At 37.1% G+C, this 144,179-nt stretch overlaps 6 protein-coding genes and 3 long non-coding RNA genes across 9 annotated transcripts in view; 5 read left to right on the top strand and 4 right to left on the bottom strand.

Moving 5' to 3' along the window:
* The first annotated feature begins 4,624 nt into the window (after positions 1-4,624).
* LOC119084747 (glutamate receptor ionotropic, kainate 1-like) lies at positions 4,625-8,486 on the top strand. The gene is made up of 6 exons (XM_037194817.1): positions 4,625-4,844; positions 4,917-5,416; positions 7,559-7,869; positions 7,942-8,061; positions 8,124-8,239; positions 8,305-8,486. Exons 1-6 carry the CDS (start codon positions 4,743-4,745, stop codon positions 8,452-8,454), a joined length of 1,299 nt encoding a protein of 432 aa, XP_037050712.1. The 5' UTR covers positions 4,625-4,742; the 3' UTR covers positions 8,455-8,486.
* A 23,654-nt stretch (positions 8,487-32,140) lies between these two features.
* On the top strand, positions 32,141-54,543 carry LOC119084772. Its single transcript, XR_005089141.1, has 4 exons — positions 32,141-32,314; positions 34,998-35,002; positions 46,119-46,129; positions 54,531-54,543. It is a non-coding gene; the product is annotated as an uncharacterized LOC119084772 (long non-coding RNA).
* On the top strand, positions 51,137-53,149 carry LOC119084771. Its single transcript, XM_037194836.1, has 2 exons — positions 51,137-52,158; positions 52,222-53,149. The coding sequence occupies exons 1-2, from the start codon at positions 51,603-51,605 to the stop codon at positions 53,100-53,102; spliced, it is 1,437 nt and encodes a 478-aa protein (XP_037050731.1). The 5' UTR covers positions 51,137-51,602; the 3' UTR covers positions 53,103-53,149.
* Positions 54,544-54,583: 40 nt separating the features above from the next.
* Positions 54,584-55,702, bottom strand: LOC119084768. The gene is made up of 4 exons (XM_037194834.1): positions 55,270-55,702; positions 55,022-55,207; positions 54,622-54,944; positions 54,584-54,589 (listed from the first exon to the last, which is right to left on the bottom strand). Exons 1-4 carry the CDS (start codon positions 55,568-55,570, stop codon positions 54,584-54,586), a joined length of 816 nt encoding a protein of 271 aa, XP_037050729.1. The 5' UTR covers positions 55,571-55,702.
* Positions 55,703-56,446: 744 nt separating this feature from the next.
* LOC119084773 lies at positions 56,447-76,672 on the bottom strand. The gene is made up of 3 exons (XR_005089142.1): positions 76,525-76,672; positions 73,469-73,474; positions 56,447-56,482 (listed from the first exon to the last, which is right to left on the bottom strand). It is a non-coding gene; the product is annotated as an uncharacterized LOC119084773 (long non-coding RNA).
* On the bottom strand, positions 68,687-70,888 carry LOC119084770. Its single transcript, XM_037194835.1, has 5 exons — positions 70,293-70,888; positions 70,051-70,194; positions 69,844-69,989; positions 69,454-69,775; positions 68,687-69,389 (listed from the first exon to the last, which is right to left on the bottom strand). The coding sequence occupies exons 1-5, from the start codon at positions 70,853-70,855 to the stop codon at positions 68,720-68,722; spliced, it is 1,845 nt and encodes a 614-aa protein (XP_037050730.1). The 5' UTR covers positions 70,856-70,888; the 3' UTR covers positions 68,687-68,719.
* A 5,125-nt stretch (positions 76,673-81,797) lies between the features above and the next one.
* On the top strand, positions 81,798-119,365 carry LOC119084767. The gene is made up of 5 exons (XM_037194833.1): positions 81,798-89,167; positions 89,255-89,504; positions 114,531-114,844; positions 115,673-115,792; positions 119,349-119,365. Exons 1-5 carry the CDS (start codon positions 83,083-83,085, stop codon positions 119,363-119,365), a joined length of 6,786 nt encoding a protein of 2,261 aa, XP_037050728.1. The 5' UTR covers positions 81,798-83,082.
* Positions 119,366-132,180: 12,815 nt separating this feature from the next.
* The window catches only part of LOC119084752, a 17,199-nt gene continuing 5,200 nt past the window's right edge, over positions 132,181-144,179 (bottom strand). Inside the window, exons 2-3 of the long non-coding RNA XR_005089133.1 lie at positions 139,436-139,442; positions 132,181-132,193 (exon numbers count right to left, since the gene is read on the bottom strand). This is a non-coding gene — a long non-coding RNA (uncharacterized LOC119084752). The remainder of the gene's footprint in view (positions 132,194-139,435; positions 139,443-144,179) is intronic.
* On the top strand, positions 136,728-140,877 carry LOC119084751. The gene is made up of 4 exons (XM_037194821.1): positions 136,728-136,881; positions 139,938-140,007; positions 140,078-140,427; positions 140,592-140,877. The coding sequence occupies exons 1-4, from the start codon at positions 136,807-136,809 to the stop codon at positions 140,751-140,753; spliced, it is 657 nt and encodes a 218-aa protein (XP_037050716.1). The 5' UTR covers positions 136,728-136,806; the 3' UTR covers positions 140,754-140,877.

Raw genomic sequence — 144,179 nt, 5'->3', positions numbered from 1 at the left:
CTACCGAGGAAGTGACAGTCAGATGCTGATGCACGGTGTCGGATTGTTCATAAACAAGCGGTGGTCGGATCGCATAATTCACACGAAAAGCATATCCGATCGAGTGATATACGTAAGCCTGAAGATAAATAACAGATACAGTGTCAAATTAATTCAGGTTTGCGCACCCACGTCCACTCATGATGACGAAGAAGTAGAGAGATTCTATGAAGATGTCGAGAAAGCTCTGGACGAAAACTCTTCACATTACCAATATCTAATCGGTGATTTCAATGCGAAGCTGGGAAAACGAGAAGAAGACTCCGAAGTTTCTGTTGGTAGTTTTAGCAACGACCAAAGAAATGAGCGTGGAAATACTTTACTCAACTTCTTACAGCAACACAATTTGTACGCAATGAATTCATTTTTTGCAGGAAAGCCTCAACGGAAATGGACTTGGGCTAGTGCAGATGGTGTAACGAAAAATGAGATCGATTACATCATAACTGGATTAAGTCAACCGTTAAGAACGTTACGGTCCTAAACAATTTTTCAACCGGTAGTGATCACCGAATGGTTCGTGCAAGAGTCACGTTAAATACCAGATTTCAAAGATCACAACTAGTTCAGAAAAGTGAAAGGATTGACGTACAACGGCTTTACACACAAAATGAAGAATTTGCTACGAAAATGACTGCCGAATTAGATAACGGCAACAATCAATGTGAAACATTGGACGAATTGAATACCAAAATCGTCGATACAATAATGGGTTTCATGAAATCCAAATGCAAATCCGTCCAAGGGAAAGAATCAAAACTCAGCAGAGAAACACTAGACCTGATCGTAAGCAGAGCAGAGTTGGTAAAAAACGGAGGGCGAGATTCGGTGGAATACCGGAACTTGTCTAAAAGTATCAACAAAGCAAGGAGATCAGATGAAAGAAAATATAATGTCCAATTGGCTCAAAACATAATTGAAGCTAACTGCAATATGAAAGTCCTACGGAGAAAAATGACAAACGCCAAAAAAGAAATCTTCAAATTACGAGACAAAACAGGAACGATCCAAACGGATCGAAATGCGATATTAAACATTGCAACAGAATTTTATGAGAATTTGTTTTCTTCAGCAAGACAGAGTCCAACGGAAGAAACCGAAGATAGACCAATAATAAGAAACGTGGGATCGGAGGATATGCCCGACATAACTGTTGATGAAGTCAAGGCCGCAGTAGCCGAGATGAAAAACAAAAAGTCTCCCGGAGAAGATGGTGTTCCAGTGGAAGCCATTAAACTGGGTGGAGACTCCTTATTAAAGGCAATCACGGCTTTGTTTAATCAATGTCTCCAATGGGAAGAAGTACCAGAAGCCTGGGAAAATGCGGTAATTACATTGCTGCATAAAAAAGGAGACATAACAAAGCTGGAAAATTACCGACCCATAAGCCTATTGTCAACACTCTACAACTTGTTTATGAAAATCATTACGAAGAGGAACACTAACAAGTTCGACTTCTACCAACCTGTTGAACAAGCTGCTTTCAGATATGGTTTCAGCACAAACGACCATTTGCAGGTGATGAGAACGCTTATTGAGAAGTGTCGTGAATACAACATCGACATTCATAGACTTCGAAAAAGCTTTCGATTCAGTGGAAACATGGTCGATATTGGACGCATTAGACGAATGTAGAGTAGACTCAAGGTACTCCAACACAATTCGATATGTGTACAAAAGTGCTACTTCATGTATAAAACTTCATAAGAGCACGGAGAAATTCAGAATTGGCCGAGGTGTAAGGCAGGGTGACACCATTTCACCGAAATTATTCACGGCGATTCTGCAGAGTATTTTTAGGAAGTTAAACTGGAGTAAAATGGGAATAAAGATAAATGGAGAGGAGAGTACCTGAGCAATCTCCGCTTCGCTGATGACATTGTACCGATAGCAGCGAATCTAGGTCAGGCTCAGCTTATGCTACAACAGTTAAGTGAAGAGGCGAGCAAAGTTGGCCTCAAGATGAACTTATCGAAAACAAAAGTCATGACCAACATCGGGGACGATAGAGAAATCAAAATTGGTGACACTGTCATTGAACGAGTCGACAGCTATGTATATCTAGGACATAAACTGAAGTTAGGTCTGGACAACCAAACTGCAGAAATAAGACGTAGGATTGGTCTTGCATGGGCAGCGTTCGGAAAACTCAGACTAATTTTCAAAAGCAAAATGAATAATAGTCTGAAACGCAAAGTTTTCGACACTTGTGTCCTTCCAGTGCTCACTTATGGAGCGGAAACGTTAACTTTAACAAAAGCATCCGAAGATAAATTGAGAGTGACACAAAGAGCCATGGAACGGAGTATGCTCGGAATAACACTCAGAGACAGAATGACGAATCAATGGATTCGACAACAAACCAGGGTCGTTGATGTCATGGAAAGAATAGCATCTCTGAAATGGAGCTGGGCGGGACATATTGCAAGAAGGACAGACGAACGTTGGACCAAAAAGATCATGAACTGGCGACCATATAAAAGACGAGCTATAGGTAGACCACCAGAGAGATGGACAAACGGAATTAAGAATATTGCAGGTACAAACTGGCAGCAAATGGCAATGGATCGTACGAAATGGAAAGAAGTTGGAGAGGCCTACATCCAGCAGTGGATAGAAACAGGCTGAAAAAGAAGAAGAAGAAGAAGAAGAACACTTATTATGTATCCGCTGATGATTATTGACTGTTCGCTTAGCTTCATTGCCTTACTACAACGTGTTCAGACCAATGAGATAATAGTAAGATAGAGAGGAATTACGTAGACGAAATCGTGAAGCAAAAGTAAACTCTGTGTAATATACACTTGAGACACACACACTTACACATTCCAATTATTTTTGACAAGTCGGTGAAACTGTTGCAGACTTTTCGAAATCAACTTTGACCACTTGAAACGATAGCTGCTACTACCAATTACACATAAACAATTCACTACCTAATTACACACATTTTCTGACAAATTTTATAATTTTTAAAAAGAAATGTCCCGAAATTTTAATATTGACGATGCTAACATTTTTATTATGCGTGACTACTGACCGTGAAAGTTTATAAATTCAGCCAACTGATTGAATTCTCCGATCGTCAAGATTTCTTATAAAAACAAACATTCGATCGAAAAGGAGAAAAAATCACAAAACTAGTTCAATTTTGGGGACAATGAGAGATTGTTTACATGAAATAAAAATTTCAGTTCGATTAATATTTAATTTTCAAAGAAAGAAATGCTTTAAACCAATTTCGAAGAAAGAGTGAAAATACAAATTTCATATATTTCCTATATTTCAAAATAAGTACGAAAATACGTAAGAACCATAAATTTAAGGTACTCACACACACACTTGAATATTTCGTATTTGCTTTTGCTTCACCGCTTGAACAAAAGATTTACATAGAAGGCCTGTCTATCCCACTATTATGTCATTGGTTCAGACCTGACGGACTCTCACTGAAGCCTAGCGGAGAATTATTAGAGCTCAGCGGAGGTTTGTTAAAGCTCAGCGTAGAATTATTCGAGCTCAGCCGATATTTTTATTCAAAGAGGTGTGGCATAATTAGACTCAGCGAAGTCTTGTTAGCTTACTAAAGAAGTGTTCAAGCCCAGCTGTGGACATTATGAGCAAAAATGCTTTCACTTCAGATTTTGATGTCTAGTATGTTTCACTAAATGAAAATTAAAGTTTGTTTGTTTTACCAGAGTTCACAGGAACTCATAATTCTCGAATTGTTGTTTACAATTTGATTTTGTATCAACATCAACTATGTACTATTTTCAGAATGCTGATCTAATAAAACTCAAATCAAATATAATGTCTCCAATTCACCAAATCAAGGGAAAATCTAACTGTGAGTGAAAAACAGTGTTTTTGGTATCATTTACGTTCCGAGCGCAAGGTCATCAGTTTTCGCTGGCTATTTTTAAATACGATGTGTCGCTTTTTCCTCTCTTTTGAACACGCGTTGTATTTATTTTTAATTCACTCTCTCATTCGAACATCTCCAAACTGTAGATGGTATTTGTACCCGGTTGCAAATAATAACAGGAAATATTTTCGTGGTAGATTCCGTTGTTATGTATAATGTTGAAGAAACAAAAATAGAATCATTTTCACCATTCGCAGTTCAACTTTGTGATCGAACGAAAGCTTCGTTACGAAACGTCTTCACGTTAAATTTTGTAAGACGATGAATTAGTAAGGATAGCGACCCAAGAAACTTTTTCCGGATTAATGTAAAAGCAAATGTTATTATAATGAATCGATTATTTCGAGTGCAAATAGCATCGTCAATCGTTAGAGCGAAATAAATAAATAAAGAGCGATGAACTCATGCCCTATGGGTTCCGGTTAGACTACCGAAGTGAACATGCTCTATGATTTCTTACAATAATTTCGAATTGATAGATACTCAAAAAAAATACGTCGCCACGAACAACAGGCCCATCGGCGGCAAAGGTGCAGGAGTCCATGAATATAATATACATTCAAGCCACTTAATCTATCTATCTATTCGACACTGTTTGCACCCGGGTGCAAAGAGGCACTCCAGTCCATACTTATCTGCATGACAATTTTATCGCACACAGGTGGTAGTAGTTCATAAACGATCAGTTGAAAAAGATCATTTTTTGCATGATAGTCTAATATTATTTACGGAATTGATGTGATTATTTTGCGTAGAAAATTCTAAGCTAAGGCAGAAAATGGTGAAATTATTGTCAGTTTTTCATTTGTTTTTTATTGCGATTTTTCTGTGCAATGAGAATTCAGCACAAGGACAGACGTTGAAAATAACGTCAGTGATAGTAAGTCGGAAAAATTTAGTAAAACTTGTAACAGTTTTGGTTTCTATTTTTTTTTTTCAATATCATTTCTAGAATGAGCCGTACGTGATGCTAAAACAGTCGGCCAAACCTCTTACCGGAAATGATCAATTTGAAGGCTACTCAATTGATTTGATAGATGAAATATCCCAAATACTAGACCTCAACTATACAATTCAACTGGCTCCCTACAATAGCGATAAAAGAACAGGCGCATGGGACCGTATCGTTACGGAGTTAATTCAACATCACGCTGATATCGCAATCGGCGATCTAACAATCACATCTGAACGCGAAGAAGTGGTTGAATTTTCAACACCATTTATGAATACAGGCATCTCAATACTGTATAGAAAACCAAGTAGAAAGCCACCGGCTTTGTTTTCATTTATGGGACCATTCTCACCGAGCGTTTGGATTAGCTTAGCTATTGCATATATGGTCGTTTCTGGTTTGATGTATATTCTTGGTCGTTTCACACCATCTTATTTAAGTCAACAAGAAGCCAAAGATGACGGTCAATTTAGTATGATGAACTGCATGTTTTTGCCGAGGTACAATGCAACATAAAGATTGTCACGCTACCACTACTTTTGCTTGTTTGCTATCAAAGTTGAAATTAGCGAAATGGTTCCTTCTTCTTCTTCTTCTTCTTTTTCAGCCTGTTTCTATCCACTGCTGGATGTAGGCCTCTCCAACTTCTTTCCATTTCGTACGATCCATTGCCATTTGCTGCCAGTTTGTACCTGCAATATTCTTAATTCCGTTTGTCCATCTCTCTGGTGGTCTACCTATAGCTCGTCTTTTATATGGTCGCCAGTTCATGATCTTTTTGGTCCAACGTTCGTCTGTCCTTCTTGCAATATGTCCCGCCCAGCTCCATTTCAGAGATGCTATTCTTTCCATGACATCAACGACCCTGGTTTGTTGTCGAATCCATTGATTCGTCATTCTGTCTCTGAGTGTTATTCCGAGCATACTCCGTTCCATGGCTCTTTGTGTCACTCTCAATTTATCTTCGGATGCTTTTGTTAAAGTTAACGTTTCCGCTCCATAAGTGAGCACTGGAAGGACACAAGTGTCGAAAACTTTGCGTTTCAGACTATTATTCATTTTGCTTTTGAAAATTAGTCTGAGTTTTCCGAACGCTGCCCATGCAAGACCAATCCTACGTCTTATTTCTGCAGTTTGGTTGTCCAGACCTAACTTCAGTTTATGTCCTAGATATACATAGCTGTCGACTCGTTCAATGACAGTGTCACCAATTTTGATTTCTCTATCGTCCCCGATGTTGGTCATGACTTTTGTTTTCGATAAGTTCATCTTGAGGCCAACTTTGCTCGCCTCTTCACTTAACTGTTGTAGCATAAGCTGAGCCTGACCTAGATTCGCTGCTAGCGGTACAATGTCATCAGCGAAGCGGAGATTGCTCAGGTACTCTCCATTTATCTTTATTCCCATTTTACTCCAGTTTAACTTCTTAAAAATACTCTTCAGAATCGCCGTGAATAATTTCGGTGAAATAGTGTCACCCTGCCTTACACCTCGGTCGATTCTGAATTTCTCCGTGCTCTTATGAAGTTTTATACATGAAGTAGCATTTTTGTACACATATCGAATTGTGTTGGAGTACCTTGAGTCTACTCTACATTCGTCTAATGCGTCCAATATCGACCATGTTTCCACTGAATCGAAAGCTTTTTCGAAGTCTATGAATAGCAATACTATGTCGATGTTGTATTCACGACACTTCTCAATAAGCGTTCTCATCACCTGCAAATGGTCGTTTGTGCTGAAACCAGATCTGAAAGCAGCTTGTTCAACAGGTTGGTAGAAGTCGAACTTGTTAGTGTTCCTCTTCGTAATGATTTTCATAAACAACTTGTAGAGTGTTGACAATAGGCTTATGGGTCGGTAATTTTCCAGCTTTGTTATGTCTCCTTTTTTATGCAGCAATGTAATTACCGCATTTTCCCAGGCTTCTGGTACTTCTTCCCATTGGAGAAATGGTTCCTGCCACTGTTTAAATCCGTGCAATGCATTTCATAATTCCTCAAAAGTTTTAAAGAATTGTTTCGCCAACATCTTATCAGGCCATGGCGACAGTGGCAAGGAAACAACTAACCACAAGTGGCTGGTCTTACCCTGTTGCATGTAGAAGTCTAGCGAATCATAAGCAAAGTGAAAGTCAACTTTTATTCTGTTTCATCACTAGCCATGCAGTCACATGCGAGACATGTGGAATAGCTTTACCAAAGCTGGTAAATACCAACAAAAACACGTATACGAGTGTTGTGCAACAATGTAGAAATATTTCGGTGTTTCTACATTAGAACCAAACACTCACATGTACTTGTGTGAACGTTCGAAGTTTCGTTCTTGCAAAACACTCGTACGTCGTACGTGTTTTTGTTGGTATGAAAGTTGCTGAAACGTTCCTTCTATTTGTCCGGCGGACGCATTATACTTAGTGATAATGAATGTCGCTGTGATGATCTAGTGAATCTTGGATGTGCGTAGCCTCCCTAACAGTACCCAGTTTTGTAGGTAATAATATTTAACGGCATATCATAGGCGAAAAGATAAGACACCAAAAGATTTCTAGTTGGCCTGTGGGAGTTCGTTCAGTGTACCGAACGTTTTACAGCTTAAAATAACAAATATTTCAGTTATTATGATCCAAACTTTATCCATAGATCCCTGTCAACACAACTTGCTGCTGGAGTCTGGTGGTTTTTCGTCTTGGTCATGGTTTCAATGTACTCTGCCAATTGCGCCGCTTTTGCCACTAATGATATCGTCGAGTATACAATAGCAAGTGTTGAAGATTTGGTCAGACAATTTCGCATCAAGTATGGGGTAGTCAAAGGCGGTTCAACCGCATCATTTTTCCGCAATTCAAATAATCCAACATATGAAACGATGTGGTCGGCCATGGAATCGTCAGAATTAACGGCATTCGTATCAAACTCTGCCGAGGGTGTCAGTCGTGTGGTGAAGGGGGATGGTACGTATAATTCGTTCCATGAAAGGTGTGCGGCAGGCAAATGTTTCTTACATCCAGTGGTACATTTTTCAGGAAAATATGCATTCTTAATGGAATCAGTTGCGATCGAATATGTTACAGAACGAAGATGCGACTTGACTCAGGTTGGGCCAGTGTTGGACAGCAAGAGTTATGGAATTGCAATGACCAAAAGTGAGAATTTCAAATGCATGTTGCAAGTAGTCACCAAAAAGTTACTTTTCCTTGTTCCACAGATTCTACCTATCGATCTCAAGTAAATGTCGCCATCTTGAAACTACAAGAAAATGGAAAATTGCAGACTTTACAGAAGCGTTGGTGGAAGGAAAAACGCGGCGGTGGTTCGTGCGATGTAAGACTTTATGAACAAGTAGACTTGTGCGACAGAATTAATTGATTTTCGGATTTGTTTTCAAGTTTTTTAGTTCGAATGATAATTTTGTATATGAACTCGGCCTCGACAATCTTATTGGAGTGTTTATTGTCCTAATAATTGGCTTGGGCATCGCGTGTATCATCGGCGCTTGTGAATGTCTGTTCAAATCACGAATGGAGCGATATATCTAAATGCTAATAAATTGTTTCCAAAATATTTAATATTTGCGTCGTTCATTCCGAAGTCGAAGCTCAAAAGCAACGAAATTTTCTTTAACAACTTCAATGTTGTTACTAAATAATTTACAGGTCATCGGCAAAACCTATCAATTGGCTGGCAGTTGCGCCATCTTCATTGCTTCTAATCTGATCTCATTGCCGCATGGACCAACTTTTCCTGACAATTTTCCAAGATTTGCCTGGTTATGGACATCTGCTTTTGTACACAGAATGCGTTTTAATTGTTATCAAATTTTTATATATATTCAGGTATATATTTCCAATCGATACGAATGATGTGCGAAAATGAGATTTGAAAAAAATCTGTCTTTAGATTTTGGACACATTTATAGCCTTGATTTTCATTTAATCCGTTTACGGAGGCAAAACGGCGTGAGTGGAAATTAAGCATTATTGTGAGAGAATATAAAAATTTGATACCAATTAAAATTCATTCTTTGAACAAAAGCAAGAGCTTGTAATAACAAATGCAAAATACGTTTTGAAAAGTCTCGGATTAAACTTGAAAAATCCAGGTCATCCGCACCACCACTAACTAACTAACCGGTTAGAATTACCAATTAAACAAACTACTCATCACGTTCAGCACGCTCATTCATGAGGAAAAGGATTGACTTCAATGCAGCAGTGAAAGAATCTGGAAGAACACTTGATCCTGCTGCCAGCTTGACTTGGTCGTGACTTGATCAACGACTGGTTCCGTTCTGTAAGCAGAATTACCGCTGACTTGAACCTGATCGCGTTATCGCCATGTTTTGAACTGCCAAATGTCGAACGTTTCACTTTGAACGAACAGGTAAATGTAACTTCGAAAACATTCGGAGCTTCAGGTAAATTCGCAGAATTTTCCTTCACAACATTACCGTCCGATCGCGAACGGGCAGTCGGAAGCGGTGCACGCGTGACCTATTGGTGGGAATTACTCGAACTCCTGGGATGGATTTCCAAGACGACCCGAGGACATTCACGTGAAGGGCTTGATGTACTCTCAACATTTGACGCTGTCGCTTCGGGACTACACCAACAGGAGATGACAGATTGACGGAATAAACAGAGTCACAGTCATTTACGATAGCAAACTGACGGAGAAACAGAACTCGCGTAAATGTGCTGCCAAAACCCCAAAACGGAGGTGGACGTAAGCCGGCAAGAAAAATCACACTCATTACACCAGGCTTGAAAAAGCGTATTCTTCTTTGAACTATGATGATGGTGCAGATCCTTAACATTCGACAGCAACAATCGCTCATTACTCGAAAACGGGCTCGGACTTATTAATAAATTAACAGCAATTTCGTTTTATTTTCCCAAAGAATTCGGAAAGGAGTTTGCTTTTCGGCGGTTTAAAATAAAATAAAACAGTTTTTGAAAGGATCACTTCTTTTGGTTTTCTTTGTGTTAGTCTAATAGCCTGTGGGTGCTGTGAGTGAGATCTGGTGTTACTTTTATTCCGTTGCAAAATGCAACGTTAAAACGACCTCTGAAGATTTTGCTCTTGTTATAACAAAAGAAAAGATGTTTGTTGATAGTCATGAATATCATGATTGGTATCGTTGTAAAGCTCAGACTAAACAGCAACTATACTTTTGCGATCAAACAAGTGCCCCATTAGATTCCAAACAGTATTCGAAGCTTTCCGCAGTTCCATAAAGAAACGAAAAATCGACCAATTGTTTCAATGAGGACAGATTTTTTCAGGAATAACTTAAAAAAAACCTGAACCGCTGTTGAAATTTTCAAAGACACATTATTTCATGAGCAATATGAAAATATGAAAATATGAAACACCGCCAAAGACTGTCCCAAGCCAGTTTGAAAAAGAGTGGAGGGAATGAAGTTTAACGAGGACGTAGCAGTAGATAAGATAGGATTAGATAGATCAATCTTAAGGCTGAATGAATCGTGAGTTGGAAGCCGAAAGAATTGGGGTTAAGGGACCAACGTTGAGGCGAAACAACACGATCAGGAAGCCCAAGGATAGAACGATCCCAGAATTCTTATTAGCTACTAGGTTAAGCTTTTCAACGACGTCCTTTAAAAGACGTCAATAACCTTTTGCTCAGATAGGTTCAAAAGAATGGGCAAAGCTTTATGGAAAAGAATGTTCAAAAAGAGTAACACTACCCCGTCGGGCACTGTGCACTTTGATAGGCACTGTGGTCCCGGTACGTGCAGAAATGCGCGGGTCAGAGCTCGGGGATTACCGGGGGCGAGCAAAGTAAAGCTTTCATACTCACCAACCCGCAGTAGCAAGCGTGGTGTTTTAATGCTAAAAACCTTCAAACGAAGCCACAACGAATTATACATTGCCACATATAATGCCAGAACATTGTCGTCAAGACAAAAAATGCAAGAAATGGAAGAAGAGCTAGAAAAGATAAAATGGGATGTTGTGGGAGTGAGCGAAGTGAGAAAACCTGGAGAGGAATGCCTGAAATTACAATCAGGGCATACATTCTTCTACCGAGGAAGTGACAGTCAGATGCTGATGCACGGTGTCGGATTGTTCATAAACAAGCGGTGGTCGGATCGCATAACTCACACGAAAAGCATATCCGATCGAGTGATATACGTAAGCCTGAAGATAAATAACAGATACAGTGTCAAATTAATTCAGGTTTACGCACCCACGTCCACCCATGATGACGAAGAAGTAGAAAGATTCTATGAAGATGTCGAGAAAGCTCTGGACGAAAACCCATCACATTACCAATATCTCATCGGTGATTTCAATGCGAAGCTGGGAAAACGAGAAGAAGACTCCGAAGTTTCTATTGGCAGTTTTAGCAACGACCAAAGAAATGAGCGTGGAAATGTTTTACTCAACTTCCTACAGCAACACAATTTGTACGCAATGAATTCATTTTTTGCAGGAAAGCCTCAACGTAAATGGACTTGGGCTAGTGCAGATGGTGTAACGAAAAATGAGATCGATTACATCATAACTGGCTGTAAGTCAACCGTTAAGAACGTTACGGTCCTAAACAATTTTTCAACAGGTAGTGATCACCGAATGGTTCGTGCAAGAGTCACGTTAAATACCAGATTTCAAAGATCACAACTAGTTCAGAAAAGTGAAAGGATTGACGTACAACGGCTTTACACACAAAATGAAGAATTTGCTACGAAAATGACTGCCGAATTAGATAACGTCAACAATCAATGTGAAACATTGGACGAATTGAATACCAAAATCGTCGATACAATAATGGGTTTCATGAAATCCAAATGCAAATCCGTCCAAGGGAAAGAATCAAAACTCAGCAGAGAAACATTAGACCTGATCGCAAGCAGAGCAGAGTTGGTAAAAAACGGAGGACGAGATTCGGTGGAATACCGGAACTTGTCTAAAAGTATCAACAAAGCAAGGAGATCAGATGAAAGAAAATATAATGTCCAATTGGCTCAAAACATAATTGAAGCTAACTGCAATATGAAAGTCCTACGGAGAAAAATGACAAACGCCAAAAAAGAAATCTTCAAATTACGAGACAAAACAGGAACGATCCAAACGGATCGAAATGCGATATTAAATATTGCAACAGAATTTTATGAGAATTTGTTTTCTTCAGCAAGACAGAGTCCAACGGAAGAAACCGAAGATAGACCAATAATAAGAAACGTGGGATCGGATGATATGCCCGACATAACTGTTGATGAAGTCAAGGCCGCAGTAGCCGAGATGAAAAACAAAAAGTCTCCAGGAGAAGATGGTGTTCCAGTGGAAGCCATTAAACTAGATGGAGACTCCTTATTAAAGGCAATCACGGCTTTGTTTAATCAATGTCTCCAATGGGAAGAAGTACCAGAAGCTTGGGAAAATGCGGTAATTACATTGCTGCATAAAAAAGGAGACATAACAAAGCTGGAAAATTACCGACCCATAAGCCTATTGTCAACACTCTACAAGTTGTTTATGAAAATCATTACGAAGAGGAACACTAACAAGTTCGACTTCTACCAACCTGTTGAACAAGCTGCTTTCAGATCTGGTTTCAGCACAAACGACCATTTGCAAGTGATGAGAACGCTTATTGAGAAGTGTCGTGAATACAACATCGACATAGTCTTGCTATTCATAGACTTCGAAAAAGCTTTCGATTCAGTGGAAACATGGTCGATATTGGACGCATTAGACGAATGTAGAGTAGACTCAAGGTACTCCAACACAATTCGATATGTGTACAAAAATGCTACTTCATGTATAAAACTTCATAAGAGCACGGAGAAATTCAGAATTGGCCGAGGTGTAAGGCAGGGTGACACCATTTCACCGAAATTATTCACGGCGATTCTGCAGAGTGTTTTTAGGAAGTTAAACTGGAGTAAAATGGGAATAAAGATAAATGGAGAGTACCTGAGCAATCTCCGCTTCGCTGATGACATTGTACCGATAGCAGCGAATCTAGGTCAGGCTCAGCTTATGCTACAACAGTTAAGTGAAGAGGCAAACAAAGTTGGCCTCAAGATGAACTTATCGAAAACAAAAGTCATGACCAACATCGGGGACGATAGAGAAATCAAAATTGGTGACACTGTCATTGAACGAGTCGACAGCTACGTATATCTAGGACATAAGCTGAAGTTAGGTCTGGACAACCAAACTGCAGAAATAAGACGTAGGATTGGTCTTGCATGGGCAGCGTTCGGAAAACTCAGACTAATTTTCAAAAGCAAAATGAATAATAGTCTGAAACGCAAAGTTTTCGACACTTGTGTCCTTCCAGTGCTCACTTATGGAGCGGAAACGTTAACTTTAACGAAAGCATCCGAAGAAAAATTGAGAGTGACACAAAGAGCCATGGAACGGAGTATGCTTGGAATAACACTCAGAGACAGAATGACGAATCAATGGATTCGACAACAAACCAGGGTCGTTGATGTCATGGAAAGAATAGCATCTCTGAAATGGAGCTGGGCGGGACATATTGCAAGAAGGACAGACGAACGTTGGACCAAAAAGATCATGAACTGGCGACCATATAAAAGACGAGCTATAGGTAGACCACCAGAGAGATGGACAAACGGAATTAAGAATATTGCAGGTACAAACTGGCAGCAAATGGCAATGGATCGTACGAAATGGAAAGAAGTTGGAGAGGCCTACATCCAGCAGTGGATAGAAACAGGCTGAAAAAGAAGAAGAAGAAGAAGAATATGAAAATTAGCTGCCAAAAATTTGCACCCAAAAAAAAGTTCTACGTTTTCATCGCCCAAAAACGCGATAAGACCAATCATCCGTACACCATGTACATTTAAAACGTACAGTAAGTGTCAAACAGATTTTGACGTTTATTTGTCAATTTTAAAATAGATCAAAGCTAATTAATGATTCGTAATGATACAATCATATCATATCATCTGTTTTTTAGTTTTGTAAAAAGATCACAAGCAAAAAAAAAACAAGTTTTCAATGGATTTGAACCGGGTACCTCTCACACTCCAGGCAAAGACTTTCCTGCTGAGCTAACAGGCCGTTGTGAGTATCGAAGTGTATTTCGACCAGCTTCTAATTAACGCCGTATGTGCAGTCGAAATTCAAAATGGAAAGTGCGCCGGAGGTCTTTCTAACGTAGCGTCATTTTCATACAAGGAAGCGTTGAAATGTACTTTTCGGTTCACTTTTTCATCGAATCGTTCACTTAAAATTCAAATTTTAGGCACACTTACGGCGTGAATTAACGGTTGAAAAGTAAAGTAAATAATTGATTGGCACAGTGGTGCTTTTTTAGTTTCAGATACGACGTATCAAAATGTAAGTTGAACTTCTAGATTTTGTAAAAAATTTATTTCATATTCAAATCTATGACAAAATCTTTTAAAAATTGACGTTCACGTTAAAAACCGACACGACAAACAATTCATAGCATCGTGCCAGTTACTAACTTTCACTGTTACACATATGACATGACGTCACACTCAGAATTTTTGAACCCCCAGAATGACCAAAATTTGACCTCCCCTTAGATTGTGACGTCATATGTGAACAGCCCCTAACATCAACTGTCAAATGACAGTCTTCCGCCAGCAAATAGTTTTTCTACTTCCTTCGTCTGTTGTGCTTCAAGTCTGTAGTCACATTTTAACCTAACGGGGAATGGTAGACAAAGCTGCAAATTTTACGAGCAACCTTTCATTTATCAATCACCTTGATCGGCCTCATCAGATCAAAGTTAAGAATTCTTGATGTGGTTGCCCACGGTGGGGCGGAAACAAATTTAAATAAAAAGGTCGGATAACCTCAACTTTTTTTTCATGAAATGTTAGCATGGATTGATAGTAAGGACAGTAGGGACAGTAGCTGCAAATTTTTCCAAACTTATATAGCAAGTATGCTATCAATCGAAAGCTGAGAGCACTGGCTATACTTACGTTAGCTTAGCAAATAAAAAAAAACGTTCTAAAAATGCATGAGACAGTCTACAAACAGTTGAAAAGTACTTTCTGAAAAACGGCTCGGTGAATTTTTTTATTTTTTATGTATATTATCTACAATCAATCCATGCTAACATTTCATGAAAAAAAAGTTGAGGTTATCCGACCTTTTTATTTAAATTTGTTTCCGCCCACCGTGTGCCCCTTCGAATCAAACCCGCGTCAGATTATTTTTTTAATATTTTCATTTAATTTTTTTAAATTCAACCAATAAAAATTAGGAGGAGCGGAATGAGGTTAAATTGGTTGAAATATAGAAATCACAATTGCAACTGTTACAGTTGAACTGTCACATGATAAGTACGGATTAAATGCACAACAATGTACGAATAAAGTGTACTCATCCGTAAATTGTGCATACAAAACGTACTTTCTACGGGTTACTCGTAGAAATTGGGCGATTTTAATGTACATCCAAAATTTCCACACATTACCTAAAATTTTCACGGTCAAAATCACGTTTCTGTGGAAATGAGGGAAATTTCAGATCGGTGTTCGAATGTCAACGAATTTAGTACACAGGTCCGCCAAACGAAACTAATCAGGAAGATAAAGTCAGTCTTATCAAACTTTAATTTTGAGATTTTGTATTTAATTTCACCAACCTTTATAAAACATTCAATGGAGGCGATGTTCTGTTTGATATTTTAACAAAGTTAAATCCAGCCAAGACGTACAATTCGAAACATCCATACTTTTGTGATCAGTGCCTGTTACAGACGGCTGTCATCTGTCGTCAGCAACGACAGCAAGAATAAACGACATGCTCTGACTAGGGGTCTCATATAGCAAAACCGGTGAGCTTAAAATTTTTTTTATTCGACCTCTCGTGAACATGGGATATTTTTATGGGAATGTGCTCAGGGGCCTCCCAGGATGACGAAATGACTTCCCAAAATATATCGATGGGAATTTTTTTTTATTAGATCGATTTTTCGTTTTTTTGGGACCTGCGGGATGCTTCGAAGACTGTTTGGACCCTACTGGTGACTCGCTTGAACACAAAAACAGCTTTACAGCGATACCAATCATGATATTTGTAGTGGTCGAATGTAGTGGTCGTGAACTGAGTCACTACCCCTACGTAACAAGTGTCGAAATGTCAAATAACATCGCATTCTCTTAGTACGAACTCTCTCGTTATATTCGGTTAACCGACCGTAATATAACTAGAGCGTATGAGTTACGACGAAGATCTTTATTCACTCGACCACCATAGCGTCAGCATCATTTAAACGAGCTCAATAAATTGTAATTAGTAAGTCGAACAGTGGCCTTTCATTTTACGTATTAGATAGGAGTCCGAGACTTCTACATTGGTGACCCCGACGAACACAGAAAGTTAAATTAAATTCATTGAGTGAAATTGATATTGAAAAAGTGAAACAAAAGTAATTTTTTGCTGACGCCGACCGGAGACATTTTCATTTGCAATTTGGCCGTTAACTTCAATAAAACGTGAACTTTGGCTGATCGAACGCTGCGTTCATCATTTGGCCGTTAGTTTTGGCAGAAAGGATTATCCATTCTGATTTAAAGCTAACGTGAGCTAAATCCTGGTTGATCGCGAAATAAAATCATCGTTTGGAGCTATCACGAGAGAAAACAACGTGGTCGAGGTCATTCAGAGCAAAGTGGATGTGACAAGACATAGTATTTGGCTGGCCGTCGATTTTAAGCATTGTGGCGTGTGCTAGCGGAACATTATCACGTCCGTAAAACTGGTCTGCAAGAAGGACGAAATTCATTGGTACAAAAAACTTCTACGGTCAAGGTCGTTGGTAGCAGACCATTGGAAATACCAGGCTTTGTTGGTTGGAAATCTCCACAGGTACAAATCCTGTGGGGATAAAAGGTACGTGACTTAGTCATAAATTCATTGCCACACCGAAATTATATCGTTTGCGTTGAATTGTCGATCGAAAAATCTGGATCTTGGCGCGTAATCTACATTGTTCGAGAAAATACATAATTCCCGTTGGTTTTGGCGCGTCGATTCCTTTGTTCGGTATCCACACTGGTATTCAACAATCAACAGTTACTCAACGTACCCAAGACAATCAACTGATAAAATCATTTCATCAGATTGTTCTCATTTCATTTGCATTATATAACGAAACCCATCAATTTCTAAACTAGCTCAAGGTTAGGCAGCGTTTCGGAATTTAGCTTTTGTTTGATCATCATTTAACGTAGAACATTTTGCTTTCATTTTCGAGATCATTTAATTGATTTTTCTTGGAATTTTAATTTGAGAATATTCCGAAACGACTGAAAGTTTCCAGTCGAGTTTTTCATGTTTGAGTTGATCATTAGTCTTGTTGAACGGACTGGGTGAGTGCGATTTATTTTTTCGATTAATTTTTCGACACTTCGCGGTGTAATTATTAAATATGGTTGACGAAAAGGAGTTACAAGGTGAAAATGGTCCAGAACCACAGCCTGATCAAGGGTTAAAAACTCCAACCGACATTAACGCTCTTATAGTGAAATTGCCAACGTTTTGGGCAAGTAATCCGCGTACTTGGTTTATACAGGCAGAAGCACAATTCTCGTTAGGTAAAATCACATCTGATGTTAGTAAGTACAATTACGTCGTAGCTACGTTGCCTCAAGACATAGCCGAATCGGTATCGGATATTTTAGAGAATCCCCCAGCGAGCGATTTGTATAAGAATTTGAAAGACGAGCTTATTGGTCGTCATTCATTGAGTTTGGAAAGCCGGATAAGGAAGTTAACATCCGATGAAGAGATCGGCGATAAAAAGCCGTCTGAGTTTTTTAGGACCCTTAAGCGTTTAGCAGGCAACTGCGGTACGGTTGGTGATGAGTTGTTGAAAAAGCTGTGGATGGGTAGACTTCCTCAGGCGATCAGTGTAGCTCTTATTCCTCAAAAGGACGATGAGATTGGTAACTTGATGAAATTGGCTGACCAAGTGTGGGAAGCAATAAAAACAGCTAACATCTCTGCTGTGAGTAATCATCCGGCCGGTCCATCTTCAATCTATGATGAGCTAAAAAGCGAAATTAATTCTCTAAAAATGATGATCGAAAAGATTTCGTTTGATAGGTCTCGCAATAGGAACAGAAGTCGTTCTCGAAATTGCTCTAATGAAAGCTCGAACAATCACACTCGTTCAAACAGCAATTATCGCAGAAATCGTTCACGAAGTTCACGGTTCAACCCAAATGGTAGATTCTGCTTTGATCATTTTAAGTTCGGAAAGAGAGCAACGAAGTGTACTAAGCCTTGCGCATTCGTGGATAAATCCCAAGACACGAGTGTTTCAAGAGACCGAGCGAGTAACCCAAACTAAAGAGTCCTGCTGTAGACGCGGCTACCAGTGGGATGTTGTTTAAATCTTGCCGCCTTTTTGTTAGGGATAATAAGAATAAATTGCTGTTTTTAATTGATACCGGAGCTGACGTAAGTGTCATTCCGAAAAGTTTTGTTAAGTTTTTCAAATTAAACAAAGATTTTCAGCTAACGGCTGCGAACGGTTCGGTGATTAATACGTACGGAAGCAAAGTAGTTGAAGTTGAGTTAGGTTTAAGGAGGAATTATCCTCACGAGTTTATCCTAGCTGATGTGAACAAACCGATAATAGGAGCAGATTTTCTAGCTAAGCACGGTCTTCTACCGGACTTGAGGAACAAGAAATTGGTCGATCCAGCAACCTCTTTGGTAATAAACGCGATGAGGGCTGATAATTGCTATGAGCCAACTCCTAGGTTGTATTCAATTGCCACAGAATTCGGCGAAATTCTCAAGAAGTATCCGTCATTAGTTGCTCCGCCTAATTTCAATCTGCCAGTCAAGCACAATGTTGTCCACCATATACACACGAAAGGTCCGTTGCCGTATTCCAAGGCACGCAGGCTAAGCCCCGATAAGTTTAAAGTGGCTCAAGTCGAATTCAACTATATGAATGAAGTTGGAATTTGTCGACCTTCGTCGTCACAAGCAGCTTCGGCATTAACTATGCCGCCTAAACCTCGAAGTCCGGACTTCCGTCCATGTGGTGACTATCGAAGGTTAAATGCTATAACGATTCCGGACAGGTATCCTCTGCCACACATTCAAGATTTCAATGCTAAAGTGGCAGGGAGTAAGATTTTTTCCAAAATTGATTTAGTGAGATCTTTTCACAATATTCCAGTGGCACCAGAGGATGTGCATAAGACTGCCATAATCACTCCTTTCGGATTGTTTGAATTCCCTAGGATGCCATTTGGACTGCGTAACGCAGCCCAGACTTTCCAGAGATTTATGAATGAAGTTTGCAAAGGACTAGACTTTGTGTTCGTTTATATTGACGACATTTTGATTTTCAGTAAATCGCCCGAAGAGCATAAAGCTCATTTGGACACACTTTTCGAACGTTTGGCCGAATACGGCTTGTGTATTAAGCCTTCCAAATGTGTACTTGGTGTGAAAGCACTCGAATTTCTTGGTCATTATGTTGACGAAAATGGCATTTTGCCTTCGGCAGAAAGAGTGGAAGCGATTACTAGTTTCCCGGCGCCCGATTCTCTTAAGAAAGCCCAACGTTTCGTTGGAATGATTAATTATTACTTCAGATTTGTGCCAAAATTGGCTGAAATTTTGATTCCACTGCATTCTCATATAGCAGAAATGGAAGGAATGAAGAAAAAGAATCGGAATCGGAAATTAGAGTTCCATTGGCCTGATAGTTGTAATGACGCGTTTAATCAAGCCAAAGAAGCTTTAGCCAATGCGACGATGCTAGTGCACCCGAAGAAGAAAGGGTTAATTATCAGTTTGTTCACAGACGCTTCGGGTAAAGCTGTAGGGTCAGTCTTGCAGCAGTATCACAAAGGTATCTGGCAACCGTTAGGTTTTTTCTCAAAAAAGCTTAGTTCGGCGGAAGTGAAATATAGTACTCTAGACCGTGAGCTTTTGGCGATATATTTATCGGTTAAGCACTTCCGCTATTTTTTAGAAGGGAGAGAGTTTATCGTTTACACCGATCATAAGCCACTGACCACGGCTATGACATCGACGGCTGAACGCAGTCCGCGACAGTGTCGCCATTTAGAATTCATTTCTCAGTTCACAACGAATATTCAACACGTCAAAGGAAAGAACAATGTTGTCGCTGATTTTTTGTCACGGATCGATGAACCGGAAGTAGCTTCGTTGAAAACCAGTTTAGAATTGAAAGCACTAATCGAGCTTCAGAAAGGCGACGACGAGATCCAAGAGTTATTAGAAAAGCAAGACGATAAGTCTAAATATTGCTTAAAAGAAGTTGATTTGCCACTTTCCCTAGGCAAGTTATGGTGCGACGTTAGCACGGGCCAAAATCGTCCGTTTGTACCAGAACCGCTTAGGAGAGCTATCTTTGATCAGTTTCATTCACTATCGCACCCTGGAATTCGGGGAACGCGAAAATTAGTTACATCACGGTATTTTTGGCCATGTGTCAACAAGGACGTAAACCACTGGACCAGGTCGTGTATTCCTTGCCAGCGGGCTAAAGTCGTGAGACATGTGAAATCGCCGCTAGGAAAATTCAAGGCTCCTTCTAGTAGGTTTGAGCACATTCATATTGACCTTGTTGGTCCGCTACCCTGTTCTAACGGTTTCACGAGCGTTCTGACTGTCGTAGACAGGTTTACTCGCTGGCCAGAAGCTTATCCTATACATGATCAGACTGCCGAAACGACAGCTAGGTGCCTAGTTAGCCAGTATATTTCGCGGTTTGGCGTGCCATTAGAAATCACGACTGACAGAGGAAAGCAGTTCGAGTCGCAGTTGTTTGCCGAATTGTGTAAGTTGTTAGGCTCAGACAGGATCCGTACAACATCGTATCATCCGCAAGCCAATGGCATGGTAGAGCGTTTTCATAGAAATTTTAAAGATTCGATAATCGCTAGATGTAATACTGTTCATTGGACCGACGAGTTGCCTCTAGTCTTGCTGGGAATAAGAGCTACAGTGAAAGAAGGCTTAGGATGCTCACCAGCTGAGTTAGTATATGGGCAAACTTTGAAGATTCCGGGAGAATTTTTCGTCGATACACCGCTGACCGATCCGCTCGATCATTCTAATTTTGTTGATAGGTTGCGAAAACATATGCGTGCTGTAAAGCCAGTTGAGCCTGCGGTTTCCCGACAAGCTCAAGAGAGCGTTCCCAAGGCGTTAAGTACGTGCAGTCACGTTTTCGTTAGAATTGACAGGGTAAAGCCTAGTCTGCATCCCCGTTACGACGGACCATTTAAAGTTATTAAACGTTTGAGGAAGGGTTACGTTTTGCACGTTAACGGGAAGAACGATACGGTGTCGATAGATCGTTTAAAGCCAGCGTTTGGGATTCTGTCGGTGGCATCGGATAATAATGTAGTGGTCGTGAACTGAGTCACTACCCCTACGTAACAAGTGTCGAAATGTCAAATAACATCGCATTCTCTTAGTACGAACTCTCTCGTTATATTCGGTTAACCGACCGTAATATAACTAGAGAGTTCGTACTAAGAGAATGCGATGTTATTTGACATTTCGACACTTGTTACGTAGGGGTAGTGACTCAGTTCACGACCACTACATATTCATGACTACCAACAAACATCTTGTATGAGGCATAGTCATTCAACTATGTCGATGCGAATTTGATCATCACACGTTGATGATTTCTATTTTGTCTCAAAAATTATGTTTTGTTAATTTACATAATTTAAGAGGCGAATAAAGGTGAAAGGGAGCATTTATAGCATTGTAAGCAATGTTAGAATTTCAAGAAACCATTGTAGCTGGTCAAACGATCACCATGCGGCATTCGATACGGAGTCCGTGAACCAATTGAAACATTTTCAATCGAATTTTGAGTAATTCCTAACGGATACGAGATCATTCATTTTCTATTCATAAGAATGTATAATGCAAGTGGGTAACTATCGTAAAATGATCGCTGCGTTTGCTAAAGGATCTGAAATTGTAATTTTTCTTGTTGCTTCGCAATACCGCCAAATTAGATTGACGAAAAGATACATTAACCATTGCAGTATTTGGTGTGCAAGGATATAATGCCAGAACATTGTCGTCAAGACAAAAAATGCAAGAAATGGAAGAAGAGCTAGAAAAGATAAAATGGGATGTTGTGGGAGTGAGCGAAGTGAGAAAACCTGGAGAGGAATGCCTGAAATTACAATCAGGGCATACATTCTTCTACCGAGGAAGTGACAGTCAGATGCTGATGCACGGTGTCGGATTGTTCATAAACAAGCGGTGGTCGGATCGCATAATTCACACGAAAAGCATATCCGATCGAGTGATATACGTAAGCCTGAAGATAAATAACAGATACAGTGTCAAATTAATTCAGGTTTACGCACCCACGTCCACTCATGATGACGAAGAAGTAGAAAGATTCTATGAAGATGTCGAGAAAGCTCTGGACGAAAACCCTTCACATTACCAATATCTAAGGGGCCATTCATAAAGCACATACGCGGTAGGGGGGTAGGGGGGGGGGGTTGTAAAAAACGTACGGAAACGTCCAGGGGGGAGGGGGGGTGTCTGTTAAAAAAGTGCGCACAATTTCAAATCAAAATATTTATTTTAGAATCAAAATTATTGTTTGTCCTCCTTCCAAACTGGAGTCAAAACTTTTTCAATCGAAAAATGTTCGTTTTCAGGCTGTACTTTCTCTACAAACTCTTCTTCGCTTTCAAGATCTAGATCATACACCCACTCGATATCTTCCTCGGTGTCATATTGAACAAGAACTAGCTTCTCGTCTTTCCGTTGCCCTAACAACTTTACAGGTTTTACCGGCGGTACTGATTTTTTACATGAAAAGTTTGCTTTTAAATGGCTTTTCATTGACGATACTGAACTAAAGTAGCGGCCGCAAACACAGACCCTACCAATTATTTTGTCTTGCACAGACGGACAGAACGAATCGTAAACAACTTTTTTCGTTGAGATTTCAGGCAACATTTTAAGCTTTTCGGCTTCACTGATCGATAAGGTCACGAATAAATCTGCATATTTGTCAATGTCCTTCAGTTCTGCTATTTTAAGCCCGTCTTTGGTTTGTTGAATCGGTATCGGTGGTGGCAGGCCGGTGGGATGTAAAAATTTAAAAATTGAACTGCGTCTCGGTTTACAACAATTCTCGTTCGCACACTTCAGTACTTGAAGCAAATATTGTGACTGGAAGACGTGACTGTCATTCCAAGTTGTGTCTTTCGAAATAACTGCAATATCGTCAATCGACGAATCTTCCGGCTCGATATACCTAGAAGTTATATCAAAATAGAACTCTTGACCTTGACTCTATCTAACACCTCTTTTTGACTTACTCTGCTACTGTTACTGTTACTGTTACTGTTGGTTTTGTGCTGCAGGCGACGCTTTCGATGGCGAAGCATTTCCTTTTCTCGCTTTTTTAGGGCGTCATCTTTAATTCAGACACGGTTTCTTCTGTTATTAAACCACAATCAACGCGATTTGTTAAAGCGGTCACGTCAGAATCAAGAATTAATAATTCTGTTTTCAATTTGTCTTGGGCGGGTGTTAAATGTTTTTTTTAAGTTTCGTCATGTACACGCACTTCATCAACAGGCGATCCGATTATTATGTTAGGCGAATTTATTTTATTTTCTTTGTCAACCGAGGGTAATGATTTATTTGAACGATCATTTTGATTTTCATTGACATCTAGCCAAAATTTTTGGAAAAAAACCTGTTTTTTCGCCTTGATTTTATTTAGACTCGCTATTTCATTGTCTACCAAATTTTTCACATCTTTATCTCGCTTTACATTGTTCCAGAATCTATTCACATCTTCCTGAATAGTTTTTTTTTGACTTATTGTCTGAATACGCTTTTGTGTACGCGCTTAATAAATCAGAGCAAAGTTTTCCTTTATCAACAAAACTCATTATCACAAAAAACGTTAAGGAAAATATTTTACTATTAAACAATCGGACGCTTCACATCTAATTTTACACCGAGAAAATGTTCTAATTTCTCCTTTAAGTAAACCGTTATATCATTCAATATTTTCGATAAGTTCTCACACGCGTTTACAAATTGAAAGTCTTCACATTTCGAAATTATAAATCGAATTTGGCTTAGATCATTCTCTACTTCACGTATAGTGTCCGGTATATTTTCATATGGAATGAGATCACAATGCAGCACAAATTTATATTTTCGCTTGAGTTCACCGATTCGTTTAGAATTTTTCGATTCAGAACCCATTTCGAGTTATCCCAATACTAACTATTCGATTGAAATTAAAATCTGCGCATCTATGCGTTTGCACTTGACACAATGCAATTGTTTTATTTCATGTGTATACCCACCAGACATTCATCAAACAAACGGCATGGCATCAAAACATTTTTGCAACATTTGTTCTAGCAAAATCGATCGATACCGATTTTTCAACCAAAATAATGAATTTTGTCTAATTTGTGCGTACTTAAGGGGTAGGGTGGTGGGGGTCTTCAAAAGCGTGCAATGGGGGGAGGGGGTCAAAAATCGTCAATTTCGGGAGTACGTACTTTATGAATGGCCCCTAATCGGTGATTTCAATGCGAAGCTGGGAAAACGAGAAGAAGACTCCGAAGTTTCTGTTGGTAGTTTTAGCAACGACCAAAGAAATGAGCGTGGAAATACTTTACTCAACTTCTTACAGCAACACAATTTGTACGCAATGAATTCATCTTTTGCAGGAAAGCCTCAACGGAAATGGACTTGGGCTAGTGCAGATGGTGTAACGAAAAATGAGATCGATTACATCATAACTGGCTGTAAGTCAACCGTTAAGAACGTTACGGTCCTAAACAATTTTTCAACCGGTAGTGATCACCGAATGGTTCGTGCAAGAGTCACGTTAAATACCAGATTTCAAAGATCACAACTAGTTCAGAAAAGTGAAAGGATTGACGTACAACGGCTTTACACACAAAATGAAGAATTTGCTACGAAAATGACTGCCGAATTAGATAACGTCAACAATCAATGTGAAACATTGGACGAATTGAATACCAAAATCGTCGATACAATAATGGGTTTCATGAAATCCAAATGCAAATCCGTCCAAGGGAAAGAATCAAAACTCAGCGGAGAAACATTAGACCTGATCGCAAGCAGAGCAGAGTTGGTAAAAAACGGAGGACGAGATTCGGTGGAATACCGGAACCTGTCTAAAAGTATCAACAAAGCAAGGAGATCAGATGAAAGAAAATATAATGTCCAATTGGCTCAAAACATAATTGAAGCTAACTGCAATATGAAAGTCCTAAGGAGAAAAATGACAAACGCCAAAAAAGAAATCTTCAAACTACGAGACAAAACAGGAACGATCCAAACGGATCGAAATGCGATATTAAACATTGCAACAGAATTTTATGAGAATTTGTTTTCTTCAGCAAGACAGAGTCCAACGGAAGAAACCGAAGATAGACCAATAATAAGAAACGTGGGATCGGAGGATATACCCGACATAACTGTTGATGAAGTCAAGGCCGCAGTAGCCGAGATGAAAAACAAAAAGTCTCCCGGAGAAGATGGTGTTCCAGTGGAAGCCATTAAACTAGGTGGAGACTCATTATTAAAGGCAATCACGGCTTTGTTTAATCAATGTCTCCAATGGGAAGAAGTACCAGAAGCCTGGGAAAATGCGGTAATTACATTGCTGCATAAAAAAGGAGACATAACAAAGCTGGAAAATTACCGACCCATAAGCCTATTGTCAACACTCTACAAGTTGTTTATGAAAATCATTACGAAGAGGAACACTAACAAGTTCGACTTCTACCAACCTGTTAAACAAGCTGCTTTCAGATCTGGTTTCAGCACAAACGACCATTTGCAGGTGATGAGAACGCTTATTGAGAAGTGTCGTGAATACAACATCGACATAGTCTTGCTATTCATAGACTTCGAAAAAGCTTTCGATTCAGTGGAAACATGGTCGATATTGGACGCATTAGACGAATGTAGAGTAGACTCAAGGTACTCCAACACAATTCGATATGTGTACAAAAATGCTACTTCATGTATAAAACTTCATAAGAGCACGGAGAAATTCAGAATTGGCCGAGGTGTAAGGCAGGGTGACACCATTTCACCGAAATTATTCACGGCGATTCTGCAGAGTATTTTTAGGAAGTTAAACTGGAGTAAAATGGGAATAAAGATAAATGGAGAGTACCTGAGCAATCTCCGCTTCGCTGATGACATTGTACCGATAGCAGCGAATCTAGGTCAGGCTCAGCTTATGCTACAACAGTTAAGTGAAGAGGCGAGCAAAGTTGGCCTCAAGATGAACTTATCGAAAACAAAAGTCATGACCAACATCGGGGACGATAGAGAAATCAAAATTGGTGACACTGTCATTGAACGAGTCGACAGCTATGTATATCTAGGACATAAACTGAAGTTAGGTCTAGACAACCAAAATGCAGAAATAAGACGTTGGATTGGTCTTGCATGGGCAGCGTTCGGAAAACTCAGACTAATTTTCAAAAGCAAAATGAATAATAGTCTGAAACGCAAAGTTTTCGACACTTGTGTCCTTCCAGTGCTCACTTATGGAGCGGAAACGTTAACTTTAACAAAAGCATCCGAAGATAAATTGAGAGTGACACAAAGAGCCATGGAACGGAATAACACTCAGAGACAGAATGACGAATCAATGGATTCGACAACAAACCAGGGTCGTTGATGTCATGGAAAGAATAGCATCTCTGAAATGGAGCTGGGCGGGACATATTGCAAGAAGGACAGACGAACGTTGGACCAAAAAGATCATGAACTGGCGACCATATAAAAGACGAGCTATAGGTAGACCACCAGAGAGATGGACAAACGGAATTAAGAATATTGCAGGTACAAACTGGCAGCAAATGGCAATGGATCGTATGAAATGGAAAGAAGTTGGAGAGGCCTACATCCAGCAGTGGATAGAAACACGCTGAAAAAGAAGAAGAAGAGAGGGATATCATTTGAGAATTTCATTGAGATAAATTTAAGAAATCTGTAAAAACCCAACGATGGACTAAAGACATCCGATCTTCGATGACGAAGTTAAAATCGAACGTGGGGTCAATCATTTTTGGTATTAAATATGATTTTTCTAAAACAATTTGGGAAGTGATTAGTGTGGTATCCCTTATTCCGAATTGGGAATACGAGAAATATATCGATCTTTTGAAACAATGAAACAATCCACGAAATCGTATTTAGGATGGATATTCATGAGATCATATTCATAACGGACTCGTAATACAATGAGGCGTTTCATATAAGGGAAAAAACAACGCTTGATTATGAGGGATTCATCTGAAAAACAGAAAACCGAAATCGGACGCATTTTCATTTGAAATTTTTTATATGTGCCCAGTAAGATATTCGACCCCAGAACCCAAAACCACTTTCAAAAAAATTCATCGAAACTTTTGTGGCTGGTAAGAGGTCATTAAAAACCGAAAACATGCACGCACTTTTCTTACAAAAATTTCTCCAGTTGCACGAGCCGTACTAAGTCGTGTGGGGTGTCATTAGAAAGGTAATTGTATGTATTTTCGGGGCAAGAGTCTTGGGCTTAAAATTTATCCACACTGAGATATGTACAGTTGAAGTTTTCAAATGAAAAAAGAATGAAAACTTACACTTTTCTTACAGAAATTTGTCGAGGTACACGAAACGTACATGGTCGTGTGGGGTGTCATTAAAAGGAAAGTAGAGCTTACGGAAGTTTGGTTGCATCTGCGATTCAATATAAGCACTTAAACATTTCAACTTCTCATAATTCGTCGTAAATGCTTCCAAACCCCAAAAAGACCCTTTTTGCCCTGAAAGTATATGCAATTACCTTTCTAATGACACCCACACGACCCTGTACGGCTCGTGCAACTGGAAAAATTTTTGTAAGAAAAGTGCAGATTTTCGGTTTTTGGTGACCTCTTACCAGCCACAAAGGCTTCGATGAATTTTTTAAAAAGTGGTTTTGGGTTCTGAGGTCGAATATCTTACTGGGCACATATAAAAAATTCCAATAGAAAATGTGTCCGATTTCGGTCTTCTGTTATTCAGAAGAATCCCTTTGTGTCATACAATGTGATCTGTTGATCATACAATCAAGTCTTGTTGATGGTAAAATCCACTTATGAAAAATACGCTGATATGGAATGAGTCGAAATATTCGGATAGAAGTGCAGACTAAACACTTTTGAAGTGGCAACATATGCAGAGTTGGAATATTCAAACGATATTTTCTATCGGATCAATGAACCATTGTATCATTCCTAAAGGGTTGGGTTTTCTGTTTGTCAGACAAATCAACGATCCGAGGTCGGATAGTTGTAATAGTATAATTTTCAGTTCAGTTTGCTGTCGGTTTTAAGGAGAACGGTCGAATAGTTCTTACAGGGTATGAAGAGAACAGTTTTCCAGCACTCACTAGTCTTTTATTCGTCTTCTTCATCTTCTTTTTCAGTCTGTTTCTATCCACTGCTGGATGTAGGCCTCTTCAAACTCTTTTCATTTCGTACGATCCATTGTCTTTTGCTGCCAGTTTGTACCTGCAATATTCTTAATTCCGTTTGTCCATCTCTCTAGTGGTCTACCTATAGCTCGTCTTTTATATGGTCGCCAGTTCATGATCTTTTTGGTCCAACGTTCGTCTGTCCTTCTTGCAATATGTCCCGCCCAGCTCCATTTCAGAGATGCTATTCTTTCCATGACATCAACGACCCTGGTTTGTTGTCGAATCCATTGATTCGTCATTCTGTCTCTGAGTGTTATTCTTTTATTAGTGTTGAGTAATTGTGTTCATATAGAATTGATATTGACTAAAGATTGAAGTAAAGTGTGGATAGATATATGTGAATTGACATTTGAATGGAAAGAAAGTACAGTTGGAACCAAATCGGGTTTTTCAAATCGTAAGTTAAACACAAGTGTGGCCCAGTTACTTTTGTTTGTCATTCTTCTGTGTTCAATTAAAGTAAAAAATTTCTTTAAATTGAAGCATGAAAGCAATTAAAATTGCCAGCATACAATTCGTTCAATTAACTAAAGCCTTCCAAAACTTCAGCTGTCTGTGCCACACAATTTTTTTTAAATTGTTTTAGCTCAAACTCGTATCCATCAGGAGTATCGTAATGACTAAGCTTCAATATATGACCGCACCTCAAAGTGACGTGGGTCACCAACAGCCACCGTCAATCGTAAGTTCCACATTATTTACTAACAATAAAAGTTCTGTCAAGTGGGTCGTATTTTACCCTTATTTGTATCTTTTTACATCAACCGCAGCATAATTCAAATCTCTACGTGACTGTACAATTACTACTACGTTCTCAGTTAACAGACTATGTACCAGATTCGACAGAAGCGCCACTACCGACAAAACATTTTTTACCCTTATGTCATTTCATAATGGAAAAATACCATCCTTCTCACAGTGGACAGGTGACAGCTTGGTCAGCCATTTTAACTTGTGAAATTCAATATGTTCAGCAAACACACGGAAAACGATTGAGCGAAAATATCGCGTCTGTGAGTTTGTAATTGTTGCTGAAGTGATGAAAAAGACAAAATTCAGTTTCGATATGTGAAATTAAACAGAAAAACATTTAATTCTGAGTGGCAAAGTGTTGCTGTGGTTAAGCCAATAAGCGTGTATTCACCACATTCCGAACAACGTTGTGATTGGCCAAATATAATTTAATTAATTCGTGCCGTGTGTGAACGTATCAATAAGGAGGGATTAAATCATGAACTGTTGTCTGTGTGTGTGCAACGATTGATTGTAAGAAAGGTGTGTGTCCCTCATGCAGTTAATACGGGAGTGGACGCTTATGTTTCAAAGTACTCTGCATCAGGTAAAAATTTCGTATATTGTCTACGCCTATTCAACCTGTTGCACTCTCCGCATATGTTGTTCTTATGGCACTCTGGGTGGTGTGCCATCAAATTCACATCAAAAAAAATTACATGACTGTTGGCACCAACGAACGTAGGATAATAAATGTACGGAAAATTCGGCATCTGTTGCACGCGTTGCATTTGCATAAAGGATGAACGCGCGTCATGGAACATACATATGGCGCAAAATATCAGCATTAATTTCATCTGTTGAACCGACTGCGCAGCCACTGTGAATGTCCATGTGGTATTTCGTCGAACACAGGATGAAATGTCTACAATCGGTGTTCTTGTTGGACGGACCACTTCAGTGTGCTTATTGCTTGCCACGCCTCGCAGTATGCAAACACTCTGTGGAAAGATAGGTGCTAAAATGATATCTCGCCTAAATGTAGAATATATATACGCACAATCCATTGCGTTACGTTATTCAGTATGTAAATCAGCCAAATACCGCGCAGCAACTACCCAATTATGTAGGTTGAGTGAACATAGGGATCAATGCGATTTAAGCGGTACAAGTGAAATTGTCGGACACGAAAATCGAGACCGTATCATTTTGGTGGAACCGCACCGGCTTTTCGTGTTTGATTTTATTGATTTTTTTCTATTGCTGGCGCTTGTGTGTGGTAAAAAACACAAACAAATCTGTGATAATTCCAGGCATTGATTTTTGATTGTTCCAGGCAATTGTGAATTTATTTCAACTGTTGGACCAATTAGCCCGACTCGCCTTAGGCATTCAGGCTCTCATAACGTGGAAAGAAAGGAAATGTTGTTGCTGAACAAGTTCAATACGTAAAGAATCACACGTATTACGAGCTGCGCTCGTTGCACCTCTTTATCTGTGAAAACAGTAACGTTTCTTGGAATTTACTGTTCATCACCTTCATGTAAGTTCAAAAGACAACAGAAGACTCGAATTTAACGACGCCGAACGTACCTAACCAATTTTTTTTTAAATTTTAGTTGGAAGTCAATCATTTGCCATTAAGTGTACCAGCTAGCTTCGTCCAAACACCAACGACTCAATAGTAAATCATCCGAAGGAATGGAGACATTTGCATTAGAAGCGGAGCCTCTCACAGGTTAAATTTTGATATTTCTTTTAAGTTTAAGTTAAGGTGAATGTTCATTTTATATTATAAGAAGAAAGAGACAGGGGACTGCGGGGAAAATGATGTTGCACTAATGAAAGATGTTGGAAAGTTTCATCCATCACACGTAATGTTACGTATCCTTTTAAGTTGTGACATCATTTCATAACTCCGCATTATCAGAGAAGTGATAACCGATGTCGTTGCTGCCGTCGCATCATCTGGTTTCATTTCTCTGCCTAGTATATAAGAGTAAATTACACATATGGCAGTGAGTAACCAGTAAAACAAAACTTCCAATTAATGCAAATGGATCAACATGTGGGTCAGGGACCTTGGTATTTTTGTGAGAAAATCTAATTTGGCAAAAATTGGACCAAGTGTTCTAGAAGTGGTCAGTTCCGCTAGTGCCCTATTCGAATGTTAAGCTTGGTAGACAGCACTTCTGGGAAATTTGTTTTTTTACAATCTAAAATAGCAAAAACTGTAGGCTTTTGGACTTTTCTTATAAAAATACCAAGTGCCCTAGAAGTTGACAGTTCGGGAAGTGACAGTCGAAATATTTTAACTGACATTTGTACTGTGTAGTTATCGGTGTAATAACGGAGCACGGACTAAATAGACCCGGTCATAATATCACTTCGACAAAATACTCCCGGACAAAATACTACCTCAATTTGTATTCATATTTTGATGCAAAACGTTTACAACTGAGTTGTCGCCGTGACAATCAATTTCTATTATTTAGCCCTAGCGCTATGCCTTGATATTTTCGTAGCGCTTAATTAAGTAACGATGCTGTTGCTGAACGGTGCAATGTATTAATGAAGATCGTAGGGATGTTCCTCACTCATTTTCTCCAACTATTTACAAAATCTGAAAAAGTGAGCAACTTTTTGCACCCAAAACCAAGTATTTCGACTCACACCTTTTTATCAGGCAAAAAACCCTAAAGGGTGAAAGGGACACAAGTCGTTGCGTCTACTCACAAAATAACTAATATCGCTGAGGGCCGCATTGTACGCCTGTACACAAAACATTTTATCACCAAAAAAGTGACCCAAAAAATTTTAAAACGAAAATTTTACGAACAAAAAACTTGTATCTATCAATCATATTTTGTCGATCTTATTCGACCTATTAATAGTGTTTCTGACTTTACCATTCAACAATTCAAAGACTGTCTGCATCTTAGAGTAATTATACCTAGAGAGGAAATTCGCACTACGAAAAGCGGTCCCGACATCAATGTGTATGAGATACATTTACGTAATGATTTACGTAGAGCTTCTACCAATACACTCACATTTGAGATTTCTGTCAAAATATTTCTTGACGTTGTTCATCGAAACAGTCTTATGCGTTGAATGTTATTTATTTTTAAATTTCATCAGTGAAACTTACAAAAAATAAATAAAATTGCGATGGTCCATTCCTGTTCTATTAAAGGGTGTATGTCCCGAAGTAATGCGAAGTAGAAAACATAGTTTTTCTTAGTAATTGATGTGCACATAACCACATTCTTGCATATTGTCTCCCCAGATTTTTTTGACATAGTTTTCCGTCTGATCAAACCGATTGCAAGAAATGGAAATAAATAATTCATCAATCAAACAATCAGCAATGTTACGTGTACAAACACACCCAAGTATGTGAAAATCACTTCATGGAAAGTGACATGTTTTGTCGTTACTAGCAATAGGTCGGATCTTCAGAATAAATAATTAATTCAACTATCAGTCAATTGTTTATTCGGGGGACAGTGCAAAAATGACTTTTGTTAAAAAATAATACAAAAAAATTCCGACAGAATCTGTTAACTTGTCTTGTATACCAAATTTCCAAGCGAATTTGAGATATTGGGGGATCGTAATTTAAATTAAACGCCATTGTTCCTAATCACAGAAAATGACAGTCCAGCTATATCACTTATTTTTGTATCAAAATTTTCACAAGAAAAAAGTAAAAAAAAATGATTGGTAACTTAATTCAAATTTTATGCGCCGAAATTTGCCCTCTTAATTAAGAGGGCAAACACATACTACCAAACATTTCGTATTTGATGTTGGGACCACATATTTTACGTAATTTTGTTCGAAATTTCCTCTCTAGTTATAATTACTCTAAGGTCTGCATTGTTTAATGCTTACCTTTCATAAACTTCATCATTGAACCAGATTTGTTTTTAGTTAATTGCACCCTTTGATTATATTCATTTTTTGTGATACCAACATCGAAAAATGACACTTTCGCCCCGCAAATGAGGGGCGAAAGTAAAAAAATGCATCCCAAGGGGAGACACGGTGAGCTTGAAAATGTCCATACCATATATGCCGGACACATGAAATTTTTGTATTGATATTATTAGAGGGCAGCCCCGTGATTATCGTTGGAATAAATGCCTTCTTATTTCAACATTTTGTTCTCGATGTTTGCGATACGTCTTCTTCTTCTTCTTCTTTTTCAGCCTGTTTCTATCCACTGCTGGATACGTGTCTAGGGTAAACTTGGGCTTTATTATTGTTCGAATGAAAATACCTGTGTTATCGTTTCAACGTTATAATTCAAACTAAATTCTTTCTTGGACAGATGATAACAATGAAGTTACGTTACTCTAAACAATCATTAACTGTACCAACTTTACGTGCAACATAAAACGTTTTTCAGCCTGTTTCGATCCACTGCTGGATGTAGGCCTCTCCAACTTCTTTCCATTTCGTACGATCCATTGCCATTTGCTGCCAGTTTGTACCTGCAATATTCTTAATTCCGTTTGTCCATCTCTCTGGTGGTCTACCTATAGCTCGTCTTTTATATGGTCGCCAGTTCATGATCTTTTTGGTCCAACGTTCGTCTGTCCTTCTTGCAATATTTCCCGCCCAGCTCCATTTCAGAGATGCTATTCTTTCCATGACATCAACGACCCTGGTTTGTTGTCGAATCCATTGATTCGTCATTCTGTCTCTGAGTGTTATTCCAAGCATACTCCGTTCCATGGCTCTTTGTGTCACTCTCAATTTATCTTCGGATGCTTTTGTTAAAGTTAACGTTTCTGCTCCATAAGTGAGCACTGGAAGGACACAAGTGTCGAAAACTTTGCGTTTCATTTTGCTTTTGAAAATTAGTCTGAGTTTTCCGAACGCTGCCCATGCAAGACCAATCCTACGTCTTATTTCTGCAGTTTGGTTGTCCAGACCTAACTTCAGTTTATGTCCTAGATATACATAGCTGTCGACTCGTTCAATGACAGTGTCACCAATTTTGATTTCTCTATCGTCCCCGATGTTGGTCATGACTTTCGTTTTCGATAAGTTCATCTTGAGGCCAACTTTGCTCGCCTCTTCACTTAACTGTTGTAGCATAAGCTGAGCCTGACCTAGATTCGCTGCTATCGGTACAATGTCATCAGCGAAGCGGAGATTGCTCAGGTACTCTCCATTTATCTTTATTCCCATTTTACTCCAGTTTAACTTCCTAAAAATACTCTGCAGAATCGCCGTGAATAATTTCGGTGAAATGGTGTCACCCTGCCTTACACCTCGGCCAATTCTGAATTTCTCCGTGCTCTTATGAAGTTTTATACATGAAGTAGCATTTTTGTACACATATCGAATTGTGTTGGAGTACCTTGAGTCTACTCTACATTCGTCTAATGCGTCCAATATCGACCATGTTTCCACTGAATCGAAAGCTTTTTCGAAGTCTATGAATAGCAAGACTATGTCGATGTTGTATTCACGACACTTCTCAATAAGCGTTCTCATCACCTGCAAATGGTCGTTTGTGCTGAAACCAGATCTGAAAGCAGCTTTTTCAACAGGTTGGTAGAAGTCGAACTTGTTAGTGTTCCTCTTCGTAATGATTTTCATAAACAACTTGTAGAGTGTTGACAATAGGCTTATGGGTCGGTAATTTTCCAGCTTTGTTATGTCTCCTTTTTTATGCAGCAATGTAATTACCGCATTTTCCCAGGCTTCTGGTACTTCTTCCCATTGGAGACATTGATTAAACAAAGCCGTGATTGCCCGACATAACTGTTGATGAAGTCAAAGCTGCAGTAGCCGAGATGAAAAACAAAAAGTCTCCCGGAGAAGATGGTGTTCCAGTGGAAGCCATTAAACTAGGTGGAGACTCATTATTAAAGGCAATCACGGCTTTGTTTAATCAATGTCTCCAATGGGAAGAAGTACCAGAAGCCTGGGAAAATGCGGTAATTACATTGCTGCATAAAAAAGGAGACATAACAAAGCTGGAAAATTACCGACCCATAAGCCTATTGTCAACACTCTACAAGTTGTTTATGAAAATCATTACGAAGAGGAACACTAACAAGTTCGACTTCTACCAACCTGTTGAACAAGCTGCTTTCAGATCTGGTTTCAGCACAAACGACCATTTGCAGGTGATGAGAACGCTTATTGAGAAGTGTCGTGAATACAACATCGACATAGTCTTGCTATTCATAGACTTCGAAAAAGCTTTCGATTCAGTGGAAACATGGTCGATATTGGACGCATTAGACGAATGTAGAGTAGACTCAAGGTACTCCAACACAATTCGATATGTGTACAAAAATGCTACTTCATGTATAAAACTTCATAAGAGCACGGAGAAATTCAGAATTGGCCGAGGTGTAAGGCAGGGTGACACCATTTCACCGAAATTATTCACGGCGATTCTGCAGAGTATTTTTAGGAAGTTAAACTGGAGTAAAATGGGAATAAATATAAATGGAGAGTATCTGAGCAATCTCCGCTTCGCTGATGACATTGTACCGATAGCAGCGAATCTAGGTCAGGCTCAGCTTATGCTACAACAGTTAAGTGAAGAGGCGAGCAAAGTTGGCCTCAAGATGAACTTATCGAAAACAAAAGTCATGACCAACATCGGGGACGATAGAGAAATCAAAATTGGTGACACTGTCATTGAACGAGTCGACAGCTATGTATATCTAGGACATAAACTGAAGTTAGGTCTGGACAACCAAAATGCAGAAATAAGACGTAGGATTGGTCTTGCATGGGCAGCGTTCGGAAAACTCAGACTAATTTTCAAAAGCAAAATGAATAATAGTCTGAAACGCAAAGTTTTCGACACTTGTGTCCTTCCAGTGCTCACTTATGGAGCGGAAACGTTAACTTTAACAAAAGCATCCGAAGATAAATTGAGAGTGACACAAAGAGCCATGGAACGGAGTATGCTCGGAATAACACTCAGAGACAGAATGACGAATCAATGGATTCGACAACAAACCAGGGTCGTTGATGTCATGGAAAGAATAGCATCTCTGAAATGGAGCTGGGCGGGACATATTGCAAGAAGGACAGACGAACGTTGGACCAAAAAGATCATGAACTGGCGACCATATAAAAGACGAGCTATAGGTAGACCACCAGAGAGATGGACAAACGGAATTAAGAATATTGCAGGTACAAACTGGCAGCAAATGGCAATGGATCGTACGAAATGGAAAGAAGTTGGAGAGGCCTACATCCAGCAGTGGATAGAAACAGGCTGAAAAAGCAGAAGAAAGAAGAAGATTGCCTTTAATAAGGAGTCTCCACCCAGTTTAATGGCTTCCACTGGAACACCATCTTCTCCGGGAGACTTTTTGTTTTTCATCTCGGCTACTGCGGCCTTGACTTCATAAACAGTTATGTCGGGCATATCCTCCGATCCCACGTTTCTTATTATTGGTATATCTTCGGTTTCTTCCGTTGGGCTCTGTCTTGCTGAAGAAAACAAATTCTCATAAAATTCTGTTCCAATGTTTAATATCGCATTTCGATCCGTTTGGATCGTTCCTGTTTTGTCTTCAAATCGTCTTCAAATAAAACTAACACAAAAAATTCAAAATGAAATTGGCTCGGAAGATAAAATGAATGAAACGGAAAAATTACTCATAAAATGCAAAACTATAGTCAGACGTCCAATTGGCTGATTCCTTCCACGTCCCTTGTCTTTAATATAAACCGCACCAGCGAAATCCTTTCCAGTAAAAGTGAAAGATGTCGATGGTTGAACTCTCGGACGCGGCAATGGAGCCATTTGTTGTTTTCGCTTCGTGCTCGACCACTTCAGACACGTTTTGCATCGATTCTTAATAAATGACCGAATGATTCGTCGCGAATGAAAAATCCAGTAATGTTGCCTCAAATATTGTAACATCAGCTGAACGTTACCATGCAACGAATGGATATGGGCGTCGGCAATAATTAACTGAGTCAAATGACCATCTTCCGGCAAAACAATCGGGAACTTTTGGCCGTATGAAATGTGAGCATTTGTTAGGCGGCCTCCGACTCTGATGACACCTTCTTGCTGATCGTATTTTGGATTTAACTCTCTCAGCTTCCCATGCTGCAGGCTTTCATTTAAATCGTGCAGCCCCTGGATAGGCAAAAGCTCCGACGACTGACGCTCAAAACTCGTCCTGCTAAACTTTAGCGATACTTTCAGCATTATTCTCACAACTTGTAGCGATACTTTCAGCAATGTGTGAAATTCGACATAAAAACTCTTTGATGTTGGTATCAAAAAAATAAAATAGTATGAAATGAATGACTCAGGGCAAAAGTAAAAAAAATCAACCTGTGCGATTAGAGCCCTAGCCTTCGGCGCGGGCTCCAACTCTCGCACGCGGGTGAATTTTTTTACTGTCACCTCATGTCATTCAATGTACTATTTGACTTGTACTGAAGAGTGACATCACTTGTCATTCAGGATTCAATATTATTATTTGACTGCGCCGATTTCAATGTCAGGTTGTTTTTCTTCCCGTGTTAATTTTTAAAGTTTTAAATAAAAACACTTCGGTTGGTTGGTTTTACTGAACTGGCTATATTCTTCGTAATATGGAGCTGATATAACATTTTTTGTTGAACTAATTTTCATTCCCTACCACGGTGACGGTATGGGAACTAGTCATTAATATGTGAAGATATCTTTATGGAGTACTTTAGGTATATCCTTTTGAATTTTTAGTCAATAAAACCCCAAAATTGTCGTAAAAAAACGTGTTTATCACATTTTCGCGTGCAAGGGGGGGGTCTAAAATTCGCCATTTTTAGCGTGCGCACTTTATGAATGGCCCCTAAACGAAAACATTTTCTGTTTTCGTTGACTTAACTGGGTAGAGTAACACTAATTTTGTGGAAGCATCCACCACCACGAATATATGTACGTATTGCTTCGACGTGGACTCCAACATTGCTGAAATGGTTTTTCTTTTAATTGATTCCTACATATTAATAACAGTGTCACATATGTTTAATGGGCGCGATTCGTTAAAAGAACAAACCACGACATGGTGACCGATAGACATGCGCAAGTGTTCAATGTTTACAATTTCAACAATTACAATATTGCTGAAATGAATGGGTTGTGATGAAAGTTCATGGTTTGACCGTCGAAACTGATCGCCAGCGCCAATGTCAACATTTTCTTTTTGATTTTTCACTTCAATGATCTATTGAAATTGAGATATAGACTCAATAAACCAATTTATTCAATGTACACTACATGCCTGAAACATAAATAGTTTCACAAATTTACTGAGCGTCATAGACCTGAAACGTCATTCTTCTTCTTCTTCTTAAAATGGCGAAAATCACAGCCCATTGTTACAATGTTTTTTCTTACAATATTAATCTTTATGTCTTAATGGACAAATGGCATTTATACTTCAACATGAAATACACCACAATCAAAATTATAATAATGCAAATGCAAAACCGAATGATGTCATGTTGAAGTGCTGTTCTTTCTGTTTCATTTATTTTGTTCGTTTGAAATTTTTCAATTCTCTGATCCTATTGCATAATTCCTTTAATTTATTACTAAGTTTTTGGTCACAATTGGATTTTGTGAATGTTTATTCGATAGTAAGGACGATGCTTCTAGGAATTGTTGCTGTTTGTTTTTAAAAGATGTCAACAAAAGCGATACAAATAATAATAAATTCTGAGTTTCAACTGCAGTTTCTAAGTTCAACGACATATTTTCACTGTCAAATCGTCACCATTTCTTGTTGACGTCAAAAGAGTAATTCAAAGTCGTTTTTAATAGACGATATTCGAACAATTGGAGAAGACTGCATACAAATTAAACGGTCATTTTCAGATCGATATGCAAATAACAACAAATTTTGAGTTTCAACTACAGTCTCTAAGTTCAACTACATATTGTCATTGTTAAATCGTCTCCATTTCTCGTTAACGACCTCAAATTGATTATACATTTTTAAGCTTGCCCCTATTCATTAGGCTTTAAGTAGTATAAATCCGCCTTCATATATGCTTGGTTAATGTTCAACTTTCGGGTGGAAATAAATATTATCACGTAGTGTGGTAGAAGAAGAAGAAGTGTGGCACACTACAGTCTTTAGACGATTTCTGTTTAAAGGATCGGCGGATAATAAACACGAGCTTGAATTGGGTGTTCGAAAGGATGTAGTGGTAACCTTCTCTGAGTACTTGTGGTCGTTGTAGATTTTTTTTTGTTCTTGAACGATGTTTGTGCAAGCAAAACAAAGGAGGAAAATGACTCGATCATATGCTGGAAGCTGGAGGCATGCTATAGTCGATGTTAGATGACTAATTTTCTCAATATTGGTTCTCTAGGCTTATGTGGGTTCAATACAGTGTTGTGAAAGGATAAAAACTCGTTGATGATGTCTTTCTGTGCACGGAAACTACGGATTGTTTGTGGTCGTGTTAATATGGGCGCCATAGTACTATAAGTAGAAACACTTAAGTATGCTGGGTGAGATAGGCGATGAGATCAGCTGATAATATTCTAAGACTATGGAGGAGTCTTTCTGATATAAGTGGTGGTTCTCGGCTGGGATGTCGTAATTTAATTCATATTTCGAATGGCCACTCGAGAGTGTCGTGAAGCCAACAAGAACAGAACTCGAGCGGAAATGACGTACCAAGCAGAAGATTGATTTTTGCAATTTTTTATAAGATTTATTCCACTTAACTTCTATCACAAAATTTTACGAAGTTAATTTAAAATTAGATTTGATAGACAGACTGAAGTGAACTACACACTGTGCGAATCGAAAATCAACTTAATTCCCCGAAGCATGATCGAAACCCTTGTTTTATAGTAAAATTTAACATTACAAGCATACAGTTCCATAAGAGCCCATGTAAATTTTCATGCACGATTGCTAATGGATTTTCATTCTTAATAAATCGTGTTTTTCATCTAACAATTGTTGCTGCTCTCCTTCCGATAAACGTGCGTAACAAGTATCAGTGGCGTGGCCACGTCTATTACATCGAAGACAGATCAGATTGTAAAACCTTAACTTCATTCCGTGAGTTCAAATCGTATTGCGATTTTCAGATTGGAGCTGTTGTGCACCGAACAATTTGGTCGTGTTTCTATAATAAGGGGAATCTTGTCTTGATTGAAATCTATTCCAGTTATGTCTAGGTCGCCAGTTCATTCTATTTCTGAAAATTGTTGGTCTAATGTTATTCTAAATTTTTTTTATTACTTTCCCATTATCGTTCTGTAATTCACGTGCATTACGAGTCATTGTGGATGAGGAATCAAAGGAAGTTTCTAAAACCTTTACGAACGGTTCCTCCTCCACTGCCTTTTTTACTATTTCATCAAGTGACTTGAAAGACGGAATGACATCGTCATTGTCATATTGCGTTATCAAAAGCTCAAAAGTTCTCTCAATTTTTCTTTGATTTCGTCAGCGAATTCTTTGCTGGATTGATTCTCCTGTTTCGACATGTTCATCAGCTCATTCTGGAGAGCTGATGTAGATTTAGGTACTTTAATGCCGGTCGTCAAGGCTTTCTTTAATGCGTTCCAGCCGGCAAATTTTTTGCTCTCGAATATCGAGAAAGCCTTTCCGTTTAATTTAGAGGTTGGCAAGGAATTGTCTTTTACCCTCCTCATTCAAAATATCATTAAAGGTCTCACAGCGTATCGACAGTAATCGTATCATTTTGTGTAACGGACACATCTCGATAAGTACCTAATAGTAATTATACCTAGAGAGGAAATTTCGAACAAAATTACGTAAAATATGTGGTCCCAACATGAAATACGAAATGTTTATTGGTATGTGTGTTTGCCCTCTTAATTAAGAGGGCAAATTGAACTATCAAAAGCGAAATAGCGTCAACGCATACATGTATTGGTGTAAAATTATACGAAATGTGTATATTATACAAACTGATGTTGGGACCACATTTCGTCGTGCAAATTATAATAATTACTCTAAGATAAGTACTAATGAATATTTGCGTAACCAAAGTCTATTTATACTTTGCGTACATAGCTTATGTAATTCACTCCCCACCTCTCATCACTAATAAAATGTCCTCCGAAACGATTTTTGAAAGTTACTGGAAAATCGTACTCGGGTAGATCCTCATGGGGTAAACATTTCGTTGTATTTGTAAATTTTTACATTGAATTGCTACATGTGTGTCGTCTAGAATGTGAGAGTTTGGAAGGAGTTGAACTAATTGAGTTAAGGGGTGTAATATTAATCGTATGTGAGATAAAAAAAGATAAAAGCCTGGAAAATTGATTGTTAAAGTTCCATGTGTACGGTGAGAGGAAAAATTTGGCCTCTAATGTTTACTGTGATTTGAGCTAAGTCTGTATCTAGACCATGTGTAGAGTAAGATTGTACGTATAAAGTACGACAAGCGGGAAGAAGAAAAAGAAATATAAAGAGATGGGATTGTGTTTAACCCATTGAAAGCAGCTTTAGAGGGCTAGGTCAGTTCATTTCAAAATTATGGCAGCACTACAACCTGTTTATTGAGATCACTGACAAGTGTCATTCTGTGATGCGTCAAAAATATTGTTGATGTTATCAAATTATATTTTTCGACCTTTACTATGTGTAACATGCAAATATGGTCATGATCGTAGTTAATTTATTTAACACAGATACCAAATGTCATGTGGAATGCGTGGAACGCGAGTGCTTGGAGAAATAGCGACTGCTACGCAATTGACATCTGATTGTTTTTTTGTTGATTTGTTGGTTTTGTCGAGTGCTTTTCAATTTTAACATTTTCTTTCGCTTTGGTGTACCAAGGACTGAAACAGCTTCTAGTTTTGTGTTAAAATTGTTTCAAAGTCTTCTAAATTTTATAGTTTTCAGATGTGTTCGTATATAATAAGCCCTAATTGGGCCGTTAAATCGTGAATTTTGCTTTGTGTTTGAGTGATTTGTTTCCGTACAGAACTCATTCTGTTCTTTTCTTTTTTAAAAGAAAAATTTAATTAATTTGATAATACAGTAGGCAAAGTATCTAAATTGATAATTTTCCATTAATTCGTCACAACTTTTAATTCATAATTCAATCCTGAAAATTCGTCAATCTAAAAATACACTGCTCGTCCGCATTCACATCCGCAATCAACAAACGTCAAACGGTTTTCATTGTCTCATTAGATTTTTTTGTGAAAATGTTTTTTGCCTACCTATTAAACCAGAGCTCTCAATATTTCCGAAATTGTTTCATTTCGAATAAGGAAAGTGCTCTTAAAATCAACAAATCGAAAACAAAAAACAATGTTTTTATTCTTGGAGTTATTTTCAGGAAATTTATGCTACGCAAGCCTTTGAATCGTCAATTCAATCGACTGTTGTATTTAATTGATGATTCGAAGATCTTTACAGCAAATTGGAATGCATTTTGGGATCGGCAAAAGATTTAGGCAAAGTTTCAGAAAACTATGTAGTTTATGTGGAAAATCAAATAGGAAAAGATTTCTTTTGAAGGTTGTTTTGAAGATTGTACTTAAAAAGGTGAGGCAACCATGCTGTTTTCGGTCAGTGAAGTAGCTTAGCCACACTACAAACCACTTATGTCTCGGAATAGGTAGGTTTTTGACATGAAAATCAAAAACCTGATCTGACCTGACATGTTTTAAATTTAACCTGAAATAACCAGGATTGACCTGATTCATTTGCATATTTCTTGTTAGTTTCCTTTGCCGCGGAGTTCTAAAATAGTAATTTTCGTTTAGTAGTTTCACGGAGGATATTTGCATAATCGAAGTAACAAATTTCTCAAGATATTGTTAAAATAATTTGCGAAATAGATCTGATACAATTCACTTCAGGTCAGTGTCTGTATCTTCAGGTTCAACTCAAATCAGATCAAGTCAAAATCTATCAGATCTGATCCAGATCATATCAGGTTTCAGGCTATTCCTATTTCAATGATTTTCGATCACACTCGTGGTGTCCTTCAAATTACTAACGAAAATACAATGAAGATGCGTCTGATGTTTATTGACACATGTTGGATTTTGTTTCTTCGCCGTTGGCTAAATTAAAGTCAAAGCTACAAAACATTTGTAATATGCATGTGGAGAGGAGTTACTAGTCTTAGCTTCATATTTTTGTTGATTTTCAGTAATGTAATTAGTAGTCAAAAGAGCCTGATGAAGAGCAAAGCCGAAGCTCGAAATATTGCGCAAACTAACGTCTTTTATTTACAAACCACCGCTATAGTCCAAGAAATCAACCAACTTTAGTTTATTGTCACATAGCACATCCTTCTGACGAAAAACGAAAAAAAGTTGAGCTACGGTTAGAGCTTAGAATTTTATTAAGATTTGAGATAAGCCTACGAGGTGTAGTAGTCAAGCCATTTTCTACACTCGCATTTTCTGATATTTTTCAATTGTCCAAATTTGTTAATGTTCGACATTTACGCAGCATTTCGGAGATAGAAACATGAGATTTATTACATAATGCCATAGGTGAGGGATATTATTCCCCACTGGATTAATAAATTATCAAGCAGCACTGCGAGGTATTTTTCTAAAAAAAGCAACGAAAAACCAAATAAAGAATGAATTAACTGAAGTAACGTACTTATTTCAAGAAGTTCAATACAAAAACCAGCGCTAAGAGTGCAATAAATTTATCAGATTTATCTTTTCGACTAATGGATTTTTTAAATCTTATTAAGAAGGGGTTGCTGAAATAATTCCTCCAAAGTGACTTGATAAGAATTTCTGCAGATACTTAAAAAGAGATTAGGTCAAAATTCAAAGATATTCAGTGAGCCCGGCTAACAGAACCCTTCTATTATTCAATATTAAAATAAAGATCCATTGAAATAGAGGAAAAAATCTTTTGAATCGAAAACATCTGCAACTTATTAGGAATTCCGGATATTTCTTTATTTTCGAGTAGATAAGTAGTTTAAAAAAGAAAAGAACAGAATGAGTTCTGTACGGAAACAAATCACTCAAACACAAAGCAAAATTCACGATTTAACGGCCCAATTAGGGCTTATTATATACGAACACATCTGAAACCTATAAAATTTAGAAGACTTTGAAACAATTTTAACACAAAACTAGAAGCTGTTTCAGTCCTTGGTACACCAAAGCGAAAGAAAATGTTAAAATTGAAAAGCACTCGACAAAACCAACAAATCAACAAAAAAACAATCAGATGTCAATTGCGTAGCAGTCGCTGTTTCTCCAAGCACTCGCGTTCCACGCATTCCACATGACATTTGGTATCTGTGTTAAATAAATTAACTACGATCATGACCATATTTGCATGTTACACATAGTAATTATGAAATGAAATATTTTTTTTAAATCTTCTTCAGTAAATACTTCTGGTCCATCACGATTTACGATTGTTGTACCTCACTAATAAGGAAATCATGAACAAAAAATTAAAATAGAAAAACCTCTAGAAAATGACAATTTTGAAATATGCAATCAGATGTCCTATCTTTGCACACACAACATTCATTGCTATTCTTTTTCTCACACTTATAATTCTCCAGGCAACAACATTAAAGTTTTCTATTTAAAAACGCATTTATAAATACAATACCAATAGGTTGTTGTTAAATTTTGTAAGAGCGAATTGATGTAATGTGCTCTTGTTTCTGCTGATGATGCCGTTCTTGATCTGGAACAAAAATAATTATTATTTTATAAATTTTTTAGTTTTTTTCAATTATTAATCATACCTTTGAAGTAATGTTGACAACCTCATTGAATATTGGTTCCTCAGCATGGGATGCATGCTGAGGAACCAATATCGTATACGATCCAATTATGCATAACGTTACACCAATGTTGTATGTACTATGTCCTTGTCACTATTTTTGAATAGATATTCTCCTTCCTTTGGGCACATTGTTTGAAATCTCCAATCTTTACACCACAGGTTTTTGTTTGAATGTTTTTCACTACATTTTACACATAAATGTTTATACCGTGAGTTATTCGAAAAATGATAATTGTTTTTATTTCGAATTATAATCCTCTCCAGAGGATGTAAAATATTTTCTTGGAAAGCTACAGTTTCCAGGAAATTAGAGTTTTCCAATTCCCACAGAACATGCACATCAATTTCATACAATGGATCTTGAATATTGTCTTGTAAGATCATTTCATACGCACTTCTAATTTTGTTAACTAAAACTTTGTCCCAAAATACAATAAAGAAAAGACATCGGTTTGGGTCCAACTCTAATTTTATTTATCTAATGTGAATTTATATTTTTACATCACAATTCTAACACATTTACTAAAAAATGTTTTTGAACATGATTATTGCAAAATGCTGCTGATTTAGCCAACATCTATCTGAATTATTATTATTTGACTCAAGACCGATCAACCGTATTTGGAACTATTCGACCGATCTCCCGAAAATAAACTGTATTAAAAACGATTCGACTGTTCTCTTCAAAAATCGACAACTGACTGTAAACTGAGTCAAAATCATTCGACCGTTCTACTCAAAACTCTAATAATGTCTACTCAAACTTTAATAGTGTCTAGACAGCATTTCGTTACATGCACTCGACTAATCTCATGGGTCAAAGTGTTAATGTGTCTGATCTATATTTTCATATATCCACTCGACTTATCTCGTGTGAACAAAATCATTAGTGAATTCTCATGAATATGAATCTCACACAAACGTCTCATTATGTAACGAGTCCGTTATATATATATGAACCCATGAATACCCAACTTCAATGTGATTTCGTGGATTATTCTAGGATCAACATATTCCCTTTATTATTCCAAATTCGGAATAAGGGATACCACATTAACAGCAGTCGTTAAAGCATCGGACAACTGAGTTTGAGTGCTGACTTGGAGTTGTTTCAAAGGGGTGACATTGAAAGGAGCAATTCGTGTCATCAAGGTGTCATTCAAGTGAGGTGGGTCAGGGAAGGTATCGGAACCAGCCAGAAGGTGAAACGCATGGGCATGTGTATCAATCTTGCGTCGAAACATCAATGTGGTTTGACCAGCCATCACATTACAAGGAACCAAAACCTCCAAGGTACCTGTCACCAAAGATAAGATATCACGACTGCCCCGGCAAGAGGCTTGGAAAATTGTCCAAATTGTTGCTACAACCTCCTCCCAGGAGCAAAAAGCTAGACCCAAAATTCAAAGGGATTTATGAGATCATCCATAAGTACGATGATCAAACAGTCGCTGTCAAACAGCGTGGAAGAAAACATCCAGAGACTATGAATGTAGAGAGATTGGTTCCCTATGTTATGAGGCATGGCGATATTGAAAGGAAAACTGGTAAAAGAAAGGATGTTGCCGTAGATGACGAGATCTCACCATGAGACAATATTTTCAATTTTTGATGATGTTTTGATAATTTTTGTGACTTACAGTTTCGGGCCTTCTGTTTTGATGCTGTTGATGTGACTGAGCCCTGTGATATCACGTTTATATCCTCGGTTGATGATGTTCACATTAATCTTGCAATTTCTACAACATTCCAAATAGAACTAAAATTTGAGTTGGGGCATGATGAATTTTCATATATCTATTATATTTGAACGATATTTACCTTACTGGATGTCTCGCGATCTCCTTTGAATGTTCTTTGAGTTTGAGAAACGAAAAACTATATATTGTAGACACGCCCTTTAGCGTATTTTTTTTGTCATTTGTTCTACATATTTTTCTTTTGTCTAAAGTTTAAATATTTTTTATTTATCCAACAATTAATTTCAATTATAACACGTTTCGTTAATACAATTCACAATTTCAATTTATAATTTCAATTTATAATTTTCTTTGAATATTTCTCACAAACTACGCACAGAATAACAGCTTCTTGATTCAGAAAAACAATTGAAAATATGAGCGCTAATGCACTCCTCTAAATATTAAAATTTAACATTGAAAGGATAGGAGAGCAATTAATTCTTATTGCACCCATAAAATATGTCTTCTGTTGATATGATTTGTGATATTTAGCGTTCTGTTTTGCACGATCTGTTTTTCTTACGTGCTATAATGTTGAAGTTGAAAATGAACGTTGATTCTTTCGTTACACAGTAATTGGGACGTGTGGATGTAGTTTGCAAATTTCGTGCGGAGTCCATGTGAATAGTGGTTGTTGGCATTTGGCGCACCAAAGTCGGCGGATGGTAAATATGAGCTTAAATGTTGTGTTGGACAGGATGTAGTTATAGCCTTCTCTGAGTACTCGTGAATGTTGCAGGATTAATTGTTGATCTTCGGCGATGTTCGTACAAGTGAAGCAGAGGACAAAAATGACTCGATCCTTGCGAAGCACTAGGCAAGCTGCAGTTGTTGTTAGGTGGTAACCACCAAGGACGGAAGGTGCGGGTTGTTCGTGGTCGTGTTGATCGTGGTGCCATATTACTATAAACACTTAAGTAGGGTGAAATACTGGATGAGATCAGCTAATAATAGTCTAATGTTATGGAGGAGCCTATCTTATATGAGTGGAAGCTCACGGTTGGGATGACGTAACTGAATTTCTATTTCGAATGGTGACTCGATAGGTTGTCCAATTGAGAATCCTTTGGATTGAACGAAATGTTCTATGAGGATCGATTGGCAGTACTTGTGATGAATTATTGCTAGGTGAGTGAGTTGAGTTTTCGTTGGTCCTGATAACGTTGCCCAGGTGTGATTGAATATATCCGTGCTGTTGCCCATTAGACATTCTGTTAAAAGGCGAGAGCTGCTATTCAGGACTGCGTGTAGAAGCCAATCCATTTCGGTTCTCGGTTGCGGTAATTGGCTGTTGTGGAAACGACGCTTTAATGCCTTTGGATTTTTTAATGTGTTATAGTTATAGAATGGTTTCCTAGTTGATTTATTCATTGTTGTGCGCCATGTGGTATAAGCTTCGTTGTCCAGTTGAGCTGGTGATATTTCCATGTAAGGGAACAAGTAGTAATGCCTTAATCTGTATGTGGCTTGGTATAGGTTAAGTGCCGATGGACGACTCTTGCGGTGTAGACCGTCGGATGTTAATATGCGTAAAGGTCGGTTGGGGAGGCGTTGTTGTTTATTGTATACGAAGTGACACAATGGTGACATGGTCCAATGGTATGTGAAAGGGTCTTGCATTGGCGTGGTTATTGGGTATGGAACCTGACAGTTTACGCACTGGATTGCTCCGTATTCGTTATAAATAAAGCCGGCCATTGCCAGAGCAGGAATTATTGGTACCAAATCCGGTGATTGGTTAGGAAAGGTGGCATAACGTTGGAAGAAAGTGTTGCAATTGTGGAAAGTGTTCATTTTCTGTACATAAAATTAAAAAGAAAATTGTATCAAATGCCCAACTTCAATGTACTCACCCGTGCGAATCGCTTTTCCAATTGAGCAAATCTGGCCATACACTGCGCTTTCGAATATCCCAAATTTGATGGAGCGAATTTCCCCATTTTAAATGGAATTTGTACCGTGAACCGGCCCTGATTATTGCGGCGACACGTTTTTACATAATGTTCCTCACATTCTCTCTCGTCCGGTGTCAACTTTCGTTTCGGATTTAATTCTTCCAATTCCCAAAATTTAGACAAATCACAATCCGGAGTTGTTGCGACCAAACATGTAATTACCTTGCTCGGATACGTTGGATCAATGTTGCCTGATATGATCCACCCAAACGAATTTTCCTGCGCCATTGGTGGTGGTCCTTTTTTGAAACCTCCTTTTAGGATTTCGCTGACGACGTTCATCCCCAACAGCACATCAATGGGTCCCATTTTATGAAAAGTTGGATCTGCCAATTGTAGTCCTTTCAAATGGTGCCAATTCTCTATGCACAGATTTGAAGGTTTTCAGAATATAGCATTGCACAGAGATCTGTATGTTGCTCATAAATCGTGGTTTCATGATTAGGTGAATGTATTTCACCTTATTTGTATTGTGGCCACCCAAACCGCTTATGTAATTTCTTGAGACGATTTGAGTCGATTTTAAGGATGCCGCTGCCTTATCTGTGATAATTGATCCTTGAGAACCACTGTCAATTAGTTCTCTCAAAGTTATGTGTCGACCAAACTGATCAATTGTAGAGATAAGAGCTGTTGCTAATAAGACTTGTTTCTCATTAATCTTATTGGCTCCAAAAGCGTTCACGACGGCCTTCGATTGATCCACCTTCGCCTCATGTAGCCATGTACTATGTGGTTTGTCGCATCGTTTACATGGTTTTTTCTTGTCGCACTTCAGAACGTCCTTGTGCTTCTTCAAACATGAAAAGCACAATTTCCTTTTCTTAGTCAATTCTCAGCGCTGTTGTGTTTCCATCGATTTGAATTTATTGCATGAGAATAACTCATGCGATTCGTTGCACGCTGGACAATTCGTTTCTTCATTTTCGACGGCGGAATGATAATTTTTTATGCCAACTGTTGCTGGTTTTTCCCTGGACTTTCCTTCTGAATTTCCTGGTCGTTTATCATTACTTTCGATGCCCTCGCGAATTCGAAATTCCTCCATTAGGAATACTTTTAATTAATCCCACGTCGGAACGTCGGTGGTAGTTCCAACAGTCTTTTCCCAGTCTTTACGAACTTCTTCGCTTAGCTTTTGGGAAATCATCAATACAATCCAGTCATCCCAGCTGTCGACTGGACGGTTCAAGTTAGCCAATGCTAACAATAGCTGATCAGTTGTGTCCAATAGTTTTTTCACTGATTTGGACACGGTTTTTATGTTCGGTTGGTTGACCAGTTTTATCAAATGTTTTTTCACCACCACTCGAGCGTTGTCGTAGGACTCCAGCAGCCGTTTCCATGCCCCGTCAAAGTTTGCATCTGACACGGTGAGGTCCGAGATTAGGTCCTCAGCGTCTCCGGTTAAATTTTGCTTTAATAACTGCGTTTTTTCTAGTTCCTGGCATAATCGTGACCACTTCTGAATTGACGTGGCCGACATTGTATTATTCGAGGTCTACACTTGAATATTTCAATTTATGCCTTCGTTCACTGAACCCACACCTAACACGATTTAGGAGTATGCGCTCGTTTCACTAGTGATTTCAAAATTCTTGGCCCGACACTGCTTCGTTTTTCAGACTGTTTCCTCAATCTAAACGCGACCGTGAAGTCCGATTGCTCCAATTTTGATTCACTTTCCTTGTTATCGAAGTTCACTGTTACACTTCTGTACTCGAAACTATTACGTTAGTGTAGAGTGATAACGGAAACTTAAATTATTTGGCCTGACACTGCTTCGATTCACTAATTTCCCTCAGAAACCAAGTACCGAACGCGACGACCGTATTTTAATTTAAAATTATACAGTTCTTTTGTGGACTGCATTTCGTTAAAGTCGCTTCAAACAATTTTTTGCTCGAAGGACCAATGTTAAAATCGCGATGTTATGCCCTCGATTGCTTCTCATAGACCGTATTTTATCAGAATGATAATTCTTGAGTTTAATTCAATTAGAAATGTACTCTGTTCTGGTTTTCACTAAACGAAACTTTATTTGGCGATATTCAGTCTTAAATATACATTATCTTCTCTGTGTGGCCCAGCAATGTGGTTTGACCCAAATCAGTCACACATTGCTTGACCATGTTTTTCTGTAATTAAAAAACAGACCCAAATTCAAAATGATAAACATATTATTTCCCAGTGACCATTTTTCTGAGAAGTAACGCAATATGTTATTTTTCCCTGACCTGCTGAATATTATATTTTTTCCTTACCTATGAGAACGCAGCACATGCATATTGATGTTCTCGTTTCGTTTTGTTGTTGACACACAAATGTGTGTGATGCGAAACTATGCTATGAGACCACCATCAATATATATGCGCAGTGTTCTGGTTAATATTATTTCCTGAGTTATATATTTTTATATTTCAACTTTATTTTTAAATTTATGTCCTGAATGGACAAACCATACATAAAGAAAATTCACTCTTTGCCTCAATGATTCCACACCCAATTAACCAATTTCTTCCTTAATTAGTATGAGGACGTCCTAAATCTAAATAATCGGAACAAGAAATTCAGGAGTTTCTTAGTAAAAAAAAGAAGTATTTTAGGAGGTCAAAATGAATTCCTATTTTTAAGCATTTTTCTTAGCAGAAAAGGAAATATTTTAGGATGCCAAATTGAAGGCCGAATTCTTCTGAATGATACTTCGTTACAATTGTTAATAATAAGTTGAGAAACGTGCGGCTTCGAGTTACATTGCCTTAATAAAACTACAAAAAAATGAATTATTACTCAACTAAACGCAGAATCGGTGATTTGAGTGTTGAACGTAACAAGTGAGTGATTGCAGCATAATAAATTGATGTTCGATACAATTGTGTGAAGAAAAATATTTTTTCTAGGAACGAAATCACTAAAAAAATGAAAATTAACCTTCCTGCTGAACTGGCTTCTTGGGCAAATGCGTCTAAAACAAAAGCAGACAGTTTCACGAGACTTCTAAAAATTTTGCAAAGGCATGGGTATCCTGATCTCCCGTCTGATTCACGAACATTGTTGGAGACTCCTCGACAAACTTCGTTGTTAGTTAGAAATGTTCCACCCGGGCAATATATTCATATTGGCATTGAAGCTGGCGCTCTGTACACTTTGAGACAAAATGGGATTGATGTTAATGGGCTCCAATTTATGATTATTGACTACAACACGGACGGGGTACAAATTAGCAAAAGTACCACACAAGTATTTTGGCCGATCTGGTGCAGAATCAGGAATCCTTACATTGGACAACCTTTTTTATGTGGAATTTTCTACAGTAACTCTGGAGGACCAAAAGACGCTAACTTATTTATTCTTGATTTCGTGAATGAGTTAAAATACCTGATAACGAATGGCTTGAAAGTTAATAACAAAACCAAAATACCGATTCGTGCCGGTAGATTCATGGGCGATGCCCCAGGACGATGTGATATAATGGGTTCGTGTTTAAATGGATTTTTTTTACCACTTTACTTACATGAAAAAATGTCAACTTTTTTAGGCTTAAAAGGCCCAACTGGTTACTACGGCTGTAGTCGGTGTACAACAAAGGGACTTCATTGTGAGAATCGTGTCTGCTTTCCGGAGTTGAACGCGGCTTTGAGATCAGACAAAGATTTTAAAGATAGAGCTCAGCCACAACATCATCACTTCACTTCTTTCCTGGAAGAAGTTCTTGAGTTGCTAGGTGTAACTCAAGCTCCAATAGACGGTATGCATTTAGTCTACGCTTGCGTTACGCGACGAATTTTGTTTTGGTTAAACACCGATTGTGTCAATTATAAATTTCGACTCTCGTCCGCTCAAATCGGTACGGTAAATAATTTGTTGGAAATTGCTGCTTTGACGAGACCAGTTGAGTTTGCTCGACCAGTGAAAGGCATTCATAAATACAAAAAATTTAAGTGCACTCAACTAAGACAATTTCTGTTGTACCTTAGTATTGTCGTGTTAAAAAAAGTATTTTCGGAATTTCAGTATGAACATTTGCTTCTATTGGTAATCGGGATTCGGTTACTGAGTGACGAAAAACAGTTTGTAAAAAATAATGCACTTGCAAAGAAAATGTTGCACGATTATGTACAAATTTTGGAAACGAAATTCGGCAAATGGCGTGTCATTTATAGTGTGCATAATTTGATTCATTTAGCTGATGAAGTGGTAACTCAAAATGAGCCACTCGATCGATTCTCTATGTGGGAGTTTGAAACCGCAAACAATGGGTTGAAAGAATTCACGAAACGCCAAGGAGCTCTATTACTCATTTTCCAGTGCAACGAAGATGACTTAGCTGATCTTTTTGAGATTGACTCCGATCATATACAGTCCAAAATGTTCATGATAAAAGACGGAGGAAGCTCAGTTTTTATCCCACTTTTATAAAAACAATTGTAATTTTGAATTAATTTTTTAATGGGCAAATATCACAAAGCTCTTCAAATGCAACTGCATTTATCACAAAATCGCCTTTAAAATTATTTCTTTTATGCACAAGTCAATTAATTTTTTTTAATTTTTTTTAATTATTTTGACAAACTAACGATAAATCTCACTTCAATTACTGATTATTATTGATTTCATACAAAAATCCTTTAATTTTTGTTTCTCTTTAATAATTGATTTTTCAACATCAAAATTCATTGAATTATTGGCTCGATATTTTTACAACGTTTAAGTTCGAGTGTATTAATGAATTATATTTATTTATCCAAAAATTTTATAATTTGAATTTTTCCTTTAATTTTAACTCAGACAGTCATATATTATTGAATTATATCAATTGTTAACATCGAATTAGTAACTGTCGCTTTCAGTCGCCTCGAATTTATATATCAAATTGTATTTGCAGTAAAGAATTAAGAGAATGAAAATAAAATGTTTGCCTTTGATCATGAATGTACGTAGCGTAAAATTCATTAAATGTTTCAAATATAAATGTAAAAACTCACTCGACTAGTAGCTTATTCGTTCACATCACAGTCTCGATATAGGTGGACAGTCGTTCATTTCGGTGGACTGGCCAAAGGTACTTTTGAAACTGTTGCCTGAATATTTTCCGTGGATGGCGGTGGTAGCAATGGATGCGAAACATCGTTGCATTGTGCTGAATGTGATGTGCCGGCGGTATAGTTCATTTTATCAAATTTAGGCTGGCAGTCATTCAGTTCGGTGGATGGCGATGCACTGGTAAAAGATACTTTTGATGCTGTTGCCTGTACATTTTCGGTCGATGGCAGTGATAGCAATGCCTGCGAAACATCGTTGCATTGTGCCGAATGTGATGTGCCGGTGGCTATGTTCATTTTATCAACTTTTTCAGCAGCACTTTTGGTTCGTTGTTGTACCACCCCTTTCAAAATTTCCATCGCGTCACACTTAGGATATTTCGCCTCCATAATACCGACGATCATTTCCACGATCGAATGCAATTTGTTGAAACTTTTCTTCTTTTTTGTGCCGCCCCATGTATACTGGCTCATACATTGTACATCGCACAGCGACTTCAATATTTTACGCGCTGTCTTTGTTTCGTCCTCTCCTTGGAGTTTTTCCAGCTTTGAAATTACAAAGCTTTTATATTTTTCATCATCATTCAAATTGAACTCAAATAATGAGTCGGCGGTGGAGAGCAACTCTTATATGTGGCAGCGAACGTTGCCACTTCATCGTTTGTTAGATCAAATTCATGTTGCTTTTCCTCATCTTGCACAAAATTGACCTGCTCCCCGCCTCTAATTTGTTCTGACGTCACAGAATCCAAAAACAGTTGGCGATTGGTCAGTATTTCACTTCGAATCGAATTGAATTCAGTGAAGAATTTTTTGTGTAACCAATCGATCTTGTTGCATAGTTTCTGGTAGCACTTACAGCTACTAAGTGAACAGCAACGTGTGTCACTAGCTTCGTTAGATGTAGCCAACTGAATACCAACTGGCACATTTGCTTCTGCGTTGAAATTAAGAATTTGTCGTTCCATTGGCTCATAATTCTTGTCCGGTTCATGTAGGCCGATGTCATTCAATACGACAAAATTTGCAGTTTGCTGCGACTGTGTATCAGCATTGATCATATTTTCGTTGTCGTTTGTTAGCAAATCAGCGAAGTTAAACACTTCTGGACCTTGCATGTTGGAAACGAAGGAATCAGCATCGACAGATTGCATTATTATATTGTTCGGTACATCTGGTACAAAACAAGAATTGTAGTTGGATATCGTCTGAACTGCTGCAACATATAAAAATATTAAACTGGTTTGGTAACACAATAAGATTTCAATAAAAAAATATTTAAAAAAAACCAACGTTGTTGACATTCAGGTTCGCTTTCCGAACTGCTTTCAAATTTCCTCTGAATAGTTTTCACAGGTGCTTTTTTGTTTCGTTTTAGATGCTTAGGTTTCGAAGGCTCAATCTCTGCAGCTTCGGCTTCGGTTGTACTGAAGTACTCACAGAACACTTTCTCGGCACTTATAGCTTCTTCAATTGAAGCTGAAAAAAAATGTCTTCAGAAAATGCAAAGAAATAACATAACCTCACTTAGAAACATTTACCTAAGCCAATTTTTAATACTCTGCCCTCGCGACAATCCCATTGATCATTGTTTTCTGGTACCGTGCACACAAATTTTGCATGTTTCGTGAATTTCATGAATTTGTCCTTAGTTTGGTTAGGCAAACGTCGCGGAAAATAAAATTTTGCTGTATCTCGCGGCTTGATCGCAACATTTTTTTTGTGTGCAAATAACCACACGTGTGGTATAAATTGAACGTAAATTTCACCACTTTCCACGGTTTCAATTATTACGTATGTGTTAGCAGAGTCTGCTTTTGGAACTTGAAATTTTCGTTTCATTTTAATGAACGAATTATCACAAAGAATCTGAGTAAAAATAACATTAAACTAATATCGGGGTGTAAACAATGCAAATGTGATTATTTAATGATGAAGGGGGAATGACGTTTGCTGCGTATTTTGATCGATGACACATACATTCAGAGATTAACTCTAGCATAACGGCACGTAAATAGGGCGTCCGATTTATTTGCCTTTTTTCGACAAATAATTCTTTTTGGTATAGTTTTAAAGGACGTTCCTTTTTTAAATAAGGAAGAAACTGGTTAATTGGGACAACGTTCGTTAACCAACAAGTCCAAATATCTACACTGAAATTCAATTGTCAAAATCCAGACTCGATCATTTTATTTTGCTTCCATTTTAGTTCACAAAATAAACTAAAAATTTAATTATTCATTAAAATTTTAAAAGCTTAAAAAAGATAAGAATACGAATTTTATAATTTAAAAAAAGGAAGAAATGAAATTGTAAAATTTATTTCACAAAATTCTGTAAGATAAAAATGTCATTATTTATTAAAATTTAAAATTTAGAAAGCTTAAATGAGATAAGAAAATGAATTTAAAAATTTTGTGTTTTTCATTATTTTTTTAGTAATTTCGGAAGTATGTGATTTCCTCTATTGGGCGAATACACACATGGCAATTCGTTACAGGTACATACTGCCGAATTTGGTAAGCACAAACAATACATATGAAGTGCTGACATGGGACAATAACACAGTCCACACGCCTGTCACAACAAACACGACATATAACATTCAACGGAGATCTGTTAAAAGACTCAAAAGGTCTTGTTAGAGCAATATCACACCTTTGCCCACCTATGTTCCGTACTTTTATCATGACATCAAAATCCATCATTCTGAATTTCAAATGAGTGATGTGAAAAATATAAGATTAATCACTACTCTGTCACCCACTTGAAAAGTTCCATTGACAAAAGGTGGAATAGAACAATTAAAACTGTAAGGTATCTAGGTTAACACCGGACTGCCGAGCGGATTCAGTTGTAGGCGTTCACTAAAACTCCAAGTTCACACACACATTCTATTTATTTGTCAAACAATTAATTTCAATTACAACACAACTCATTAATACGATTCACAATTTCAACTTATAATTTGCTTATAATTTTCTTTGAATAAACCACGCACAGAATAACAGCTTCTTGATTCAGAAAACAATTGCCTTTATGAGCGCTAATGCACTCCTCTAAATACAAGTAAGGCCACTAGCGTGGCACACCCGTTACTCTATTTTTATTTTATTAAACAAAATTACTTTTTTTTAAGGTGTTGGGCAACAATCGTGTTTTCCCTTTTTACATTTTTATTTTATTAACATTTATAATTTATAATTCTATAGTTTCTTCTTTGAATTGAAATTGAAATTTTTTGTAACAAAAATTCCAAAGATCTTGGTTCACCGGATTCCTTTTTCATGATTTTGCCCAATTCCGTTAAAAATGACTTTGTATCGGATCCCATTGGACCTAAACTTTCGAATTATTATATATCAAATTGTTCTTCTGCGGTATTTTCCGAAGTCGTTCTCCGGGCGACACTTTAACCAATCAGCTAACAACAGAAAATATATTAAATGTAAAAGTTGTTCCATAAATCACTCAGGACAGTCAACCGTTGAATTCAACCATTACATTCTAATCGGTAGCCATATTTGAAAGCGGCCTCGGAGGTCCTTCCAGCTGACACATCGGAGGCCGTTTTTGAAAAACAGCCTCGGACGTCGTACAGGAGCCGTTTTTTGAAAATGGCCTCGTAGGTCCTACCGGCTGACCCCTCGGAGGCCATTTTTGTAAAATGGCATCAGAGGTCCTCCCAGCTGACCCATCGGAAGTCATATTTGAAAAACGGCCTCGGAGGTCCTTCCAGCTGACACATCGGAGGCCGTTTTTGAAAAACGGCCTCGGAAGTCCTACAGGCTGACCCATCAGAAGCCGTTTTTTGAAAATGGCCTCGTAGGTCGCACCGGCTGACCTCTTCGAGGCCAGCGGACACGCAAACTCAGCTGGCCCTGGGGACGGGTGCGGACACACAAACTATTTATTATAATATATAAAGTATTGCTGTACTATAGTACTGCTGTGTATTAGGAAGTATAGTAAATAATACTGCAGTACTGCAATATATAAACAGCAAGTGTAATATAACGTGTCAGAAGTTCTCGGCTGCGGACACACAAACTGACCGGACCCAGAGGTGGAGATGCGGACACGCAAACTGTATATTATATTATAAAGAGTAAATAATACTGCAGTATTGCAACACAAAGGAGTATATACTACTAAATTATTGCAATAGTATTATATCTATTATAAGCAGATCTCGAGCAGCGGACAAACAAACTAATTGTTTTTACAATTTTTAAAATTTACAATTGAAAGGATAGTAGAGAAATTAATTTTTATTGCACCCGCTATCCTTTCCTATTCATAAAAATTCTAAACCCTGATCATTGGAATTTATAATGGTTTTTCTTTGCCATGGTCCTTTCTGTTTCTATTTTCATTTTCATATATATCCTACAAAACCTTCTCATTGTAAATTTAACCAAATTATCACCCGCCAATAAGTGGCAGTTATTTAACGGATTGATTTAACTTATTAATTTTAGTCTGTTTACCGGTGTATTTCATAATATCGCCTTACATTAGACTGTCTTAATTATTGACAGTGTATACATTTAGCTTTTCGCAAAGCTTTCAATACCATGGAGTCTCATCATATATGGATGAGTAGTGCTGTACACTACATCACCTCCTCCTCTTAGGAAAAAAAATATAGCATATATTTTTTTTGAATATGAAAAACCAAAAGGATAAGAGACAGAAAAGGATAGAAAAAATATCGGGAAGACCTTAGAGTCGTGTAGACAAGAAGCTGGTGGTTGGGCTGTTATTCTGTTATTGTGTGAGACAATCAAGACTAAATTTAAAGCATATAGTTCGAAGTTATACGAAGTTTTTGTTTGTTTGTTTTTTTTTTTAAATTACTTGTAAAGGAGTTCTAGTATGATTGTCTGAGGGTAAGGTTTCTTTCGTAAATGTAAATAAAAATTTTGCTTAATTAAACATTCTTATGTTATACTTGTCTTTGTAACCTTTAAGCTATGATGATAATAAAAATATCAAAACTATTATTATTATGGGTAATCGTTTCCCAATTTTTAAAAAAAATTTTATTTCATATTTTTACTTGATTTGGTGTCTTAGTGGTGTTGATGAATGTTACCAAGAAAGTAGAGAAAAAGAAAACTGAAAATCATTAGATTGTCTTCTTAATTGAATCTGGCTTTCAAAGACAAGTATGCCTACACCTAATGTATTCATGCATTGTACTGAAAATCGTGATGTGAAAAGTTTCAAATGACTGAAAACGTTAAACAATTGTTAATGTATTCGTATTACTAAACACTTATTTTCTATGCCACGGTTAGTCTCTTCTTTTTAATGAGTAGGAAATATGCACTCGAAACTGTCGTACCACCTGAATAATTGTATTCTACACATGTAACACCACATAGAGGGCATTGTTAAAATTGTAAATATTAGAGTGTCTGGGAAGGTAAAATTTTCGTCCCCCTTTATCTCTACAAAATCTTTGGGTAGTTCTTTTTGATAACACTTCTCACACAAAATCACACCTGAGTCCTTATCCGAAGGTACAAAGTAACGTACTGTAGTTGTAAAGTGATTGTTGTCAGCGAATATCTTGATGTCCATTGTGGATAAAAATACATCGTGCAATATAGGCTTGGTTAATATGTCCGAGGTTTGTAATTGATGTGCTGGAGCGATAAAGTCGTTGTAGTAGTCGATTACTCGTTGATTTAAAATTGGAAGGGGTGTCCACCAACTGCGTGGGATTGATCGTGATTTGCTCGTTGTCAATTGTCGAGGTGCCATAATGTAATGCAATCTGTAATTGTGGTGACGTATAATTGATGTAAGATTGTAGATTCATAATATAGTAGTGTCAATGAATTCGGTCATTAACGCGTTACTTTTTATTATTTTGGAGATTCCGGAATAAGCGGATGTTTAATCAAGAAATGTATTGTCTGTTAAATTTTCTAGTATTACACTTATGTTACCGAGTATTTTATAAAATTTTGATTCAAAGAAAAAAAAATGATTTTCTGTTGTTATAATCGGTGATATTTATCGTTCTGATTCTGCACTATCAATGAAATTGATATTGACTCTTCCGTGATTGTGAAGGAGTCAATGAGCACTAATATTTGAGAAACATTGATCACAATAGAACTTAATATCGATTTATTCGATATTCGCGTCTTAAATGCGGTCGAATGTAATTTCTATCTTTGACTGGCAGAATAAATTTGACTGAAAAGAAAAATTGAAGCCAAGCCGTTTTTTCTGTTAAAATGAAGACCAGAGGTGCCCGAAAACTACTAACACATTTACCAAGAGTATTGGTGGAATTTTTATTTGTTCCAGATGGGCTGGATATTGGTGGTCATAAATGAAAAATAAATTGTGTAAAAGGATACTTAGAGAATGAAAAACACTTGTCACATACTAATCCGATGAAAGTGAAAGAAATGGGTATATTCGAGTTCGTAGAGTGTGTGAATTTTATTACTTCTGGGGAATACCAGAATTTTATCCGTTTTACTTAAAAAGTGAAAATAAAACGTTTCTGTAGGAATTATATGAAACAATTTTGTATGTAAATTCGTATTTTTGTCTGTGTACGTAGAGAAAAAAAAATTCGAAATAATCGTTTGATCAGGGATGTTTATGTGAAAATTTTTTGAAAAATGTTCTTCGAGATATGTTATTATACCCTTGTCTATGTTTTATATTGTAATCGATTTGCCGAAATGAATTAGAACCAATTAGATCGTATGGAATTCCTCACATACATCAAATGAATTGTTTACACGACGCCGTTAAATGCTATCCCTGTAATAGTTGTAAAAAAGTAAACGAGTATAAACATTTTTGCAAACATAATATACTTTGTTGGTAGATTTATGTTGATATAATCATAAATCAAATAAATAATTAACTGCGCCTTAGTGAGCAGTCTTTTTTTTCGCATTTTATAATAAAAATATTGAAAAACTAAAAAAAAATAATTACCTTGCCATATGTATGACATACTTTATGCGTACGTACGTATGTATTTGTTTGGAAAGCATACATTGATGTTGTTTCACACACAATATTATCCAGCACATAACTATAAATTTGGAAACATTCACCTAAAGCAGTCATTTAAAGTTGAATCATTCATAACATAAAGTAAAAATTATTTTTCTTAAATAATGGATAGTAATAACATTACTTTGTTGAACTATCCTCCGGAAATAATTCATGAAATATTAAAATATTTACCGCCAAATGAATTGGTCAAATTTGGGCTTTTATCTAAAGAATGTGTAGAATTTGCAAGATACACGTTGAGGTAATATTCTATTATAGTATCAATGTGATTTTATAAATAATTTCTCCAGTAAAAGAAAGGTGAAACGTTATCAATTACTGAAAAATGGATGGTTTGCGCCTACGTTAACAATTTTACCTTGTGGCGAATGTGGAAAATCTCTAGATTTTAATTCAGATGAAATGATTACTTTGTCACTCAAAATGTTACACTAAAAGTGTATATATACACTATATATAGTGTAGAAAATGTTGTCAAAATTTTCGAATCAAAATATTCTGAAAATTTAATATGTAAATATAAAACAAAAAGAAATTTCCTCATTTACAGGAAAAGACTTGTACAACGCTATGAGTTCTCTTATGGGGAATGGAGTGGACCAAAATTACTTAATTTAAATTGTGGTAGACGTGGTCATTCAATGAACTTTAATTCAATTGACAATCTTATAGTTTACAAGTTAAATCATAAAAATTATTATATTTGTCATTCAGAATGTTATGTGAAAGGTGTCTGTGTTAATGAAAATGTGATTCAATTTTTTACAAATCATTTAAACTTGGAATAAATACATATTTTTTAAATAAGACGATTCTTTATTTAACAGAAACAATACGTGGAAAATAATTTCAAAAACAGGTTTCTGAAGTTTTGTCTTAGCTCCGCCTCTTATTAATATCTGATATGAAAACCATAAATGACACCATAATAAAAGATCTACACTCCACCTCTTTTACAAAAACATGAGAATAATGAACTGATACATGTACTGAATGGCATCTCCATCTTATTCTAAGTTGTATTGTACTAAATTATCATATAAACAATTAATCAGGAATGATATGTGTCAGAATTTAAAAAAAATGATGTGAAGCGCCATCTCTGATATATGATCAGAAATTGTACTAAATTAAAAAGAATATTGTTTAAAAAAATATAAACGCCTAACAATATACTATGTAAATTATCTAGAAGGTACATCAACTCACTACTGCTGTGCCTTTACACAATGACGTATGCGATGTTTGCAGTGCTGAATTGCAAAGCGTGATTTTAAATTTTTTTTCATTCATAAATCTTACCGCCATATTGAATTTTGCGCTACAACACATGTGTTATGCAAATTACGGCAGAATTGCAGTTATGGGTAAGGGGCCATTCACAAATTACGCACGCACCAAATTCGAAATTTCAGCCCCCCCCCCTCCCCCTTGCACGCGAAAATGTATGGAGAAAATTTCAAAAATGTATGAAGGACGGACGAACGTTGGACCAAAAAGATCATGAACTGGAGACCACCTAAAACACGACCTAGAGGTAGACCACCAGAGAGATGGAGTAATGGTATAAAGAGAATTGCTGGCGCAAATTGGCAACAAGTGCCAACTAATCGTTCGGAATGGAAAAGAATTGGGGAGGCCTACGTCCAGCAGTGGACAGAAACAGGCTGAAAAAGAAGAGAAGAAGAAGATGAAGCGTACGCTTTTGTCAAACCCCCCCTCCCTCTTAAAAGCGTGCGTAATTTGTGAATGACCCCAAAGTCACTTGAAAAATTCAATTTTGACGATGATAAAGTGACATGCAATAACAGCAAAATTTGGCATTGGGTGTTGTTGTGACGAATATTTTCAACTACGACGTTGTATGTAGGCACATGAACAAATGAACTGAAAAATAAAATTCATCTCACTCAGATATGAAGTTATCGTGAATGGGCGTGAATTTTCAGTGCGTTTCATTTCGGCGAGACGGGGTGCCTGAAAACTCACATTTTGACACGCGCCACACTTTATAAACGATGCCTAATTAGGTTATTCAAAAACGATTGTTTTTAATGTTGGTAATATTTGGTAATATTGGTGTCTGTTCATAAATGACGTTTGGATTTAGTGGTAGCAAAAATTAATCATTTTTAAGACACATAACTTAACTTTAACTTGAAAACACTTAGCACTAGAGTCACTTCTTCGTTCTTCGCGTCACAGATTATGTAAGATCAAAAAAGTGTGGTAGAAGGCATGCAAACAAAATATACCTCATCACCTCAAAAACACACGTCATTCAAATTTAAACCACTATATCAAATTAATACAATGACTAACACATCATTTATAAACAGTCGCTATGATACATTTTTTGTTTTGGTTTAGAAGTAGAGAGATGATATAGCGATATGATATAGTAATGTTTAAATGAAAGGAATTATGATATTATCAAACGCCGTGGATCTAAGATGATGTTTTAAAAATAAATAAGTAAAGAAATGGCCGTAATGTACGTACTAAGAGATGAAAGATTGTGATGAATAAAATTTTTTTTGAATTAACTTGTTTTTACTACAATTATTGAGACGAATTGTTAACGAGAAGAGCAAATGTGTGGAAGTCCGGTGACATCGGACCAGTGAACGTGGAACTAGATCGGGTAAGGAAAGAATCTTAGCTCATTTAGTGAGAATGTTTACTCGGTAAAGTTTTTAGCCGAAAGATAGATAAATTGTAAATGTCTCAAAGTCAAGTTGAAATGGCTGGGTTTAATTCCATCCATCCTGCGGACGTCATTTATTCCTTCAAAAATCACCTAAATCTTCACGGCAGGTGCATTAAGCTGGTTAAAGGTAGGTACATACATAAACAGATTTACTTCTACAATCAGTACACCTAAAAAAATCTTGTCCAGCTTAGCTGTAGTCTTTGTACGAATGTACTGTACAAATTCGCGACAAGTACATTATGTTAAAGTAGCAGTAATATTTACAGCACAGCTGTATAAATGTACAGTTAAGCGAACGTTGATTCCCTGATCCAAAATTAAAAATTGTACAGAAAATATAGTCAAAATCCACCATTTTTCATTGTTATATTATTTAGTACGTTAAATTATATTAACTAAATTAACTAAATTGAAAAAAAAAAATTGGCGCTAACTGCGGCTAGAACCCATAACCTCCGACACTCTTGTCCACCACCTTACTCATGCGCCAACTCAGAACTTGTATTTGGTAAACGATATGTCAAAGAGATCTTATAATATCGTACGTCTCCATAGTACTGTTTTTCTGAACATTAATGTTCAGCTGAGCAGTATTGTGAAATTGAACTTCAAAAGTTCTCATATTCTTATACTGCTGTGCTGTAATGTAAAATGTCAAAATATCGAAAATAATTGAGAAATACTAGAAATTTTTTTTATTTTTTTTAGTAGATTTCGTTAAAATTAATCCTAAATTTGTACCTGTACATGACACAAATTCCACCAATGGAGTGGCTTCTATTCTTAACAAAAATTACCCTACTCTATTTATCCAGAACCATGGAAACTTTGTTTTTTTTTTTCGAAAAATGTGTTTTTTCAATTAGTAGTTTTCATTTATTGAAACTGATTGTCCGAACTTAGTCCAAACTAGGCATGCTCTGAAAGTACTTGACTTCAGCTTTCCAACGAGCGCACATTTAGCAGCCGTAAAATGAGTCCGAAAAACATCCTTTTTCGACCTTCTAAGGTCAGCCACTATCAACCAAAAGTGACTAGAGACTATCTGAAGCCTGCTTTGAGATCTAAGGGCAACATTTAAAACCATGTATATATCAATCATAGACGAAATGGGTCCGATTTGGATAGGTGGATTTTCAAAAGAATTCCTCACAACAACTTTTAAAGCCTTTTACCTCTTGAGAAAACGGATTGTATTAAGTTGTTGATATCCAAAATAGAATTTATCGTCATTTACAATTATTTTATTGATCAACAAGAAAACAGGACTTTCGTCGGCTTAATTTTCGACGTATTTAGTGGTGGACACAAATCACTGAGCGAGAAGTACCACTAAAATAATTTATTATCGCCCATAAGACTATAACCTCAATATTACTAAGAATGAAAATGTCAGTAGTAACACAAAAAAATACTTAGGTTATGTTTATATATAGATCATCTTCATAGCCGATTGAAATGTCATCCACGTCAAGAAATGCCATCCCAACGCACTGCTCCTAGCATGAACATAAGAAATATTTGGAGGCTAATGAAGTCACAGTAGGCACTGCGTTTCTTTCGTAAAGATAAAGATAGATGACTTGTTTTCGTTGTATTCGTTGTTTTCGTTAAAACACACAATACAATCAATCTTAAGCGGTAGCTGTCATCACAAAATTTGTCAAAGTAGTGTTCATGCTAGGAGCAGTGCGTTGGCCATCCACGTTAAAAAAATTTCATACACATGAATGAATGAACGAAACCTTTAACGAAACTTAAGTGAGGTTACGTTTGAATAATAGTCGGTTCGTGCTTGGATCATTTTGTTCGGCGAAACCGTTGCAAATCTATAATTTGTTTACGAAAATAGTTATTTATGTATAACTCGGTGCGTTAATAAAACGTCAGTTGCACATAATCCGTCTTATTTACATAAAATCTGGTTTCTACATTTAGCGTACTTTAATAGAAATTTTACCGACCCTGAAAATAGTTAGTCATAAATTTGTTTGATGTGATTTCATCAAAGATTCCATCGCATAAGGAATATGAAATGCTTTAAATTGATATCCGGAAGGATAAAAGATGCGAGTAGAGGCATCAGAAAATCTGCTATCTACAACGACAGCTTTTACCATCAATTACACTAAAAAAAATCATTCATTATTCCAGTTCATTTATTCACCGCTGAATTTATGAATTACGAATAAATCTAGAATTGTGTTGAAATGTCATGCAGTTTTTAGTCTTGATATTATGGAAGTTTCCACGACCTACATTCAACTTGAATTATTCAAACTGTCATTCGTTCAGCTACCACGACTTACATTCAAACTGTCATTCGTTCAGCTATATTGTACATTTTACATCTCAATAGTACTTTGGATCTGTCACAAATCATGTACTGCTCTGCTGTACAAATTCGCGACAAGTACATTTGGTAACTTAACAGTGCAGTAGTACATCTTAGCTGTACATAGTACTGTCATTCCGTTCAACATTCAACAATTACGTAGAATATACAGATATGCTGAAAACTAATGTTCAGCTATGTTGTAAAATGAACAGCAGAGTTACCATACGCAAATATTTTTTTTATAGGTGTATGGTTACGAGAGTTGAAAGCTTTAGATGGAATACTCGACTGCTATGAATCATGTTTCTGTTTCATAAACATATCGGTTGGGTGTTATAAAGCAATATCATTTATAACATTTACTTGGACCCTTACCCTGAGAACTATTATCAGCAACTGAAGACAGAATTTCACAGGATTTCACGCGCGTGTCGCAAGTCTACCACCAAAACATAAACCAACGCCGATCCGTACGAAATTCCTAACCATATCAAAAGCCTATAATGTAAAACTTATCATCTCTCTCACTTCATTATCTTCTCTGATGAAAAGCCATGAGCCTGTGGAGATTGGGTATCTTCTAATCTACATATAATGAAACACTTGATGTGTTGTCGGCGTGTGCCGGATTGAGAATGATTTTTTTTGGATCGAATGCACGCTATATAAAGGCGAATCAGGGGTTACTTGGTTCCTGATAAATTGATGACAATCTGTGATCTCCACAAGCCCTTATAAATCACTTACATTACCCACTCTTTTCCTTGTTAGGCTAAATTGCCCCGATTTAGAAGAAAGTGGGTGGTAACGACAAATGAAGGAAGAAGAATATAATGACTGCAACTAGATACATACTTAATTTCATTGCAACAAGGGTATCAGTACATAAAAAACACAAAAAAATGACGATTCCGTAAAGAAAACTCAAAAATTCTAAAAAGTTTGAAAAGGAGGGCCCTGGCGGCCCGGGGGGAGACTTACTCACCCCAATTCTTGTTGTTTTGTCATCAGTCTCCTGTTGATGCCATCAAAAAACACGTAAAAATTCGAAAAAGTATGAAAACTATGAAGGGCCCTTGTGGCTCAGTGAGGGGCTTCCGCGACCCAAATCTTGTTGTTTCGTCACCAGTGGCCCTAAACCTGTCGATTGCGGTTGTTCCACTAAACTGCAATTTTGCCCCTTGTTATCTTGTACAAAGAAATGGTTGGAGGAAATATCGACGGCCCCATACGAAGTCAAATTTCATAATTTCCTATTTAAACAGCTATATACCGCTATATTTCACTATAAATAAACATTTCACAGATGAATAAGCTATTATATAGCTCTATATGCCTGTCTATAGCTATATATAGATGCCCACATATGGGACGCCTGAAACGACCAACACACCAATTACTTCTCTGTTAACACTGTTAACTTAACAGCAACTTTCGAAGTAACATTTTCCCTAGGATATTTCACTTTTACTAAAATCCAATCCAAGCCATTTTGTTAGGAAACCAGAAATACTACTGACGCTTTACATTCGCTAATACCTTTCAAAAAAACTAAAATTCATGAATTTTGGTCAAAGTTTATTAGAGATATTGACAAAAAAAACACCACCTTTACTGAACGGCTGAGTGGCTGTGTAGCCGGATATAAGTTCACTCCAAGGGACCTAGCTCACGCTCCGGTGAACCGAATTTCATAAACTTTTTTTCCCGATCTATAAGCGAAGACAGGTACAGTTCACACCAAGGGCTCTAACTTACGAGTCGGTCATTCGATTTCTATGGACATATTCGGGTCGGCCCTTCGTGAGTTAGGGCCGCCTCCGCCTGAGTGTTTTAAGGCCTTTTGGGGATATCTACGGAAAAATAAACGATGGAAATGTAAGTGAAACGGCAAAAGATAGTTATTGTCGATACCAATCCAGGAAAAAAATTGACTGGAAACAATAAAAATTTTACCAAGAAAGTCTGCGTCACAAAGTTGCAGATGATCAGGAAAAGACCTACAAGAAAATTTATCTGCCACTTTGCGACTCAGATTTTTGTTGTTAAATTTTCGTTGTTTTCAGTCAAATTTTTTTAGTAAAAATTATTTGGCAGATGATGAGGAAAACTAAGCCAGCTTGTTTGAACTAATTGTATAATTTAATTTTTGCGTAACGAAGCTGAAAGCGTCAACTCTAGCGATATCATTCATTTTAGAAATTGTATTTCAAAGACTGCGTCACACCTTTCTCGTTGAGATTTTTGTTGGGGTATCATTCATTTTTAGAAGTTTTTTTTCATTAAAATTTCGGCAGCCATCTTGAACATCTTCCTACACGGAAAATTTGGGAATTTCGATAAAGGCTGTGTAACTTATAATATAGCTGTAGTTTTTATAATATAGCTGCATGACTTATAAAATTATAGTTACTAAACGCATATTCTGTTAATGTTGATTATTTACGTGCAATATAAGTTACACAACTATATTATGGATTACAGAGCTACATTATGCACCGTGGACACATTTTATAGCTAGGATCTACATATTGTGGCTGTGTACTCTATATCATAGCTGTGTAACGCATATTTGACGTATGAAAAATATAGCTGTGTGCTGCATATCAGAAAATGTATGGGACCATGAATTCAAACTATGATTCGTACTGACTCTTGGTCGGACTCAATGTTAATATATAAACAAAAACTGTTCTATAATATCTTGGCTGATTGTAATGAAGCTTGATCATCAGGTTAGGGGCCATTCATAAAGTACGTACGCGGTAGGGGGTAGGGGGGGGGGTTGTAAAAAACGTACGGAAACGTGCAGGGGGGAGGGGGGTGTCTGTTAAAAACGTGCGCACAATTTCAAATCAAAATATTTATTTTAGAATCAAAATTATTGTTTGTCCTCCTTCCAAACTGGAGTCAAAACTTTTTCAATCGAAAAATGTTCGTTTTCAGGCTGTACTTTCTCTACAAACTCTTCTTCGCTTTCAAGATCTAGATCATACACCCACTCGATATCTTCCTCGGTGTCATATTGAACAAGAACTAGCTTCTCGTCTTTCCGTTGCCCTAACAACTTTACAGCTTTTACCGGCGGTACTGATTTTTTACATGAAAAGTTTGCTTTTAAATGGCTTTTCATTGACGATACTGAACTAAAGTAGCGGCCGCAAACACAGACCCTACCAATTATTTTGTCTTGTACAGACGGACAGAACGAATCGTAAACAACTTTTTTCGTTGAGATTTCAGGCAACATTTTAAGCTTTTCGGCTTCACTGATCGATAGGGTCACGAATAAATCTGCATATTTGTCAATGTCCTTCAGTTCTGCTATTTTAAGCCCGTCTTTGGTTTGTTGAATCGGTATCGGTGGTGGCAGGCCGGTGGGATGTAAAAATTTAAAAATTGAACTGCGTCTCGGTTTACAACAATTCTCGTTCGCACACTTCAGTACTTGAAGCAAATATTGTGACTGGAAGACGTGACTGTCATTCCAAGTTGTGTCTTTCGAAATAACTGCAATATCGTCAATCGACGAATCTTCCGGCTCGATATACCTAGAAGTTATATCAAAATAGAACTCTTGACCTTGACTCTATCTAACACCTCTTTTTGACTTACTCTGCTACTGTTACATATTCGTCGATAATAAGTTCGGACCAAACGTCGGCCAAGGCCTTCCCAGCATGAGAGAAATTCGTTTTCTCAAGATCTAAGTCAATCGTACGACCTTGACTATCCAAATGTGTTCCGTAGCGATCGTGTGGTAAAATCATGCCTGATAGTGCTTTACTAAGTGGTGCCATACGTCGCTCTACTCTGTTATATGCACTTCGACCAGGCGCATTACAAGCGATGAATAGCGCATCCAAATCGTACTTGAGGAAGTGATGAACGCTCATTCTTATCACTTTCTCATACCTTGGATTCTCGTCCGGGCCGCCTGATGGTTGAATTGTTCAAACATAAAGTTAAAAATGGAAAATTGAAATTTTTATTGGATATGTGTACCGTCTACGATGGAAATTAATACTGGCTTGGGTTTTTTGTCTCCGTTCGATATGGTATGGGTAAACGATTCAAAGTCCGGCATTTGATATATTCTTTCTATGTCATGCGCGTGAGACATCGCCGTAGAAGATGTGTGCTTAGCTGATCTGTACGAAATAACTATCTGAACAGTGTCTCTTACATATATTCTTTTCTAGAAATACACACCGTATAGCTACGAATGTCGGGCCAGAATAGGTCACAGCAGATCGATCACCACCGCCATCAGATTTTACGCTACAGAATGCATAAACTGATGGTGTAAGTTTGTGACCTTTCGCAATCATGAAATCATGATCGGGCAACGATACTCTAGAAATAATTTTCGCTTTTAGTAACAATCGTCTTATCTCAGGGATTTTCAATTTTTCTGAAATCTTTTGAAAATGAATTCCAATAAAGATAATTACCTATACTGCATGTGCATTAACAATGGAGCCTGTGCATTCACCGCTGGTAAGCCCAACGGAATTTTGGCCTTGTCGTCTTGACTCATATATGTCACCTCATTCGGTCCTAGCAGAGACGCAATTTGACATATGTGATTGATGGTTGTCATTGCAAATTTAGTGTCAATATGTTGCTTGTGTGTGTCATTGGATGACTTAGCTAATTTCACCGGTACCGTGGTGATGTGACGCTTTCCCTCAGCGGAATTTGATTTTCTTGGCAACAGACGTAGGTACGCAGCAGTTCTGGACAGGGTGATGCCATAATCTTCGTGCAGTTTGTTCACTAAGTCGTCGAGTGTTTTAACCGTTCGAATGGTTTCGTCACGACGCCTTTCGTGTGCAGCAGAACCATGTAGTGCTAATTCGACGATTGCGGAGAGTAGATGTGGTTGATCGCATTCAATGCGTGGCCTGCCATTAGCTCCTCTAATTTTCAATTTTTTTTTTAAACTTGGGTTTTCGTCACAAGCTTTTTTCATGTTGGTTTTGTGCTGCAGGCGACGCTTTCGATGGCGAAGCATCTCCTTTTCTCGCTTTTTTAGGGCGTTGCGTACCTGAACTAATTTAGTTTTTTTCATCTTTAATTCAGACACGGTTTCTTCTGTTATTAAACCACAATCAACGCGATTTGTTAAAGCGGTCACGTCAGAATCAAGAATTAATAATTCTGTTTTCAGTTTGTCTTGGGCGGGTGTTAAATGTTTTTTTTCAGTTTCGTCAGTTTCATCAACAGGCGATCCGATTATTATGTTAGGCGAATTTATTTTATTTTCTTTGTCAACCGAGGGTAATGATTTATTTGAACGATCATTTTGTTTTTTATTGGCATCTAGCCAAAATTTTTGGAAAAAAACCTGTTTTTTCGCCTTGATTTTATTTAGACTCGCTATTTCATTGTCTACCAAATTTTTCACATCTTTATCTCGCTTTACATTGTTCCAGAATCTATTCACATCTTCCTGAATAGTTTTTTTTTGACTTATTGTCTGAATACGCTTTTGTGTACGCGCTTAATAAATCAGAGCAAAGTTTTCCTTTATCAACAAAACTCATTATCACAAAAAACGTTAAGGAAAATATTTTACTATTAAACAATCGGACGGTTCACATCTAATTTTACACCGAGAAAATGTTCTAATTTCTCCTTTAAGTAAACCGTTATATCATTCAATATTTTCGATAAGTTCTCACACGCGTTTACAAATTGAAAGTCTTCACATTTCGAAATTATAAATTGAATTTGGCTTAGATCATTCTCTACTTCACGTATAGTGTCCGGTATATTTTCATATGGAATGAGATCACAATGCAGCTCAAATTTATATTTTCGCTTGAGTTCACCGATTCGTTTAGAATTTTTCGATTCAGAACCCATTTCGAGTTATCCCAATACTAACTATTCGATTGAAATTAAAATCTGCGCATCTATGCGTTTGCACTTGACACAATGCAATTGTTTTATTTCATGTGTATACCCACCAGACATTCATCAAACAAACGGCATGGCATCAAAACATTTTTGCAACATTTGTTCTAGCAAAATCGATCGATACCGATTTTTCAACCAAAATAATGAATTTTGTCTAATTTGTGCGTACTTAACTGGTAGGGGGTGGGTATCTTCAAAAGCGTGCAGAAGCGTGCAATGGGGGGGAGGGGGTCAAAAATCGTCAATTTCGGGAGTACGTACTTTATGAATGGCCCCTTATAGTAGTCCGTACAAACACAGACGAATGAAAATATCAGAAATTTTACTGCGTTAGAAACGAATTAATTAATTAGCAAAGTCGTAAAAAACAAACTCGTCATATCACAGAAAATAAAACGAATTAGCGATTCGCGTGGTTACAATTCACTTTCTTTCAGAACCTAAAACAATCCTTGTAGTGACAACTCACAAAAGTAAAATATAAAAACTACAGACTTGAATAAGGCTGTGTGCCACATTATAAAGCTGTAGAATTTATATTGCCGTACCAACGCTTCGAAATAAAAACGTGTTGAAGCACAAGCAAAGTTAGCACATCAGCAGCATAGGTGACGGTCGGATTCTCAGGTTAAGCATCATTCGGCGCGGTTAGTACTTGGGTGGGTGACCGCAAAATTCATGAAAGTTTATGAAAAAAAAATTATTTCTCGTGATAGATTTGAAATGCGTCTCACAGCTATAATATAAATTACACAGCTATTTTAACTACATTCTTCGCAATATGCATTTCACAGCTATATGCCAAAAAATGGGGGTGCTAAGTCCACTTATAGCTCTCACACGTATATTGGGATTTTCCGTGTAGCCTCGGTCTCGGCGACCCCACGTTATATTCATCAAAATAATCGCCACAACTTCCCCTACTAGTTTGCCGAAGAAAGTAAGTCTCTATCTATCACCATTTCAGAAATACCTCTAACAAAATAACTGACCCACCCATTTCCAACTTTTTTCACATATGCCAAGATGTTCCACTCGTAAAACTCTGACACCTTGCCGAAGAAAGTAACTCTCTATCTATCACCATTCAAGAAATACCTCTAAAACCATAATTGACCCACCCATTTACAACTTTTGACATTTTTCACATATGCCACGATGTTTTAATCGTAAAACTCTGAGACTTTCCCGAGGAAAGTAACTCTCCATCTCTCATAACCCAAAAAATATTACTCCTTTCATCCTACGCTCGAGTAGCTCAAAATTTGGTCACTCTGGTGCATTTTGAATGACAAGTGACCAATTTCAAAACTATGTGTCTCCGGTAATTTTAAACCTACATAGTCAAGTGATAGCTCGTTTTGCTCGTATTTGAAGCGAGAATATGATAGAATAGGTTTTGTGATGATATAGACTAAAGGGTAGAAACTAACATTTTCGTCTATAAATAGTTAACGCGTCTCAAAAAAATTTCTTCGTTCTTTTTAGAACCCCCCCCCCCCCCCCCCCCCCCCCCCCGTACGAAGTACAAAGGGGCTTATAGGATTACGATGCCGTGTGTAATTGATGGAATTCGAAGCAGACAGTAAGGACAAAGTGTTTGCCTATGTTCATAGATGACGAATCCGCAATAAAGCGAAGAAGAAGAAGAAGAAGTGTCGATCGGTTTTTTGTATCGCTGCTGAATTAAATTGATTTTTATTACTTAATTCTTCCACTACAGTTATTAAATCTCAGGTGCAAGTGTAATTGAATGATAGTGTCTAATGAATGTAGTAAAAAACAGCATTGATACCGATTAATTTCTACGATAATCCTCATCGAAAGATTTGCTTTGAACAACATAACCTCACAGTCACAATACGGATTTAACCTTTTTTCCCTTCCTATAAATCAGGTAATGTAATCTGAAATATTTGCTCTGTTAAATGACTTTCTTTTTCTTTTTAGCATGTTAAATTAATTCTTAAACGCTTCGTAAGTAAAGATATTTCTTTTATTGTAAGATCGTGCGTAAATTCAACTTTGTTATAACGAATTTCGATTGAGAAGGTGAATGATTAAAGAAAACACGTAAGATCAAACGCAAGTCCATACTTCTAAACTTTTTTCATTCACCGCTGATCAGTTTGTCATTGTTGCACACGGTTTGGTACTTGAATTCTGTTTACGTAAGACCAGTTAGTAATCTCATTTAAATTATTCACTGCTTCACTGTGTGCTCCATGATCAATTGTTCAGTTATATTGTCAAAAGTAAAATGGAATTGAACGTGTTTTACCAAATTGTAAGAGGACTGAAAACCAAAACGAAAGATTTTCGCGTGAAGCTGCTACAAAGTTTCTTCGACATTATAATTCTATGTGAAACATGGTTGCATGAAGGTGTTTTCACCTCGGAATTGTTTGATAACAGATACGTTGTATACAGAAAGGATAGAGTCAATAGCGCTATCGATAAACGGGACCAGGGCCGGACTGGCTCCCAAAAGGCGCACTTGTGCGATGAGCCAAAAGGCGCAAGAAACGGCAAGAAACGAAAACTTATTATTTAGAAAGAATGTAAGCATATGCTTCCTTTCAGCTGTTACTTGCACAAATACTATATATTATTTCGGATACAGTTTGTTATGCTACAGTTGAAATTGTTGAAAGTACTAAATTGTATACTTGGCGAGCAGAGCGAGCGATTTTTTTTTTTAATGAACCGTTCAAAGCTGAAATTTTATTGAAAACTTGCTTTGGAGTACAATTAAATTATTAGAAAATTTTTTAGTATTCCTGTGAAGAATCGCCAATATCAAATCACAAAAAAAAGAAATTGCCAAGAAAAATCGACAAAGTGTAAGGAAACGCCAGAAAAGAGAATAAACGCTAAGAAATGTGAAAAAAGCTACGAATGGAAAATTTGTCTTTCTAGCGTTTTTTCACACTTTGACGATTTTTTCTGGTGATGTAACAAATAAATAAAAAATGGTCAATCGACAAGAGGAATCACCAAACGCAAAAAAAATCGTCGAGGTGTGAAAAAATACCAAAATGATTTTTTTTATCTCCACGTTTCTTCTCACTTTAGCATATTTTATTCATTTACAAAACGTAAGCGTTTAGTGTGATCCTAGCAATTTTATCCTTCTACGAAATGTAATATGAAGGCACATCGTGCAGGGCTTATTATTGGGAATTTCAGTTCTCAAAATTCTAAAAATTCTTAAAAAATTCTAAAAATTCTCAAAATTCTTTAAAATTCTTAAAAAATTCTTAAAATTCTTAAAAATTCTTAAAAAATTCTCAAAAAATTCTAAAAAAATTCTTCGAAAATATTTTGCATTTAATATGATTAAATTTTTCGTCTACTTCCTTGAATGAAAGTCAGGATTTTATGACAGATATTTTGAAAATGTTCTACATTGGCATAAAACGTTAAATACGGAAAACGTCCGTACACTTGTTACTCAAGTAATTCTTTATCGATTTTCAAAATTTTGGGCTCATTCGATGGAGAATGAAAATCATGAGGTTAAGTTCGTAGATTAGCAATATTGAAGTAGTGAGATGGGAGTAATTCTATACACAACTTCTTTTCTTTTTATTATTACGACATTTTTTCGTTGGTTGGTACACGGAAAAAAAACTTAATATTTATTACCAATTTAGTGTAAAAAATTGGTATCGAATATATTTAAATTTGTGGCGAATATATTAGAATATACATTTGTAGCGAATAATTAAATATATTCGCTACAAATATATAAATATTTGTACCAATTATGTTTAATTATTTGCCACAAATATATTTTGAAAAAATTCGCTACAAATAATTAAATATATTTGTGATAAATATTTATATATTTGTTACGAATATATTTTGAAATAATTTGTCATAAATAATTATATATAATTGTGACAAATAAATTACCTGAAAAATTTGTGGCAAATATAAACTTATTTGTCACAAATATAAATATATTTGCAGCAAACAATTCTTTCCAAAACTTTTTTTTCCGTGTAGACTAGTCATTAAGTTCTAGAAAAATTGTAGAAGAAAGCTACTTTTTACTAAGAAAAACACACATAAAATACACATGAAATCACTGAAAGACGAATAGAGGGAGATTTAGTTTTATGATACGAATTGTTAGCCATATTGTTTATAGAGATATGGGCTTAGGTGGTCTGTGGTGGAGGAAAATAGTCTTATAACTTCACTCGGTCTTAGTTCAGAAAAGTGAGTTTTGAAAGTAAGTTTAAGCATGGATTTACATGACATTAAAATGTTTTCTGGTGGTTCCGACCAGTGGGTGGCTAAGTTCGAAGAAGTTAATTTTTGCGTGAAATTATATTCTTAAAAGAATTTTTTCCATGCTTATAGGACATATGAAAGGTAATATTTGAACGAGTGTAAATATTGCGGCCAGAGCGAAGCGAGGGCCGTAATTCAGAGAAGTTTAATTAATTCAAGAGGTAGGCAAGAGATAGTAGACTCATATTTATTGGGTGTAAAACATCGCTCGCTGAACCTTCAACTCACAGCTCTCTTTGTTTCTTCAGAAAATTAAATTAATTTTGAGTTTTCTAAACAGTCAGTGAAAATAAAAGAGATTCACAATTAATGATGTAGCAAACAGACCATTCTTGAAAACACCAGCTTATTTAAAAATGGTAAGGGACTGCAATTATTGGGAAATTTAGTCAGTCAAGCGGCCTGACCCACCTAAGAGGTAGGGCCTAGTTTCAAACTCAAAATGGTCTTAACATTAACAATGGTTTTTTGTCGCTTTGACAATGCTTTCATTTGAGTTTGTGAGCGTTTTGTCCAGCTCGTTTAAGATGGGTCAGCACTATGTCAGGGGCGACTTCATCAGCCGAAATCGTATCAGACACAACTTCATCTGATAAAATTGAATTTTGAATTGTTCGATTATATAAACGTAACTGACAAATGAATTGCATAAATTTATCTTTTTACAGCAAAAACAAAAAATTCTTGAAAATTCTTAAAAATTCCTAAAAATTCTTAAAAATTCATAAAATTCTCAAAAATTCTTAAAAAGTCTTAAAAAATTATTAAAAAATTCCTAATAATAAGCCCTGTCATCGTGAGATCACAGTAATTTTATCATTTTACAAAATGTAACATAAAGGCGCTTCGTAAGATCCTAGCAATTTTATCATCTTTTGTTGATTTGCTAAATCACCAGAAAAAACTAAAAGTGTGAAGAAACACCAAGAAGAATCGACGAAGAAACGCCAAGAATGGAAAATTGGTCGTTCCTCACGTTTTTTGGCGTTTCTTCACAATTTGTCGATTTTTCTTGGCGTTTCTTCACGCATTGCCGATTTTTCTTGTGATTTAACAAGTTAATAAAAAACAATGAAACGCCAAGAAAAATCGCCAAAGTGTGATGAAACGCCAAAGTCTGAAGTAAATTCTGAAGAATTTTTTTTTTTGCGATTTGACTTTGGCGATTCTTTTTGACTGTTTTTTAGGCATAGGTAAATCATAATCATGTGAAAATCGACCAAATGGATTTTTCGTTTAAAATCCCAAAGTTTCTAACTTATTAACGTCGTAAGATTATTTCCTTGACTGTGAGTCAGGGAAAATGTTGGTCACAAATTGTTCACTATTCCTTGGAGCGAAGCGTCTGTTGCAAGGAAAGATAGTTTGTGTTTCCGTTTCGTTGGACATTGCGTTCCTGTTCGATAAATCTGACGTTCCCTAATACATGCATGTATGATCAAAAACCTTAAATGCAAGAAAATGTTTGTCAGAATTTAGCAATTCTTTGATAACACGACGGAGATTTAAATTTCCGATGTGAAGTTCGAAGATGGGCTATGACGGACTTGTGACTCGGAGTTATTCCCGACAGAAAATTTGCCTCGTCACTTGATACCTTGAGTAATTCTCAACATATTTCCAACTTTGTTATTCGACGAGGAAAACATCTGAGTAGTAATCTAGGAATTATTCCTAAAAAAATTCTCGAAATGATATCTTGGTGTTTCTTTGTATGGAATAAAAACGCATTGTTCTGTTCAATGGGTTTCATTTTCAATTCAGGTAACCAAAATCGAAATTCAGACAGTCAGTCAAAGAATCTGACCCATCCAAAAAGTCCTACTTCTTGTTGAAATTAACAGTTCAAAATTTTTGGAACCAAAATTTTACATTATGATCAGAGAAGACTCTAAGCGAAGTAAAGAGTTTGTACTGAAGAATGAACTTCTTATTTTTTTTTTTTTTTTTTTTTTATAGTAAAATCTATTTATTTATTCAAAGCGAAAAAAAAGACTGCTCGCATACGGCGCAGTCAATAAAAAAACGATCTTTTCAATCAACAAATATTACAATAAATAAAAATCATCCGCTCTATTACTTCCTAAAGTTCCAAGAATACATGCCGCATTGCCTCTTTGTATAGCAATAGAAATTTTCTGCAACAGATAATCTTTGGAACGTGGCTCCCCTGATGCTCTCTTCATCAACGATCCCAACTTGTCAATAAATTTCCTTGTTTCTGGACCCATGCAACCTAATGATTCAAAGGCAAGGGGGGTAAATAAATAGTTTTCTTTAAGACGTATATAATGATTATGCTTAAATCTCTCCGCTTTATCTGCAATAGACCCTGCTTTCTTAGAGGATTCACTTCTTATTATTTTTAGTAGTAGTAATATTGGTCTTTTCATCTGGAAGATTATATAATTATATTAAAAATATATTTTTCTTCCTGTAGTACCAAAACCGTCACATTCACTCACCAAATTTAGTACCGAAAGAGCAACATTCTCCCCTACTATTTTCTCTCAATTTTCATTCCCGCTTATGTCATTTTCGATCCTATCTTTATTCTTTCCCAAATGTGTCAAGTTATTGTATGTACGCGAATGTAATGTTTTTAGTGTTTTGTGACAATGCATTCATAAGGATTGCTTTCAGCATTCATACGGACTGCTTTCGGCATTCATTCGGATGTCTTTCGGCATTCCTACAGATTGCTTATTTTTCGACATTTTTGAGAATATATGCACACGGAACGGACTTCTTTAGGCATTCATACGGATTACTTTGGCATTAATATGGAATGCTTTTGCACCGGTATGTTGTTCAGTTTTGTTGTTATGTTTTGTTCGGAATGTGACTTTGGTACTCCAGGAAGAAAAATAGTATACAAACCGCGGATCAAAAAGGTGTGTTTTAGACCCAGGTGGTGAAAACGTCCAGGGATGGAGCGACGCGAAGCGGAACATGGTATGTAACATACTATTTTTACCAAAAGTAATAGAGTAATTACCTCTATCAAAAAATGGTTGATTGATAAAATTCCTGAGGTTCGTTAGATTGAAATTGTAATCACATCGAAATTTTTATTTCCAACAAATATAGCTTGAGTAACTATAAATTACTAACGTTCAACAACTCGCAGATCGTATAATTGAACTAGGAGAATCAAAAGAAATTGATTACAAGCTTAACTTCAGATCACTTCAGTTGCCGAAACTATTGTCAGAACTTGTGTGCAACCTCTATCGTGTGCAACCGCAGCTAATTTTTGTGCAACTACACGTTCTGTCAAAAATTAGGCTTGTTCAAAATCAAGTAGACGAAGTATTTACACGCTTAATTTAGCCCCTACGACGCAAGCACCTAAAGAAAACTCATTTATTGCGCCTGAAATCGAAGGTGAAACTGTATTCCGTTGAAGGTTTAAGAACTATTTTCATTAGCGCCGAAGGCGAAAATTTTCGCGTTTTTGAACGAAAAAATATAAAAATTACAATTAGCGCCTTTTACAATTCATAATATGATAATCTAGACAGGCGATACAATAGTACATTTTATTTTTGAAAGGCGCAAAATCCAAAAAGCGCACTTGTGCTTTGCCTAGTTGCCATATATGGCCAGTCCGGGCCTGAACGGGACGGTGGTAGTTGTCTAATTGCGGTGAGTAAGCGGTTGTCTTCTAGACGCTTAAGGCCCGTCATTGGGAAATGACAGGACAGTTTCCCGAAAATGTATGGAAAATTTTATCACAAAAATTCACCGAAAAGATTCAAAGAAACTCACCCATGATGCTTTCCATTGTATTCGTGCACCGTCTCTTTATGTCCCCAAGGAATATTTAAACACTAAAACACTTTTTACTCGATGCAAAAACAAAATTTTGTTTTGTCGCGATCAAACCTTAGAGTAATTATAACTAGAGAGGAAATTTCGAACAAAATTACGTAAAATATGTGGTCCCAACATCAAATACGAAATGTTTGGTAGTATGTGTTTGCCCTCTTAATTAAGAGGGCAAATTTCGGCGCATAAAATTTGAATTAAGTTACCAATCATTTTTTTTTACTTTTTTCTTGTGAAAATTTTGATACAAAAATAAGTGATATAGCTGGACTGTCATTTTCTGTGATTAGGAACAATGGCGTTTAATTTAAATTACGATCCCCCAATATCTCAAATTCGCTTGGAAATTTGGTATACAAGACAAGTTAACAGATTCTGTCGGAATTTTTTTGTATTATTTTTTAACAAAAGTCATTTTTGCACTGTCCCTCGAATAAACAATTGACTGATAGTTGAATTAATTATTTATTCTGAAGATCCGACCTATTGCTAGTAACGACAAAACATGTCACTTTCCATGAAGTGATTTTCACATACTTGGGTGTGTTTGTACACGTAACATTGCTGATTGTTTGATTGATGAATTATTTATTTCCATTTCTTGCAATCGGTTTGATCAGACGGAAAACTATGTCAAAAAAATCTGGGGAGACAATATGCAAGAATGTGGTTATGTGCACATCAATTACTAAGAAAAACTATGTTTTCTACTTCGCATTACTTCGGGACATACACCCTTTAATAGAACAGGAATGGACCATCGCAATTTTATTTATTTTTTGTAAGTTTCACTGATGAAATTTAAAAATAAATAACATTCAACGCATAAGACTGTTTCGATGAACAACGTCAAGAAATATTTTGACAGAAATCTCAAATGTGAGTGTATTGGTAGAAGCTCTACGTAAATCATTACGTAAATGTATCTCATACACATTGATGTCGGGACCGCTTTTCGTAGTGCGAATTTCCTCTCTAGGTATAATTACTCTAAGGATCAAACACAGAAAATATTTCGACACAACTGTGACACTCCGCTATTATAAGGACTAGAATGAATGTTTGCTGTGTTCACTTCGGCGGTAAAATATTTTCATTGAAAAAAGTGTCCGACACTTCAGGGATGGTAGACATTTATTAAAATTGTAACCTCTCCCACTTCTTTAGTAAGCTAACAAGACTTCGCTGAGTCTAATTATGCCACCTCTTCGAACAAAAATATCGGCTGAGGTCGAATAATTCTCCGCTGAGCTTTGACAAACCTCTAATGAGTTCTAATAATTCTCCGCTAGGCTTCAGTAAGAGTCCGTCAGACCTTAGCACGTTGTAGTAAGGCAATGAAGCTAAGCGAACACTCAATAAGCATCAGCGGATACCTAATAATTTTTGCTATGATTTAATAAGACTCCACTTAGCTTTGGCAGATCTCCGTTGAGTGTCCGATTCGCTTCATTAAGCCTTCCTGCAACTTGCTTAGGCCTAACGGACACTTCCTGAAGCCTAGCGGAGAATTATTAGAGCTCAGCGGAGGTTTGCTAGCTCAGCGAAGAATTATTAGAGTTCAGCGGAGAATTATTAGAACTCAGCCGATATTTTTATTCAAAGAGGTGGCATAATTCGACTTCTCGAAGTCTTCTTAGCTTACTAAAGAGGAACGAACATTTATTTACGCTCAGCGCAGTCTTACGAGAGGCTAAATTTTTAATAAATGCTCTCCCATCGTTGAGAGAATGTCCACTGAGCTCTCGTAAAGCTTTAAAAAATGGTCGATGAACATTATTAAATGTATACGCTACCCTTTGTCAACCGTTTGATGATTGTTTTCAAATGTCCGACACTTTTTTGAATAAAAATATTTTACCGCCTGTTAATGCTTGCAATGATAATAATATAAAATTATGTAAAATTTCTATTCAATTAGATCACATATAATAATTACAATATGCGCGCGCATCTTCATGCTCGCGCATGCGCAATGCATTAACAGTTCAGTCGATAGAATTGTTATACTTGAATCATATACGCGACATTATGAACAATTATATGCGCGAATGTAAACATTGCAATCATTAACGTGTAATATGAGATGCATTAAGCGAAATATGTGGTAAAAAGATGTTAAATGATTTATGGTATTCATTTCTTGGAAATGTTTATAATAAATTGTCTTTTTTGGAAACATTTATTCCGGATAGTTTTCGGTATAAATGTATTAACCAAATTATGGAAAAGGATGAACGTCACATCCGGTGCATTGCTTTATTACTATGTGAATCAAGCGTTAAAATACTTCCCACGATAATTATAAGTGATTGTAATTATAACAATAAGTTCTTTGTTTAGAATTAGTATAAATACTGTATCCATTCAATGGATAAGATCAGAGTTTGAGGAGAGTTTGAGAAGTATTCAAACAGAAGAGTTTGAGAAGTATTCAAACAGGAGAGTTTGAACGGTAGTCAAACAGGAGAGTTCTTGTGAAAGAATCAGTTAATAAAGTAAAGTTTATAATTAAAATAAAACATCTTAGTCTTTTTATTCGATAAAAGGATAACCGTAGGAAAAAGCTCCTACGGGTTAAACATTGGTGACCCCGAACGCTTGAAATGAGCGCGAGTAAAAATTAAAAGTTAAATGTATCAGAAAGAATTGAACATATAACGAAGGAAAATAAATCGCGGACTGCAGCCGTTGATTTATTGAACAATAAAAGTGTAATACAAAGGGTATTACGCAAAAAGTGCACTTAAATCAACACGGTGTGTTGAAATAAAAAACAAGTAACGCGGTGTGTTATAAAAAATAAAAGCTTATGTTAATCCACAAACAGCACGATCTGTTAAAGGAAAAATAAAGTGACACGGTGTGTTGCAAAAAATAAAAAGTTGAATTCAAAATCCACAAACGGCACTGGCTGTTAAAGTAAAAGTGGGAATTCTTAACTAAAAAATAACGCGGCGCGTTAAAATAAATACAGTAGTATTGGAAACTACGTATTGACATAGTTTGTCACAGAACGTGAGAGTCCAAGCTATAATAGAAATAGTACTGAGACCCACTAGAAAAGAAAGTAGCCTTGCAAACTACAACTCGACACGGTGTGTCATAAATATTTAAAAAAAATAAAAACGCGGTGCGTTAAAATAAATAAAATAATCCCGGGAATCGACATAAGGTCAAATTAAAATGTCTAAAGTAGACGCAGCGCTTACGGCGCAAAAATCGATCGGAACCAAGGTTCGATCTAAATTAACAAGCTACAATTCGTTACCTATTGAGAGGAAAAATTACGAATATGTAAAGCAATTGATTAATGAAGCTGAAGAACTTCGGAACGAGTTCAACAATAATAATGAATTTTTGTGCAGAACTGCGTTGTTGGACAGCGAACATCAATACTTCAAGGCCAACTACTACGACGAAACGATAAAGTATTTCACTGAGTATAAGGCATTGATGCAAAAAACAATCCATGATTTACAAGAAGCAAATCCAGAGCAAAAAACCGGCAAAACTGGAGACCATGTAAACCTGGATAATTTGTTTAAGCATGCAAACGAAAATCCTAAAGATATCAGCAATGCGACTGATACTACCTCAACCAGAATGGGGTTATTAATGCAGCGGCTCAATGATTACATAATTGCAGTGCATAAAGCGGAAAGCGAAAATGATATTGATCAAGCCAGAACGTTGGCAAATATCATTAAAAGCTATTCGAGAATTATAGAAGTGCAGTGCGACATAATTAGCAGTCCAAGCTGTAACATACACGATTTCTTCGATATGACAGATGAAATGACAAGAATTATTGAGAAGTACGAAGCCTCGAAACCTTCCAATCCAGCTAACTGGCAATCATCGGCGAAATTACCGAAATTAAATGTTCCTCTATTTTCCGGGGAATACGTCAAATATAAATCATTCAAGGAGTTATTCCAACGTATGATTGGCGGGCAGCAGCAATTGGATGACTGCGAAAAATTGGCATACTTGAAAGGGCAATTAAAAGGTGAACCTTTAAGATTACTTTCAGCGTTACCAATAGAAAATGCCAGTTACGCTATCGCTTGGGAAACGCTCAATGACAGATATGAAAATTGTCACTTGATAATGGTGCAGCTAATGAGAAAACTAAAGTCTGGGCCAAAAATGGAAAGATACGTCGTCGAATCAATGAAAAACATCACAGATGAAATCAGTGAATCCATTTCATTGATCTCCAACATGGGAATACCTTGGAATGAGGATACTGACATGTTGTTCTACTACATAGTAGAAGAAAGAATCGACAGCATAACTATGGGTCATTTCCAAAACAAAATTGATGGTCCACCCAAATTGCGTGGTTACAAAGAATTACTGGAATTTTTGAAGCAACGTATCAGCATTTTAACGGTGGAATCTTCAAACGAAGAGAAAGGCAACAAGAAGCCTGCAAAGAAAATAAGTTTCCGGGAATTTAAAAGCCAGGATACACCTAACCAAAAAACGTCATTGGTTGCCACTCCAAGCGCGTCCCCAAACATCTTTAATGCCAACAAGAAATGTGATTGCAAAGAACCCCACTACATATCGAAATGTCCAGTATTTGCTGCACTAAACCTAAAAGGCAAAATGGAAAAATTGAGGAATTGGAAGATGTGCTGGAATTGCCTAGTAAAAGGGCACGAAATACGAGATTGTAAACAAAAAAATAGTTGTACCAAGTGCAACAGAAAACACCACACTCTAATGCATTCGGAGAAAATGGCTACGTCATTATTGGGAACAACAACTAAAAATGAGCATCTTGATCATGTGTTCTTGGCAACCGCAATAATTAACGTCATTGGGTCAAATGGACAACCGTGTCAAGCCAGAGCATTATTGGACTCTGGTTCCCAAATAAATATCATAACACAGAAGTTATGCAGCAAAATTAAAGCAAAATCAAGCCACTCAAGCTTGAAAATCAATGGAGTAGGATCATCGCAAGTGGAATCAACAAAACGAGCAAGTTTTGTTATTAAATCAATGGCATCTGGATTCGAGGCGAATCTAGAAGCGTTCGTCCTAAAGGAGGTCAGCACGTGTCAACCATTGAACGAAGTAAACACAAGCAGATGGAAAATTCCAAAAAATATCAACTTAGCTGACCCTAAATTCAACATACCAGCAGCAATTGACATCATCATTGGTGGAGAGCTTTTCTTCAAACTAATTTCCATTGGACAAATCGAGATTGGAAAATCCTTACCAGATTTGCAAAATACGGTGTTCGGTTGGGTAGTAACTGGAAAAGTGCTGGGCCTACAACAGCAGGAAGCTTTCGTGGGAATGGTAAATGAAACTCAGCTCGAGAAACAAATTGAAAAATTCTGGCAATTGGAAGAACGCTACAAGGTCAAGAAACCAATGACTGATCGCGAAGTAAATTGTGAGGAATATTTCGACAAAACTACTATGAGAGAAAGTGACAATGGAAAATTTATTGTGAATTTGCAATTCATAAAAGAACCATCAATGCTGGGCAACTCGAAAAATATGGCCATAAGGCGATTCCTGTTCTTGGAAAGACGATTCCAAAAGGATCCGGAGCTAAAAGAGGAATACGTTACTTTTCTACGAGAATACGAAAACCTTGGGCACATGGAACGAGTACAGTTGGAAAATATAACTGATGAGAATTATTTCATACCTCATCATGCCGTTAGGAACCCATCCAGCAGCACAACGAAATTTAGAGTAGTTTTCGATGGATCGGCAAAAACTACAACGAATATTTCACTGAATGAAATACTGGCTAATGGTCCAATGCTTCAAGACGACTTATTTTCCATATTAGTTCGTTTCAGAAAACACGCGATAGTGTTTTCAGCGGACATTACAAAAATGTATCGCCAAGTAGAAGTGACTGAAAGTCACCAAAAATGGCAGATGATTATCTGGCGAGAACAACCAGACCAACCATTGGGATTTTATAAACTAAAAACATTGACATATGGGCTAACATGTTCTTCTTATTTGGCAATAAAAGCACTTCAAACATTGGCAGAAGAGCACAAGAACGTCTATCCTGAAGCCGCAGAAATAGCAAAATCAGATTTTAACGTTGACGATGTTATGACTGGAGCCGAAAATGTGGAACAAGCGCTAGTGCTACAAGAGCAATTAATACAGATGTGCAAAAGTGGACATTTTGAACTACATAAATGGTGCTCCAATCATCCAATGTTATTGAAAACAATACCAGCAAAGAAGCGAGAAGTAAGCCTGGAGATCAATGCAGAAAAAACAGAAACGAAGGCATTGGGAGTAAAATGGATTCCCAAAGACGACATTTTTATGCTTTCGTACGTTCCAAAAGAGCATAACAAAGTCACAAAGCGGACAGTCTTATCGGAACTATCGCAATTATTTGACCCACTTGGCTTCGTAAATCCGGTAGTCGTGATGGCAAAAATATTCTTGCAAGAGATATGCAAATTAAAATTGCAATGGGATGCAGCAGTACCAATGCACATGAATAGCCGATGGGAGCAGTATCGAAACCAATTAAAAATGTTAAATAAGGTGAAACTACCCAGGCGCATATTAGTGGATAATCCGTCAGATATACAACTGCATTTATTCTCGGACGCAAGTGAAAAGGCATATGGAAGTGTTGCTTATCTACGGTCGGTAAATTCAGACGGAGAACGGCTAGTCAGCTTGGTCTGTTCTAAAAGCAGAGTTGCCCCGATAGTGCAAACAACATTGCCAAGGCTGGAATTGTGTGCAGCGCTACTAAACGTGGAATTAGCAAAAAAGGTTGAGCAAACGTTGCAACTGAATATATCTAGCACTACTTACTGGACGGACTCGGAAGTTGTCTTATCATGGGTGTTATCAGATGGAACCTACCGCACATTTGTAGCCAACAGAGTAGCTGAAATAAAAAGGAAAACTCAGCCGGAAAATTGGAGATATATCAATACGAAGTCTAACCCAGCAGATTTAGTGTCACGTGGAATGACACCTGAAAAACTGTTGGAATCCAAGCTATGGTGGGAAGGACCACAATTCTTAAATCAAGAAAAAGAAGACTGGCCAGAAATGAAAGCCTCATTCATCAGAGAAATCACTGAAGAAAAGCAAATTAAAACGGTGCTAACAGCTTCAGTACCAGAAGCCAATTTCATAGACAGGATCAATCATAGAAATTCTATTCGAGTCCTTCAACGAATTGTGGCGTACGCGCTGAGAATGCTGAGAAAAAACAATGGCGAACGAGAGCAATCAAATGAAACATTGTCGATAACGGAATTAAAAGCAGCGATGCGCGTAATACTCAAACACGTCCAAAAAACCTGTTTTGCTGAAGAATTGGATTTGCTAAGCAAAGGAAAACATTTGAAAAGTCGATTTTCTAACTTTTCACCAATCTTAGACGCAGACGGTCTAATACGAGTCGGTGGAAGATTACGAACAGCCGAAATTTCATTCGATCAGCGACATCCAGTATTACTACCAAGGAAACATTATGTGACAAGATTAATATTGGAGCAGCTACATCGTGAAAATATGCACGCCGGACCACAAGCACTCTTAGCGATAGCTAGGCAAAAATACTGGCCAGAGCAAGGCAAGCAATTGGCGCAAGAGGTCGTGAAAAATTGTGTCCTCTGTGTAAAATCGAAGCCAAAAATGATGGAGCAAATCATGGGAGATCTGCCTAAATCTAGGACAACTATAGCACGAGCGTTCTACAACGTAAGCGTAGATTTCGCAGGACCGGTTGAAATTCATAGCACCATTCGTGGAAAACGAGTAACTAAAGGATATATTTGCATCTTTGTGTGCTTCACGACAAAAGCAGTTCATATGGAAGCCGCAATAGACTTGTCCATAGACGGGTTCATTTGTTGTTTGAAACGATTTGTCGCACGAAGGGGATTACCAAACGCAATCGTGTCAGACAATGCTACTAACTTCAAAGGAACTCATAACCAGCTGATGGAGCTAAAAAATGTGTTTTCGGACACAGAAAACCAGAAAAAATTGTACGAATATTGTCAGGATCATCAAATTGAATGGAAATTTTGTCCGGCAAGAAGTCCACATTTTAACGGATTAGCAGAAGCTGCTGTCAAATCAGCTAAGTGGCATTTGCGAAAAATTTTACATTCTGCCAGACTCACTTATGATCAACTGGGAACAATCACAGCCGAAATTGAAGCAATTCTGAATTCCAGGCCGTTAACACCGATGTCCAACAATCCCGACGATTTACAGCCATTAACAGCTGGGCATTTCTTAATTGGAGGACCACTGACAGGTCTAGAGGACCGAAACATCTCAAATGGTCCCAAAACAAAAATTTGGTACAAAATGATGGAAATGCGAAAGGAATTTTGGCGGCGATGGTCCACGGAATACTTGGCGGAATTACAAAGCAAGGCCAAATGGAGGCAGGAATGCAACAACATTAAAGTTGGAACATTAGTCATCTTAAAAGAAGATAACATGGCTCCATTAAAATGGCGAATGGGCAGAGTCACAAAGGTTTTTTGTGATGAAAATGGTAAAGTACGAGTTGTCGAATTAATAACCAGTGTGGTCAGAATTCCGGACATAGCTACCAACAAAAAACGAATAGCAAACATGACCGCTTCAACCCATTTGGTACGAAGAGCAATACATCGTATTTGTCCATTGCCAATTGAGGTTAATGACGAGCCAGATACGTTAGCTTCCTCAAGCCAGCACATACAAAATCCAGCTCAACCTAGCGTCATCGAGGAATCTAAGGAAACAACTGAGCAGTCTCCCGAAATAGAAGTTGCTAATGCAGAGACTACTATTGAGGAAGTTTCTGCAATCGCTAAACCACAAGGCAAATTATTGAGAGTGTCAAATGGTCGGGAGCCTCCAGTAATCGTCAAGCAGCCAGACGAGCCGATTGCGCGAAGAACCAGATCAAAAATCAAAACCACAATATGTTCAGTGGCAACTGTAGCATTCGTATTTCTCGCTTTCCTTGGCAGAGCAAAGGCTGAACAGTGCCAATACAAATCATTCGATCATAATCCAGGACTGTATTTCGAACCAGTGGGCAGAATGGCTTTAACTCATGATAAATGGAACATCATATGCGTACTCAGTCTAGATCAACTATGGTCACAGGCATCCGAAATAACAACTATGTTGGACCAGTTGGACACCATTTGCAGCAAGATAAAACCCCCGAAGCTTTGCAATATCACACGAAAGCAATTTCGACAGCAAGTGAAAATATTGGAAGAACAAAGTGAGTTGATTAGACAGTTTTCTCATCAGCGCAGGATGAGAAAACGGCGGGCTGGGTCCAATAGTGATATACAATTATCACTATCAGAAAAAGTGAATAAACGAAGCAAACGAGGCTGGGTAAATATTTTCGGAAGTGCTTTGAAACTAACTACTGGAGTTATGGACCATGATGACAGTGAATTGATCCAGAAGCAAGTCGAATATTTGAACGGAACTTATCAAAATGCAATGAAGTTAATTGCTGATCAGACAACAATTCAAGACATAACACAAAATATAATCAAGCGTGATGAAGTGAATGTGTCAAAGCAATACACATTAGTTCACAACGAAGTGTTGGAATTAAGGAACGTTACAATAGAAAATTCGCATTTTGATTCACTATCAATTCAAGCCTTGTCGCTAATTGAAAACCATCGCGAAAGAATTAATGCTATTATTGACGTAATTACTCAAGTTCGTCATGGACATATTTCAACCATACTGATTACCCCACAACAGTTGATGCAACATTTGGAAAAAATGTCAGGCGAAATCAAAAGAAATTTGATGATACCTGGAAATGATGTACAAACTAATTTGGTACATTTGTATGGCATAATGAATGCGGAAGTAAGCATGGGCAAACGAAATCTCATCATAAAATTAACAATTCCATTGATTGAAAGAGAATTTTATGACATGCACCATATAATACCAGTTCCTTTTCGAAATGACAAAAATGCAATGCGCATTATCCACACAACGGCGCAATATATTTGCATTAATAATCGTCAAGACAAATATTATATGATTTCTCATAATGAGAATGCAGCATGCAAGGCGTTTGTTGACAACATTATTATATGCGAGCAAAAACATATGCTGTATAATATCTACAATGGTTCAGCGGAATGTGAAATGGCTATATTTACCCACACGACAAAGGCTATTTCTCCAAGATGTGCATTAATTCCAGTGCTTGGAGATCAAATATGGTCTAAGCTGCATACGCCAAATACGTTCTTGTTTACAACAAAAACCAGGACAACCTTCAATATCATATGTGGTAATAAAGCGACAACGTGTTACGCGGAAGGAGCGGGCATTGTTCAATTAGATCCTCAATGTGTACTACAAGCAGCGAACTACGAAATTACTTCGGAAAATGATGTTGATTACGGAGAACTTCATATTGTCATCCCTAAGCTAAATATTTCCGATATTCTCATCGAAATAAAACCCAATTCATCAAACGAACCTACACATGAAACAATGCAATTGGACGAACAGATGGCGATATTGGAAAAGGCAATTCACAATCAGAAACAACAAATGCAGACATTCCCTACTATCAGCGTCCATGACATTCACCACTACACAATGGTATATGTTATTGTAATTTTGCTTATTGTTTTCATTAGTCTATTTATTTACTGGATGCTCAAAGTAAGAAAACAGCAAAGTTTCACAATAGAAACAGTTCCAGTGACTAATATAGAGAAAATTCCAAAAGACGAATCATTAAATGTCACTTTTAGTGCATAGTCATATGTATGTTATGGATAACTGACGTAAATTTTATTTTTGAATTAACTACTAACTGTGTGCATTTGTGTGCATTTCTTAAGGAAACTTTTGTTGTTTTCATTGCATTGTATACGTATGTATTAATTACTTGAAAGGCAGCTTATGATTTTTCCATTGTGTGTACTTGCCTATTTAAATTTTTCATGCTAAAAAATTGAAAATTTGAGTGGAAATAGAATACGCAACGGTCAGGAGCAAGTTAATTCTTACATATTATTGTAATCCTAGAATAAATCCTAGAACTTATTTGTTGAATTAAATATTCAACGGTCGGGAGTATGTTAATGCTTGCAATGATAATAATATAAAATTATGTAAAATTTCTATTCAATTAGATCACATATAATAATTACAATATGCGCGCGCATCTTCATGCTCGCGCATGCGCAATGCATTAACAGTTCAGTCGATAGAATTGTTATACTTGAATCATATACGCGACATTATGAACAATTATATGCGCGAATGTAAACATTGCAATCATTAACGTGTAATATGAGATGCATTAAGCGAAATATGTGGTAAAAAGATGTTAAATGATTTATGGTATTCATTTCTTGGAAATGTTTATAATAAATTGTCTTTTTTGGAAACATTTATTCCGGATAGTTTTCGGTATAAATGTATTAACCAAATTATGGAAAAGGATGAACGTCACATCCGGTGCATTGCTTTATTACTATGTGAATCAAGCGTTAAAATACTTCCCACGATAATTATAAGTGATTGTAATTATAACAATAAGTTCTTTGTTTAGAATTAGTATAAATACTGTATCCATTCAATGGATAAGATCAGAGTTTGAGGAGAGTTTGAGAAGTATTCAAACAGAAGAGTTTGAGAAGTATTCAAACAGGAGAGTTTGAACGGTAGTCAAACAGGAGAGTTCTTGTGAAAGAATCAGTTAATAAAGTAAAGTTTATAATTAAAATAAAACATCTTAGTCTTTTTATTCGATAAAAGGATAACCGTAGGAAAAAGCTCCTACGGGTTAAACACCGCCGAAGTGAACACAGCAAACATTGATTCTAGTACTTATAGTAGCGGAGTGTCACAGTTGTGTTGAAATATTTTCTGTGTTTTTGTCGCGACAAAACAAAAAAAACTTTGTTTTTGCATCGAGTAAAAATTGTTTTAGTGTTCAAATATGCCTTGGCGACCTAAAGAGACTATGCCCGAATACAATGGAAAGCATAAGAGGTGAGTTTCTTTGAATTTTTTCGGTGAATTTTTGTGATAAAATTTGACATACTGTCCTGTCATTTCCCAATGACGGGCCTTAATGAATTGGCAACTTAGCACTGACCTATGGGTTGCAGGTTGCTGTAGATCATGTCAATGGGAATAGAAACTTTTTGAACGTAAAGTATATTGAATTAGGCACGAGCCTTGATAAGTACAATGAAAACTTCGATAAGTTGATTGAATCGTTTATGTTGTCGAAACCGGGTGACAATTTCATCTTGACGGGTGATTACAATTTAGGTGACAGTGTGATGTGGCCGTTTAATCCTAAAAAGGAGACTCATCAGGCTAATGGAGTTAAAGGTGCCATTGCAAATAGTCTGCTTTATACGATTGAGCTGTGTGGCTTCCGTCAGTTCAATGATGTTCGAAACGTGAATAATAGAACTCTTGATCTTGTAATATCTAGCTTGAGTTGTAAGTGCGTTGAGGTTCTGAAAGCCAGCGACGGTCTGGTTCCTGAGGACGGCCACCACCCGGCTATTGTTATTAAAGCTAATTTATCTCCCTTGAAGTGTCTCCTTGAAAAACGTCGTCCAAAAACCTATTTCTTTAAAGCTAATTATGTTCAGCTTAATTCTGAATTGTCTAAGATCGACTGGCTGAGCGAGTTGGGTGATCGTGACGTAAGTGGCGCTGTAAGTAGATTTAATGAAATTCTTGACCCGTTCATTGCGTCGATTCCGAAGACTGTGGCCACTTCGAGGGACTATCCGATTTATTACATACATGAACTGATCTTGCTTATTAAGAGAAAGGAGAGCGTTAAGTGTAAATTGAAGAACAATGCATGTGTGGATAAAAGAGAGGAGCTTCAGGCGGAGTTTTCCCGATTGCGAAAACAAGTTAAAGAAGAGATTAAGAAATGTTTCAGTAATTACGTGGATGATTGTGAGGTCAAGTTGAAGTCGAATACTAAGTGCTTTTTTGCATTCACCAAATCCCTCAGAAAGACTAACTCCTTTCCCAGCAGTATGAAGTTCGGTGACGTGATAAACTTCGATAGACAGTCGATATGTGATTCGTTTGCACAGTTTTTCAGTTCGGTTTATAGCGTTGATGCTGAGATCTCAGATGATATTATCTATGACCCGTTCACTCATCAGTGTGATGATCAGGTGTCGGTTGACTCGTTTAGCAAAGAAGATATCCGAGATGCTATCAAGTGCTTTAATGTGAATAAGGTAGCAAGTCCTGACTCTATACCTATGATGTTTTTTATGAACCTCGCATTGTCTCTAAGTCTGCCTTTGTCAATTTTGTTTAATAAGTCTTTGTCGGAAATGAAATTTCCATCCGAATGGAAGGTGAGTTACGTGTCTCCTATTTTCAAAGATGGAAATAAAGAAGATGTAATGAATCACCGCCTGGTCTGCATCATGTGTGCGGTCTCAAAGATATTTGAAAGATTAATGTTTAACAGATTGTTTGAACAGGTTAAATCGCGCATCCATCGTTCTCAACATGGGTTTTTCATGAAACGTTCAACGCAGACGAATTTAATGGAATATGTTTCTACAGTTGCTCAATCGATAATTAATGATGGCCAGGTCGATACCATCTACAAGGACTTTTCAAAAGCGTTTGACAAGGTTAACCATCGTATGCTTATTGACAAATTAAAAAGGATTGGATTCACGGATAACTTGCTTGAATGGTTTAGATCTTACTTGAAAGATCGCACTCAATTTGTTGTGATTGGTGCCACAAAATCGTTTCCAATTGTTCCTACTTCCGGTGTTCCACAAGGATCTATCCTAGGGCCACTGCTGTTCATCATCTTTATCAATGATCTATTGTCGATGTTACCCACGGTGTGCCTGAACCAAATTTAAACAAAAATTTTTGCACCTCTGATTTTTCTTCTTATTTCCCTTTTTTGGGTCATAACAAACAACTTTTGTTCGAGGGGTAGGCTGGCGCAGCGGGCGCTTTTCGAAAAAATTCCGAAAACGTCATCTGAAGTCCATTATTTGGCCGTTTCCAGCACTTTTAATAACTGTTGTGGGCTAAATGACTTATTATATAAACTTTGGTAAGTCATCTGATCATTGAAAGTGATCAAGAATACTGTCTTATAGTTATAAGAACTTAACGTGCCACTAAATGTGACAATTATGATGGGATTCTTCGATATATGTGAGCAGCGCTCCAAAATTTCGGAGTAGCCGTACGTAACAGCATTGTAGGACCAATCAGAGTTCAATATGACAACAGTTTCCTAATGTTAGTATCTTTTCGATGTCTTTGAGGTATATAAAAGCGATTCTCCATTTAAATTTTATATTTTTCGTTACGAAAGTGTCGGCTTTGGTGGTTTCGGTTTCACGGAGGTCCTTTAACCCGATGGTAACGAATTCACAAAATTCTAAGAATTCTTTTATTCTTCTTTTGTTATAATGGCAGACGATACCAGCCGTATTTGTAGAGTTAACTTAGCTACATTTTTTCTTTAGTGGCTAGAAAAATCTATGACAAAAAATGTCATTCGAATCTTCAAAAAATATAGACGGTACAAGCATACTGATCGTCGTCGAATGTACCTAATTTTAACAAAAAATATATTTAAACAACTAAAAATGTAATAATTTTTTTTTTTTGTCATTTCATTTTTCTTTCTTTCTTTCATTCCTTTTACATCCTACACACTTCCCACATTCAATTGAACCAACGAATTCAATTTCATTTTTGATTTTGTCGATTGGCACCATTGACATACAAGTGGTTAGTTCTCATTATCTGCTTGTGGTGGCACCATATACTTTGCGTGTCCAAGCAGTTAAAGAAGTACTAGGTAGCGTCAATCAAAATTCTGAAAGAACAGTTTAGATCACATCTGATTTGATCGCAAAGACAGTAAGCAATTTAGAAGGTTTTTTTTGTGCATTATATGTATTTTACATGCTACATGCGTCGAAAACGGTACTTTTCATGTTTCTTCTTCTTCTTCTTCTTTTTCAGCCTGTTTCTATCCACTGCTGGATGTAGGCCTCTCCAACTTCTTTCCATTTCGTACGATCCATTGCCATTTGCTGCCAGTTTGTACCTGCAATATTCTTAATTCCGTTTGTCCATCTCTCTGGTGGTCTACCTATAGCTCGTCTTTTATATGGTCGCCAGTTCATGATCTTTTTGGTCCAACGTTCGTCTGTCCTTCTTGCAATATGTCCCGCCCAGCTCCATTTCAGAGATGCTATTCTTTCCATGACATCAACGACCCTGGTTTGTTGTCGAATCCATTGATTCGTCATTCTGTCTCTGAGTGTTATTCCAAGCATACTCCGTTCCATGGCTCTTTGTGTCACTCTCAATTTTTCTTCGGATGCTTTCGTTAAAGTTAACGTTTCCGCTCCATAAGTGAGCACTGGAAGGACACAAGTGTCGAAAACTTTGCGTTTCAGACTATTATTCATTTTGCTTTTGAAAATTAGTCTGAGTTTTCCGAACGCTGCCCATGCAAGACCAATCCTACGTCTTATTTCTGCAGTTTGGTTGTCCAGACCTAACTTCAGCTTATGTCCTAGATATACGTAGCTGTCGACTCGTTCAATGACAGTGTCACCAATTTTGATTTCTCTATCGTCCCCGATGTTGGTCATGACTTTTGTTTTCGATAAGTTCATCTTGAGGCCAACTTTGTTTGCCTCTTCACTTAACTGTTGTAGCATAAGCTGAGCCTGACCTAGATTCGCTGCTATCGGTACAATGTCATCAGCGAAGCGGAGATTGCTCAGGTACTCTCCATTTATCTTTATTCCCATTTTACTCCAGTTTAACTTCCTAAAAACACTCTGCAGAATCGCCGTGAATAATTTCGGTGAAATGGTGTCACCCTGCCTTACACCTCGGCCAATTCTGAATTTCTCCGTGCTCTTATGAAGTTTTATACATGAAGTAGCATTTTTGTACACATATCGAATTGTGTTGGAGTACCTTGAGTCTACTCTACATTCGTCTAATGCGTCCAATATCGACCATGTTTCCACTGAATCGAAAGCTTTTTCGAAGTCTATGAATAGCAAGACTATGTCGATGTTGTATTCACGACACTTCTCAATAAGCGTTCTCATCACTTGCAAATGGTCGTTTGTGCTGAAACCAGATCTGAAAGCAGCTTGTTCAACAGGTTGGTAGAAGTCGAACTTGTTAGTGTTCCTCTTCGTAATGATTTTCATAAACAACTTGTAGAGTGTTGACAATAGGCTTATGGGTCGGTAATTTTCCAGCTTTGTTATGTCTCCTTTTTTATGCAGCAATGTAATTACCGCATTTTCCCAAGCTTCTGGTACTTCTTCCCATTGGAGACATTGATTAAACAAAGCCGTGATTGCCTTTAATAAGGAGTCTCCACCTAGTTTAATGGCTTCCACTGGAACACCATCTTCTCCTGGAGACTTTTTGTTTTTCATCTCGGCTACTGCGGCCTTGACTTCATCAACAGTTATGTCGGGCATATCATCCGATCCCACGTTTCTTATTATTGGTCTATCTTCGGTTTCTTCCGTTGGACTCTGTCTTGCTGAAGAAAACAAATTCTCATAAAATTCTGTTGCAATATTTAATATCGCATTTCGATCCGTTTGGATCGTTCCTGTTTTGTCTCGTAATTTGAAGATTTCTTTTTTGGCGTTTGTCATTTTTCTCCGTAGAACTTTCATATTACAGTTAGCTTCAATTATGTTTTGAGCCAATTGGACATTATATTTTCTTTCATCTGATCTCCTTGCTTTGTTGATACTTTTAGACAAGTTCCGGTATTCCACCGAATCTCGTCCTCCGTTTTTTACCAACTCTGCTCTGCTTGCGATCAGGTCTAATGTTTCTCTGCTGAGTTTTGATTCTTTCCCTTGGACGGATTTGCATTTGGATTTCATGAAACCCATTATTGTATCGACGATTTTGGTATTCAATTCGTCCAATGTTTCACATTGATTGTTGACGTTATCTAATTCGACAGTCATTTTCGTAGCAAATTCTTCATTTTGTGTGTAAAGCCGTTGTACGTCAATCCTTTCACTTTTCTGAACTAGTTGTGATCCTTGAAATCTGGTATTTAACGTGACTCTTGCACGAACCATTCGGTGATCACTGCACATGTTTCACACACTAATTTCGACTTCGAAAGCATGCAAAAACAACTCGGGATAAAAAGATGAAATGTCTCGTTTTCGCGTGTTTATTGACCTCGGCTACGCCTCGGATCAACAAAATTCACACGAAAACTCTACTTTTCATCTTTTTATCCCAAGAAATGTAAAATACAAATGCTTTTCTGATCTTTCATACCTGAGAAGCAAGTTCGTATGAAATAGGAGAAATGTAAAACGCTAAAGAAATACATGAAAGAATGAATGGAACGAATTGGATGAAGAAAACCAACAAAAGCGGTAAAAACGTATGTTGATTGTTGAGTTTAAATTGGACAAAATAGCAAAATTCTAATCATAAGATGTTGTGCAACAAAATGACGATCGGCTGTACCTCCACCGTTTTTGATATCCGCCTTCTTGGTGCATGACATATGCAAGATTCTTTTCATAACATTTTCATTGGTCATTTGTCAACAGATTGCGAAGTGACATTTCAGTTATTTTTAAGCTTTTCATGATATCGCAAAAACTGCAGGTTATTTCATTATCTTTGGGAACACGGGTTCTCCAATTCAAATGAGTGATAGATCGTTGGATTTATCTTTGAATTCTAGAGAAGTCACATCTTAAATTTTTTCGATTAATTTTGTTTGTTTTCGTTGCAAAGTGTTCAAAAGTGAAGGGTTGTCAGAGGGTCCCGTGAACAGTTTTTCAGCAATAACTCAAGAAATTGTTATTGTAAATCATTTTGTAATCATTTTCGTGTGAATTTTGTTGATCCGAGGCGTAGCCGAGGTCAATAAACACGCGAAAACGAGACATTTCATCTTTTTATCCCGAGTGGTTTTTGCATGCTTTCGAAGTCGAAATTAGTGTGTGAAACATGAAAAGTACCGTTTTCGACGCATGTAGCATGTAAAATACATATAATGCACAAAAAAAAACTTCTAAATTGCTTACTGTCTTTGCGATCAAATCAGATGTGATCTAAACTGTTCTTTCAGAATTTTGATTGACGCTACCTAGTACTTCTTTAACTGCTTGGACACGCAAAGTATATGGTGCCACCACAAGCAGATAATGAGAACTAACCACTTGTATGTCAATGGTGCCAATCGACAAAATCAAAAATGAAATTGAATTCGTTGGTTCAATTGAATGTGGGAAGTGTGTAGGATGTAAAAGTAATGAATCCCACAACCGTAGCCATAATATAATTGGGTAACTGTATAACTGGATTAATATGACTTATAACCTACGTTATTCCACTGTAAATAGAAAATTAGTTATATTCGCTTACGTTTTTTCACTATTAGTAAGCCGGTACCGTCTATATTTTTTGAAGATTCGAGTGACATTTTTTGTCATACATTTTTCTAGCCATTCCGAATATATTAAAACATTTTGTGATGTTATCTAGTCGTCTTTGTGTCCAATATTGCAACACTAAAGAAAAAATGTAGCTAAGTTAAAGGACCTCCGTGAAACCGAAACCACCAAAGCCGACACTTTCGTAACGAAAAATATAAAATTTAAATGGAGAATCGCTTTTATATACCTCAAAGACATCGAAAAGATACTAACATTAGGAAACTGTTGTCATATTGAACTCTGATTGGTCCTACAATGCTGTTACGTACGGCTACTCCGAAATTTTGGAGCGCTGCTCACATATATCGAAGAATCCCATCATAATTGTCACATTTAGTGGCACGTTAAGTTCTTATAACTATAAGACAGTATTCCTGATCACTTTCAATGATCAGATGACTTACCAAAGTTTATATAATAAGTCATTTAGCCCACAACAGTTATTAAAAGTGCTGGAAACGGCCAAATAATGGACTTCAGATGACGTTTTCGGAATTTTTTCGAAAAGCGCCCGCTGCGCCAGCCTACCCCTCGAACAAAAGTTGTTTGTTATGACCCAAAAAATGGAAATAAGAAGAAAAATCAGAGGTGCAAACATTTTTGTTTAAATTTGGTTCAGGCACACCGTGTACCATCTGGCTCTGGCTTCGCCGACGATTTGAAAGTTTTCCGTAAGATAGAAGATGTCTACGATTGCGAGACATTACAGCAAGATCTAGTGAAAATCGTGAAATGGTGCGAAACGAATAAGATGGTCATTAATGTTAAAAAAATGTGCAATTATGTCTACTACCCTCAGCCACAACGTGATAAAGTTTCCATACAATATCAACAACTGGATCGTGTCACAGTAAAAAAGGATCTTGGTGTGTTATTGGACGATAAACTTTCTTTTCATTACACCAACTACGAAAGTTGTAATTTTCGTTTCCCCAATGAGATGCAACACCGCCAAAGACTGTCCCAAGCCAGTTTGAAAAAGAGTGGAGGGAATGAAGTTTAACGAGGACGTAGCAGTAGATAAGATAGTATTAGATAGATCAATCTTAAGGTTGAATGAATCGTGAGCTGGAAGCCGAAAGAATTGGGGTTAAGGGACCAACGTTGAGGTGAAACAACACGATCAGGAAGCCAAAGGATAGAACGATCCCAGAATTCTTATTAGCTACTAGGTTAAGCTTTTAAAGGACGAATAACCTTTTGCTCAGATAGGTTCAAAAGAATGGGCAAAGCTTTATGGAAAAGAATGTTCAAAAAGAGTAACACTACCCCGTCGGGCACGTGCAGAAATGTGCGGGTCAGAGCTCGAGGATTACCGGGGGCGAACAAAGTAAAGCTTTCATACTCACCAACCCGCAGTAGCAAGCGTGGTGTTTTAATGCTAAAAACCTTCAAACGAAGCCATAACGAATTATACATTGCCACATATAATGCCAGAACATTGTCGTCAAGACAAAAAATGCAAGAAATGGAAGAAGAACTAGAAAAGATAAAATGGGATGTTGTGGGAGTGAGCGAAGTGAGAAAACCTGGAGAGGAATGCCTGAAATTAGAATCAGGGCATACATTCTTCTACCGAGGAAGTGACAGTCAGATGCTGATGCACGGTGTCGGATTGTTCATAAACAAGCGGTGGTCGGATCGCATAATTCACACGAAAAGCATATCCGATCGAGTGATATACGTAAGCCTGAAGATAAATAACAGATACAGTGTCAAATTAATTCAGGTTTACGCACCCACGTCCACCCATGATGACGAAGAAGTAGAAAGATTCTATGAAGATGTCGAGAAAGCTCTGGACGAAAACCCTTCCCATTACCAATATCTAATCGGTGATTTCAATGCGAAGCTGGGAAAACGAGAAGAAGACTCCGAAGTTTCTGTTGGTAGTTTTTGCAACGACCAAAGAAATGAGCGTGGAAATACTTTACTCAACTTCTTACAGCAACACAATTTGTACGCAATGAATTCATTTTTTGCAGGAAAGCCTCAACGGAAATGGACTTGGGCTAGTGCAGATGGTGTAACGAAAAATGAGATCGATTACATCATAACTGGCTGTAAGTCAACCGTTAAGAACGTTACGGTCCTAAACAATTTTTCAACAGGCAGTGATCACCGAATGGTTCGTGCAAGAGTCACGTTAAATACCAGATTTCAAAGATCACAACTAGTTCAAAAAAGTGAAAGGATTGACGTACAACGGCTTTACACACAAAATGAAGAATTTGCTACGAAAATGACTGCCGAATTAGATAACGTCAACAATCAATGTGAAACATTGGACGAATTGAATACCAAAATCGTCGATACAATAATGGGTTTCATGAAATCCAAATGCAAATCCGTCCAAGGGAAAGAATCGAAACTCAACAGAGAAACATTAGACCTGATCGCAAGCAGAGCAGAGTTGGTAAAAAACGGAGGACGAGATTCGGTGGAATACCGGAACCTGTCTAAAAGTATCAACAAAGCAAGGAGATCAGATGAAAGAAAATATAATGTCCAATTGGCTCAAAACATAATTGAAGCTAACTGCAATATGAAAGTCCTACGGAGAAAAATGACAAACGCCAAAAAAGAAATCTTCAAATTACGAGACAAAACAGGAACGACCAACGTTACAATAGTTCCACTTTTTTTAGTTTCACTTTTTTTGTGGAACTATAAAAAGTGAAACTATCTTCACCCTGCATATATGCAGCGTTACAATAGTTTCACTTTCTAGATTTCAGATTCGTAGATATCTAGACTTTCCAGCCTAAAAAAGTGGAACTACTGTAACACTGCATATATGCAGGGTGAAGATAGTTTCACTTTTTATAGTTCCACTTTTTTTAGGAAACTGTCAAAAGTGAAACTATCTTCACGTTGCATATATGCAGTGTTACAATAGTTCCACTTTTTTAGTTCCACTTTTTTAGTTCCACTTTTTTCTTGAACGTGAAACTGTCTTCACTCTGCATATATGCAAGGTTACAATAGTTCAACTTTTCTAATTACCTTTTAGGGTTTGCCTAGAATGAATATGATTTGGAACTGTAAACACAGAAAAGTTCTAAGTACGAAAAACTCTCGTGGGTTTGAACTATAGAGTAAAATGAAAAAGTGATTGGTTGGCTGCGGGCCCACCGTCTAACATCTTTTTCGACCATTTTCTCTAAGTTAGACGTTTTACACGTTGAATAATTTGTTTTTTCTCAAGACGGAAATTTAATTAATGTTCTTCTTCTAAAACTAATTAAACTATGGCCGATGCTATTGGACGCCGGTGTCAAATAGCATGAACCGTGTTGTGTGGCTACGCTATTCAACGCTGGTGTCTCAACACGGTACATACGATTTGATGCCGGTGTCGACTAGCCACTCAACACAGCTGATGCTATTTTCCACCTGAATTCGGCAAATGTTTGTGTAAATCAAATTATTTGGTACAGTTCTTAACATTTAAAAGTATCGACATATTATACATTTCTTATTTCTCCAACTTCTCTCATTTCTCCATAACGAGTATATGGAGAAATGAGAGAAGTAAGCAAAATAAGAAATGTATAATATGCTCGTGCAAGACTGCGTCATCAACAATATTTACAATATTTTTTCTCATGCATTCTCTTCAGCAGGATTTCCAAACATTTTACAGCCACCAGGTATTTCTAGAGATGATAGTAAAAGGCTGGATGGAATGAGGTTGATTCCATGGAGTCACGGAAAGTCTCTTATATGCACCCAAAAAAAAGTTCTACGTTTCAATCGCCCAAAAACACGATAAGACCAATGGTTTACTTATACGTACACTATGTACATTTAAAACGTACAGTAAATGTCAGACAGGCAATGACGTTTAAATGTTTATATTTAAGAATAAATACAACTTAATTGATGATTCGTAATGATACAATCACATCACATCATCTGCTTTTATAGTTTTAACGAGAAAACAAGCAAAAAAAAAGAAAAAAGTTTGAACTGGATTTGAACCCGTCACTTCTTACTTGCCAGGCTCAGGCGTACTAGCTGAACTAACGGGCTGCTGAGAAGAGTGAATGTAATTTCGAACAGCTTATAATGTACGGTTGAAAAGCAAAGTGAACCATTTATTGGGCCAGTAACATGGTTGTGTTTTTTTAAGTTTCTGATTATCAAAATGTTTGTCGATTTTTTAAATCTTTTTTTCTGCTTGAGTTTTTCCCAACTAATCAAACATATAATTACCGATCGAGGTCGGCCAAATCTACAAAAGCGAACGTTTGTATTGATAACTGACACGACACTATGAATCGTTTTGGCAGTCTTCCGCCAGCAAATAGTGTTTACTTAACAAATCTAAGCATTGGCTAACAACATCAAAATTAACTTGTTTGAGGAAACACAGTGTCGTAGGCGTCTCACGTGTCAAATATAGAAATCACAACTGTCACCTGATAAGTACGTATTAATCGTACAGCAGTGTACGGATCAAGTGTACGGGTAAAACTCCCAAAAACACGATAAGACCAATGGTTTACTCATCCGTAAATTGTACATTTAAAACGTACTTTCTACGAGTTACTCGTTAAAATTGTGCGATTTTAATGTACATCCAAAATCTCATTTTTTTGGGTGTGGGATGTAACAGTAAGAAATACATTAGCGCTTTCATACGTCAATGAATCTAGTAAGAAACAGCGGTCGATCAATTAGCTTTTGAAAGTTTGGGGCCAGAAACGATGAATTTCATTAAATAATTAGGAACAATTATGAAGGCTGCTTCAGGGGAACCGCGTTTGAACGACTATTTAATTGCACAAAAAATTAATTGCAATCCAAAGAGGCAACGCTGCATGCGTTCTGGGGACATTAGGAACAATTACAGTAGATGACTTTTATCTATTGCAATATTTATTTATTTTTTTGAAAAGATCGTTTTTTTACTGGCTACTTTATCAGTCTTTTTATATCGCCTATCAATAAACTAATAAAAAGAAGATGATTAACCCCACTTTCACTGTACGGCCGAGGGACTTTATGGTGAACCTAATTTCATAAACTTTTTTTTTCCATAATTGGTAAGGGCAATACCTATCTAATAAAGCAAAAATAGTCGAAAACCATTTAAATTTAGCCGACCTGCAAAAAAAACTGCTTGCCGCCCTGTACCTGGTTCACACTGATGGGTCTAACTCACGAGTCGGTCATCCGATTTCTATAAACTATTATTTTGTCGATCGGTATTGCAAATCAGTCAAAAACACTCAAAAGAGTAAAAGTGACGCAAGTCTGTGCATACTTCCAAAACAACTGATATCGCTGTAGGTGTCGCATTCTGCGCTTGTACGCAAAAATTGTAAAAGCAAAAATTTGACCGAAAAATTCTACAAGCAAATTTTACCACAAAAGTTTTGCGTCACAAAGTGGCAGATGATTCGGCGTTTTTACATTTGTCTATTCTTTCAGGACGTATTTTTCACTATTTTAATAATTTTCTTAACAGTACTTTCCTCAACATCTGCCACTTGTGACGCAAAACTTTTGTAAATTATTTTTTTTTAAATTTGTAAAAAAATTTAAAAATTTCAAAAAAATCAAAAAATTTAAAAAAAAAGTATTTTCCACCATTTTTTAAAATCTTATTTTGATCTACGGACCGAGATTGACCTATAACCAAAAAGCTGCTGTGAATATGTTCCTTAGTCACTAAAAAAATGTATGAAAATTTTTGTAGTAGAGGACTTGCGTCGCGCCCGCTTACTAACGTGCGGGCATGATACCTTTCATTTGACGTATTTTTTACAAGTGTAACGTTTGAATCGTCGAAAAACCTTAAAGCACCTATGGGGTCCCTATGGGGAGACAATTGTTATTTGCTCATCTAAAATGACGCCTCACAGAATGACAACAAAACGCCATTTTCTAAAACGGTTCATAGTGGACAAAATAAGGATTTTCGCATCGCTAGCGTGAAACAACTACACTTCTAGTAAAGACATTAAAAAAAAAAATATAGTGTTAAGATGACAGCAAAGTGGCGGACGTCATACTAATCGTTGGTCGTTCTATCCTCAAATTGAGGTTCTCAATGTAATATAAGTTTAAATTTTACATCACTTTATCAATAAATGTTGTCCAATGATTGGATCGATTTTCGACTTGGATTTTCGACTTTCGTCAGGGGGTTCGTGCCTCGAAAAGAATAGTTTCTTCATTCGCTCCTTATAATTTTTCTTTTGAAGGAGTTCAGTACGAGCGGCATGTATAATTTTCGCACAACGCGCAAAAACGCTTCATGGAAATCTTTTTTGTTTTGTCGTGTTTCACCTTCGGCTTGTTACAGCAAGACCGTAGCGTGCCAAACAAACCCAAACGTGAAACGTCGAGTATGACAACATTCGTGACGAAAACTGTGTTAACGGTTCCGAATCATATTCATTCTAAGTAAACCTTTAAGAGGCACCGACACTTAGCTAAAATTGTAGCCTACATTTGCGTGTTTCGTATGTCATTTTTGTTAATATTATTTCATCAGAATCCTTTTTGAAAAATGTACGACCGCAATTCCGACCAAGAATCTGTTAGCTTTAAATTAAAATTAGTTTTGGTTGTAGTCGTTTGATCAGCTTTGAGAAAAGTGAGCAGTTTAATGAAATTTTCATAAACTGCTCATTGTTCTCAGAGCTGGTCAAATTGCTGCAACCAAATCTATTTTCTGTTGAAAGCTAACACATTCGCGGTCGGAATTGCGGTCGTACATTTTTGAAAAAGAATTCTGATGGAAAGATATCATCAAAAGTAAACTAAAATCTAGTATTTAAAAATCGCCCTAATGTATGCTTTTCGGCAAAGTACCGGTGCCTCTTAAAGGAAATTAGAAAAGTGGAACTATTGTAACCTTGCATATATGCAGGGTGAAGACAGTTTCACGTTCAAGAAAAAAGTGCAACTAAAAAAGTGGAACTATTGCAACACTGCATATATGCAACGTGAAGATAGTTTCACTTTTGACAGTTGTCTAAAAAAGTGGAACTATAAAAATTGAAACTATCTTCACCCTGCATATATGCAGTGTTACAATAGTTCCACTTTTTTAGGCTGGAAAGTCTAGATATCTAGGAATCTGAAATCTAGAAAGTGAAACTATTGTAACGCTACATATATGCAGGGTGAAGATAGTTTCACTTTTTATAGTTCCACAAAAAAAGTGAAACTAAAAAAAGTGAAACTATTGTAACGTTGGTACAGGAACGATCCAAACGGATCGAAATGCGATATTAAACATTGCAACAGAATTTTATGAGAATTTGTTTTCTTCAGCAAGACAGAGCCCAACGGAAGAAACCGAAGATAGACCAATAATAAGAAACGTGGGATCGGAGGATATGCCCGACATAACTGTTGATGAAGTCAAGGCTGCAGTAGCCAAGATGAAAAACAAAAAGTCTCCCGGAGAAGATGGTGTTCCAGTGGAAGCCATTAAACTAGGTGGAGACTCATTATTAAAGGCAATCACGGCTTTGTTTAATCAATGTCTCCAATGGGAAGAAGTACCAGAAGCCTGGGAAAATGCGGTAATTACATTGCTGCATAAAAAAGGAGACATAACAAAGCTGGAAAATTACCGACCCATAAGCCTATTGTCAACACTCTACAAGTTGTTTATGGAAATCATTACGAAGAGGAACACTAACAAGTTCGACTTCTACCAACCTGTTGAACAAGCTGCTTTCAGATCTGGTTTCAGCACAAACGACCATTTGCAGGTGATGAGAACGCTTATTGAGAAGTGTCGTGAATACAACATCGACATAGTCTTGCTATTCATAGACTTCGAAAAAGCTTTCGATTCAGTGGAAAGATGTTCGATATTGGACGCATTAGACGAATGTAGAGTAGACTCAAGGTACTCCAACACAATTCGATATGTGTACAAAAATGCTACTTCATGTATAAAACTTCATAAGAGCACGGAGAAATTCAGAATTGGCCGAGGTGTAAGGCAGGGTGACACCATTTCACCGAAATTATTCACGGCGATTCTGCAGAGTATTTTTAGGAAGTTAAACTGGAGTAAAATGGGAATAAATATAAATGGAGAGTACCTGAGCAATCTCCGCTTCGCTGATGACATTGTACCGATAGCAGCGAATCTAGGTCAGGCTCAGCTTATGCTACAACAGTTAAGTGAAGAGGCGAGCAAAGTTGGCCTCAAGATGAACTTATCGAAAACAAAAGTCATGACCAACATCGGGACGATAGAGAAATAAAAATTGGTGACACTGTCATTGAACGAGTCGACAGCTATGTATATCTAGGACATAAACTGAAGTTAGGTCTGGACAACCAAACTGCAGAAATAAGACGTAGGATTGGTCTTGCATGGGCAGCGTTCGGAAAACTCAGACTAATTTTCAAAAGCAAAATGAATAATAGTCTGAAACGCAAAGTTTTCGACACTTGTGTCCTTCCAGTGCTCACTTATGGAGCGGAAGCGTTAACTTTAACGAAAGCATCCGAAGATAAATTGAGAGTGACACTTCATGGAACGGAGTATGCTTGGAATAACACTCAGAGACAGAATGACGAATCAATGGATTCGACAACAAACCAGGGTCGTTGATGTCATGGAAAGAATAGCATCTCTGAAATGGAGCTGGGCGGGACATATTGCAAGAAGGACAGACGAACGTTGGACCAAAAAGATCATGAACTGGCGACCATATAAAAGACGAGCTATAGGTAGACACCAGAGAGATGGACAAACGGAATTAAGAATATTGCAGGTACAAACTGGCAGCAAATGGCAATGGATCGTACGAAATGGAAAGAAGTTGGAGAGGCCTACATCCAGCAGTGGATAGAAACAGGCTGAAAAAGAAGAAGAAGAAGAAGAATGAGATGCGAAAGTATAAAAATTCAACTCTCAGTTAGCCACGACATCACAAGAGGTGCGAAAATACTTTCGCCTCCGAACAGAGGAGCGAAAGTACTTTCGCCCCTCAAACGAGGATGCGAAAGTAAATGACAGCAACAACATGTGTTCCGTCTGGTGTCGTTGTGATCACTGTGATTGTTGTGATAGAAAAGAACGTTGCCAATAATTTATATTTATTATTATTATTATTATTATTTATTATTTATTTTTATTCGAATTTTCGTGTTTTTAGTGACTTTCAAAATGATTTATAAAAAAAGTTTTAACTTTTTTTGGCATATGATAAGAGACAAAGTGTCTTATAATTAGGTTCTCCATCGATAAAAAAAATTGTTTGTAACTCAATTGTTTGAAAAACGGTGGGACGATATTGAACGTTCCGTCGCAGTAACTCAAGAAAGTTAGATTCGAATTTGTAGTAAAGATAACTAATCGTTTCTTCGTATCTTTATTATCAAATAGCACAAACTTGTCGCCCCTCACTGTTACAGTATGCTCATCAGAAAGTACGAATTCTTCCAATGATTTAGGAAGTGTATTAAAACCAGAATTTTTGTTTCTTACTCGACGAACGCTACGAGCCATTGCACTATTACTAGGCAATTCAACCGCTGAAATCGGATCTTCAATCTTGCTGGCACAACTACGTATAATTCTCTGTGGTGGTTCGTGAGTTGAGATTGCTTGGTTACGAATGTCATGTAACACTTTCCTTACATGTCCACGGCGAACATCCGGTGCATGTGTATGTTCAGTCGAATTCCTTACATTATTTTCTTCGGTCACAAGCCGACCGGGACAACGTGTTTTGTTATATCTGAAATGAATTGTCAATATTCACTTGGTGGAACACTAAAAAAAACAATTTCAGTACTCAGTGCACTTCCAGTATATTTTATTCCTCAATGTTCTATTGGCATTAAACTGGTATCCATTATACAAGGCAGTTTTGCCGTGTTTTTTATTTGTAATAATTTGTAAACCTGACATTTCAATCGAATAGAATTACAACAAACATTTACATAATACACAGAACAACCTTTGTCAATGCACTACTTTCTTCAAATAATGCCATGAGGTCGGGTCAGTTGTATGTATCACCCCATCAATTATTAACAACTCATCTGTGTGACAAAAAGAATAGAATCTGTTTGACATTCACACTGGTCACACTTTAAAAATTAATTTGTTGTTAGTGTTTGTGTCCATAGATATACAACCCTATAGACATTTCGAACGTGTACACATTCTTGTATATAGATAATTTGTCGTTAGATTTTTTGTTCGTTAGATATTTTTGCGTAGACATTTTGACCGTTTCCCGATCAGGAATTCCCTATGATTAGAAATTCCCGATTATTAGGAATTTCTCTGTATTCCTCTCTAACGATTCTCTCGGAATAGATATTTCATGCATATCTGCTGGTAAGCTTCCTGAAAGAACGGCAAATCAAAAAAGGCGAGACCAACAGACAATTACTCATCGACAGCGCCAATATTTTCATCCCATATGCAATTGTAACTATATGGCCAATGTGTGAAGAAGCAAAGAAATCTGTTTTAGATATCGGCAAGAAAATTAAAGACATATCTGGCGAACCAAGATCAATTCAATTCCTATTCCAACTCATCAACATAGCACTACAAAATTCCAATGCCGGATGTGTCCCAGATAGCGAATCTTTAAAAGAAATCTATTATGTTTAGTTCCTGTTATTCAAAATTCCGTCGTGATTAGAAATTCTCTGTGATTAGGATCAAAATGCTAAACTTAACCAATGAAAACTTAGCACGTGACCTACAAAAATCAACATTTGTAACGAGGTGCACATTATATATTTTTTGTGATTGACAATCATAATAGAAAAATTAATAGTTCATTTGCTTATGTCATCTCACTTGGTTTGCTTGAGAAAAGGCAATTTTATTGCTTTATATGTTAGATTGAACTCTAAGAAATCTCTTTTCCGATGTTGGCAAATTGAAAAGTTGGAGCCGGCGCCGCAATTTAAGATGGCTGCTAAAACTAAAAATCAGTCTCAAAAATATAATTTTTATTATTTTGTTGTTATAGGGTTTTTGATATTTTATTACAAAACGTTTTTTTTTACAAGAAAAAAGCGTTTACAAAATATAAAATATCTCGTTCATATTTTCGGACGTATCGAATGTAGCCATTACACTCGCAGCATGGTATCTTTGAAAGGCTAAACTTATCCGTTGTTTTAGATACGCCTTTGATTTTCTTTCTCCCGTTGCTTGTGATATTTTTTTGCCGAGTTTGTCGATGAAATCTATCGCTTCTAAACACCAAACCCCCAAAGTTTCCACAGCAAATGGAAGGATCAAGAAGTTCTGCTCCAGTAGTACTTTGTATTTTCGATGTTTATTTTTTGCTGCTAATTCTGCGACCGACCCACTTTTGGAAGATGATAGATACAAATAAGATGGTGCAAGTGTGTCGGAACATGTCGCATCCCAAACGAGCATTTGACCACGACTCCATGGCACAAGGGTTACTCCATAAACTCTCTTCCCATCATCACGAAACATTCCTGGTGGTTCTTTTCTCGAAGGAATTATAGCCGAATGAAGAGCGTTTTGAATTATTGTGTTCAGATCTGCATGAAGAGGTAGACGGCCTGCCAAGGGGCTATTCACTGATAGATTACATCAAAATTATCAATCCTAAACTCTAAATTTATCACATCTATCACTCCTATTATTATCCAAAGAAAATTAGAAAAATTATTTTTAAGTATCAGTTGAGTGATGAAGATATTTTAGAGAGTTGTTCCGTTTTCATTATCATAATAATTTAAACCAAACATTCTGTTGGAAGATTAAGATGTTCGAAAGAGTATTTTTCGTCTATTTTAGAGATATTTGGTTTCTTCCGAGATATCCACCTCAGAGTGTCTGAGTGTGATATTTTGTCAGAATCTTCATATGTTTCAACTGGACTGAGATATTTGCCGAACTTTTGTATTTCCATTTCGGCTGATATCTGAGATTTGCACAATTTTCTTATTATCAGAGGGATAGACGAGAATCTACTTGAGATTAGAGATTAGAGAAGCTTTGGCGGATTTTTTTTCAGTGGACAGAATTTATTGTATTTTCAGACTGGTGATGTCTGAGAAATTCGGATAATTTTCCAGATGTGAATATCTGACGCTGACCGATAATTCAAAAATTTCACGGCTGGTTCAAAATTTGAAACAAAATTAGTATTTTTATCTATGGTTTTTATTTGTCGTGACTTTTCACGAGATTTTGTAAGTAAAATATTAAAAGATTCTCTCGCACCGTCGGCTGCATAAATAATTCACCAACCGTTCGTAACTGAGTTTGTATTTTTCTTTTGATGCAAGCCAACAAACAACTGACTTGCGAATAATTTTTCTTTTCCCTTTTTCATCTGCAACCAATACGAAAGGACGCTTTTCATCAATTTCTGTATCACAGTTTTCTTTCGCATCTACTACTTCAGTGTCGTCCCTCTGCATAACGTCACCAATTATACCTATCCAGGATGAAGAATATGGCAATTATCTAGGGTTTGTCGATGATAGAAAATTTTCAACGACAAATAAAGTGAGTTAGGGTGAGGAATTAACTACTCTCCATGCTTCAATGAAATTTACAAAGATGACTAAATTTTAGTTTGATTCTATAAAAAATATGTTCTTTTATAGTCTTAAGTGTAGAAAGAGCCTAGTAGGGTTAGCATGTAAAAAGTGCCCCAAAGGAACTAAAGCTACTTCGAATGGAGAAGATTATAGTACCATATCAGCCAATTTAACGAACCTGGCGGTAGGTATTTGGGAAAGGGGTGATTTTCGTTGTTATTTTTTAAATTATCTAGTGCATTAATGTAAAATGTCTATATGGAGTGTAATATCAGTTGCTGAAAGGAAGTGTCAGTACAAAAAATCATTAAATAGGGGTCAAAAAAATCAGAAAAAAATCACAGAAGTTATACTTTAAACAAACATTTTTTGAGTATTTTTTCAGATTTTTACGTTAAGGCACTAGAGAAAAATAAGTGAAAAACAAAATTCCCATTTTTGTGAATAGATAGTGGAGCTTAACTTGCTTAACATTAAACCTCTATCGAAACAGAAATCTGTTTTTCGTTTGCTAAATACATAAAATACCAATATAAAAAGTTTACACGCATATGCCAGGTCATTTCAAAGTATGTTTTCTATCAGAAAAAGTTATCATTGTTATTCTTCCTGATATCAGTTACAGTAACTTAATGGAAAGTTGCTTTGATAGTAGTAGTAAGATTAATATTTCTCAACTCAGTTACAAAAAGTAAAGTTTTCGTTGGTTTTTTTCTGAGTAAAATGGTGCTTATATGCAACTCGGTCATAATTACATCTTTGGGACACACCAGTTGTATTTTTATCACTCAGTTGGATAAATAACTGTTTCACTTCCAAGATATCAAAATAGTCATTTTCGCAACAAGTGACGAAAAGTAGGACTTTCCATTGCCTTTATTGCGAAAAACGTTGTATACAACGTGATGATAAATGCTTTTTAGGCACACGATGTGAATTGTCACACTCGACCTGCGGCCTACACATCTAGTGCCTAAAAAAGCATTTATCATTCGGTTGTATAAATAACTATTTCACACCTTAAATGGAAAGAGTGTTTTTGTTGTGAAAAATTATCTGCTTTGGCCCTATTATTGAAAATTTGATATACCGAATTTACTGAAATTTTCTTTAATCGAAGTTAATTGAAAATTATGTAAGCGAAATTACCAATAATAGGCCCTGGTTCATTTCGGAGAAAAAAACTTAGAGGGGACATGTACGCATTTTATCCTCAAGAACAAATTAAATGTAATTATATTTGACTCTATAGTGTATAATGAAGCTGGGTATGTAGTAGAATACAGCTCAATATAGCAGTATTAAGTTTAATGTAGATTTAAAATCTCTGAACAACCACAGGAAGTGTATCCTTATTTAAAGTCTCGAACTCTACTTGTTACAGATAAGACATAAACTTAAACGTATAATATCCTCGTACTTTGTACGGGTCCGTAAAGAGTGTCTTATCTGCTCATTTGTGGTCTTCACTACTAAATATCTTCGAAACATAACTCAACGCTTTTTTCCTTGGTTAATAAATAGCTATTTTTTGCATACACAAAAACGAATAAAAAAATATTCCCATTAAGATGGCTAGATTTTAATAATGTTATTTGAATGCCTCGTTCTTGTTGTAGTTTGTCAGCTATTTTTTTTGCATTATTACCTTCCAAAGAAAATTGTCAAATTTAAAACTCATACGAAGACTCATAGGTTTGTTAAACTAATTCGAAATGCATCTAGCACGACCAGAAGAACACATCGTAACACAGATGCGAAAATTCAAACCTTAAAACTCTTCGACACTCCACCCTATTTTTGAAAATAAGATAAACGAAATGTGAATAGGTGTGTTGAGCAATGTTTATGTGTTAGAAAACATCTGACAAGTTATTTTGCTAAGCCTCAGCCTGCAGCTTTTTTTTGTAAATTCAAGTAATACCAAATTAATACACCAAAAAATCGAATCAAATCTTGAATCAAATATGAAAGTCTAATATGGACTTATCCTTAAAAACAAACTTGTGACGTCTATTCCGTGTCGGGGGCTGCAAAATTTTGATTACGTTTTTAATAAAACCGATTTTCGAGGCGCTGTTTTTCGTAAACATAAAAATAAACTTGGAATCGTGACATCTCTCCAATGTTCGTAACTCGATTTTGTCTAGAAAAATGTTTGTTTACGTTACAAGTAGAAGCGGTTTGTATTTACATATGGAATCGAGTATAGAATTCACTGCAACAATATAGTAAAATATATTTTACCGTCAATGTCTATTCGAGAAATTTGACCGATATAGTATGGAACTATCAGAGCGCTATCGGGTCATTTTGTATACGCTTCATTAGGAGCCGACAGTATGACGAAATCTCCTTCTTGTAGAACTAACGTTGAACCAGTTTCATATGATCATTTAAAGAGATATGTGGAATTAAAAAAAAACTCGTGTGGATTCTACAATCGCTAAACCGAACTGGTGTGCATACGTTATTTTGCACCAGCTGGTCCCATTTGGAATTGTATGTGACCAGCTGGTGCAAAATAACGTATGCACACCAGTTCGGTTTAGCGATTGTAGGTGTGTTTGAGGCTGAAATTAATCCTGATCATGATATAAAATATCATCTAAATTTCGCATGGTTATGCTAAATGACACTCTTTTGAAAGATAACAATTGTAAAGAGGAAATTGGAATTAGGCGACAATTTTGCTTTGTCATTGTAAAAATCGGGCCACAAAATTAATTGACGGTGGAAAGAGAAGTTGAAATACACCTTAGATTCACGTAGAATATTAAACGTGTATATACCTGAAAACGTTCCAGTTGATAATGTTTCTGTAAATTGAACATTTCTGTCCTCATTGATGATGCCAATATTTTTTGAATTGACCCGTTCACCATGATCACTCGCATCAGAGTTTTGATTAGAATCGGAAAACTGATTGGACATAACTACCCTGAGTGGTTCAGATTTTGTCGCGGATGAAAGTTGATTATTTTGTATTTTGTACTATATACTGCATTATTGACAAATCAGTATTTTTGAAATGACTTTCAGTTAACTTGGGTCAATAATCACTCACAAAAAAAAAATATCAAAAAAGCACTTAAATATAAAATTAAATCTAATTGCACTATTTAAGTCAACCATATCATGTAACGTTTATCAGAATACGGAACAAAAAAATATTAGATCACAATTCTCGTTTTTTCACTATATATACCCCATGTTATACCCTCGACACACAAGATATTGTGATTTGTGATTTAGGATTGAGTTACCCTTGATTCATTCTTGGCTTTGCGTTTGCAACTTCATTAATTGAGATATCGTTCGAAACTTTCAGTTGAATTATTATCTTCAAAAATAATCAAGAAACGATTGTAACATGGGTAAAAAATTGCTTTATAGATATCTTTACAAATTCTGATTGATTTTACATTCAGCTGACTTTCATCAAATTTGGAAATTTATCGAGAAAAAAATGGGTGTGACCGTTCCTCCCTATATCAAATATGTATTAAAATACTGTGGATATGAAAATTGCCACACAATTAGTACCATTGAGGATTCTGACTTTGAATACATGGAAACAGAGGTGCGAAAGGGCAGTATCATTGAATATTACAAGGGCGAACTCCAAGAAACAGACATTTTGGGAGGATCAATGAAAAGAATTGAGCAATTCGAAATTATTCGTGGACACCGAAAACTTATAAAAGCGGCTGTTACCTTGGTAAAAGAAAACTTGGAAGAAAACGGTGTCAATTCCTTTTTGGCCGCTTCCCCTAAAAGAAAGAATAAAGCCAAAACCGATGTTAAAAGCAAAACTGAAACATCAACGATGGCAGAAGGAAAGCAATCTAGACCAGGTAAAAAACCCAAACTCTCTCCAATAGAATTATTATCAGAATCCATGCTGCAATCAATCGATGAAGGAATTGATGATCCACTGGTTGACCCACACATAAAACATCATAAACATGACCTATTAGTAAAAGGATTGTCGCATTTGAAATACCACAATTCGGCTTTGTATGACGAGGTATGCAATTGCGCTAAGTTCTTCGTTCCCAACTCCTTACACAGTTTCTGATTCAGATGAACGTCAATAAAAAATTCACTGAAGATTCGGTACAAGTAGAAAAAAAGTCCCCTGACTCAGAACAATACGCAGGAAAATTAGAGTGTCCGTTCTGCAGCGAAAAAATAAATGTTTTCCACAAAATCACAACATCAGAGTATGGATCGTGGAATACATCAAATTTCGAACGGCATCTTACACTAGTACACGCAGATACATTTATTCCGTACGAAAAAATTGTTAAAAAACCGGCAAAGCTCAAATCTTATAAAAAACTTGCTGATTGTATCATGGGTAGGTTTCAACTTTTATTTTTGTGAAATTTTGTTGGACAAAACCAATGATTTTTTTCCGCATGATACTTCCTCGTAGAAACAATGTGGAACTTGTTATCACGTTCTCTCTCTCTCTCTCTCTCTCTCTCTCTCTCTATCTATCTATCTATTCAAATACAGTTCACGAAAAAGACTAAGATGCGACAATGTATCTAATATTTCCGCGGAATTTTTTCATTGCGGCATCTTTGTTTGTCTATAAACTGTATTGGAATAAGGAGAGAGAGATAGAGAGATAAACGTGAGACCAAGCCCGGAATTTTTTCTAAATTCACTTAAAGAGTCACGTAAAGATGAACCTAAAGATCAACCTAAAGATCAACCTAAAGATGAACCTGAACGTCTTGAATTACCATCCGATCCCAAAATTGAAAACAAAGATGTTGTTGGAGAGGATAACAGTAGGTTCCTATTTTTATTTATTTCGATGAAAATCTCGAGACTTAAACTTTATGTCTGCCTTTAAAGCGTCATTAAAAAAACTAATTGGGCCGCCAATCAAGCTTGAATTTAGCAATAATATCGAGGGAGCCACTGGTAGGTTCTTCCTTTAATTATTATTGAGCAGAAGCAATGAATTGATAATATTAATTACCCCTGGAGGATTCGACAATCTTGAGATCAAATATGGTGACAAAATAGATGATGCCACACAAAGTATGTTTCGTTCTTCATTTTAACTAGTATTATTCATATCAGGAATGAAAATCTTTTTCATCCAAAAGAGAAAGTTCAGTGAGAATTTTGAATTCTCAGTGAGAAATCTTTTTAGGATAGAAACAGACTTTTCATTTTCAATTTGGAGTACCAATGAATTTTTTCCGTTTTATATAGTTTTTGCCTATACAGTATTATCAACTTACAACCAAGACGACTATATTCCGACCCATCTTGATGAGCCCATTCTTACACCCGTGGATATAACTTCTAATGTTCCATCGACTCACGAAGCCAACGAAGATTACGCGTTGATAATTGTACCGTCTATGAGTGGCAAACATGGAATAGCAGAATTAAAATGCGATAACAATGGAATGATTGAAGGTAACATATGCCTAAGGACTTAGTGAAGCATTCAAACGATAGGATTCTTTTGTTTAAAATTTTCACTAAGTCTTTACGCAAATTGCGGCAGACATTCTCGTACATCTTTCGTCTGTGATCCTACGAATAGGCTATTTTTGACCCAATATTTTTGCTGATGTTTGTTATTTGCTAACAATATTGTCATAACATCAAACCAGATTCCAGTTTGGCCGGTTTAGAAAACAGTGGAAATTTGTTCGACCTTTCCAACATATCCAATGAAATTCCAAGTAAAATTCATAATCGAGTCGGTGAAAGGTTGATATTTCGAAATGGAGGCTATACCAACGATGGTAGTTGGGATGGATCCAGATTAATTCATACGCGTAATACATGTGGATTCGACAGCATATTAGAAACGTATGCAGCCCTTTATTTCGATCATCAAGAATACCGTGAATTCTTGGACGTTGCACATATTTTTTTCCGCTGTGATTTTACTACTCTGGTTCATGAGTACTTTCAAACCAATTCATTAACGCCTAAATTACAAGTCATGCAAATTCATTCGGCATGGGAATCTCTCAATCGTAACAGAAACATTATCTTGAAAACCATCTTCAGTGACAAACACTATGCTCAGTCTCCGAATATGAAAGTGGATGACCGATTTACGTACATTGATTGTCGAACTGGTTTGGGAGAGTTTTTCGCTCAACTTGCATCGAAAAATCTGATTTTATCAAGTGCCATTGAAGCGAAAACTTGCCATAATTGCAAATCAACCACAACGAAAATCGTGCCGTTTTTTTCAATCGGTGGTATCAATTTAGAGTTAAACAATATCCAGCGATCAATAGACGAGGGCTTAGGAAAAAAACGGCTCTGTGTTAATTGTAAGGCGGAAATAACTTTCAACAGAGTTCTGAACAAGATCCTAGTCATAGACATTGAGCCGAGTCGCGATGTTCGCAACAAGAAGAAAATATCTCTTCAACATTTGAGCCGTACAATTAAGCCTGAAAACGACAATGAGTACAAGTTGTTTGCGGTAATCGAATTCAATCCGATACTGTGTCACTTCACTGCTCTTGTTGAACGCAAGATTGGTGGATGGGCTATTTTTGATGACCTGCAAATATCCGAAACCAAACTCGATGAAACAAAGGATATTATACCATTCATGCTATTTTATACAACACAAAGCAAAGGAAATTCTTTCAAGAAGGCTTTCATTGAAAAGGTTTGGTTATCTCATTAGTAAGTCTAAAGTCAAAACAACACAAAGTTCTCCACAGATTAGTAGCACCGAGCTTAATAGCTACGATTCCAACGCCAAGGGCTCAACAGGTATATCTTTTGTACTTGTACTCATCTCTTGACTCATTTTCACTTGTTTTCATCTTTGTATGATTTGTTTTTGTTGCCAACTCGTCTATTAAGGAAGACCTGTACAAAACGTTGGAGCTGAAACAATAACATCAAAAGTGAATAAGATTACATTGAGCTCGTCCTCAAAGTATTTGTTTACCATATCAGAATCTATAGAGTAATTCACCCAGTAATTTATTTCAGTACTGAATGGAAAAAAATACGAGAAAACGGATGGCGATACTAAACGGAACATTGACTACTACTATATTCTGCCTCGAATGTTTGAATATTCATTTGCTTTGTTGCTTTAAAAATTTTCAATAATACACTTGAGATGTAAGGATATTCTTGCATGATCTCTTCCTTTTTACCTATTATAATCCTTATTAGAAAGAAAGATTCCTCAAAAAATTCATTTGCCCCGAACTGTCATCACAAAATTATACCCTGAAATATGCAAATCTCAGCTAAGATCTTATTCTTAAGATGCACACATCGGAACGTTCCAGAGATAAAAAACAAATTCAAGTAGCGGTTGAGTTTTCGGTAGGTTTTCCGTTTTTATTGCCATTGATTTAGATAAATTCTCGAACTTTTTTTTGGTAGATTAAAATATTTTTATTTATACCGGCAATATGCAGTCGATCAATTGATGCCTATCACTTTCATTTATGGACAATTCAATTTACAATTTGTTACGATAATAATTGATAATCTGTCAGTGGTAGCATATCGAGGCAACACGCAAATCTTCATTAAGGCTGTTTGTAAAAAAAAAAAAGTTATCGGGCAAGCGACTACGTGTATTATTAAAGCAACTTATGTTACTTCCTCACCTTGTTATTGTTCCTGATATCAGTGACAATAACTTAATTGATAACTTGCTGGCAAGCAGGAGAATCGAACCCGGATCGTTTTACTGCCGATCGAGGACTTTGTCACTGCGCTATTCTACCAGTTGTATTATAATGGTTAAATGCATAACAAATGTCATGTTATGTGTGCGCCGAGTCCGAATATAATTTTCCTGTAAACTTAGCGTAACTCACTTCACGATGTCGCTTTATACAAGCGCGGAATTTTGAAACCGACACATTTTCTGTTCTGTCGTTTAAAGGTGGTTTTGTAAATTTTGCTTGTATTTCTATATGGAGGTATCAAAAACTCATGTAAAACTCAAAAACAGAAATGAGTGGGTTTTGGAAATTCCGTGCGTGTAATAAATATGTTAGCAATAAGAAAAAACTACCTGAATGAGAAAAGAAATGATTTTGGTGGTGTAAAGTTAACACAAAAGTAAAAAATGGATCGCAACACCGGTGGCGAAATAGTTATTTATGTCATAGTTAGAGTCTGACAAGAACATATTGTATGCCAAAGGAATTCATACACCGTATTTCTCAATTAAAGCAAACCAATTGTTTTTAAATTGGTATAATTAAGGGGTCGTTCACAAAGTACGCCCGCTTCTGAGGGACTAGATGGTTAGGCAATATTGTGTGCAAGCGGGGAAAGGAACCTAAAAAGCATATGTAAATAATGACCCCTTATTTTTAGTGTATTTGATCGAATAAATTTCGTATAATGTGCGTCTGATCTGAGTAGTCACAGACATATATTCACATTTAAAAATCATTATACCATATCTTCGTCTTTGTCAAAAATTACGTTTTCTAGAACAATTTTCGAAAAATGAGTGATATATTTCAATGGATTGAGAGAAAAATGGGTGCAGCTATTCCTGTATATATAAAGAACGTCTTAAAATGCTGTGGCTATGATAATTGTCACTCGATAGCAACAATAGTGGATGATGATATCGAATATTTTGCCGATCAGGTGAAAAAAGGTAATATTCATAATGATGAAGCTGTGATGGAAAACGTATTGTTTAATCGAGGACATCGTAAGTTTTTACAAGCGATTGTTAAGACGGTTAAAGACGTTTTGGAAACACATGGAGTCGACGAATTTATTACAACGCAACCGAAAAACCTCCCGCAATTAAAAGAGAATAATGCCTCCAAAGGTGTATCTGTTTATCGGAAAAGGTTCAAATATTCCACTGAAACACCGGATTTAACGTCTGAGGCTTCTAAAGACATTATCGTTTCTCCATTGCGTTCAATTTTAATCAAGAAAATCGTTCTGGACCTAATAACTCAGACACCAAAATTGTTCGTAAATGTAAGTAATATCAAAATTGAAAAAAAAAATCTGACTAAAGACGTACTTATTATAGAATTTTGAACGCATGATGATAAACAAAGATCCAATTCGATTAGAAATCTTAGCAGAAGACGGCATTTCATATATTTCCTGTCCATATTGCAAATCTCCAATCACGGTTGCTCTATCACAAGTCGAAAGTTCGAATAACTCTTGGTGGAATAGCTCGAACTTCAATCGACATTTGCAGCTTAAACATCCAGAAGGTAACAATACCACAGCTTGTGAGAACATTTTTGTTTAAAAGTACTGTTTGATGAGCCTTCTTTAAATGTAAATAGCAGAGGTGTGTCAGCGGAGCACACTCCTAACGTTTCGGTGACATATTTTTTGGTGAATTTTGCAAATTCTCTCTACTCCATTATGTGCGGTAAAACGTCGCTTATTTAATGTATTCAAAAAATCTTTTAAATTTCTCTCACTCATTGAGAATCTTAACGAAATATGTCTTGCCAACTGAATATATCTCAGTCGAACCAAATATGTGCGGATTTGATAAAACATATTTGTTCATGTTCATACAGATTAACTGGTAAAATTCGTCGTCACCAAACATCAAATACATTTTGGGTGTCATTTTTAAAAATATTGACCTCATGTCGTGTGACGAGATGGCGTAATGGTTAGTTTGTCGGGCTGACGGTTTAGACGACAGGGGTTCCATGCCCATTTTTTTAATGTTTTGTAGCTTTTCACTTTTTTTTAAATTAAAATGCGAGAAGAGCACAACGTCTCAACTTGATAAAATTAATAAAATCAGACTCAACTCGTGCCATCTCTGAATCCACTCCCGAGCCATGACAAAAGAGCTCTGCGCATTGATGTCGCTGAGTCGTCTCACTATAGATATAGTTAATTCATATGTGCCGCAATAATTTTTTCTTTCAAATATTTATGTTCTTCAGCGGAAAATGTATCTACGAATCAAGCTACGAATCATGCATTGACTGTCACAGCCGAAGCATCAGTTCAAAGTCGCGTTCATTCTCTATCGAACAGTGAAAATGACAAATCATTGGGCATCGTCCTCCAGACTCTTGTTGATTCAGCTGAACGGAATAAAGACAGAAAAAAGGCTGGATACCGTTTCGATTCATTGACAAAAATGTTTGCCTCCTATATTTTCATGCTCAGTGGTCCATTAGCTTACGAAACTTTAAACGCAAATATGTCGCTATCGATGCCTTCAATATCAACGGTTCACAGATTTATAAGTGATAAAGGACCACGGATCATTGAAGGAGAAATGAGGACAAAAGAACTTTTAAAATATTTGAAAGATAGAAATTTACCATTTAAAGTAGCACTTTCTGAAGATGCTACGAGAATAACGGCGAAGGTTTCGTATGACCCAATTACGAATCAATTGGTTGGGTTTGCTTTACCTTTGAGTGATAATGGCATGCCGATAAAGTTTTCATTTCCTGCGAGAAACGTAAATGAAATACAAAACCATTTCAAAAATTCAGTTTCGTCATTGGCATACATACAAATGGCGCAGCCACTAGCGGACAACTGCACTCCTTTCTGTTTGATGCTATATTTGATTGACAATACTTTCACTACCAAAAACGTTACAAAGCGGTGGAGACATCAAGCATCAGAACTGAAAGAAACCGGTATATCCATATACAACATTGCTACTGACGGCGACAGTCGACCATTGCTGGCAATGAAAATTCTGAGTAAAATTGGACATTCAGATAAATCTTACTTCGACTGTGAATGGTTTAGTTGCGGTGGCTATGTTGAAACAACCTTTACACAAGATATGACTCACATCCTCACGAAACTAAGAAACCGGTTATTGACTTCTTCTAGAATATTTCCAATCGGCAACAAAATTGTTTCTCTAACTCATCTCAAATATTTAATTGAGAACGTGTCAAAAGACAAACACCTTTTGACTATGAGTGACATCAACCCTAAGGACAGACAAAACTACCCATCTGCCGATAAAATGTGTTCCGGCGTCGCTATGAAAAGCTTGATCGAGTTTGTACCGGGATGCGAAGCTACTGTCATGTACCTACAAGCCATGCGAAATTTGATAATGGCTTATCTGGACGTTTATAGTTTAAGCTCGACGGAGCTCATTTACCGTATGTGGTGTGCGGTTTTTTTCTTCCGCGCTTGGCGTTCATGGCTTTTAAACTCGGAAAAAGTCCCCACTAAATCAAAGAAATCGAAGAAATTTTACACATTAAAAGACAATTTTATAAGTGCTAATTGTTACACTTGTATAGAGTTAAACGCTCACGCATTGGTGAAGAAACTTTTGACTGAAGATGGGAAACAAGAAAGCAATGGTGGCATCGCTGAAGATGAAATATTTTTTCCGGATTTGTACGGTAGTCAGCCGTGTGAAAGCACTTTTCGTCAAACAAGGTCGTTCACATCCACATATTCGACCATAGTCAACTTCAATATGCTCGATATAATTCACCGAATCGACAAAATTCAATTGCAAAGTGATATTATCAACCAATCACATGGTCTAATAAAATTTCCTCGATTCGAAAAGAAGATAATCACGTCTGGCAACAAATTGGTTCAAAAACTCACTCGCTCAACCATTAAATCAGAAATTGAAAGGGCACGGCAATGTGTTATCGATGACATGGAAAAAATGGGAATTGTTGCGGCGGAATTGAATTTTAACTGTCAGGTCAAACCAGCCTACGAACAAAATATTGAGGATGTCGACAGCGATTTTGATAGTGATTGTGATGATCTGGAATTTTTAATTGGCAGGATGGAAGAAAGCGAGCCAGACGATTCTCTTAACATCGAAGAATGCACTGAACTTGAAAAGGCATATCTTTCAGGTACGCAAAATGATTAGTTTGTCTTCTGACATATCTGACGCTATAGACTGTTGGGAATGTAGCATTAGCAAAATTAGGTTGGTGCATAGCACTGAGCCAAGCACAAGAACAGAATTTTCAAGAGAAGCCTCCTCGACGCAGTAGTCAAAATTTCTCATATAAATTCAAGTATAAATTACGTTTGTAAGGTTGGCACAATGCTACTGCGTCGCAAATTTATATATTAGAAAAGAGACCGATTTTCCGTTAAAAAAATCTGTTCTAGTGCTTGCGGTTCAGTGCTATGGTTGGTGACATCAGGTCAATACAAAAAATATCAATTCGTCAGGTGAAGTATTTTTAATGACCCCAACTAGTTCCAAGCCCTAAAAATGACAAATATGTTTCCCCTATTATTTTTCATTGAAACATTCGTAACCTCAACCTCACATAGGTTGTTGTCGAAAATTTTCTATCATCAACAAACCCTTTTTACCTGCGCGAGCCTAACTCTTTATCTTGAATAGGTATAGCTGGTGACGTTTTGCTGAGGGACTACAGTCAAGTAGAAAATGTGAAAGGAAACGATGATTCATTGGAAATTGATGAAAAAAGTCCATTCGTTATGCTTGTGGATGATAAAGGAAACAGAAAAATTGTTCGCAAGTCGTCCATTTGTTGGCTGCTATCAAAAGGAAAACACAAACTTAGTAGCGACCGGTTGGTGAGGGTTACCGAACGTGAATATTCATCGGATACGCCAGATATGAATTCAAGTACGAATTACTTCATGATGAAGTTGGTTAGCTTCATATGACATAAAAAATGGCTGTCTTTTCTGAGTTTAGGACGAAGTCTTAATTTGACCGCGGATGGTATCGTTCAAGAAGATCAACTGGCTATTGGTGAATGGGCAATTTTCTCTGTTCCTCAAAGCGATAAATCAAACTCAAAATTAATTGGATTAGTGCTGGGCTTTTCATACCTCGACGGCAAAACATTTAAAGACCGCGAGTTTAGCAAAGAATGGGCACCAACAGTTTCGGAAAAAGGGAATGTGGGAGTCTTGTGTTCATTCTACTCTTACAATGAAAAAGGCATCTTACTCGCTGTTTCTGATGAAAAACATAAATTTACAAACATGAATGCCTACTTTGGTACAATATCGAAGCCGGTGTACAAAGAGGAATGTCTTTATCTTCTTCTTCTTCTTCTTTATGTCTTTATGTACCCGAAAAACTGATTTTTTCGTTAAGGTAAATTCTTTTATCTCAGTTACAGGACTTTGCTCTTGACCGAGGAGACATAATAATATTGTTTCAACTCGCCTCTTAAGTGTCTGTCAATAATGTAATAAAACGAAACTTTGTTAGACCATTGTAGAAAAGTGTTTTTTTTTAAATAGAAAATGCATGCGATATTCTCTGCTTTTTTCGGGTCTATTATATCATACTATGTGGACATGTGTACTTATTTAAGTACAAGGCTGAAAGAGGATTACACCAACGCACTTATTATCCAAAATAAATAAATAAATGAATAAATTATCCAAATCTCTCCGACTTTACCTGAAGATGAAAAAAAAAATCCGCTAAAACTCCTCTAATATCTCAAGTAGACGAGAATACTTACACGAACTTATCCCTCTGATAATTAGAAAATTTTGCAAATATCTCAAATATCAGCCGAATTGATAATACAAATATTCGGCAAACTTATCGTTCAGCTGAAACATATAAAGGTTTTGACAATATCACTCTCAGACACTCTGAGTGATTTCGCAAACATAACCTTCTGATAATCGAGTATTGAGCAAAAATATCAGATACAACGAAATAATAAAATGAAAATTCCGCAAATATCTCGGTCGAACCGTAACATCCACCAAAGCTTCTCTAATCTCAAGTAGATTCTCGTCTATCCCTCTGATAATAACAAAATTGTGCAAATCTCAGATATCAGCCGAAATGGAAATACGACAGTTCAGCAAATATCTCAGTCCAGTTGAAACATATGAAGATTCTGACAAAATATCACACTCAGACACTCTGAGTGATTTCGCAAACATAACCTTCTGATAATCGAGTATTGAGCAAAATTATCAGATACAACGAAATGACAAAATAAAAATTCTGCAAATATCTCAGTCAAACCGTAACATCCATACAATTTATCTGAAATTAGTGAAATTTCCAAATTTTTCAAAAATTATATGACTGATAACGTGAAAGTTCTGCGGATATCTCGGAAGAAAATAAATATCTCTAAAATTTCTTTAATATCTCACATAGACGAAAAACACTCTTTCGATAATACGAAAATTCTTTTAAAATCTCAGCTGCACCAGAACGTACTATAAGTATCTTGAATACAATAAATAGTATCGTTGAGGTTCTTCTATCTTAGTGATACCATTATTATTTATCATTTCAATCCACAAAATCTCTTCAAATCATTACAGTGAATAGCCCCTTGCGGCCTGCCCTTTTTGACCAGCTTAGTCCGTGTGTTCCATCGGTTGATACTATATCACCACAAATGCATTTGTGTGTTTTACAAATATCAGAACCGATACGAAGAGCTGTAGAGATTCGGAACGTATTGTTGTCCAAAAACGTGCCTACGAATTTGGAAGGTAAAGCTGACAGCCATGCATTTGACTCGTTGTGTAAAGATGCTAGGTGTCTTGCCTTGTCTTTATTGGATTGAAAATTGAATGATTCCATTTTGTCTAACATAAGTAAATCATCATCATTTTGTTGTTACTTTTTTTTTCTAAAATTTAGCTTGATTCAAGCTTTATATAGGAAAAATATAAAGTCAATAAAAAAGTACAAAGCCTGTAATAAACTTAGCGTTAAGCATGTCACTGTTCTAAAATAAATGAACCAAAAAATAATAAAGAAAATGAAAAATTTAAAAAAAATTGATAAATTATGAAGGAGTATTATTTACAATGAGAAATTTCAGTTGAAATTTCATGAAAAACCAGATTTTCGTTAACAATGCTCAAAATCAACGATTTTCAAGAAATTTGGTTCTGACACCTCAAATCAAAGCCACGTCGTCGCTTGCCAACATACGGCTTTCGTTTGGTTAGGTAAAATCTGTCATAAGAAGCAATAATATCGCGTTTCTCAATCAAAGAGAGTGAGACGCCTTTTTTCGTCATAAGAAAATGCACTATTAGACGCCATCACGGTGGGGCTGAACGAACTTGAAATAAACATGTCGACTTCCATCTCGGTTCTTTTCATAGCTGAGTTAGGGGAGGCGTGTACTATCCAACGGCACATGTTGCAAGCGCAACCGCTGAGCCGTTTCTGAGAACTAGGAATATCGTCGCCTCTTTTTTTTTTTTTTAATTGTTCGTTTAATCAAATCAAGTTTATACAGTTTGTTTACAAATAATTCTTGTTAAAAATAAATTTACAGTCTGCCAGACTTTTCCAAATTTATGTATGAAATTTAATCATTTTAAGTAATACTAGACTTAAAAATTTAAAAAAATTGAAATTTAATTGGAATAAATGAAATTGCAATAGGTTCATCACCTTGTAGATTGAAAAAAGCACGAAAAACAATCAATATTCTAAATTTTTTGAGTAAATACTTAACCTAGGGTTACAACAAAGTTTGTTGTGATCAAATCAAATTTGAAAGAAATCGTAATTCTCATAATCAGTTCGTATACAGTGGTCATTTTGGTGATACGAAATTACAAATAGGGATGCGGTTGTCTCTATAATGACAATAGCTTGGAATTATGGCCTCCTAACAGCGAGTGGGGAGGTTTATAGGTACAGTTAGCAATTCTTTCTGCTGAAAAGCTGCCAAATTCACTAATAACGTTGTTATCATGTGAATACGTCTTGCTAAGCATATTCATAGCCAAATCGTACAGGTGTACGTTAAGCCTCGGCACTTTCGTAACTTTGTGCAGTTCTTCAGTAGATAAATACTTAAAGTTCGTTCTCGATCTTCTGAAATTGATTGCCATACGTAGGCATCTATTTTCAAAGACTTTTAACCTCCTAATCAAGTACTTTGGCAAACTATGCCAAACCGCGACGGCATAAGTTAGAACCGGCCTCAATATGGTTACATAGGTTTTAACTTTAACTTCTTGCGAAATGCCATTATTGACTTTCATGATGGGATACAGTTTATGTAAACCGGTGTTAGCTTTCAGAAGCATCCTGTTCACATGTTCGTTGTGTTTAAGGTTTGGTTGAACGTAGTAACCCAAGAAACGAACGCTATCCTTGAAAGGGATTTTTGTGCCATTCATTTCAATGCCACAAGCTTTTTCATTTTTGGGACGCCCGCGGTTGGACCTCTGAATGAAAAGAGCTTCAGATTTTTCCACATTTACTCTAATTTTCCAAATCTGATAGTATCTGTGCAACTTGTGAAGGTGGCTTTGCACATTTGACTTAGCTCTGCTCAGGGATAATCTCGTAGAAAAAGTACTTGTATCATCTGCAAAGACGGTCAGAGTAGTGTTCATATGCGTCGGCAAATCAATCATGAAAATGATAAAGAGTAAAGGTCCTAGTATGGATCCTTGCGGTACCCCATCATTCACTGTTATTGGGTCGGAGAGCTGGTGTCCCAACTTAACTCTGTAACTACGTCCTTTGAGGTAGGAGAAAATAATTCTGATGAGATAATCAGGAAACTTCAAGTTTATCAGTTTATATATGAGTCCTTCAACCCACATAGTGTCGAAAGCTTTTTCAATGTCTAGAAAAGCGCCTATTGTAAACTTCCCATCGTTAAAACCCATTATTGCTTCTTCAAATAACCTTATGAGAGCATGAACGGTAGAGTGCTTGCTCCTAAAGCCGAATTGGCTGTTTGGCAATAAGGCATTTGTGTCGCAGTATTGTAATATTCTTACATGCAGGACTTTTTCGAGTACTTTACTCAAACTGTTCAATAGACTAATGGGTCTAAAATTTTTTGCCTCGTTAGCGGGCTTGCCTGGTTTGGGTATCGGTATAACATGGGCTTCCTTCCATGAATCAGGGTAGTATCCTATGCTCAGAATACAATTAATCAATTTAGCGAGGAATTCGAGTGCAGACCTGGGAAGCTTTTTCAAGACAATATTTGGGATAGCATCCGGTCCATACGACTTTTTATTTTTCAAATTTTTAAGAATTATTCTAATTTCCTCAGGATCCGTCAAACGTCTTCTTCTTCTTCTTCTTTTTCAGCCTGTTTCTATCCACTGCTGGATGTAGGCCTCTCCAACTTCTTTCCATTTCGTACGATCCATTGCCATTTGCTGCCAGTTTGTACCTGCAATATTCTTAATTCCGTTTGTCCATCTCTCTGGTGGTCTACCTATAGCTCGTCTTTTATATGGTCGCCAGTTCATGATCTTTTTGGTCCAACGTTCGTCTGTCCTTCTTGCAATATGTCCCGCCCAGCTCCATTTCAGAGATGCTATTCTTTCCATGAAATCAACGACCCTGGTTTGTTGTCGAATCCATTGATTCGTCATTCTGTCTCTGAGTGTTATTCCAAGCATACTCCGTTCCATGGCTCTTTGTGTCACTCTCAATTTATCTTCGGATGCTTTCGTTAAAGTTAACGTTTCCGCTCCATAAGTGAGCACTGGAAGGACACAAGTGTCGAAAACTTTGCGTTTCAGACTATTATTCATTTTGCTTTTGAAAATTAGTCTGAGTTTTCCGAACGCTGCCCATGCAAGACCAATCCTACGTCTTATTTCTGCAGTTTGGTTGTCCAGACCTAACTTCAGCTTATGTCCTAGATATACGTAGCTGTCGACTCGTTCAATGACAGTGTCACCAATTTTGATTTCTCTATCGTCCCCGATGTTGGTCATGACTTTTGTTTTCGATAAGTTCATCTTGAGGCCAACTTTGTTTGCCTCTTCACTTAACTGTTGTAGCATAAGCTGAGCCTGACCTAGCTCAAACAAATTTGACGATGACTTCTGAGAGAAGGAGATTACTTCAGACAGCACAAGCGCATCAAAATCTGGATCTCCCATAACTCTATTTTGTTTGTGGATCTCGTCGTACACTTTTGCAATAGCATTTGCCTTATCAAATGGATTACTGATAAGGGAACCATCACTTGCCTTCAGCTCAGGCACTACTTTTCTACCATCACCTAGGAGCTTGCTTATATTCTTGTACATCTTTGTATTTGGTCTAATCTGTTTCAACTTATTCATCAGAGTTTCGGAGTTTCTTTCATCAATACTATTCTTAATTGTCATGGCTAGGCTTTTGATTTCCCTCTTTATATCAGGATCGTTGAGTTTACGGCGAAAATGTGCCCTTCTCAATCTCTTCTTTTTGGCAATTGGGTCCATCAGATGTTGCGAAAAATGGTTCTTGCTCGTGAAACACTTCTTAGGGATACATTCATCCATTGCAGAACTAATTGCCTTGGTCAAGTGCTTAACACTCGAATTTATGTCATCGCAATCTACTACAGGTGTAGGATTCAGTGCATCATTCACTAGTTCTTTGAATCTCGCCCAGTTAGCTCCCTTGAACATGAACTGTTCAACAGGGGCATCGTAAGAGATTGAGTCATTGATCTTCAAGAGGTACTGAACGGGACAATGGTCTGGGTTGAGTTCGGTAACACTACTACTATCGACATGAACACCCTTAGCCAGGGCTAGATCTATAGTGCTAGGATTGAGTTTGCTTCTATAGCAAGTGTATGCATTAGGATGGATTAATTGAGCTAAGTCTTCATCAACAAGAAATTTGAATAGGGCATTGCCGTTGCTATTGTTTTCAGAATTATGCCAATAGCAATGTTTAGCATTATAATCGCCTCCCATAAAAACGTTGGAGTGTAAATTCATGAGTTTCAAAAGGTCCTTTTTCAAAAGATTTTTTGGACAATAGAAAGAATTGACAACCAGAGATTTAGAGTTACTCAGAGCTAGGCTAATGCATGTTGCTTCAGAGGCCTCTAGCAGTGGCGTATTCAGTATTTCATGTTTGATATTATCTCTAATCAGAATCGCGGTCCCCCCACCAGAATCCGATAGACGATCGTTCCTGTAGATCTTATAATTTGGAAATTGTACAAAGTTACTATTATTCAGCTTAGTCTCGCTTAACAACAACAAATGAGGTTGTTGCTCTATCAAAAGGTACCTAACCTGTTCCTGTTTCGCTTTACTCCTGATGGAGTTCACGTTCCAAGCTATTATCTTCAAAACGTCTCGCAACATACCTATGTGAATTGGGATAGAAAGTCTATGATCATTATTTTTTTCATCATTGGATCGTTCACCTTTTTGTATTCTGGCACGAAAGACTTGATTTTCTGCATGAGTACAGTCAAAGAACAGTCAAAAAGGCTGTTAATTTCATTAATTATAAAATTAAAACTTGTTCCTTCTTCTCCAGTTCCATCGTTAGACTTCAAAACCTGGCTATATGACACATTGCTTTTGACGAATGTACTTTTACTGGAATGAGCAGTGTTACTTTTGATTGTATTCAATTGATTTTTACCTGATTTTTCTGGCGATTTTTTTAATTTTTCTGCGTATTTGACGTAAACAGGACACTTTTTGTAGTTGGCTGGGTGGTTGTTGTTGCAATTCACGCAAGTAGCTGGTTGATCGTCTTCAAGAGGGCAATCACCCGGAGCATGACTATGCGGGCACTTAACACAGCGGTATTCAAGTCCGCAGTTGGATGCTGCATGACCGAAACGTTGGCATTTCCTGCATTGGGTTCCAACTTCTTTTTTAATAAATGGTTGCCATGAAATGCGTTGATGGCAAACGTGTTTGATGGCCTTTGTCAATTCCGTAAGTTTGGTACCTTGTTCAAAGTTAATGATGAACATATCCATTTTCACCTTTCCTTTGGCAAACATTGGTTGAACACTCAACACTTTCACCTTTTGCAATTCCAGGTCTGCGATTATATCTTCGGGAGTGTACGTGTGATGAACTCCCTTCAGAACCATTCGTAGCGGTTTTTTGTCTACAGTTGTATACGTATAAAACGGAAGATGTTGCTTAGCAAGGAACTCTTTCAATGAGCTGTGATCTTCCAATGACTCCAGTGTCACAATATATCCTTCTTTCAAAATCTTAAAGTTAACCTTTCCCTTCAGCATAGACTGCATGTTGGAAATAGCTTCCTTCGGGTTCTTGAAAGCCTTCGTAATCGTAATCGGCGGTACACGTTGTTTTGAAGACGTTTTGACAGAGTGAGCGGGTCTTTTGAATTGTTTAATATTCATGTTAGTGCTTACTTTACTGGCCAAGTCGCCAGTATCATCGGTATCCAAAATTGCGAAGGGATTGGTATCCAGTATAGACTTTCGATTTAGTGTTAATGCTATGTCTTCTAAGGATAGCAGGGATCGTGATTTTTTCAGATTGGGTTCATTCTTTTTGGTTTCTCCGTCTGAATCGCGACGTCTTGAGTTTTTTACATTTGAGTTTTGTGGTGTATTGAACTCATCACTTGTTTTACCATTATCAATTACATTCTTGTCAGGCGGTTCAACGTTTTCATCATTTGCTGACGGCATCATTATTTACACTTTAGTAACACAGTATAACGTACAAATATTGTGAAATACAATTTAATTATTTGCTGAGGTAGCGGATTTTGTTGTTGAAAAATTTTTATTAATTGAATTATAGCAGTTAAGCAAAAATGCGTCTGTACTCTACAGTGGTCAACTATCAACTCGTCGCCTCTTCTTCTTCTTCTTTTTCAGCCTGTTTCGATCCACTGCTGGATGTAGGCCTCTCCAACTTCTTTCCATTTCGTACGATCCATTGCCATTTGCTGCCAGTTTGTACCTGCAATATTCTTAATTCCGTTTGTCCATCTCTCTGGTGGTCTACCTATAGCTCGTCTTTTATATGGTCGCCAGTTCATGATCTTTTTGGTCCAACGTTCGTCTGTCCTTCTTGCAATATGTCCCGCCCAGCTCCATTTCAGAGATGCTATTCTTTCCATGACATCAACGACCCTGGTTTGTTGTCGAATCCATTGATTCGTCATTCTGTCTCTGAGTGTTATTCCAAGCATACTCCGTTCCATGGCTCATTGTGTCACTCTCAATTTATCTTCGGATGCTTTTGTTAAAGTTAACGTTTCCGCTCCATAAGTGAGCACTGGAAGGACACAAGTGTCGAAAACTTTGCGTTTCAGACTATTATTCATTTTGCTTTTGAAAATTAGTCTGAGTTTTCCGAACGCTGCCCATGCAAGACCAATCCTACGTCTTATTTCTGCAGTTTGGTTGTCCAGACCTAACTTCAGTTTATGTCCTAGATATACATAGCTGTCGACTCGTTCAATGACAGTGTCACCAATTTTGATTTCTCTATCGTCCCCGATGTTGGTCATGACTTTTGTTTTCGATAAGTTCATCTTGAGGCCAACTTTGCTTGCCTCTTCACTTAACTGTTGTAGCATAAGCTGAGCCTGACCTAGATTCGCTGCTATCGGTACAATGTCATCAGCGAAGCGGAGATTGCTCAGGTACTCTCCATTTATCTTTATTCCCATTTTACTCCAGTTTAACTTCCTAAAAACACTCTGCAGAATCGCCGTGAATAATTTCGGTGAAATGGTGCCACCCTGCCTTACACCTCGGCCAATTCTGAATTTCTCCGTGCTCTTATGAAGTTTTATACATGAAGAAGTAGCATTTTTGTACACATATCGAATTGTGTTGGAGTACCTTGAGTCTACTCTACATTCGTCTAATGCGTCCAATATCGACCATGTTTCCACTGAATCGAAAGCTTTTTCGAAGTCTATGAATAGCAAGACTATGTCGATGTTGTATTCACGACACTTCTCAATAAGCGTTCTCATCACCTGCAAATGGTCGTTTGTGCTGAAACCAGATCTGAAAGCAGCTTGTTCAACAGGTTGGTAGAAGTCGAACTTGTTAGTGTTCCTCTTCGTAATGATTTTCATAAACAACTTGTAGAGTGTTGACAATAGGCTTATGGGTCGGTAATTTTCCAGCTTTGTTATGTCTCCTTTTTTATGCAGCAATGTAATTACCGCATTTTCCCAGGCTTCTGGTACTTCTTCCCATTGGAGACATTGATTAAACAAAGCCGTGATTGCCTTTAATAAGGAGTGTCCACCCAGTTTAATGGCTTCCACTGGAACACCATCTTCTCCGGGAGACTTTTTGTTTTTCATCTCGGCTACTGCGGCCTTGACTTCATCAACAGTTATGTCGGGTATATCCTCCGATCCCACGTTTCTTATTATTGGTCTATCTTCGGTTTCTTCCGTTGGACTCTGTCTTGCTGAAGAAAACAAATTCTCATAAAATTCTGTTGCAATGTTTAATATCGCATTTCGATCCGTTTGGATCGTTCCTGTTTTGTCTCGTAATTTGAAAATATCGTCGCCTGGCTCCGCGGAAGTTGCTGGACCAGTGTTTGAAACTGGAATCGGTAGGGGGACAAATTCTAAGAACAACCATGTAAAAATTATTGCTCTCGGTCATTTGGTCGCAGAGCAATAGAAGCTGAAAGTCGAAAATTCCACCTCTTCAAGAAGTGATGCCTCCTTGACGAAGTTCCCGATCCAGCACTTTAATAGCGTTTCTAGACTAGGCTAATGTGCTCTTTCGAATAATAATAAAACAATTTTGAAATTGGTTTCTTTTGATACATTTTCAGAGAAGTCACTTTTTTGCTACCCTCGGTGAACTTTGGCTACTCCCATACCTTGCCGGTTGGAATATTTCAACACAACATACCTTGGTCGAGTTAGCCTGAAGTCTAAGCTTTCCAATGCTACCCAATATGCCATGTATGATGCTCAGCAAGATCTATTTATGATAAAGATTTTGCATCGAGGTCGGGCTACTAGCAAATTTAGGGTCATTGAAAACGAAATTTACAAATATTACAAATTATTGTCTTTGAGCTATGTCTAATCGACTTACGTGAGTTATCCGTCGTATAATATCTGCTTATTTTGCCATTACAAACATAAGAATAGAAATTTCGTTTTCAATGACCCTAAATTTGCTAGTAGCCCGACCTCGATGCAAAATCTGTATCATAAACAGTTCTTGCTGAGAATCATATATGACATATTTGGTATCATTGGAAAAGTATGTTGTGTTGAAATATTTCAACCGGCAAGGTATGGAAGCAGCCAAAGTTCACCGAGGGTAGGAAAAAAGTGACTTTTCTGAAAATGTACCAAAAGAGACCACTTTCAAAAAAAATGTATTGCCATTCGAAAGAGCACATAAACTTTGTCTAGAAACGCTATTAAAGTGCTGGATCGGGAACTTCGTCGAGGAGGCATCACTCCTTGACGAGGTGGAATTTTCGACTTTCAGCTTCTATTGCTCTGCGACCAAATGACCGAGAGCAATAATTTTTACATGGTTGTTCTTAGAATTTGTCCCCCTACCGATTCCAGTTTCAAATACTGGTCCAGCAACTTCCGCGGAGCCAGGCGACGATATTCCTAGTTCTCAGAAACGGCTCAGCGGTTGCGCCTGCAACATGTGCCGTTGGATAGTACACGCCTCCCCTAACTCAGCTATGAAAAGAACCGAGATGGAAGTCGACATGTTTATTTAAAGTTCGTCTAGCCCCACCGTGGCCAGTAATTAAATATCATTTATTTCCAAGCAAGTGCGGCAAAGTATGTGTAAAATCGATGTTGCCCGGGATTTTGACTCGAGCAAAAAATGATCGGAAAGATCTCACTCAGCATTAAATGCATTGTACAGTTTTCTTCGCACCACTAGTAAATGTGGTCGTACAGTGGGAGGTTACTTAACATGTACGAATAAAAGAACGAATGAATCTATGCACATTTAACTATCTTTTAGTTGAAAACAGTGCTGGAATCATTGAGAAATCAGAAGTATCAGTGCATTGAAGTTTATAAGTAGTTCCCGGATAACAGTACGATATCAGTACATGGATAATTGCATACGAGAGAAGTTACGAATGTCAGTACACCTCGGCCGAAGGCCGGGTAACAGTGCTAGTTACATAATAATTTTACTTTAACTACATTAACCGGCGCAATAGGCTTTCGGTCAAAATAGGGTGACAGACGCACTAGGGTCACGTACGCAATAGATATACGGGTTTGTACGGGGCTCAGTCGCAGCAAACGCTCCGACTGTTCTGATGGCTCGTTTTGGGGGTTAGACTGCGTCAAGTCCTCCGCTATCGCTCTGGACATGACTTTGCATATAAATTAATATTTTTGTTCAATTTGAAATTTTTGGTACATTTGAAAGAAACGTCGCACGGGGCTTCGTAATTGCGCTCTGCGCAATTTTATGTAGAGATTTCATAGTAACTTTACTTTAACTACATTGACTGGCGCAATAGGCCTACGGTCAAAGTAGAGCGGCGGACGCACTAGGATCACGTACGGGGCTCCGACAAACGATCCGACTGTGTTGATGTTCGTTTTTTGGGGAGTCCAATTCGAAGTGTTACAAATGTATGCGTAAACCTATCAGACCCCAGTACTTCGTACGGGTCCAAAACGTTTACATGTTTAAAGCAATTTTTCGACTTCTACTTCGTCCCTAAAAGCCTTGCATCGCCATCGCGCGTCAAACCTTATCGGAAATGCATGGAAAATTCAATGGTTCGTTATTTTAAGATAAAAATGCAATTTTTAAAAGTAGAAATAAAATTTGATGTGGTTGTTTGATCTAGACAAATGACGAATTTGAATTCCAAATTTCGGTTTAGCGGTACAAGATACAGAAGTAACAATTTTGGTCTGGTCTGTTTGAACAAGTTTTCGTTTGTTCTATTCATACGTAAATAGCACGTGTTGAATAACAAATTGCTGCAAATTAGAATAGTAGTCCCGTAAGGTTAAGTAGAATTCATACAACATTAATCAGCTTTACCACGCTTTACCGTCTCGGCGGTAATAAAGTTTCTTTACATGCTACATGCGTCGAAACCCGTACTTTTCATGTTTGAAGCACGTCTTTTGACGCCCTCAGAATGTAAAATCAATTGCATAACTCGGGATATGTGGTATATGTAACTGTATACTGTATATCAATTGAGTTAGTATTAAACGAACCTCCATACAGAGATCACGTCTTTCTACTCCCGTCTGTATTCGGATACATAACAGAAAAATAAGAGGTCTCGTTTTCGTGTGTTTGTTGCCCTCGGCTTCGCCTCAGATCAACAAAATTCACATGAAAACTAATTTTCATCTTTTTATCCCTAGTCATGTAAAATACTATTGGTAATTTTCTTTGATCGTGAATTGTAAAAAAGCAAAGAGCCATGGAACGGAGTATGCTTGGAATAACACTCAGAGACAGAATGACGAATCAATGGATTCGACAACAAACCAGGGTCGTTGATGTCATGGAAAGAATAGCATCTCTGAAATGGAGCTGGGCGGGACATATTGCAAGAAGGACAGACGAACGTTGGACCAAAAAGATCATGAACTGGCGACCATATAAAAGACGAGCTATAGGTAGACCACCAGAGAGATGGACAAACGGAATTAAGAATATTGCAGGTACAAACTGGCAGCAAATAGCAATGGATCGCACGAAATGGAAAGAAGTTGGAGAGGTCTTCATCTAGCAGTGGATAGAAACAAGCTGAATTGTAATCGAGTTGTAATCTAAATATAACCAGACGATAAATTGAGAAAGTCAACACCACAATACATAGAGTTCCAGACATTGCTCTACTTTTCAGTGAGCTAAATAGCTGTTGTTTTCATTGATTTTAAAAATGTAGGCGTTTCCGCGTATCAATTTTAATACCGATGAAATCGCATATAACATTTAATTTCCTGAAACGCACTTACACAACTAGACTAGACTAGACTAATATGAAGACGTATAATAAATTCAATAAATTTTCCATAATTTGTTAATTAAAATCGACAATCGTGTACCTGCAACAATCATTAGGTGGTTTGTTTTAGACATTGAAAATGTTGCTAATTTTGCGTATTATTTTCTTAATATGTCTTGCTTTGGTTAGTGATTGCTTTGCTGACAATTCTATAGTAAGTCTAATATACTTAAGTGACGGTAATAAAATCTTCAAATGGTTACGCGGTTCGTAAGTTTGTCTTGTGAATTCACTTACACTGACTATTCAAAATATTACTGAGTGATGAAAAGTTGAATTTTACAACCATACCTAACGAGGCGAAGTGGAGTATGACAAGCCTACGACATGTACGAGACTTTTTTTACATATACATAGTTAAGGGTTGGTGCCTAGGCCCCAAAACTAGTCTAAGATATTTTTGATCTTACATACCTGGTAAGCGCTCAAAAGTCGAAAAATGGGGTTTTGTAGTCCGAATTTAATTTCCGTAAGGTGGTGAGGACACGGCGTGTATGGGTTCGTTGGAAAGCTGCGGTCGAGTATTCGTGTGGCAAATATTATTTTTAAAATTTTATGATAAACGGTCGATAATATGACATCGGGAAAATTTCTCAGAATCGATGGAACTTCGGTGTACTTTGACGAGAGATGTCAACGTTAACCGAGGGACCATCGATTTTGAGAAATTTTCCGGGGGTCATATTATCGACCGTTTATCATAAAATTTTTGGAAGGTAGTATTTGCCCCGGGAGTGTTCGACCTCAGCTTTCCAACAACCCATATACGCACCTTACGGAAATTATATCCGGACTACGAAACCCTATATTTCGACATTTTATCGCTCACCCTGGGTGGTATGGAAGATAAAAAATATATGAGAATCGTTTCGGTGCCTAGACACCCTGGTCTAACTAGAGTTCCGATAATTAGCTAGTCGAAATTCAAAAGGGTCACTCACGAAAAAATTCAGCTTTTCTTTCATCACGAGTCGCGGAACGACGTTTTTTGCGCTGAGATAGATAGATAGATCACGGTGAGGCTTAAAATTTTTAAATAAACGTGTAAGTTAACATCCAGGTTTTTTTCATAAGTGAGCAAGTAGAGCGACCTCGATGCAAAACTTTTTCATCAATATTTATTGTGCAGCATAAAGTATGGCATATTTGGTATCGTTGTAAAGCTGAGACTCTAAGCTACCATATAGGCAACCACGTTGACGGAAATCACTCATACTAGTAAGGTGTTGAAGCGTCCAAAGTTCACCGAGGGTAGCCTAAAAGTGAAATCTCTGAAAATGTAACAGAAAACTTCGATTCAAAAATAATGTTTTTGCTGTTCAAAAGGGTTTGCAAAACTAGTCTGGGATCACCATTCAAAGGCTTCCTCGGTTGCTTCGCAAAGGAGATATCAGTCTTTTAAAATGGTGGAATTTTTAATTTTAGCTACTATTGCTCAATGAAGAAATTATCGAGAGACATAATTTTTACACTGTAAATGTTAGAACTTGTCCCTCTACCAATTCCAATGTAAATCTTAAGCCCTCACTGTTCCACAAGCCTCGGCTGACGCTGGTGCTGGTTCTCAGGAACAGCTAAGGGGATTTTGCTAAAACTTGTTTACTTGAATAGCACTTCCCTCCCCCAACTCACTTATGAAAAAAGCCTGGATGTTAACTTTTAATAACTTACACGTTTATTTAAAAAAAATTTAAGCTCCACCGTGAGATTCATTTATTCATAATCATGCCATCATGCGCTTGAAAACCAAAGAAAGACGCCTCCACAACAACACTAACAACGAAATCACTCTATAGCCATTTCAACAACAAACCATGCACACTTGATCGCGTCCGAAAGAATGTGTATGAAAATCCATTTTCGGCTGATCTCAAAGTTTTAATCGGCAAACATTTCTCTCTGAGAATTCAATTTTTCGATCGAAATCCGTCGAGTTTCAGTTTTCAAGCGCAAAATAGTTTTGTTACGATTGATGAAAAGTTGCATTTTTCGGTACTAGTCGTAAGCTTAAAACGTGTATCGAAAAATTGAACTATCATCACGAGTCAACGACGATTTTTGAGCTTGAAAACTGAAATGAGACGAAACAACACAAGCAAAATCACTCTAGCCATTTGAACATGCACACTCGATCGTGATCGCGTCCGGAAAAATATATATGAAAATCCATTTTCGGCCGGAAAGAGCGGCCGAGAAGTATGTACAGAGAAACTGAATCATAGTTTGCGTGTCGAGATCCATCGAATTTCAGTCTTTAAGCCCAAAAATGAATTTTTCATACCTAAGACCTCCGTCCAATATGAAAAATACTATTCGTACCACGGACTAAAAGTCTTCTTTAGCGTATTCGATTCCAGATCTCGCCTTCGGCTCTGTCTGGAAACTTCTCACACGCTAAAAAAGACTTTTAGTCCTAGGTACGAAATGTACTATTTCGCAATTCAATGACGGAAATAAATTCTTTCTTGTCTGTTCTAATGTTTGTTTATTTCATCCAAGATCAGGGTGCGAAGCCAGTAATTTGTTAACCAAAGGGAAAACATTGAAAATTTTATTTCGATGGTGTTGTTAGCCACCCAAAATGGTAAATGGTCCACCTGCTTCCCATTGCTAACACATAATTTATCACAACATATGCAACCGATGATTCATCGGGAACTCTTTTTTTCACACGCTGAATCTATCATTCAGACACCTCTCTATGTAACGAAGATTCTTTTCGAATTTTTGCGTAGGAATAGTTTATTTCGAAAAACGTTGTATGTACCACGGTAGGTGTTCCAGTATTTCATTTCACAAGATGACTTGTCAACCTGGGCTTCGCCTCGGATCGACAATCGGCGAAAAAATATCTAAGCGCAAGTCGAGGCCATATATGAAAGAGTGATATATACGACAAAGTTGAATATTTGTGGAACAAAAAAACCTGTGTTGGTAGTACTGAATTTCATCTAGTTAGCTGTCAAAATGTATGAGACTTTGTAGCTCCTACAGCGCTTCAGCGCATCGCTACACCATCGTCTCATACAATTTTGACAGCTAACTAGCTCAAATTCGGTACTACCAACACATAAAATTTTAGCCTATGTTTTTCTTCTACATGTCGTATATATCTCTCACTCATATATGGTCGAGGCTCACTGCAATTCAATTTTTTGTTAGTTTGATTTTCACATGAATTTATTGCGAAACTCAACCGAATTGTTATAGGTTGTTAACTCGCAATCCAACTCCTATTTGCGGAACAAGGAAATTGAGAATGAAGAATGTACCTGGGATGGTAAATTGCAAACTACAACTTTACCACAAAGTAGAATTTTCACGAACGCTTATTACATTTAAATGAACAGCTCCGGACAATGTGCTTTCCGTATCGATTGGTCCATGTCTCGACTCACCCGGCTGCCTTATGCCTGATTGCTGTGGCTTTACCAGTGGCAGACTCACAAATATTTCTATAATTTATGTTGCGCCCATTGACATGGTAGAAGCTACGACACATGGTTACATAGTTGGAGCTTCTGTTGGAGATATGTCAAATCCATTGATTCACGTGCCGATACCGACTACCCAAGTACCAAATTTAGCTGTCACTTATGACTACGAATCTTGTAACTGGACACCATGTCCGCAAAAGGCTGGGAAAGTGTACAGATTCGATGGCTTGTTCACCATTCCCACTACAGCTCTCACAACATTGGTAATGCTAAGAAACAATAATTTATTAACATAGTTTGACACAGTCGAGTGTTATGCAAGGCTCATATAATTCAAATTAAAAAAATGCGCAAAATTTTAAATTTTAGAGCTCGCTTTACATGTGAAAAAGTAACCGCGCAATTTATATTTTAAATTCTCTTTCAGGTCGTAAATGCAAATTTTGTGGCTCAAATTAAATCGAATGCACCTGGCAATCCGATATTGTTTTGTAGACGAATATATGCACGAATTTTGAACCCAGAGATTGCGAGGAGTGTTACTGCTGTTCTCACCAATCCGTTGCTCGGCGTAACTTTACTCGGTTAATTGAATTGATTAAACAGCACCTCTTGCAGTAATTTTTGTTTTTACTTGAAATTCTTAGAGCCATTGGAAGAATAATAGAGAAGTTGCGATGTTCACTTACAATTACAAGTTGACGTGAAACGTGGAAATTATAAGTAGGACAGAGACTTTATTATGTAACATCGCGACTTTTGTGAGACATTGAGATTTCTATGAGGCAAATACTTTATTATGAAACATCTGGACTTCTTTAAGACATTAAACAGTCTGCGCAAATGACGTGTGGAGGCATCTCCACCTTATATTATAATCTGCCTTATCGATTAAGATTAGCACTTGAATTGTCAAACAGCATTTCAGCTGTCACATTACGTCACGAGTATGTCACGAGACCGTATATACACAGCTAAGTTTTCTTGAATAAAATCATTCATTCTGTGGACTCAAACCAAATAACTCGTTTTAGTTTCCCATAACTGGTGACCCCGACGTTCAAAAAGTTTACTCCCTTTCTCGGGGTTTTTCTTTTTTGTTCATATTCAAAATAAAAAGTACTCCCTTTCGGTGACTTTCAACTTTTGAGCTTGTTTCGGTCGTTGGACAATTAAAGTAAAATTTACTTTACAAGTCAATTAAGGAAAATCCTTCGTAAATTCGTAAAACTTTCCTATCCTGTTTAAATTCATTGCGCGCTATGGTTAGTGATTCAGATGAGACTCCGCCAGCCAGCAATGACGGACCGGTTCCGCCAGTCATCAATGACGGCTCAGGCCTTCCTGTAAATAATGACCGCTCAATCCATAGGATTCAGCTTAAAATTCCTCCTTTTTGGAAGAGAAATCCAAAGCTGTGGTTTCAGCGTTTTTAAGCTCAGTTCGCCACATCTGGCATTATGACTAAAATCACGAAATTCAATCACGTTGTCGGCGTGATTGAAACTGAAATTCTGGACTATGTGAGCGACTTGGTCCTCACTACACGTGCTACTAATCAGTACCAGGCTATCAAAAATCGGTTAATCAAGCAATTTTCTGCTACTGACTACCATAAACTCAAGACACTTCTTGAGGAGCTGACACTCGGTGACCGCAAGCCATGTGACCATCACATTCGGAGGTCGAAACAGCGTCTTTGCCTTAAGTTTATTCACTAAACGTGAACCATGGGAAAGGGAAAAGCGAAAAGCTTTGTTTGTTCTTGAAGTTTCATCTTTGTTCTTTTATTTTAGCTTTTCCGTTATAGGAATTTCAGCTGGGGGTAATTTAAGGAATTCCAAACGTCCCGGATAAGGACGCAACGATTTGATCTACACAGGATCTTCAGTAAATAATGAAAGGAGAAAGGGAAAGGGGCGTTGTGTTTTACTGTCTCGTTTGTGCTTTCCCTAATAAATTAAAGAGAAAGGAGTTGCTGTTTTGGTTGTTGAAGAAATGTGTCCGAATGTTGTTTTATTCATAGTTGTGCCAGTCCGAGCATTGTGCATTTGCGTCTAGCCCGTTGCCAAATTGTAACGTAAAAAATACAGCCTTCAAATGGCAAAAAAGAAAGAATAAGTGAAATGTCGGAAATGTCATATTTAAAATCAATCAACAAATGTGCAGACTTGATACTGAAACTGAAAAAAGGTTAATTCGGTCGCATAATCATTTACAGCACTCAGAATTAAACAGAAGAACAAGAACACAAGTAAAGATTGTATAACATGATGTTGCGTCTTGAACAAAATTGGATTGTAAATATTGCGCAGCAAATGCTCAGTGAAAAACTTATTTAATTAACCATTTCACGGGCAACGTTTTATTAAACATCAAACGCAACTATCGGCGGATACAGCGGACTGTCGTCCAGAAAATTGATAAGTGTGCGCATCGAATGTAATTGGTCTCTGGTTTCGTTTCGGAGGGCCTCTGTTTCGTTGGCCAGTTGAGAAATACTGGTTTGAGTTTGATGGGATTGGGCCAGAACGCCGTTGAATTGGATCTTTGCTGAACTACAGGCTTTCCACTTACGTACACACCATCGAACACACACAATTGTCGCACTCAACAAAATTAGAAAATTTGTTGAATTTTCCAAAGTTGCAGCTGACCAAAATGTGGTGTCGTCATTCGGTAGTTGTAAATGGATGTTTGAGCTGGAATTTTGTTGAAGTTGAATTTAGAGGAAGTGAACACTACGAAGGTTTTAATTTTATGAACACGGTATCTGAATTCTAAGGCTCAAAAATTTTTTGATCGATAAGTTTGCTTAACTCACTTTGTCATGATAGTTGAAGAAATATCTTGTATTTGACAACGGATCTGATAGGTTAGTCGTTTTTTACTGATTGTATACCAGAAAGAAAGTTGTTCGGATCGTATTTTCTTCGTTTTGACGAAAATCCCCTCTGTGCCCCTCGTAAAACTCTGAGACTTTGCCGAAGAAAGTAACTCTCTATCTCTCATAAGCCAAAAAATACTAGTCCTTTTATCCTACGCTCGAGTAGCTCAAAATTTGGTCACTCTGACCACTCTAGCTCAACCGAATCTGCACCAATGTTTCTAATTACTTGTTTGTTCGATTCGTGTGGCGAATACCTTTCATTTGATGGGTCGCACGCCTCTGTAGGTTTCAATACAGCTAAGCTACAGCCGAAAACGTGTGCCCGACCCTCGAAAACTACACTCAGAAACCACTTCGAGGCCAATAAAACAAAATTCTGATTTTTCCTGAGGTAATGGCGTATCACAATTTTTATTTTTATGCCCACCCTGAAGCTCCTGCAAAATGTCATGGAGATTGGCTGACCAGTTTCCGAGATCGACCGTCGATAGATAGGCAGACAGATAGATAGATCATGTCCGGAGCGATAGCGGAGGACTTGACGCAGTCTAACTTCCCAAAAAAGAACGAAGAAATTTTTTTGAGACGCGGCAACTATATATAGGCGAGAATTTAAGTTTCTTTCCTTTGGCCTGTATCACCACAAATCCTATTCTATCTTTTTCGCGCTTCAAATACGAGCAAAACGAGCTATCACTCGACTATGTAACTTTAAAATTGCCGGAGATACATCGTTTTGAAGTTGGTCATTTTGATAGAAAATGCACCAAATTAACGTTTTCCAAACAATCAAAATCATTCAACTTACTCTGTATGTTTCTATCTATCTGTCTATCTGTCTATCTGTCTATCTATCGACGGTCGATCTCGGAAACTAGTCAGCCAATCTCCATGAAATTTTGCATTAAAAAAATCGGGGCAGATTCGTTTGAGCTAGAGTGATTAGAGTGACCAAATTTTGAGCTACTCGAGCGTAGGATGAAAGGACTAATATTTTTTGGGTTATGAGAGATAGAGAATTACTTTCTTCGGCAAAGTCTCAGAGTTTTACAAGTAGAACAGAGGGGCATATGTGAAAAATGTCGAAAGTTGGAAATGGGTGGGTCAATTATGTTTTTAGAGGTA

Source organism: Bradysia coprophila, unplaced genomic scaffold (assembly GCF_014529535.1).
Source record: "Bradysia coprophila strain Holo2 unplaced genomic scaffold, BU_Bcop_v1 contig_93, whole genome shotgun sequence".
Taxonomy (NCBI): Eukaryota; Metazoa; Arthropoda; class Insecta; order Diptera; family Sciaridae; genus Bradysia; species Bradysia coprophila.
This window is presented reverse-complemented; position numbering and strand designations above follow the sequence as displayed.

What these genes read in the sequence shown, in the direction of transcription:
- LOC119084747 (XM_037194817.1), top strand. Translation starts at nt 4,743, where the DNA reads ATGGTGAAATTATTGTCAGTTTTTCATTTGTTTTTTATTGCGATTTTT. An exon ending in AACTGCATGTTTTTGCCGAG is followed by an intron (nt 5,417 to 7,558) that starts GTACAATGCAAC and finishes CTTTATCCATAG; the next exon opens with ATCCCTGTCAACACAACTTG. An exon ending in GCGGCGGTGGTTCGTGCGAT is followed by an intron (nt 8,240 to 8,304) that starts GTAAGACTTTAT and finishes TTTGTTTTCAAG; the next exon opens with TTTTTTAGTTCGAATGATAA.
- LOC119084771 (XM_037194836.1), top strand. Translation starts at nt 51,603, where the DNA reads ATGAAAATTAACCTTCCTGCTGAACTGGCTTCTTGGGCAAATGCGTCT. An exon ending in AGGACGATGTGATATAATGG is followed by an intron (nt 52,159 to 52,221) that starts GTTCGTGTTTAA and finishes CAACTTTTTTAG; the next exon opens with GCTTAAAAGGCCCAACTGGT.
- LOC119084768 (XM_037194834.1), bottom strand. Translation starts at nt 55,570, where the DNA reads ATGAAACGAAAATTTCAAGTTCCAAAAGCAGACTCTGCTAACACATAC. An exon ending in AGTATTAAAAATTGGCTTAG is followed by an intron (nt 55,208 to 55,269) that starts GTAAATGTTTCT and finishes ATTTTTTTTCAG; the next exon opens with CTTCAATTGAAGAAGCTATA. An exon ending in CGAACCTGAATGTCAACAAC is followed by an intron (nt 54,945 to 55,021) that starts GTTGGTTTTTTT and finishes TATATGTTGCAG; the next exon opens with CAGTTCAGACGATATCCAAC.
- LOC119084770 (XM_037194835.1), bottom strand. Translation starts at nt 70,855, where the DNA reads ATGCTTCGCCATCGAAAGCGTCGCCTGCAGCACAAAACCAACATGAAA. An exon ending in ATTAATTTCCATCGTAGACG is followed by an intron (nt 69,776 to 69,843) that starts GTACACATATCC and finishes TTCAACCATCAG; the next exon opens with GCGGCCCGGACGAGAATCCA. An exon ending in GAATATGTAACAGTAGCAGA is followed by an intron (nt 69,390 to 69,453) that starts GTAAGTCAAAAA and finishes TATAACTTCTAG; the next exon opens with GTATATCGAGCCGGAAGATT.
- LOC119084767 (XM_037194833.1), top strand. Translation starts at nt 83,083, where the DNA reads ATGTCTAAAGTAGACGCAGCGCTTACGGCGCAAAAATCGATCGGAACC. An exon ending in ACATTAGTTCACAACGAAGT is followed by an intron (nt 89,505 to 114,530) that starts GTTGGAATTAAG and finishes CCACACAATTAG; the next exon opens with TACCATTGAGGATTCTGACT. An exon ending in AGGAAAGCAATCTAGACCAG is followed by an intron (nt 114,845 to 115,672) that starts GTAAAAAACCCA and finishes ATTCACTTAAAG; the next exon opens with AGTCACGTAAAGATGAACCT.
- LOC119084751 (XM_037194821.1), top strand. Translation starts at nt 136,807, where the DNA reads ATGTTGCTAATTTTGCGTATTATTTTCTTAATATGTCTTGCTTTGGTT. An exon ending in TGAAGAATGTACCTGGGATG is followed by an intron (nt 140,008 to 140,077) that starts GTAAATTGCAAA and finishes TTAAATGAACAG; the next exon opens with CTCCGGACAATGTGCTTTCC. An exon ending in CTACAGCTCTCACAACATTG is followed by an intron (nt 140,428 to 140,591) that starts GTAATGCTAAGA and finishes ATTCTCTTTCAG; the next exon opens with GTCGTAAATGCAAATTTTGT.